The sequence below is a fragment of the Cheilinus undulatus genome, linkage group 23 (genome assembly GCF_018320785.1).
Source record: "Cheilinus undulatus linkage group 23, ASM1832078v1, whole genome shotgun sequence".
NCBI lineage: Eukaryota > Metazoa > Chordata > Actinopteri > Labriformes > Labridae > Cheilinus > Cheilinus undulatus.
The window spans coordinates 30998477-31105843 of NC_054887.1; the positions used below are offsets into that span (position 1 = coordinate 30998477).

A 107367-nucleotide genomic window follows, 5' to 3' on the forward strand; every position below is an offset into this window, starting at 1 on the left:
TTAGAAGGGGACCGTGGGTAGACAGCTGTTTTCACTACAATTCAAGTCCAGGATCTGGCTTGGCCACTCTAGTACATTCACAGAGCTGTACGTAAGCCACACTGTATCGCACTGATCATCAAATGGCAGCCCAGGGGCCAAATCAGGCCCCCCAAAGCTTCCTGTCTGGCCCCCAGAAGATCATAAAATTCAGAAAACCAGGAAAAGAAGATTTTGGGGTTTTAAGAGTATCTTTTGGCTTTAAATGTCTGCAAATCTTTTAAATCCACCCCAGAAGCAATTAATATTCAAATAGTTTTAGAATGACTTCACATTTGATCTGTTTTTACAGAAATTCACTTGTCAGTCATTATTAATAAATGTTAATAAATGTGTTAAAACTGGCAAAAAATGGCCAAATAAAGTGGTGAAAAAGGGGATAGAGAGTGGCAAAAATTGGCAATAAGATCCAAATGGGTTGTGGAGTGGATCAAAAGGACAAAACTTGCAGGAAAAGTGGTGAGAAGAGGTTAAAATGTGGCAAACCATTGTATAAAAGGAAAACAGGGGCAAAAAGTATATCAAAAATGTGTGAAAAGTGGCAAAAATGGTGACAAATTTAATGAATAGTGGCAACAATGGAAAAAAGGAGGGATAAGACAGGCAGGAAAAGTGGTTTAAAGGACTTAAAGAATGGCAAACATTTGGGTGAAAGAGGCAAAAATGGTCAAAAAGTATCAAAAATGGGTTAAAAGTGGCTAAAATGGTGGAGAAATAGCCAATGGCAATGTAGTGAAAAGGCAGGAAAGTGGGTTAAAGAGGGATAGAATAGCAAAAAATGGGTTTAAAATGGCACAAAATGTTGCATAAATGGCAGAATGAAGCAGTGAAGTAGAGAAAAGTGTTAAACATGAGTTCATATTGGTGCTAAATCATAATTGTTGAGGGCCAGTTCTCTGGGATTTTCAGGAGCCCAGCCAATTCTGTGGGCATGCCTGTCTCCTTTTGGTCTATAGCATTATATATTGGGATATATCTCACTGGAAATGCCTAAAAATGTCATGCGAGTTGAAAGAAAATACAAATACTAATAAAATGATATGTTCATCAGAAAAAAATACTGATTAAATTTTTCTTTATTTGGAAGTCTGGACCCCAGAGACTGTGTCAACAATAAATCTGGCCCTTGTGCAAATGTACTTGATGACCCCTGCTGTGTCGTCTTGGCTGTAGGTTTAGGGTCATTGGAAGGTGAACCGTCAACCCAGTCTGAGATGCTGAGCACTGAGGAACAGGTTTTCACTGAGAATATCTCTGTACTTTACTAGCTTTCCCTCAACCCTGACCAATCTCCCAGTCCCTGCTGCTGAGAAACACCCCCACAGCATGATGCTGCCACCACCACGCTTCACTGCCAGGGTGGTATTGGGCAGATGATGAGCGTTGCCTGGTTTAATCCATGAGGCCAAGCAGTTCAAATTTGGTCTCGTCAGACCTGAGGAATTTTAGGTCTCTGAGCTGCAGCATAGTGAAGCTTAAGTTTAAATATGAGGTATAAAAAAGTATCAAAAGTTTCAGCAAACTTACGTTTAATATTGCATAACAGCTGCAGGCCTTTTTCCTCAGTCACTGTCAGGTTTCTCATAATTCCTGTCCATGCCGGATTCATCCAGAGCGTCGCTGGATTATGTCGTTTGGGTGTGAAGACAGATTTTGGATACGGTCAATTTATGCATCCAGATTTTCGACGTGTGTTTGTGTTGTTTTGTGTGTGCAGATCCTTTAAAAACCGCAGTGGCGTTCGTGTAATGGTTGCAAAAACACTTTGGCTCAAGTTAACTCGTGCAGGCTGCAGTGTGTGCCGTCTGATGCCTGCTGGGATTTGCGGTGTCAGTTATTAAGTACATAATGCCGAGCGCGCTCAGTGATCCGCCGGCCATCTTCACAGCCAGAGGTCAGCGAGGGTCTCTGCAGGAAAGCAGATCCGACACACACATTTTCCAGCCATGGCTGTCTGTTTTAAGGCTCCGCTAATACTCAAATAGTACAAATATTCAAGCTGCTGATACAGGCTTTATTCAATATCTTCAATCAGCAAAATCTTGTACATAATTCTGTTTTTATAACCCTGAGGTGCATGACTGCCTTAAAAATTACTTTAGATACAAAAGGCAATGTCACATCTGGTTCTCTGTGGTAGATTTTTTAAATTATGTTTTCTATGAATGAATTTTTGCTCTGAGTCGATGAATAAGCCTGGGATTTTTGTTCTGGCATCACATAAGACGTTTAATCATTCAAGATATGATGTACGGTGTCCCACAAGAAACAAAAATCCCATCAATTAAAGCATGCAGATCCAGTTAAAAGATTATTTACTAAATATGTGACAGAGCGGTGTATATTCATGTCTTAAACTTAACTGAATTTATGTTTTTCTTCACTTCTTTAAGTTGACAGTAAAATATAAATGCATTACAACATTTTCTTGGAGTAATAACAAAAATGGAGTTTATGGTTTATGGTATATAATACAACTTTTCATGTATGTGTTTCTTTAAAAAAAGAAAGTTTAAGAATCAGGATATTAACTGACTTTGTTCATCTCACTTACTTTTAGTGATTTAGTTAGTATCAAAACTGTCAAATTATTTAACATTTTTGGGGGGTGTCAGGTGATTCAAACAGGAGTCCTCTTGGAAGAAATGGAGGATAAAATGTGTGGTGCTGCTGCTCCACGTAGTGGTCTATGGTAGCTGCCACTGTTCTACGCGCTGTCTGACCTCCAGGCCTCGATGCTGCTCTGAACCATTAGCTTTAAAACTGGCATTAATGTTGGCTAACTCAGCTACTTTTGAGCTATGTTTTTCTGTACCGCCATCGTGTCTCTGTGCTCCGTCTCATGAGCGGTACGTCCCGATAGGCAGCTCTATCTGTTGCTATGATTGAATGTTTACATTAAGTCATGACCCAGAGTAAATCTTTCTTTGTGACATTCTGACCATATTAAGGATACTAAAGAGAGCACTTTGACACAGATTCCCCTCTAAGAAGGTACCAAGGAGGGTGTTCTGTCAAAGTTTGCCCACCAATAAAACTTCTTATCAATTTCTCCCACGCTAAAGGTTCCAACGAGAGCCCTTTGTAAATTTGCTCCTGAAGAAATGTCCACAAAAGGATTTTGTCAAAATTTGCCCATTTAGAGGACTCAAGTTAGGTCAAATTTTACCAACTAATAGGGCACCAAAGAGAGTACTTAGTGGAATTTTGCCCACCAAGATGGCTCCAAAGAAGGATTTTGTCAATTTGTCCCATTAAGAAGGCATCAAGGGGGCACTGTCACATTTGCTCACCTAGAGGGCTCCAAATATGAGATTTAGTCAAACTTTGCCCTGTAATAGGGCACCAAACAAGGCATTTTGTTACATTTTCCCCTCTAAGAAGACACCAAAGAGGGTTTTTTGTCAAAGTTTGCCCACCAATAAAGAATCGTATAACTTTTTTTGACATTGCAGGCTCGAAATCAAGAGCCCTTTGTCAAATTTGCCCACCAATAAAAGATCCAAAAAGGGAACTTTTTCCAGTTTTGCCCACCAAGATGGCTCCAAGTAAGGATTTTGTCTCATGTTTCCCATTTTAAAGGTTCCAAATATTGGTTTGGTCAAATTTTGCCAACTAATAGGGGACCGAAGAGGGAACTTCGTCAAATTAACCCACCAAGAAAGCTCCAATAAGGGAGCTTTGTCAAATTTGGTCCACTAAGAAGGCACCAAATATGGGGATTGGACAAATTTTCCCCTCTAATAGGGTGCCAACAAGGGTATGTTGTCCAAATTTGCCCATAAAGAATGCACCAAAGAGGGCACTTTGTCCAGTTTTGCTCACTAAAAGGTTACCGATAAGTGAACTGTGTACATTTTAACCATTTTGATGGCTCCAAAGAGAGAAATTTGTCTAACTTTTCTTGCCAAAAAGGTGCTTCATCAAATTTTGTCCACATTTAGGGCTCCCAAGAGAGCTGTATGTCCAATTTTGTCCAATACGGAAGCACCAAAGTGGGCACTTTGTTTTCATTTTACCCACTAAGAAGGCTTCAAAGAAAGGGTTTTGTCCAAATTAGTCCACTAAGAAAGTATCTTATCAATGTTTCCCACATTGAGGGCTCTGAAGAGAGCTCTTTGTCAAATTTTGCCCACCTAGAGGGCTCCAAACATGCGATTTGGTCAAATTTTACCCACTAATAGGGCACCAAAAAGAGTACTCTGTCAAATTTTGTCCAGACATTTAGGGCTCCCAAGAGAGCAGTTCATCAAGTTTTGCCTTCCAAGCGGTCACCAAAAAGTGGACTCTGTCACATTCTGTCCATTTAGATGGCACCAGAGACGGTGCTTTTTACGTTTTGTAAATTTTGCCCACTAATAAGGCATTTCGGAAACATTTCCCTGTCTTCCCCCAGTGTCCCGTTAAAACTGGTGATTTACAACATTATCACACAGTAACACATTGCAAATACAGAGGCATACCATACCTTATATTTAATGATTCCTTATATCACCCCAGCATCCTTCAAGCATGTTCAAAATGAATTTAGATGAATAATGAGCAGCTCTGTGCATTAAAGTCCTTAATTAGATGTCCTGTCAGTGATATTTGTCACAACTTGGCCACCGTACAGCCGCCTGTCGACTCACATAAAGTGACGTTTTTACTACAGAGTGAGTCATCCTGATTTATAACTGTGTAATTTTATAAATAATTAACATTATTATGAGACCATATGAGCTAAAGGTGCCACGTTATTATTGCTGACAGGATTTTTAAAGATTTACTATGAATCATGGGAGAAAAATGTGAGCTTGGAGAGAGTCAAGGTCAGAGAAGCTGATTGCGAACACAAATGGTAACCATGGTAAATGAGAGGTAAAAATAGAAAATTAAAGTAAAATTTCTGCCTTTTTCTGAGCTGAGAGAATAAAAATAAAATAAATAAAATAAAGAAGAGCCTCTAGGTTAGCGTGATGTTTCACAACCACAGCAGTGAATCATCATCGCTGCTTTTCTCTGTGCATATATTCACACCGTGGAACGCCAGACATGCAGAACACATCATCTTTAGTGGTGACTCCTCCATACCGCCTGCACCCAACCAACCAACACACACACACACACACACACATGCATGCAGAGTGTTTAATCTGCTTTGCACCGACACACACACGGCACTCTCTGCTTTAAATAGAGGAGAATCAGGCTGCTGGAGCGAGAGAGAGCGTCCAAATGTCACTGTTTACATCCTATTGTAAAATCACATCTGCACAGAGAGGAGGAAAACAAACAGGAGGTATCACTCTGCTGAGTTTACGCACACAAACACAGACAAGGTTAATCCCGTCCACACAGATTTGATGAAAAACTTCCTGGAAGGAACAAAAAATCTTTGTGGTATTATCATGATCTGAAGGAACAACAAGTGAAGTAAACAAAAACACAGCAGCATCTCTCCTGGACGCCTGAAAAGAGAGGAGAAGGAATAAACTCGGAATAAAAAAGAGGGAAATGTGGGGAAGAACTGCAGCAGCATCTAGTGGAGGATTGTGGAACTAACCAGGCTGTTAGAGATGATAATTCACTAAAAATCCTGGGAGTAAAGTAAAGGAAAACAGCAGAAATTACACGAAAATGCAGGGTGAATTAAGAATTATCATAAAAACTTTCATATGAAATAAAGTTTTACACCAGTGTGCTCTTCTCACGAGTCACACTGACTAAAAATGGTATATTTGCAAGAAAAATACCCTGAAATGAACATTTCTTTCCTTGAAAATATGTTCATTTAACAATAGGGACACAGTTATAATATTTGTTTGGTCTACTAAGGATAGAAATTCAAGATTCATAAATGACCAAGTTCTCAGTTTAGATGCTTCTTTTATTTTGACGGTCACCTCCAAAGGTATATTCTTTTATTATGTCAAAAATTATACTTTCAATATTGAGTGTCTTCAGAGCTTAAAGTGGATGTTGGATGTTTTACTTATTTATTGATTTGATAAATAAATCATGATCAATACAATCTGGCTTTTATGACACAAAAATGCAAATAATACTCTTTAATGTCAAAGTAAAAACAGATTACTTCCAGGGCTGGCTGCTGAGAAGCACCCCCACAGCATGATGCTGCCACCACCGTGCTTTACAGTGGGATTGGTGTGTTTGTGCTGATGTGGGACTTTCTTCCTCTTGACCATGGAGTCTCCCACACGCCTTTTGGTCAAGTCCAGATTTAATCTGAGTTTTCTCTTCTCCACTCTCCCATAAAGCTCTGACTGGTGAAGAACCCGGCCAACAGTTGTTGTCTGCAGAGTCTCTCCCATCTCAGCTGCTGAAGCTTGGAGCTCCTTCAGAGTAGTCATAGGTGTCTTGGTGGCCTCTATCACTAGTCTCCTTCTTGCACGCTCACTCAGTTTGTGAGGACGGTCTGATCTAGGCAGATTTATGCATGTGCCATATTCCTTCATTTCTTCATGATGGATTTAACTGAACTCTGGAGGATGTTCAGAGTCTTGGAAATGTTTCTGTCTTAATCCCCTGACTTATACTTTTCAATAACCTTTTCTCTGAGTTGCTTGGAGGGTTATTTTGTCTTCATGGTGTAATGGTAGCCATGAATACTGACTAACCAGTGACTGTGCTGGTGCCACTGCTGTCAATGGTTCTGATGAAGACTTGTGTAGGTTTGTTGAAGAGACCTTAATCTGACCGAACTACAGGAAGTGGATGAAACCAGCTACCATGGTGTGTTAAAGACCTGTTGAAGACCACAGTCATACTTGGAGGATCTTTAGAATAATTTCAGTAGATGAGAAGGTCATGCTTCAGGAGGACTGACAGTGCCTACGGTGACTATATGCCTCATTGTTTGTTTGCCTACTCTTTTAAATACAGAGGAAATCAACAACTAGGCCCATAGTGAGCCAGCCAGTCTGAGAGGCAGGTTTTATTTCTATAAACTGGACCTTTCTGCAGTTTCTACTCTTACTTTGAGCTTTGAATGTGTGAGCTATATCAGGAGTGAAATGCAGATCTCATGGGAGCTGGCACTTTTACAGTAGCTGCAGGCAGGAACAAGTGGCCATTTAGAAAACCACCAGGGGTTCCAGATGGTCCTGGGTTTACAAAGAAATTCATGGATGACATCAGTATATATAGGGTAGTTTAGCATGAATTTAGACATGTCAAATAAAGACTTTTGAATCCTACACAGATCCTTCAGTGCACCCTGCTACACCACTCTATGATGCTTTATTTACCCTTGCCACATGGTCATTTTACTGAGCTGACCTTAAACACACCATGATGCAACATTAGCCCCAACATAAAAAACTACATTATTCCAAATGAGTGATAAATGGCTTTTCTAACAATCAGGGATAGATGAACTGCTAACTGAAGACATGGCAGTGATGATAGATCAGATTGGTGGGATTCAAACCTGGTCATATGTAGGCAGAATTTCCCCATGATGCCCTGGGGCAGAGTGTTTCTATGTGTTTAGATCTGTTTAAATGTGATCAGGTGAGTTTAAATGTTGAATGCTGTACAGAGATCACTGCTGGGATTCCTTTGTTCATCTTTCTGATGGATTATTGTTGATTCTGATGGTCAACACTATTGCACCATGAGTGAAAAGAGGACTTCATGAAAATGAGTTCGACTGCCTGATTTGCATTGTTGTCAATAATCACATTACATGTATGTTAAAGAATAAGTTAAGTCAAACAAAGATTAGTCTTATTGAATCTACTTGAAAATGTAAGTAAATTCCACTTTGATTTTATTGTTGAACTTAAACAGAGTCGTAGTTTTTACAAAGATGAATCTGGAAAATCTACAAAAAGTTGATGCAAAAAGTTGCCTAGGTTTTTCTAAGTAGATTGTGCTGAATATTTAAATATGTTTCACTCTATCTGATGTCGGAGAAACTTCAAGAAGAGTCACAAAATTTCAAGATGATCAGAGATCATTTAGAGTCGTAGTTCTCAACTGGTGGGTCGGGACCCGAAAATGGGTCGCAAAGCTGTTTGCAGTCGGTCACGGAAGAGTGCAGGAGAAAAAAATGTTAAAAATTCTATGAAGCTTTTAATTATTGTTTTCCAGTATGTTAAATATTTACATATTTCATTCAGGATTTTTAACTGGAATTTATGAGGAATCGTTGGAGAGTTTCCCCAGAAACTTTCTAAAGAAACTCAAAGCAAATTCCCTGAAAGGTTTTGAATTCTTCTTTTAATTCTGGGAGTTTTCTGCAGGCTTTTTCCCAGAAAATTTTTGGTATTATTCTCAGTGAATTTTTCTGTACATCTATAGAAATTTCACAAACAAGTATAACCTTTTTTGAATTTTTTCATTTTTTGGGACTTTTTGCAGAACCTTCCAGCAGTCTTTTCCAGGAGCTTTCCAGCAATATTTTGGGAATTTTCACCGGAAACACCAGGAAATTTTTAGGAACCTTCCTAGAAACTTTTTCGAAGTTAACCCTTAGAAGTCCACGGCTATTTTGGCATTTTGTTAATATTTTTCTTTTGATGATATAAACCACTCAAGGAATTTAAAACTTTTTTCTTTTTAAGTTTAACGCACTTTATTAGGTAAAGGACCACCCCCCCAAAAAATAAATAAATAAATAGATAAATACAGTCATTTTTTTTTTTATTACAAAATGCAGAAATTATGAAAAACTTACCAGTGCCAGTCTTTAACAGTATGGTCCACTGTCCCTGATGTGTAAAAATATTTTTTATATCAAATTCAAATGATCGTATTTCTTGTTTTACTTGGCCTGTTGACCTCAAACAAAAACTGAAAGAAAGCTTAAAAATCACCCTTTCCACACAAATTCATTGTAATGCAAAATCTGCCTTTTTTTTTCATGCTATCATGTGACAACAATGAAGATGATGTAATCATGCTGGCGTGATTGTGGACCCCTAAGGGTTAATCTGGAATGTGTCCCAGGAACTTTGAGATATTTCCATCAGCCTCGTTTCTGTACTGTCCAGGGTCCAAACGGTACAAGATTTAATTTCATAAATATGATTGGGAAAAAAAACAATAGTTTGGGTCATGATTGCTCTCTAAGTAGTTGGCAGTGGGTCCTAAGGCAGGACCAAATAAGAACCCTTGATTCAGCGGATTCTGTTGTTGTTAAAGACTTGTTTACTAGTTTAGACTATTACAAGCTTAGATGTAGCCCTGTAAAGGAGTCCAGGTTGTACCACCTCTAGTCCAGTGCCATCTGGGATCAGCCCCAGGCCCTCACAACCAGGATTGTGGATTTTTAGACATAAGTAAACATCCAAGAAAAGCTAGCAGGGGGAGATTGCTAAAATAATAAGGCTGGAAATATTGTCTTTTTTATTTTTTTTTATCAAACCATGAATGTCTGAGTCCCTCATTTTGAATGATCTTGTAACAAAGCCACCAACATCTTAATGACTCTGCTTGTTTAATCTTGAGAAGGTTCAGGTTTTATCCAACCTGCTCCTGTCTTTATTCTGTAGGACTTCCATTTTTTCATGACACGCACATTCAGATATGTAATCATGAACCCGTGGTGGAGGACAGATCAGGACGATTACAGGATCAGTGATCGCAGGATAATCAATCATTAAGCCATTCAGAAAAATCCTGCTGACACGATTCACTGAGGTCATAGAGAGGTGACAGGAAGTGTTTGTGGTGTGAATGAAAGAACGTGACGGTCATGGTCAGGTCACGGTCAGGTCAGAGTGTTAACTCACATCATTACAGTTTTATTTCTGCAACACTTCAGAGGAACATACTGCTTTTTTAAATTCACCGTGCTTCTCTTATTGAAATCTTTACAGACAGCTTCATGCATTTTTTTTACACCGGAGTTACAAAGTCCTATAAAGCAGAAATAAATGGTGATCAGAGGCAACCAACTAGGCTGTACAGGCCTGATATTGGGATGGATTTGCTCCTTTCCCCCCAATGATTGGGGTCTGAGCTTGATTCAAGTCCCGTCACAATCATTAATTTGTCCAAAAAATCCTTAAATGTGGTGTTAATACAGTTATTGTACTGTTCAAGTCAGCGTTAATGATCTTGAATACTAGATGTCAAACCTTTAATATCTACAGTTCTAGATCACGCTGCCCTCGATGGCATTTTTGCAGTAGCCAATAAGAGTGGGTCAACTTGGAGGTGTCACCAACCAGATGCTGGCTACTTTTACAGCTCACAAATGTGGCAGAATCATAAATATTCAGCATTGACTGTCCTCCATATTTGTTTTTCTTCCCATTTTACATTTGATCAAAAGTTTCTGTGAGATCTGTGGAACCTCCACCATGAAATCAAAACTATAGACAGCAGGTGTGTGGTCTCACTGTCTGGTTGAATTGTCTAGTGTGTGTGTTTGGAGGATTATTTTGCTACAAATCTGTTGAAACAGTGTGATTGATAAGACAAGGGACAGTGAGTTCTAAATAGATGAATGAAGTGCAGTCACTTGGTATGTGAATGCAAAAAATACATTGTTAATAAAAAATTCAAACAGGGCCATTGGTTGCTTCAAACCTGCCTAAATTAGACTTTATTTCTTAACCCTCAGGCTTCACTAGGGACATTTTTGTCCATTTCAGCAAACTTTTCGTCTTTATCTGCTTACCACTTTGGCTGTGTTAGTGCGTATGGTCTAATTTTTTGCAACAAAGTTTCTTTCTTGGCAAATTTCAATCGATCTAATAGGTCAGGGGAACACTGTCAAACAAATTTAATACCCTTTAAAGCCATTAAGGACAAAAATGTCCACTTCCAAAAAACTGCTATAAAAACTTCACAGATTAATATTATTCCTGCTTTTTTTTTCTTTTATAAATCTCTTAAACAACTTAAGCCAACATTTTGTTTAAGAAAGATATCACTTTTTTCTTTTTTTTTTTTGCTTTAAAAACAACAACAACAACAACAACAACATTGACTTTAAGTAATCAAACAGGCATTTAAAGGGTTAAAATCCTCAAAACAACTGAATTTTTGGTAGTTTTGAGAAGAACTGAAGTTGAAATTTATGCAAAAAAAAAAGCAGAAAAAAAATCAAATGTTAAGTTTTTATAGCAGTTTTTTAGAAGTGGACATTTTTGTCCTTAATGGCCTTAAAGGGTAGTAAATTATAGTGATGCCTGAGGGTTCAGCCAAGTCATGTTGCCTTTGCTTGTTTGCATGGTAGAACATTTGCAAAGAATGGAGCCTAGCATTACTTCATGCAGGACACAGTAGTCATACTCAGCCGTGATCAGCTGACGGCCAGCTGATCCCAATAATCGCCTCCCGGCTCCCACAGCCAATCACAGCTCTTTCTGTCAACACAGCGGTGTATTTAAATACGTTGACTTCTCTCTAATCCCTGCTTGCATTAGTGCTGATGCATCGTGCTGCTGCTGCTGCTGGCAGAGCTTAACTTCCTCCGCCCCAGCCTCCTCCTTTATAGCATAAAGCATGTTGCACCATCGTATTCACATTCATGCTACTATGGATTTTATTGCTTTAAAACTAATTTTATTAAATTCAGTATGCAATGTCATAAATGTATCTATCCATATCTAGCCATGCTCTCCCTGGAAAGTCAACTCATGCTACTTGGCTAACCCAGGGAGTATCTTTTCAGCAGAGCCTTCTCCACCAAGTAAAACTCTATTTTGCAAAAAAATGGGAAAATGTCTGACGAGAGTGTTCCTGGCTGAACTGATCTTTATTTACAGATTTGACATAGAAATGTAGAATCTATGCTCATGGGTCTGGATTTTCAGCAGGTTATGTTTATGGTTTTCATTTGCAGCCCAAGCTGTATTAACTAACTGTATTTACTACTAGAAGTGTTCCAAGATGGCCAAGGACAAACTATTTTTTTCATGTTCTGTATGTTCATATTGTTATGGATTAGTCCCAAAGACAAGGTCACTGTTTCTTTTCTGATCAGGACTGATTGATTGCACCTGTGATGTTCTAAACAGCGGATGGCTACTGATAATCAGCCAGGATGGGAGCTTATAAAGGGAGGTTTGTGTTTCCCTGCTCAGATGGTGTTTTTCTCCAGAGTCGACACATCAGTTGGCTCGATGTCTTTCCTGTTTGAGTGACAATCTCATTTAAGTTTGTTGAAAGCAATAATCTTCTTTTGGCCACTCTCCCCATCTCCACTGACTCCAACTTTAACTTTATCAAACTCTATTGACCCATTAGAGACATGACGTGACTACCAGGACGTCCCTCAGTACAGTAGATATTAGAAGTCCCAGTGTTAACATGAGGCTACTAGGCATTTAAGTGAACACAGTGTCTATAAAAGTGTTCACCAGCTAGGATGTTTGACTCCATTCTTCTTCGCTAAACTGCTCAAGCTCTGTCAGGTTGCACAGGGATCAGCGTGAACAGCCCTTTTCAAGTTCATCCACAAATTCTCTATTGGATTGAGTTCTTGGCTTTGACTCGGCAACACCAGAACATTCCCCTTGTTGTCTTTAAACCATTTCTGTGCAGCTTTCTCTATATGCTTCAGCCATTGCCCTACTGGAAAATAAATCTTCAAATCCTTAGTTCTCTTGCAGACTGTCCTCAAGGATTTTCCAATATTTTGCCACATTTATTTTACCCTTTACAAGCCTTCCAGTGCTGGCTGCTGAGAGGCATCCTCACAGCATGATGCTGCCACCACCATGCTCCACAGTGGGGATGGTGTGTTTTTGGTGATGTCAGTGTTTGCCGTCTTGTCTCATGGTAAAAAAAAACTCCATTTTGGTCTCATCAGACCAAAGGACTTTCTTCCTCTTGTCCATGGAGTCTCCCACATGCCCTTTGGTGAACTTTAGTCCAGACTGAATCTGAGTTTTCCTCAACAGCGTCTTTCTCTTTGCCACTCTCCCATAAAGCTTTGACTGGTGAAAAACTCGGCCAATAGTTGTTGTCTGCAGAGTCTCTCCCATCTCAGATCTCAGCTACTGATTAACCACTGGGTGGATCTTGTGAGACTACTAGCTCCAATTGGCTGGACCTCTGTTGAATTAGGTCAGTAACTTTAAGGGGTCAAATATTTATGCAGTCACTTATTGTGAAAATCTCAAAATATGCTCATCAGACTATGCAGAAAGTCATCCAGGAGTTCTCTTTATGTTTTCAACAGCCTAACTGGTTGAAAGTCACAAGTAAACAATGTTATGTAACACCAGCATTTGTTAGCATTAGCCTATTCAGTGCATCTTTTGCAAACAAGACACTGAAAATCTGTTTAGCGCTGGCATCCAGTCAGTAACCTGTCATTTTTGCGGTCAAGGCTGGGATAGGACAGAGATGGGGACGTCAAATGCAAAAGATGAAGAATGGTATATCGTTTTAATAAAATAAGAAGGTGACTGTGAGGAGTTGTAATCCCTCTGCCACGTTTCTGAAACCCAAGGGAGCCATCTTTGCTTTGACGTTTTTTTTGTGACGCAAATCTGAAGCCATTTCCCAGTTGGGATTATTTTTACACAAGTTCAGAGGAGGTTTAGGACTGTTTTGGCATTTCAAATTGAGAGCACAGCCAAAGGTAAATAAAATATGACTGATATTATAAGATAAATTATTTTTTATCTTGGTACTGTGTGCCGTTCAATTCCAGAAAGACATTTCATCCATTCTCAAAATTCGTTAGGTCATGAACTGATGGCCAGACATTCTCCTTCAGCATTTTCTGGTAAAAAGCAGAATTCATGGTTCCATCTATACAGCAAGTGGTCTAGGTCCTAAAATAGTGAAGCAGCCCCAGACCATCACACTACCACCACCATGTTTCACTGCTTGTATGATCTTCTTTTGATGAAATGCTGTGTTAGTTTTACTCCAGATAGAACAGGACACACACTGTGTTGGAACAATTTCTTTATTTATGTTCTTCCAGGCCTCTAGGGGCACAGTCTCTCAGTTAGAGCAGTCTCATTCAACAGAGAGTTAGGGAAGTAATGTCACGGGAACTAGTTTTCTCCATGTTCCTACAAGAGATGGTGTGTTTTAATCTTCATAGTCAGCCATCCGTTTGTTTCCAGCCCTTTGAGTGGCAATATGAGTGAGTATTGTATTGAAGATTGTTATTAGAGTGTAAATTGTTAAGTTAAGTAATTGCTATATGTATTTGCAGCACTTTGAGCATTTAGTGTGGTTTACATGTTAGAGAGCGTATGGAGACTTGCGTTTGTCGCACATACAGCAATGTTTATTTGAATTATTATGATTTTCCTTCATTATAGTCACCTTCAATTGTTTACTTAATTTTACATATGGTACTTACCTTATTATTATTATTATTATTATTACTATTATTATTATTATTATTATTATTATTTACCTGATGTGATATGCCTTTTATATTGATTGTAAATCAGTACCATTGCACTCTTGTATATCGTTCCAGTTTCACACCTTTTTTTGCATTAAATCCTGTTCAACCACAACACGAGCCTTTTCCTTGAAGGATGAGATGCAAAGGGGAGTTTAGCAGGCTGTGAATCCTAATATAGGACAGGAGTCACATTAGGTGTAACAGTACACACACCCTCCAAAATGTTTGCTGGGTCCATCAACAGAATTGGCCTTGGAACTCTCCATGGTGCCATTTTTGCCCAGCTCTTCTTGTTGATTCATGAACTCTGACATTAACTGAGTCAAGTAAGGCCTGCAGGTCTTAAAATGTTGTTCTGGGTTCTTTTGTGACCTCCTAGATGAGTCGTCGATGTGCTCTTTGAGTCATTTTGGTAGGATGGCCACTCCTGGGAAGGTTCCCCTGTTTCATGTTTTCTCTATTTGTGGACAATGGCTCTCACCATGGTATGCTGGAGTCACAAAGCCTTATAAATGACTGGCCACTTCTGGGATGGTTCACCACTGTTCCAAATTTTCCCTTATTGTGGGTAATGGCACTCACTGTGATCTACTGAAGCCTTGGAAACGTCTTTGTAGTCCTTTCTAGACTGATAGATCTTGATGACTTCTTGAATATGTTTAGATGGTGCCATTATGTTGCTTTCTGAGATCTTTTAGCCTACGTCACTTTGTCAGACAGGTTCTATTTAAGGGCTTTCTGGATTCAACAGGTCTGGCAGTAATCAGGTCTGGGTGTGGATAGTAAAATTAAACTCAGCTTTCCAAAAAAGGTGGTTATTCACAAGTTATTTACAATTTAACAAGGAGGGAATGACTTTTCACATAGGGTCAGGATGGTTTGGATGACTTTTTTCCCTTAATAAATGAAATCATCGTTTAAATATTGCATTAAACTGCTTTAATTTGCCCATTGTGAGGAAACATTGCACCCCTTTAAAAAATGGGGCAAAGATTCTAAAAAAATAGCTGAATTGCCCTTTTAGAAGAATATATGTGATTAAGTCATTTAGGACAGAACAGAGGAATGCTCCTCTAAATCCTGCAGTGTTCCCTGCTGAAGTCTTTCATCTGGTGTGAATTTTGGGTGAGAAAGAACGGATTACACTCAAATTTAAAATGTTAATGTAGTTTCTAATTTAATCCCAGCCCTAAGAATCAAACCTCCAGTTTTGTTTGTGTTTTGAATAATTCTCTGGTGTTTTGAGGAGGCGATGGATGCCGCCTCTTGCAGTGTTTACACAGCAGCAGGTTTTGGATGTTGGGATGTTGTTGACACCTCGTGGCCTTCCCGTCGAGGCAGAGAGGAGGAGGGACGTTCTCCTGCCTGCTGGATTTGGCGCTGCGGGCGGCTGCATATGCTGCGGTGGATTACACTGATCCAACTTAATGCCTAAGACCATGCAATCATTCATAACTACAGGAGCTGCGGAGGGCGCAGCAGCACTGGATGCTCTGAGCTCCATCTGCCGCTGCATGGAGGATTAACTTCGAGGAAGATGGTGAAAGGTGGGGGTGGGAGGACCACAGGCACATATAGACCCTGCAGAAAACACACACTTAAACGATGCACCACCAAAACATCACACTTTGCCTTTTTAAAACTGTAGGATCGCTTAAAATCTGATGAAGTGACAGTTGGGATCCACAGGTTCTGTTTTAGCCTCATAGACTGAGCACCGTGTGTTTATTTTTTAACCAATCATCACCTTTGACCACAACAAACCCACAAAATATAGATTATAATCACAATTTTAAACCCTGGAGGACTATAGCCCCAAACTGTGAAATGTCTCATTTCACATTAACTCACAGCTAGCTCAGTGGACAAGTCAGAAGTAATCTACACTGTGTGATATCAACATTTCCCTGCTTCTCCATCAGTATCAAGTTCTTTTTCCATGGTTAAGCTAATGTCATTGCTTTCATTCTACTTAAGGTTCTGCATTTCTGTTCCAAACAGGAAGTTAAATACCTCCGTCTTAAGATAGGAAAAGCAAAACAAATATCAGATTGTTTGAGAGAAAAGCTCTTATCTTAATTGTTAACTGTTTTGGGTTACTTACAAGGGGAAAGCAACTAAACAGCAACTCCTAAAACGAGGAAATACTGTCACATTAAACAGGAATTATTTACCATCTGTGAGTCAATTTGTACATGCACTCCTCCATGACTCTTATTATTGTGTCATGGAACAGTCTGTTTTTCAGAGCTCATTGGTGACCACCTACTATTTCCATAGTAAAGGTGGACCACCTACCAAACACAACAGACACCGCAACAGTCAGAGAGTCACTCTGATGACCACTCAACAGTCACAAAGTCACTGCGATGACCACTCAAGAGTCACAGAGTCACTGTGATAATCACTCAACAGTCACAGAGTCACTCTGATGACCATTCAACAGTTACAGAGTCACTCTGGCAACCATTCAACAGTCACAGAGTCACTGTGATGATCACTCAACAGTCATAGAGTCACTCTGATGACCATTCAATAATCACAGAGTCACTCTGATGACCACTCAACGTCACAGAGTCAATGTGATGATCACTCAACAGTCACAGAGTTACTCCAATGACCACTCAACAGTCACAGTTACTCCAATGACTACTCAGCAGTCAGAGAGTCACTGTGATGACCATTCAACAGTCACAGAGTCACTCTGGCGATCGTCACAGAGTCAATGTGATGATCACTCAACAGTCACAGAGTTACTCTGATGATCACTCAGCAGTCACAGAGTTACTCCAATGACCACTCAACAGTCACCGAGTCACTGTGAACATCACTCAACAGTCACAGAGTCACTCTGATGACCACTCAACAGTCACAGAGTTACTCTGATGATCACTCAACAGTCACCGAGTCACTGTGATGATCACTCAATAGTCACAGAGTCACTCAAACGACCACTCAACAGTCACAGAGTCACTCTGATGACCACTCAACAGTCACAGAGTTACTCTGATGATCACTCAACAGTCACCAATTCACTCTGACGATCACTCAATAGTCACAGTCACTCAAACGACCACTCAACAGTCACAGAGTCACTCTGATGACCACTCAACAGTCACAGAGTCAATGTGATGATCACTCAACAGTCACAGAGTTACTCCAATGACCACTCAACAGTCACAGTTACTCCAATGACCACTCAGCAGTCAGAGAGTCACTGTGATGACCATTCAACAGTCACAGAGTCACTCTGGCGATCGTCACAGAGTCAATGTGATGATCACTCAACATTCACAGAGTTACTCCAATGACCACTCAACAGTCACTGAGTCACTCTGACGATCACTCAATAGTCACAGAGTCACTCAAACAACCACTCGACACTCACCGAGTCACTCTGATGACCACTCAACAGTCACAGAGTCACTCTGATGTCACTCAACAGTCACAGAGTCACTCAAACGACCACTCAAAAGTCACAGAGTCACTCTGATGACCACTCAGCAGTCACAGAGTTACTCTGATGATCACTCAACAGTCACCGAGTCACTCTGACGATCACTCAATAGTCACAGAGTCACTCAAACGACCACTCAACAGTCACAGAGTCACTCTGATGACCACTCAACAGTCACAGAGTTACTCTGATGATCACTCAACAGTCACCGAGTCACTCTGACGATCACTCAATAGTCACAGAGTCACTCAAACGACCACTCAACAGTCACAGAGTCAATGTGATGACCACTCAACAGTCACAGAGTCAATGTGATGATCACTCAACAGTCACAGAGTTACTCCAATGACCACTCAGCAGTCAGAGAGTCACTGTGATGACCATTCAACAGTCACAGAGTCACTCTGATGACCACTCAGCAGTCACAGAGTTACTCTGATGATCACTCAACAGTCACCGAGTCACTCTGATGATCACTCAATAGTCACAGAGTCACTCAAACGACCACTCAACAGTCACAGAGTCACTCTGATGACCACTCAACAGTCACAGAGTTACTCTGATGATCTCTCAACAGTCACCGAGTCACTCTGACGATCACTCAATAGTCACAGAGTCACTCAAACGACCACTCAACAGTCACAGAGTCAATGTGATGATCACTCAACAGTCACAGAGTTACTCCAATGACCACTCAGCAGTCAGAGAGTCACTGTGATGACCATTCAACAGTCACAGAGTAACTCTGGCGATCGTCACAGAGTCAATGTGATGATCACTCAACAGTCACAGAGTTAATCTGATGATCACTCAACAGTCACAGAGTTACTCCAATGACCACTCAACAGTCACCGAGTCACTGTGATGATCACTCAACAGTCACAGAGTCACTCTGATGACCACTCAGCAGTCACAAAGTCACTCAAACGACCACTCAACAGTCACAGAGTAACCCGGATGACAACTCAACAGTCATAGAGTCACTCTGATGACCACTCAACAGTAACTGCCTCGACATTTTCTGTTTTTATATTTTTGTAAATATATGTATATCCTATTCTATTACACTACAACCACTATGTTCACTCAGTAGTTTCCCTGTTTATGTATTTTTTTCCAGTTGAAATTTTTGTCTCTTTGCACTAAAACTATTCTTGTCTTTCCCCATGTCTTACTGTAATTGTACACCTTGGTTCATATATTCAACTGATGTTACTGTCAATGTTTCAGACCTTCATTTAATATTGTGTGTTTATAGTGTTCATTTTTGTTCAGTTTTGTATTTGGACATACATATGCTGCTCATGTTTTCATAACTTCTCTTTTCCTCATATTTGTTTTTTAAAACCTTTGCAATTGGGAATTTCGTTTAACTTCTGCTCTTTTCTTTTTGAAATTCTGCTGCTCAAAGGAGTTCAGTCACCCTTTATAATGAGGCTCTATGGGGCTTGACTCTCTTTTGGTGACAGCCTCCTGTGGTCACTCAAGTAACTGCAGTTTTTGCACTTGAGCATTGGTTTTGTTTATAAACCTCTGAGCTTGACCTGAATAAGTTGCTTTATTAAAAACATATACAGTTGAATTCTCTTGCATATTGTTCCAAAAAAGCTACCATGGTTTTAAAAGTCCTTTCTTGTCTTCTTTGTCTCCACAGAGAGTTGACGCCCTGCCCTCCAATCATCAGGAGAGTTGATCCGCCCACAGGAACCCCCTCTTCCAGGACTAACTCGTAGAAACTGCGGCTGCACTAGAAATAAAAAAAAAACACATCCACAAACCCTTTTTGAACTCTGTGCCTTCAACCAAAATTCACCGGTGATACTTCTGAAGCTTTTTTTTTTTTTTTTTGCTCTTTTTATGTTTTTAGCGTTGTTTTTTTTTTTTTTTGGTTTTGAGCAGGACTCCGAGGATATTTATCTGCCTGATGTAGGACGGCCTGGGATCTGCTCTCACACTTTGTCTCTCTGGAGAAAAGAAACTATCAAACCCATCGAGGACATGCAAGTTCTGATCATTTTAACGTCCTAACGTGTTCTTTTTTTTTCTACAAATTGTGTCAGTGATTTACTTCATTATCAGAAGAAATCCCTCGCTGTGCAATATCAGTCGATATTTATGTGAAGTTGTCATGTGGATGTAGACTTTGGACGAACTTTTTGGTTTATTTTTGTAATGATGTTTTCCTGATTTCTATTTTTCTAATACGATGACGGTGTAAAGACGATGGGAGAGGAGAAAAAAAATCATCTGAACACATTTGAAGGGAGAGAGGACGCTTGCTTGTTGCTGACGATGATTTGTCCAACTTTAGTTTTCCCCGACTGCATCCCCCTCCTGCTCCGACCAGGGCCAAAGCCATAGCCTATCTCAGAAAATAATACACCGGTGTTATGAACGCACTGGTGTCCCTAACAGCATGATGCATTCAGGGTCTCACAGTGTGGGGCCGACACCACGGGCTCCTCTCGTCGGCACGTCTCAGCTGTAGGACTTTTTTGAGCGATGTTTTGGTTTCTTGTGTTTGTTCAGGGGCTTGAATCTGAAGTATTTAGTATTCTCTACCTTTGTGTGGCCTGTTCTTCTTGCTGTTATTTTGTACTTCCTCCTACATATCAATCGAGCAACTATAAGTGGCATGAGTATGTGTGTACCTGAGAAAAATGAGCGAGTGTGTCCGCCAGAATGGAGATAAAATATTGTAAATTCTCAAATAAAAAACTGGACAATAAATAAACCAGAATCCTTGTTTAAAAAGGAACATAAATACAACAAACACCAGTAACAATCGACTTTTTTTGGATATTTAGATGACAGAAATATGCTTTTATCAAATGGGAGTGCATAGCCTCTAAGAAGCCCTCTCTAGTTTGTGGACAACCACTCTTAAACGTCAAATTTGGCGTTTCGATGTAACCATCTTGGGGTTTATTTTGGGATCCAGGTCACTGTAATCATGTTATGTCAATTCTGGCCCAAAATCCACCCCTAATTCGGGGTCTCTAAATGGGACCATAATTCTTTAAATTTAATGCTATCGTCAGCCAGAGAAGTCTATGTACTTTTTATTTGCTTTTTTACACAATACCGCCAAATCTGCAGTCCTGCAGCATTGTTGGTTGAAATTTGTTGAAAAATACGTAACTAGTCATGCATTCTTGTCCAAATATCCCTAAAATCTTGGCAGGAAAGCAGCACAAGCCAATCTCATAGTTCAGTGCTAGATTTGTGCCTTTCAGCTCATGTTAAGCCGCTCATAACCGCCCACCCCTTTAATGGTTGTTCACAAACCAGAAAGAAAAGAATGAAAACAAAGCTTTGGATGTTCATTTTTTAATTCCAGAAACAAAATAAAACAAGTACAAGTTTGGACAAGAATGGCTAGATGTGGTTTAATGACTAGGCCATCGCTGCAAGCCTGTTTGTTCAACCTGAACAAAGCGATTTCAATTTGAAGCAAGATCTAAAAGTTTAAAAGCACAAACAAAGGAAATTTTTCATTGAAATTTACTGCAAATGTTGGTGGAAGTAAGAGTAAAAACATTGAATAAGCAGCAGATAAAAAGGCAGTCCACATCCATTCACTTTGAATAGAAGGCCAGCGTTTTCAAAATAAAAGTCTCTTCCAACATAATACCTAGGCCACTATTTGAGAATTTACAGTCTTTTCTGTGTTATCGTTCCAAACCTGTTTTCTGCCGTTGTGAACTGTGTTCTGTGTTTCCTCGAAGCTGCTATCCCTGTACCGTGTAGATCGGAGAAGTCCAGCCTTATCCTGAAGTCCTACAAACATCCTCCAGGCTCAACATGCATCAACCAGTCAAATGCAACAGTGGAACTCAACCCAGTGTGCACCTTTGAAGGAATCACTGTTTTTACATTTGAGACTTGTGCTATGAAAAGATTTGTAGATTTGCTTTTCTTTGTTTTACAAAATCTGTCTTAATGCATCCACGCTGATGAGTTTGGTTACATTATTACTTCGTCGACTAAAACTCTGACTAAAAATGTTCAACAGCCTTTTTTCCATGAGATATACCTGACTAAGACTAGACAAAAATGGATTTTTGATGACCAAGACTGACTAAAAGTAAGTTTAGTTTTCATTAAGGTGACCAAAACTAGACTAAAATGTATTTAAGATTTCGTCTGACATTTAAAATCCATGATATCTCTCCTTTGTGGGTAAATCTGTCAAAACACATGCATCTGTATCTCTTCTGCCTCTCAGTAGTAGAAAGCAGGGACCCCAGGTTTGGCAGAGTGCAGAGAACACACTACCATGACTTAGTACCAAATTTAGGCAAGAGAATAAATGCTAAATGCTGATTTGAAGACTAAAATGTGTAGACTTTTTATGGCATAACATTTTTTGGAGTTTTTGCCTACTAAATAGGTAGAAATGACTAAAGTGTGACTAAAACTCAAAACACATCTAATCTGAAAACTAAACTGAGACTAAGATTAAAAATAGATGTCAAAATAAATAAATTTGGTTGTTTGTGCTAAGGCCAGAACTTTAAAGCTTGTCAGAATTAGCAGTGATTCAATGCTTTTTGATATCACGTTTCAGAACAATACAATTTCTTATTTCAGTGGTTAGTGGGAGGTCGGGGCAGTATGGACCAAAACTCACCTTTTTTATTTTTTACCTGAATGCCGTATCCCTCCAAATGAATGGTGGTAAGGAGAATGAAGGTGGGTTTAAAGCTTAGAATATGAAAATTAGACTGTTTTAATGGTTATTAGGAGCTTGAATGTAATGGACAGTGTGTTAAACATAGAAATATCACTTCTCTTAATCAGGATTGGCATCATAACTTTATAAGTATCTGTTAAGATTCAGACATGTCAAACTGCCTCATTTAGTGAAGAGAAATGTGCTAAACTGACATCAAGTAACATATGTGTGTGTTTGAACCATATTAGGGGTAAGATCATAGCTTTTAAACATCACTGCTGTGTTAGTGAATGTTAACAGACCAGTAGACTACACTGGCCTTTAAAGTCAGTAGGAACACAACACTAATGCTAAGTTTGACCACTTTACTCCCCTCTAGTTTAAGCCCAAAGACCCAGAGCTCTTCTTTTACTCAGTCTCTTCATTTGAAGATGGAAAACATGTCTGAAAATGATGGTTTTGGAAGTCTTTTAAAGCACAAAACACAACTCAAATGTTTAACTGTTGCTACCGCTGTCGTCTAATCTACCACTGTTCAGTGTTGGGCCTGTTTCACTCAAATTGTCCCTCCAAAGAGCAGAATGCTTGTATTAATACCAGAAATATGAACTTTGATATAATTCTAATGAAAATCAAACCACACTGAATCCTGTACTTTACCACTGCACCAAAAGCAGAAGTCCTGGATGCCTAAAACTGGACATTTTTTCTGTTTTAGTGATATTACAAACATTACAAACTGTAGAAAAAAACATTGGCAGCATTTCCCTATACTTAGATTATCAATATGTCCTGTACCATTACATTCCATGCATTTTCAAATCTACTTTATTTTAATGATCTGTAGTATCCAAAAGTACAGGAACTTATCGACTGACTCTCAGTTGTACTTTAAACCAAAAGAAAGCAGAGCTCCTTGACAGTTTCACCCACTTTGACTAAAGTTGCCAATATATTTGTGAAAATTAGCAACGTTTGTTTGATTTTAAACAAAAAACTATTAAGTTTTTGGATGGATGAGACTTCTGTTTATGTTGCTGTGTATCTTAAAAGCTACCAGTTTTGTTTAAACTAAACAGTTATGACATAAATGTTTAAAAAGAATAGTATTGTGACGACTCTTTGTCAATAAAATCAAATTATCTTGGTTAGCTTATCCTCCTCCTTCTATCTTCATTATAAAGTTAGCATTTAGCTAGCGAGCCTCAGTAATCACATAATGTGGCATGTTTTCTTTCTTTGCACATTTCAATTATTTCAGCTGATAATAGTGTCATTTTGCTGGGTTTTGTCTGTTCATTTACTCCAGTGGTTCTCAACCTTTTCAGCCGGCGACCCCCAAAATAAAGGTGCCAGAGACCGGGGACCCCTGCTGTACTTGAAGGTGGTTGAACACAGCCATGGACATTCAAAAGTAGTGCAGACAGGGCTGCCCATAAGGGGGATAAAGGGGGAGGTCTCTGGGACCCAGCCAAACTGGGGGACCATGGAGGTTGGCACAACCATGGTCCATTCTGAAGTTAAGCTGTGAAAACCATATTTTATATTTGACCTGAGTAAAAACCACTCTTATCAAAGAAACAAATATCTTTCTTCATTCATTTGTGAAGTAAATATCCTTCTTTAAATGAAAATAACTTTTGTTAAAAGCATCATTAAAATGGGTTGCCAATTGCTAAAAGTGGTTAATAATGGAAAAAAATGGTGGAAAAGGTGATGAAGTTGGATTTTAGAAGAAAATGAATGATTTAAAAGTGGTGAACATTAAATGAAAGTGGAAAAATGGCTTAAAGTGGTAAAAACAGGCACAAAAAGTGGTAAAAGGGGATTAAAAAGTGGCTGAAATGGCTGTTAAGTGTAAAAATTGGTGTAAATTAGGTGGACTGGGATTAGAAATTGATATAAACTGGCAAAAATGGGTTAACTGTGGTTAAAATGGGCAAAAAAGGAGTGTAAAGAGTGGTTGATTGAGGCATAGATAGGCAGAAAGTGGCAAGAATTGGTTTAGAAATGGCAAAAACAGGCAGAAAAAAAGTGATGGGGAGGGTTTAAAATGGACAAAAATGGGTTTAAAGTGGCAAAAATGTGCTAAAATTGAATAAATTGGTGGTAAAAGTGATTAAAAAGCATTAACATTTGGCCAAATTGGTATAAAGTGGTAAGACTGTAATTTTAAAAAATATTCTAGATTTTTTAAGGCATCTGGTGACCCCCTCTCAGTGTCTCGTGACCCAGGTCCCGACCCCAAGGTTGAGAACCACTGATTTCCATGACTACAGCATTTTGAAAACAGAGGTTTGAAGTATTGTGGCACCATTTCCTTTGCAGTGGAAACTGCTAATATTCCAAAAAAAAAAAAAAAAAAGAACAACAACAAAAAAATAGACTTGTACATGCATGTGCATTGTGGTTCCAGTCACGCACAAGTCTGCAGACTACAACAACAATGGAGGACTTTGGAGTTTTATTTGTACTGCTAAGTCCCAGTCAACATTTTCTAAAATATTACTCTCTTTATAGTTCAGGGTCACCTCAATGCCTGATCACATGACTCTTATCAAAATGCTGTCATCTTAACGTTTTACGTTTTTGAACACTTAAACGAAGATGGACCTTCAAATGTAAAAACTGCGATTCCGTCAAAAAGCACGACTGGAGCTGTTAGTTCCACATTTTCTTTTCCTTTAAACCAAACCCACGTTGTTTAACATTTTCAACATCATATCTTGAAAAGCGACTGTTTGTAGGCGAACCTGAAAAGTGTAACTTTACTTTAACTGCATGATTTAGATGGAATACAGCCCTACGTTTCTCTCCAGCAGGGATGTTGTGTTCTGCCAACAGTAGTGGAGGTAGTTTCCCTCTGTGTGCTGCCTGTTGAGTGTGAATCACCCGTGAAGCTGCCTCCGTCCATCAAGTACCTTTACTGACACCGTTCCCCCAAAACAACGCTGCCAAATTGGTCTGAAAAAGCCAAATTATTTTTTTTCTGACATTCTCTGTGTATAAGTGGTTTAAGTGTAACACATGTTAAACCTCAATCCCATTAATGTTACATTGTGTTTTTAAGAAAATGAATCCTGTTTGTTAAATTGTTCATAATATATGCAGAAGAGTTATGAAATAAAATGAAACAAACTCAAACCTGACTGCTTGTTTTATCATTTATTTTTTAAGTTTTATATTTTGAGTACTGTTAGCAAAGTTCTTGACTGTCCAGCAGCACAAATGCAAGATCAACGATTGACTTTTTCAAGTCCAAGGTTGTGTTGGAGTTCTCTCTATCTTTAAAATGCAGGATATTTTTCCAGGTCTTATCCTCTTCATGTCCCAGTTTTTCTGGGATTGTTAAATTGCACTATATGTTTGCACTTTACAAGAGGAGATTATTCAAAAGAGCGTACAGCCGATGGTTAAGAAACATCCTGGTCCATCACAGGTAAGGAACATAACATATGAATGAGATACAGCAACAGAACAGCAGCTTCCAGCAGGACGTCCTGCTTCCTTTTCTCCTTTTCTTTGCCTTAGACGAATCCATGCCCCCTCTCATGGGGTCGCTGATGACCAGACTACTGTTAGAAATAGTTTTAAAAATCAGCATTTTAGAGGCTGGTTCCAAGAGGAACATGCATGTGGCTCAAACCTGTGGGCGAGACTCCTGACTACCAGGTTTTTGGGCTCCCATGGAACCATTTATTGACCTAGATCAGGGATGTAAAACTCAATCACAGCAGGGGCCGGATTCTAAATTTAGTTCTGACCTGAGAGCCTTACAGGGTCAACATTTACCCATAAACTGTCAACCTCATTTTCACCAGTGATGAATTATGGGAAACAAATTTAGAACTGATGTCAGTGATGTTGAGATTTTAAAAAGTCATAAAGATAAGTTAAAGGCTCCAAATCTAAGAAAAAAGTCAAACCTATTAGTTCAAAAGGTCAAAACATGAAATCAAAAGTCAAAATAATGTTTTCAAAAAGCAAATACATGAGGAAAAACTTTGAAATCGTGAGTTTTAAAGGTCAAAATATGAAATTGAATTAAAAACTTGAGTTTAAATTCAAAAACCTATGTTCAAGTCCAAGTTACAAAGTCAAAATATAAGATAAAACTCAAAATCATGGGTTTTAAAGGTCAAAATATGACATTAAATTCGAAATCATCAGTTACAAGGCCAGAATATAAGAAAACATTATAATACAATGGGTTTAAAAGATAAAAATATGAGATAACATTTGAAATTGAGTCTAAAATTTAAACTTTGGAGGTTGAAAAGGTCAAAACATGAGATAAAATTCAAAACAATGAGTTAAAAATTTCAAAATATGACTTAAAATTTAAAACTGTGAATCTTAAAAATCAAAATATGAGATAAAAAGTCAAAATCATAAGTTTAAGTCGTAACTGTGCAATGCAAAACTGAAAATATTACATGAAAACACAAATTAATTTCTTTCCACAACCTGACTTTTATCTAATTATTATTACTTTTTCTATTTAAGTAAGTAAGTTTATCTAAGTTTACATTTTTATACTAGAGGAAACCTCCAGACCTCATACCGAAGGGCCAGTTATAATAAAAATTAGGATATGATCTTGCGGGCTGATTTTAACTGTACCATGGGCCAGATTTGACTTCCCGGCCCTGAATTTGACACCCCTGACCTAGATGAATGGAACCACCAGAAAACAAAATTTTTCACCGGGAACTAACAAGCTGTAGAATTTCAGTGAGTTTTCGTGCATGATAAAGCCCAACAAAAAGAGAGAAAAATAATATTTTGAAATATTTAAATAATATCAGATCATATTTTTCAATAAAATAAATAAATTTTAAAAATCCTTTCAATTTCTATAAGGTCCTCTCCAACTGAGGTCGGTGCTTGGGCCCTAATAATTCCTCTATTTTTGAAAACTGTTGGAAATATAGGTAACCTAAAAACCCAAATATATACATACAAGACAGGAGTTTTGATTTTTTTTCCAATTAATTTAGATTTTTTTATCATAAAATTTCTGTCTTTTAATATAACTATGTGTGATAGTGTGATAGGAACAAACCAAAGCAGAATTTTGGCACTAATGATGATTTTTAGCCTTTCTTGTGGATATAAGTAAGCTTAACTTTTAAAATTAATTGTCTGTATTATCATATTTTAATGAATGTATTTGTGTGTCAATAATTCTCATGACAACATGGTTTAAATTATTAACTATCACAAAATTAACAGAACTATCAGGGCAAACTTTTTTCAGATTTAATCCACCAGATGGCGCCATTGGATCATTTTATAACTGGTAAGTTTGAAGTCTTGAGGAAGTCTAAAGCAGGGATGTTAAAACTCACTCACAGCAGTAGCTGAATTCTGAATTTGGGTCCAACCTGAGGGCCACACAGGGTCAACATTTAATCATTAACTGTCAACCTCATTTTCAACACCAATGAATTATGGGGGGAAAAAAACCTTAGCACTGATGATAAATGATTTAGAGATTTAAACAAGTAAAAATAGTATGTTTAAAGGCTCAAAATCTGACATCCAAATTCAAACTTATTAGCTCACAAGGTATTTAAAGTCAAAATCATGTTTTTAAAAAGGCAAAAATATAAGAAATATAGTTTAAATCGTGATTTTTAAGGGTTAAAACATGAAATAAAAAATTGTAATCATGAGTTTTAAAGGTCAAAGTATGAGAAAAAAAAAATCATGGCCAATGTCCAAGCCCTGGGGTGGTTTCACATGTCAAAATTTTACTTAAGATTTAAAATTGAGAATATAAAAGGCCAAATTATGATATACAAGTCAAAGTAAGGAGCTAAAAAGGTTGAAATGCTAAAAAAAGATATTAAATGAGATTAAAAAGTCAAAAATGTGAATTGAAAAGGTGGAGATATGAAAAAAAAAACATAAGAGATTTTTTCCCCACATTCCTGACTTTTATCTATTTTCTTTTTTTACTTTTTTCTTATCGTTATGACAGAACAAAGATATTTTAAATAATCAGGGATAGGTTTACATTTTTAAACTGGTGGAAATCTGCATCAGTGGGCCAGTTATAATCAAAATACGATATATCTGGCAGGCAGGGTACAACTGTACCTTGGACTGGATTTTGCCTCCGGGCCTTGAGTTTGACACCCCTGATCTAAAGTGACTGATTTAAAGTGTCAAAATGAAGGACTAATATTGAGGAATACATCGGTGGGATGAAATGTTGTATTTTACAGGTTGTAACAGGTTTTATAATACATACACTCACTGGAAAGTATGTTTTTTTTTTTTTTTGTTTGTTTGTTTGTTTGTTTGTTTGTTTGTTTGTTTGTTTTTTTGGTGGGTGGGTGGTGGTGATGGTACTAGTACTAGTGTTATTTAAAAGACCAAGACATCCATTGTTTCTACTTCTAGTTATGGTCACAGAGGAAAAAAAGATCACTGGTTGGCAGGATGGTATAAATGGTCAGAGGTGTTCAAACGAAACATCAGATGCTGAATAAATTGTAATGGAAAATCAACAAGAATATTTCTAAACCAGTATTTTTAATGTAAGTAAATAAAAAATTTGTAGTTTGTAATTATGAGAAATAAATACACCAAAAAGCATAATGAAGATGATAAAATGTGGATTTAGGATATATGTAGATGTCGAGTATAAAGCTCATTACATTACGTAAAAGAGAATTAAAATAAAACATTAAAGCCAGACTGACCGTTAAATCTTTTTTTTTAATGACCAAACGCTGACAATGATTTGATAATATCTGCTAAACTTAAATGAAATACACTTGAAGTACTTTTTAATGGAGCATTTAGTCTATAATATTATCAAAACGCTCACTAAGGTTGATTCAAACATCTTTCCTGTAACGGTTTCCTCTCATTCAGTCCGTTTGTCTGACCTCCAAGACAAACTTCAACCGCCCCTTTCATTATTTGACTTCCGCATTGCTAAATAATGATGTCCAGTTCGATGTACCCAATCACAGCGTGGAGACAGCACAATATCCTTTGCATCAGATGTGGTTAAAACCAGCCGGCGCTAAAACCGCACTATACATTGTCTGAGTCCCGAGAAAACAACCATGCCTGAGACAGGAGGAAAAGGAGCACCGAAGAAGGGAAGCAAGAAAGGAGCGCCCAAGGCCGCCGGGAAAGGCAAGGGGAAGAGGAGAAAGAGCAGGAGAGAGAGCTACGCCATCTACGTCTACAAGGTGCTGAAGCAAGTCCACCCAGATACTGGGATTTCCTCCAAAGCTATGGGTATCATGAATTCTTTCGTCAGTGACATCTTTGAGCGCATAGCAGGTGAGGCCTCCCGCTTGGCTCACTACAACAAACGTTCCACCATTACGTCGAGGGAGATCCAGACCGCCGTCCGCCTGCTGCTACCTGGTGAGCTGGCCAAGCACGCCGTGTCTGAAGGAACCAAGGCTGTCACGAAGTATACCAGCTCCAAGTAAACGACTGCTCTGATTTACCACAACCCAAAGGCTCTTTTAAGGGCCGCCCACTTTATCTGTAAGGGATGAATCCTCTCCAGTTGACTGTTGTGCTTTGGTTGTAACGCAACAATTATTGTAAAAGGCTGATAAAATGCGAGCCCTGAAATGAATAATAGAATACGATTACATACTTAATATCAGTTTATAGATGATTACCTGACTGTGAAAGTGTGCCTGTTGTACTGTGAATAAAGAAACACTCAACTAAATTTACTTGAGAATGCTACATATTTTTTTCCCTGCCAGTTACTGTAACTGAAATCAAAAGATAATGCTATAATCTGTTTATGTCAATTCATTAAAAAAAAAAAAAAAGTCCCATCAGTATGGTCCCACTTCCCTGATATTTAAGAACAAATTCAGGGACATAACTTTTTCGCTTATCAAATTAAATTTGTAAAGAGACATTTCTAAATGTCTAAATTGTTTCTAAATTTCCTAAGTTTCTCATGTTATATGTTTAACTCGCCAACATATTCCAGTTTGGATTTCTCAAATAAAATGCCACTTTACCTGACACTTATAGTATGAGATGCCAAAATAAGAAATTATGACCAAATATGTTGAAAACACACAAACAACCTAGGTGTCAGAATAATCTCTTATTGTCCTATTGGCTTTTTGCTTTTTTTTTTTTTTTTTTAATACGAACTATTTCCTTTTTCAAACGCAAATGATGGATACAGACACAGGAATATACATGTTACTGACCCAGATAGTACTGACTATATTATGGGAATTGTTTATTCAGTGGGTAAAAACAGAGTTATTAAATCATAAAATAAGAATTGGATCCGATTACATGTTTTTAAAAACAGGGCTCCTTTATAATGTTCACATGTTATAAAAAGTTTATAAATACACTTAAATATCTGTAAAATTTGTAAATACACACCGTTGGTTTGAGGGCTGAAGGCGGAATTGCCACCACTTAGCGCAAAACTCTTATTTTGAAGGTTTTTCTCTAACGGTTTTAACAGTCAACATTCTTTAACAGCATGTGGCAGGGGGAAAAAATGACTGAGCAAGCGCTTGTTTTTCTTCCCCAACGTCCTCAAGCAGGGCATATAATCAAGCGCTGCTGCTGGTGCAGACATCTGAATCTATCAAAATGTCTGGCCGCGGAAAGGGAGGAAAGGGACTCGGAAAAGGAGGCGCTAAGCGCCACCGGAAAGTGCTCCGTGACAACATCCAGGGAATCACCAAGCCCGCTATCCGCCGTCTGGCTCGACGTGGTGGGGTTAAGCGGATCTCCGGCCTCATCTACGAGGAGACCCGCGGTGTGCTCAAGGTCTTTCTGGAGAATGTTATTCGTGATGCCGTCACCTACACCGAGCACGCCAAGAGGAAGACAGTAACCGCCATGGATGTGGTCTACGCTCTCAAGAGGCAGGGCCGTACTCTCTATGGGTTTGGTGGTTAAACTCTCAACTTGACCTGTAATTTAAACAACGGCTCTTCTAAGAGCCATACACCTCCACTTAAGAGCTTCTTCTACTACCTCACAACTGTAGGTAACTAAACCTGTAATATAACATTTTCCTGATCTTTCAGTTTCATTTTTATAAAATATACAGTTAAAAAGGGGCTACTTTGACAAGGCAGAGTAAGCCGCTTGCTCAGATATGTTCTTACGAGGACAGGGAATAATTGGAAGTCACTTAGGGTTAACATCGTTTATATGCCAATCTAATAAAAGAGTTGAAATCTCAACAGACAGAAAATCAAGTCAAGGAATAGAATGTTAAAGCCAACTTTGTAACTTACTTCAATGACTAAACTGCTTTCACGGAAATAGCTCCAGAATCAAAGCTTCTTCTGAAAACACGCTTCAACTGTCGGGCTTTTACTTTGAAAAAAATAAGATCGGATATCGGATTTTCTGTACCCTGTTTTATTTGCGTTGTATCAAAAAATATATATAAATAATCATAATAATAATATAATTCAATAGAGATAACAAATCTCATTAAGTCCCTCGTATGTGGGGCGTTTATTGCTTTAATAACAAGAGAAAAATGGAGACATGGACCACATCAGAAAACTGGCATTTATAACTGATTAGAGCCAAAGTAGGAATGAATGAAGAGCTGTTTGGAAGCCATTGAAGTTGGCTCTTTATGCTGAGCAGAATAATATTCTCGGGTATTCACGGACAAGGAAACGTCATAAATTGCTTTGATTCTGGGAATTACCCAGAATCACAAAGAATCACATTTCATGGTTATTTTTAACCCGAAATGAAGCCATAATTACACATTTACGACAGCAGGTGTCATTGTTGCGCCATTTAGCTGATTTAATCCAGGTTTTATCAACAGTCACTGAACAAAAGCTTTGTATTGTAGAGTTTTGTTGGCACTTAAGAACATTTTCTTAGATAATGTATTAATTCCAAGGACACCATGTCTCCTTTGGATCATTAATGGAGCTACTTTAAATAGTTTATTATTATTAATAATAATAATAATCAGGTACATTGCATGTAAACAATATATGGACAGCAGTGCTTACTACAAAACAAGTAAATTTAGAAATAGTGCTCTGTGAGTTACCCAATCATCCTTATCCAACATGTTTTCACAATTCACATGTTATCAACTGCAATATTATAAAACTAAAAAGGCTAAAGTTAGGGTAACATTACATTAAAAGTTGCAGTAAATCTACACTTGCTATCAAAGTCACACAAATATCTATATAAAAAAAGAAACGTAATCATGCTTGGAGTGAAGAGTCCAGACCTGGGATGGGCAACTTTGGTTTCCTCAAGGGCATTTTTTTTTTTTCTCTCTCTACAGGAGTGCCCAAATATTACAGATTTTCCCACCTCTGTAATATTTGGGCACTCCTGTAGAGAAAAAAATAAAAAAATTAGCCCTTGAGGAAACCAAAGTTGCCCAAATATTACAGAGGTAGGAAAATCTTTAGGCGTCTGAAAATTTAATGAAAGGAACAAGTATAAAGCTTCCATCAGAACTTCTTAAAACAAACTAGAGATCTAAAAACTCACATACTAGGTAAAACTTAATTGAATGAGTTAAACACAGGACTAAGGCAAAACTGAGCAAAATTTGTAAAGCATTGAACAGAGGATTTAGTACATGTTTCAGAAAATAAAACTTAATTTACCATTTATTTTATGGTGTCAAAAAAGTTCTACAGTTACAGCCAATATGAAAACAACAGAACATGCTGTAATCAAAGATTATCATGAATATATTCATATTTTCCATGCTTTAATACATTTGTGCAAGCTGATGTCCTGCTGACTTCTTAATGACAGAAATGATGCCATGTTTACCATTTACTAATTTTCCAGAAAGTGCCTGCCACCACCTCTGTGATGTGAAATTGCAACTGAAATTTTATATATTTTCAGATGATAATTTTATGTATTCTATTAAGGATTCTTTTGTGTGTTTTTTCTACTTTTATTAGAGAGATAACACAGTGAATACAGCCAGAAACAAGGACATTAACTTGGGCCACCAGCGTATATGGGATGCAACACAGGGGCATTTGCATAAGGATTTTCAAATTAATTTACTGAAAAATGCAGCAATTTGACCTTTGATAAAATTTAACATGAATAAACAGAGAGGTAGGTCAAAACTTTGTGATGACAAAAACAAATGAAAACATGACACTTCTTTCTTTACTGATGTTATAATATATTTTTTATGATTATTATTATCATTATTATATGTATTTTTTCTCGAAGCCTGATACTGAAGTCTGAAAGCATTTCATACGATATGCATGCAAACATTTTATTCAGATTTTGTGACACAGCATGAAAAGTTGGTACTTTCTTGAGTTTCTTGTTGTCTTAGGAAATCCAGATTGGCTATCCAAAGAAACTGAGATAAAGGAGGTGAAATTATGGAACAAATACTGCAATGAACGCTACATCAGGGGTGTCAAACTCAAGGCCCAGGGGGCAAATCCGGCCCTTGGCACAGTCACACCTGGCCCGCAAGGTCACAACATATTGCCATTATAGCTGGCCCTAAAAATATGACGTCTGCAGATTTCCTGCAGTAAAAACTGTTATCTTAACCTTCATGATATGAAATATCCTTAAGTTATAGAAAGTGAAGGAAATAAAGAGTAAAAATCACTAGATCAAAAGAAATGTGGGGAAAAAATTAATTTGTGTTCTCATTTCATATTTTAAATTTTGCAACGCACAATTATGACTTCAATCTATTACTTCGACTTTTTCATATTTTAACATTTCTTTGTTCACTTTTAGTCTCATATTTTGACCTTTTGAAATTATAATTGGTGCACCATTTTGAATTTTAAGTCATATTTTTGCCTTTAAAACATGATTATGACTTTCTTAAAAGCATTATTTTAACACCTAATTTTGTGTGTTGACCTTTCTTAACAAACAAGTTTGACTTTTTGTCAGATTTTAAGCCTTAACATATCATTTTGACTTTTTAAATCTCAAAATCATTTATCATTGCTTTTTTCTCCATAATTTTATCACTGGCAAAAAAACAGTTAAATGTGGACCCTGTTAGGCCCTCAGGTCAGACCTTAATTTAGAATCTGGTCCCCTCTGTGATCGAGTTAGACACCCATGCTATATCATAGGAAACCCAAAGACAGATGTGTGGACTTTCCGTTTGTCTATGTCAAGATTCCAGGAAGCCTGTTGCAGTCATGACCCACTGGACAGCTCAGGTGTCCGTTTTTGCATCCTGACCCACCAGTTGTGAACATCAGGTCCAGCCTGGTACCTTTTGACATTGGGTTATCAATGACTCCTCATTCAGAGTATATTTTCCCCCCATTCTAAAGGACCATTAAGTGCAGCTACACAAAACAAGGTCTGCATGGTTGTCAATGAAGTGCTTGTGTAGACGCATGTGTAACTTGACTGCATAAAAATAGTAACGCACTGGCTGTTACTGACCTCAAAGAAATTCTGCTCTTAGTTGCAGTTACGTGGCTCTTAAAAGAGCCGTTGTGTAGTCAGGTTTAGTTGTGTGAGTTTATGCTCTCTCTCCACGGATGCGGCGAGCCAGCTGGATGTCTTTAGGCATGATGGTGACTCTCTTGGCGTGGATGGCGCACAGGTTAGTGTCCTCGAAGAGCCCCACCAGGTAAGCTTCGCTGGCCTCCTGCAGAGCCATAACGGCGGAGCTCTGGAAGCGCAGGTCGGTCTTAAAGTCCTGAGCGATCTCTCTGACCAGGCGCTGGAAGGGCAGTTTGCGGATGAGCAGCTCAGTGGATTTCTGGTAGCGACGAATCTCACGGAGAGCCACGGTACCAGGTCTGTAACGGTGGGGCTTCTTGACTCCACCTGTGGCTGGGGCGCTCTTACGGGCAGCTTTGGTAGCTAGCTGCTTCCTAGGAGCCTTTCCTCCGGTGGATTTACGGGCGGTCTGCTTGGTTCTTGCCATTCCAACAACAGTTCTGCCTTCCTTTGATAAAGAGAAGAAGTTATGACTTTACCGCCGCGCCGTCGTGTTTATATAGGCGGAGCGGCGCGCGCGAGAAACTCTGGTTGGCCCAGCGAAAGCATGTGACGTCTCTCTCTCTCTCTCTCTCTCTCTCTCTCTCACAGTCATACTAAAACGGATATAATGGAAGTCAATAATAAATATCAATTAAACGACAGCTTCCAACGTCCATGTTTCCCTCCAACGGGCTCCATGCAAACTAGCGTCCTCAAATCTTGCCGTATCTTTTCTCTAATATTCAAATTCCCGTGTATATTAATAAAATATATATATATATATATATATATATATTATAACGTGTAACAGTAACTAGTAGTTCTGTTTAGTGTATTCATGTTGTTTCTCGTGCGGTGAGTGCTTTGTTATGGAGCCCTTATAGGTATCTTGCTCTTTGCTGGCAATAAAAATACAACATTTTTCAAAAATTGATAAATGAATTGTATTGCCCTAATCCCACTATGCATGAATCCCAACTTGTAAAAAAGAGAACACTGAAAGTGCATTTAAAATGACACAGTTATATTAAATAAGAAAATAAGAAAACCAGTTGTATTATAAATGACAGGGGCACTATTAAAAGACAACAAATACTAAGCATATTGTTGCACCTGTGACTTGTCTTAGAATAAATTACAAATAAATATACATTAAAGTTTAGAGAATAAGGGCCAATAATGTCATTTCTAAGTCCATCTTTTCTCAAATTCTCTTTGACTTCTTATACTTTTTTTCTCTCTTCTCAGAATTCTCATTGTTAGTCAGTGTTCTGATTTTTTTCCCCATTTAGAATTCCAACTTTCTTTCATAATTCCAACTTTTGCCTCTTCTTGTGCCACAAGTGCAATAACAGTTGATAGAACTCTTCATTCAAATAATACCCTACCTTAAACCAACTGTAAGTTAGAAATTGAGAAAATATACAGATTTCTGTGAAAAGCATGTGGAAAAAAAGAACATCTATAAATCTGTTTTTAAGATCAGGTGATTAATTGTTGTCTTTTTATTTATTTATTTATTTCACTCTGGCCACATAACAACTGGTCTGTAACCTATTTGGGTCAAGATCGTACATTACAGTAAAGGATACAGGATACACTTATATGACATGATTAATATGTTCACATTTATCCAAGCTTTCTTTAATGTCTTGGATGAATGTGAAAATTCTTACTGTCATTAAAATGGCTTAGACATCTATAGTAGTGGCAGATCAGGACTGATTTATATTTGAATAAGTACACTGAAATTATTTATCTTATTTCTCTACTTTCTACTGCTCCACTGTATAAGAAAAAAAAAAAAAAAACAGCAAAGCTTGATTTTTTTTTTTTTTTTTTTACCCATATCATTTTTATTTCTCAACATTTCATTGAGAATAATAACTGATTTAGGGGGAGGTGGGAACACGGAAGACAAAACTTAAACAGCTTAAAATGTAAAATTGCACGACTAAAACAAAATCAAAATAAAACTCACACATACTCAATAATTAATAGATAAATAAAACTCATTTATGTTGTAGGCCAGGCTGTGCTGACTGCTGTGGTTTTATTCACATGCCATGATAAGCCTATTTCACTATCATATCAACCCAGGGTAAAAATCTGTGATTTTATGACATCAGAAACAAAAGATTAAAAAAAAAAAAAAAAGAAAAGAAACAAGAAACAAGACTCAGTAATGTGCTGGCACATTACAGTGGTATTTTATCTTTAGGTTTCATCTCTTCTATAGTTGATATTTTAGAACCTGTATATAAAAAGGTTTTTGGGATATAGGTTGATATACAGATATATATATATATATATATATATATATATATATATATATGGCACTAATAACAAACTAATAAGGCTAGTTTGGAAAAAAAATACATCTATAAACATGCAGTTGGCCAAGAGGCATTTCATGGGTCAGAATATTAGCACTGATGATTAATGATTTTGGGATTTAAAAAAGATGAAATTATACATTTAAAGGCTGAAAATCTGAGATGAAATATGAATCTTACAGATGAAAAGGGATAAGAGGACAAAATGTGAGATAAAATTCAAAATGTGAGTTTTCAATGTAAAATGATGAAGGTCAAATTATAGTCCAAATTATGAGTTGAAAAGGTCAGAATGTGAAAGTCAAAATCATAAGCTTGTGTCATGATTGTGAGATGGAAATTTTAGATGATGGAATGAAAACACTGTTTAATTATTTGCCCGTAGTCCTGATTATGTTTATTCTATAGTTTTTTTTTTGTTTGTTTTTTTTTTACATAATTGTACATTTAGGTTTGTTATCGTTAGTAGTCTCTATACCAGGCCAAATTTGCAGACCTCATATCAGTAGGCCAGTAATGATAAAAATGTAATCTGGCAAGCAAGGTATACCTGCATATCTGTGTTTACCAGTGCATTTGTAGTCATGCTGCCACATATTGTTTCATGCTGATACATATTGTTTTGTTGCCTTTAGTAGATATTATAGTAACTATAGTTTAATGTTACAATAGTATTGTTGGGTATATGAGACTCGTTTATTGAGGATCGGCTCTTTTAATGATTTGGGTGGCTCTTAAAAGAGCCTTTGGGTTGTTAGAAGTAAACCGTTATTTACTTCTTAGCGGCTTTCTTGGGTGCAGCCTTCTTAACGACTTTCTTGGGTGTCGCCTTCTTTGTGACCTTAGGCTTAGGGGCCCTTTTAGGGGCTGCCTTCTTAGGGGTACGTGGCTTCTTCTTGGTAGCAGGCTTCGTCTTCTTGGGGCTCTTTGCGGTCTTCTTTGCCGGGGATTTCTTGGCGACGGACTTCTTCTTTGGTTTCTTAGGAGATGCCGCTGATTTGACTTTCTTTGTGGCTACCGGCTTCTTGGCTTTGACTGTCTTCTTGGGTGCCTTCTTCTTGGGCTTCTCAGCTTTCTTGGCCAATTTGAAAGACCCAGAAGCGCCGGTCCCGCTTGTCTGCTGAAGGACGCCTTTCTCCACCAACCTCTTCAAGGCACGCTTGATCTGTCCGGTTTTCTCATGTCCCTGAGCGGCCAGAGTCTTCTTCAGGGTAACATAGGAGACGCCTTTCCGCTCTTTGCTGGCGGTCACGGCCTTCACGATGAGGTCGGCAACGCTGGGTCCAGGCCTCTTTGTAGATTTAGCTGACTTCTTCCTGGCCGGCTTGGCCGGAGGAGCGGGTGCGGCGGGAGCAACTTCTGCCATAGTAGTAGAGAGAGAGATTTCACTCGAGTGATCAACTGAGTTATGCTTTTATCCCGACCAAGAGGGGAACTTAAACACACCATGAGAACCGTAGAGACTCAACCCAGCTGCTACTCAGCAGAGTGGCAGGAACATTGTGTTACTTGTGTTTTCTCTCCACCGAAAAAGGCGTAAAATACGCAAAAATAAGTCGAACAAAAGTGTAAAAATAGGCTCAATTAACAGCGAAGACCTTCCTCTTCATATATAAGTCGAATTATGCTTTGAATCCGATTGTATTTTTAGTTATATGACTTCAAATCCCGTCAAACCAGCGCCGTTTCGAGTTCTGCATCGTGACTTTTTCTTGTAATTTCGCTCATAAATGCTCATAAATACAACACAACCCCATAAAACTCACATAAATCAAAAGATTACAAAATTATCCAACGATTTACAGTGGGAATAGCCATCGTTGAGGGTTAGTTTTGTTTTAAAAAGAGGTTATTTCGACCCCTGCAAACACACTTCGTCTTCAGCTGGGACTTCACAATAGCAGTAACAGTCCGTCAAAGTTTACCAAATTGTACATCCTTCCTTATGATTTTCTTACACTGCACACAATCCTTAAGTATTTTTAGATAAAAATGTTAATATTAAATTGATTTTTTATGTATTTCATTTGTCTTCCCCTCTTTATGAGGCACTGTACCACAGCTCCATTGTAAGCTGATGTGAGTCATAGCCTGGAGATAGGCTGAAAGAGGCACTCAGTCTAACACAGAATCAAGCCATTTGAACATTTCTATTCTTAATCTGCAAGTCAGAGGAAGTTATAAGAACTGTTTCGCAAAAAAACTGTACCAGCATGTCAGCAATTCAGCACAGCACTCAATACTTTTCAGATATGGTTTATTACAAGGCTTTGTTAGTAGTGCAAATGAGTCCTACTTTTAAAGTGAAAAGACTATTTGAGATGAAACAATTGATATTTTATTTGCTTTGGATTTTCAATATAGTTTAAGGAGCATGGCAATTATTGTATAATTACTTTGCATTATAGTCCAATCGAATCAAGCAGCCCGCTGTAGTACTGTGTTTTCATATTGTCTTATAGTTTTGAATTTCTTTATTATGACGATATGAGAGCTAGAGGCCACTCTGCCAGCATTATTATTACAAAGAGGATTATAAAAGCCTAAATGAGGTCAGGCTAAATGCCTAAAACTATTCAACTAACACAAAAATATGATGAAATATAATCAAAAACAAGTTAGACATACAGAGTCTTCATGTGAATAAGAGCCACTTTAATGTAATATGTCAACATGATTTAACAACATATGCCATTTTAATGTAAGACAATGATAAACATAATACTTGTGTTTTTTTGTAATGCATCAGGATAAAAGTGTCAAACATTGCCAACTTAATCGGAGAGTATACAGTGTTTCCTCGAAAATACACCTGAGTACAGTAGTTCAATGTGGGATTTAAAAAAAATGTCTTAAACTACACGGTTTAAAGATATAAAGTGGGCATTTAATTCATAAAAGCAGGATAAAGGAAAGATATTTGCTCTTGCAGTATCACTCACATATGCAAAAATTGTTGTTTTGTGTGTATGCTTAGAGGTGATATAATTTTAAAGACAGTATCAAAAACCAATCCACTGTCTTAGCATTCAGTTAATCCCATTTTTCCTTGCACCACTTTCAGGATGCTGTAATTGATCCTTCATAGGGTGTACTTGTTGAAATACTTGGACATTTAAAATCCAGTCCTTATAATGTTCATGGTGGATGATCTGTCCTTTTACCTGTGTCACTTTTATGTACATTATCATGTATATTTCAGATTACTTTTTATACTTTACATTACCATGGTGGAAATTTATGGTTTAAAAAAAATCCATTCAATGCATGCAACAAAATATTCATTTTTCAAGATATGGTGAGGTTTTCGCCAGATCAAGTATTGTCATGTGACAACCCCACTGAATCACTGGCTTCTTGCTGCCTGTTGGTCTACAGAGAACTCAGGCACCATTCTATCAGGATCCGTGCACACATGCTCTTTCAATCTGACAAGTGCTTCCGTTTTGACCTGTGCAGCTTTTCAGGAATTAACGGTAATCTAATTCAGCCTGCGCAGCTTCTCTCATCTGTACGGTACCTATGTGATGCTACTAAGCCAATCAGATGCTTCACTTAAACAACATGTAGCCTCTTTTTACTGCCTGTGGGCATGGATAGTAGAAAGTGGGTGTGAACAGCCTGCTGCAGAGACACAGAGGAGTCAGTGAAGTTTCAGAGACACAGCAGAGGGAGTTAGGGAAGAGTAGAGAGCGTGCTTTTTAAAAAGAAGAGGGGAAAATTAAAAAGATAATTTGTAACTGTGAATGAATGGACTTTTCAACTGTATGTTCCGTCTTCTCTTAGGCAGATTTAAAGCAACATGCTTTGTACACGTGTGATCATAAACAAGCCCACCCATAAACGGGATCAACTGTTATGGTATTCCATAAAAACCATATTTAACATTTAACCTGAATAAAAACCACTCTGATAAAAGCAACAAAACATTTTTTCTTTATTAATGCTGCAGTACAATATAGCATTTTTCTAAATGTAAATCCATTTTCCTCAAACATATTTATTTTGGGGTAATGTTAAAGATGTGGAACCTAAACCATTTGGAAAGTAATGTCAGACTTCATATTCAAGCCATGATGTGCACAAGTGTCAGGATACCAGAGAATAAAGTAGAATATATTGAGACTGCTTAAAGGGGAAAAAATGATTGCAAAAGAAAAGTTGGTCAGAATGGTTTTAAAGTGTCAAAAATGGCTTCAAATGACAAGAGATTAAAATGGCAAAAAGCTGAAAGGGGACAACAATGGGTTTAAAATAGCAAAAAAAAAAGGGCAGAAATTAGTAATTAAAAAATAGTAAAGAGTAGCAACAAATTGTTAAGAGTGGCAAAAAATGGCTAGAAGGGCAATAAAATGGATAAAGCAGAAAATATGGGTTAAGAAAGGAAAAAAGGGGCATAAATTGGCGGTTTAAAAGGGTGAAAAGCAATAAGTTTAAAAAATCTGTTAAAAGAGGCAAAAAAGGGACAAAGGAGAAGGCATGGGTTACAAAAGGGAAAAAAGTGGCAGAGCTGGGTGGTAAAAAGGGTGAAAACTAGTTTAAAAAAACAGCTAAATGGGTTGAAAGATGTAAAATTTGGCTTAAAGTGGCAAAGATGGATGGTAATGATGATGAAAATGGTTCTGGAGGCACAAAAATGGGTTGAAAGTTTCAAAAAGGGTCAAAAATGCGTGGCTAAAGCTGTGAAAATGAATAAAAATAGCAAAAACTGTCTAAAAGTGGCAAAAACTGGTTTAATGTGAAAACTAATGTGTCAAACTGGTGGGGAAAGGTGCTGACATATGTGGAAAAAGTGTAATGAATGAATAATTTCATCATCAGAACCCAAAAGTAGACTTCTCAGCTCCAAAATGAGGTAACTGTTAGCTAAAAGCTAGCACCAATGCTACTGATTCAAAACACATGCATTGATCTCATAAAAAAAAAAAAAAAAAAATCACAACAGGGGACTGTCTATTCCCTGGGTTTGTCACGGGCCCATTCTTTGGGTATATCGGGACCATTCTCTGGGTTTATCAGGGGTCCATTCTCTGGGTTTATCAGGGTCCATTCTCTGGGTTTATCAGGGTCCATTCTCTGGGTTTATCAGGGGTTCATCCTCTGGGTTTATCAGGGTCCATTCTCTGGGTTTATCAGGGTCCATTCTCTGGGTTTATCAGGGGTTCATCCTCTGGGTTTATCAGGGTCCATTCTCTGGGCTTATCAGGGTCCATTCTCTGGGTTTATCAGGGTCCATTCTCTGGGTTTATCAGGGGTTCATCCTCTGGGTTTATCAGGGTCCATTCTCTGGGTTTATCAGGGGTCCATTCTCTGGGTTTATCAGAGTCCAGCCAGTTCTGTGGGCAGGTCTGATCATGAATGTGGTGATGTAAAAACTTCACTATGAGTCAAAGCATGTCTTTGAGCAGCTAACATCTGATCTGAGTAAACAGAAAATAATTGACCTTAAAGCCCCAAGTGATCAATGGTTCAATCATTCTCAGACTATCAATGTTGCATTTTGGCTTTACATCGATATTTGAATCCCTTCATGACTAGAGGCTTGTCTGATTTCAGCTCATATTCAAAATGTCCCAGTAAGGGGGAAACCAACACTTTTAATAGTGTTTATTATTATAATTTTACTCTCTGTTGTTTTCAGTGATTATTATGAACCCAGCCATATGGCATTTTCATTGATGATCTGGTTTACAGGGTTTAGTTGTGAGAGCCATTAAGGGCTTAACGGGGTTTAGGGATTTGCTCACTGAGCACTTATCCTTTCAGTAGGGGACAAGTATCCTGGGTTTACTTCAAATTGCCTTATAAATGAGGAAATGTTTTTATTTCCAACAGACACAACTGTCTTGGATCTTATCCTGCCTTCATGATATTTCTACATGGATGAAGGAACATCAGCTTCAAATCAACCTGTTTAAGACTGAGCTTGTTATCATATCAGCCAGTCCCACCATGCAACCACAGATCAATATCCATCTTGGATCAAATGAACTCAAGTCTCCCTGAAATCCAGGTGCTAAGATTGATGACCAGCTAACCTTCAGGGTTCTTGTGGCCTTCATTCCAACATCAATAGGATCAGACCCTATCTGACAGAGCATGCAACACAGCTCTGGGTAACACGCAATGCATTGACTAAAAAAGAGAAAGTAGAAGAAAATAAGTAAATAAACATAAAAGAATAGAATAAGTGAAAGCAGAAAAAAAGGTGAAAAGTGGGAAATAAATAAGTTAAAGCGTCAAAATTGTTGGGAAAATGGAGCCAAAATGGGCAAAAAAAATGGCAAAATGGGCGGCGTGAGGTAAGGAAATGGATTTAAAGTGGGCAAAAGCTGCAAAACTTGATAAACAGTGGCCACATTTGCAAAGGCGGCAAAAGTCAGATAATGTGGCAAAAAGTAGCAAAAATGTGCTAAAAGTAGCAGAAAGAAGTAGCAAAATGGGCTTTAGACAGCAGAAATGGGTGAGGGGAAAGCACCAAAAATAGTTTAAAGGGACAAAATAGGTTTAAAAATGGACTTAAAACTGTTAAATGAAGCAAATAAATCAATCAGTCAAGGAAAGTTAATTTGTATGGCACATTTTAGCAACAAGGCAATTCAAAGTTAAAAGTTACAGTGCAGAGTTGTATTCTGTTAAAACAGAACATCTGAAAAGTGATGAAGTGTTTCTGTCAAAGGCAGCAGTGAGAAAGTGTGTCTTCCATATTATTTTAAAAGAGCTCAGACCCTCAGCAGACCTAATGTTTTCTGGGAGTCTATTCCAGATATACGGAGCATAGAAACTGAACGTTGATTCTCCATGTTTGATTCTGACTCTGGAGACAGAGCAGACCTGCACCAGACGACCTGAGCGATCTGCATGGTTTATACTAGACTAGAAGGTCTCTGCCGTATTTTGGGCCCAAACCAGTCAGTGCTTTATAAGATAACATGAGGAGGATTTTAAAGTCTATACAGAGTAAAGTCTATACAGAGTAGTATAGATGATATAAACATGGGCCACTATTGACAAAAATAGTTGAAATGTCAAATTAGGGCAACAAGAAAGGAAAAATTGCCAGAAATTGTCCAATTTTGCAGACGCAGCAAATGTGAGTGAATATGAAAAAGTGCTACAAAAAATGGCAAACTGGATTAGCAAACACAAGTAGCAAAATAGGCTAAAGGTAGTAAAAAATGGTTAAAAGAAACAAAACACAGCAAAAATTAGTTTAAAGTGGCAAATTGGGGTAAAAAGAAAAAAGAAAAGAAAGAAAGAAAAAAAATGGGTTTACGGTAGCAAAACGAAGTGGCAAAAATTGGCCACAACTTGCAAAAGAATTGGCCAAAAGTGGCCATATTTGCAAAAGCAGCAAAAGTGGGTTGATGTGGCAGAAAATGGCAAAAATGGATTAAAACTACTAAACAGGATTAGCGATATAGGCTCAAGGCAGCAAACAAAAGGGTAACAAGGGGTAATACACAGCAAAAATGGGGGGACGCAGCAATAATGAGTGACACAGTCTGTTTTTTTTTTTTTTTTTTTTTTACATATTTTTGTTTTCTCTTTACAGAAAAAACAAAAGTGACTTACACAATTTGACAAACTAAAACATTGTAGGCAGCTTTTACATCAACTTAAAAAAAATGAATATTACATTAAGTGACATGGTACTTAGGCAACAGTAAGTTATTAATTATGACTGTTACATTAATTCAGCTCTGTGGGTTATTGAACTTGGTTTTAATGTACTCCATAAATGGTTTCCATGTTTTCTCAAATTTATCAGAAGAGTCATTTAATGTATACCTGAGTTTTTCAAGCTTAAGGTGCCGCATCACAACTCTCATGCAGTGGATCCAACTAGGTGTACGCTGGGACTTCCAATTGAGAAGTGACAAAGTCTGTTTTTAAATGAAAGAAAAAATAGGCTGAAGTTGGCAAAATGAAGTAGAAAGCATGGGCTACAATTGGCAAAAATGGGCCGAAGTGGGATAAATGTGACAACAATGCAACAAGAAGAGGCCAAAGTGTATTAAAAGCAGCAAAAATGAGTTTGAAGTTGGCCAAAAAATAAAGATAAAATTAAAAGGAAAACAGGGCAAAAAATGGTTAGAGTGGCAACCGTGAGGCCCTTTTTCTCGTACAATAAAGGAAATGTTTATGCTGTTGATGAATAAATGATGAAAGAGAAACAATCAAAATGTTTACATCTTCCACTCTTAATCTCAACAAGGTTTAATTCCTTGTTTTATAAATTGAAATAAATTCCCACTATTATTTCTGTCAATCCTCCTATCATTGCAATGCCATTTCACTTTTTCCCCCACTGATAAGTGCAGTGGAAAAAAGTGATAAATTATCATTGATAGTTAGAATCATTTGTGTTTGCTTGCCTGAGTGTAAAAAAACAATAAAAAAGATGATAAACATATGACTGAAAGAATCCAAAGATGATATAAAATACATTCATAGTGTGGCATGTCTTTGGGGAAAACTTGGGACAGTAACTGCTGTAAACAGCAAAGTTTACTGGGACAACCAATGAGAGGCAAGAAATGTGACCTAGTTTTAACCAACACATTCATACACTGAAGAGAAAATCCAAACTGTAGTAAACAGAGTAATTGAAGACCTGCTGGTTTCCAAATTACTTCAAATAACACAGGGTTTGATGCTTTGTGAAACAAAATTATTTATACCTTTACAAATGAAAGAACATTCACTGTCATTGAGCTACCACACATTCCTTGGGCTAAATAAGCAACTTCACTATTCATTCATATATGCTGACAATGTAATAAAGTATAGTGACATAAAAAAAGTTATTTCACTAGAAATTCACAACAGTGAAAAATAAAAGGCCCTAAAATGTGGAAAAGAGTCCTGAAAACAACAAATCTAGTGAAATGAACAGTGACAGTCCATCATAACCACCATGAAGTCTGAGCCCATTGTCTGTGTTTGCAGGCGTCTAATCAGTCCCTCTTAAAAACTACATGAGCCGTAAAAGTTGACTTATTTTGTATTAAACCTTTAAACTAACATGTTTTCTTGTCACTAAAATGGTTTTAGGTATATTCATATATATTTAAAAGTATTTATCAAGGAAAAACTTGGCGGAGAACCTCAAGCGGGACTACTTTTAGGAGCTTTAAAAGCTTCTAAATTTAAGTAGAAACAAATCTGAAGCTTTATTTGACTCACATATGAAGATGGACATCTTCGCTTTCTAGTGGATTAGTTTATATGCTTAATTTTTCAAAAAATACCCAATATTTATGCCTTTTTTAGTGGCGAGAAAACACAAGTGAAACGCTATTGCTGCCACACTGGTGAGTAACAGGAAGGGTTGAGTCTCTACGGTTCTCATGGTGTGTTTAAGTTCCTTTCTTTGCCCGGGCATGAGCATTGCGCTGTGAACTTCCACAGGAAAACTCTACAGAAGGATCATGGCAGAAGTCGCTCCCGCCGAAGCCCCCGCTGCCCCAGCAGCGCCCGCCAAAGCTCAAAAACCGGCCAAGAAGAAGACCAACAAGGCGAAGAGGCCCGGTCCCAGCACCGCCGACATGGTCTTGAAGGTTGTGGCTGAGTCCAAAGAGCGTAAAGGCGTTTCTCTTCAGGCTCTGAAAAAGATTCTAGCCACCAAGGGCTGCGACAACCCCGCTCTTATCAAACGCGCCGTGAAGGCTTTGGTAGCTAAGAAGAAGCTCGTCCAGACCAAGGGAGCCGGCGCTTCTGGATCCTTTAAGGCGGCAAAGGTTGCTGAGAAACCCAAGAAGGTGCCGAAGAAGAAGAAGGCAGACAAACCCGCCAAAACCAAAAAACCAACAGCCAAGAAACCCGTCGCTGCAAAGAAACCTAAAGGAGTCAAGGTGTCACCTAAGAAGAAGGCGAATAAGCCTGCAGTGAAGAAAGCTTTAGCAGCTAAAAAGGCCGGGAGCCCCAAGAAAGCTACCAAGAAGGTTGACAAGACCAAGAAAGTAGCTAAGAAGGCAGCAGCGCCGAAGAGGAAGGGAAGCCCCAAGAAAGTTGTCAAGTCTAAAGCGAAGACGCCCGCAGCTAAGAAGCCAGCAGCGAAGAAGTAAATTTAAAATTACTATTCTCAATCCAAAGGCTCTTTTAAGAGCCACCCACACGATCAAACAGAGAACGAATTCCTCCATGTGTTTACTGTGTTAAAACATTGTAAACAATATTATTTATGTATATATGGATGTATTGTTGTACACCGTATTATCTTAATAGCCTTCTAAGTTAGCTACTTGGCATAATGTCATTCCAGCTGACAGGATCTGTCACCAGGTTTGTCTACTTTTTCATCCAACTTAATGACAATTTATTCTTTGAACAGTCCCTAACATACCAGACTGTGATTCATTGTCTTAGAAGAGAGTGGTGCACCAGGAAAACGACTTAAAAAGTTGAAATCTACAGGTACATTTTGTTGTCATTGTTTTACTTATTTAGTGTTGTATATTTGCAGTATGGTCCAAATACAGCTAATATAGAGATTATTTAGTAGATACACTGACAGACTGAAGCCCTGAGGATATGGTTTTCATTATGTCATTGAAAGAAGTCCATTCAATTGTTGTGCTGTGTAATACTGGCACCTAGTGGCCAGTCGACCTTACAACAATCCTGGACTTCTGATGACTGAAGGCAGCCATACTCCATGCCAAGGTTATGATAGTTCTGATTTTCCTTATATTTTAAAATATCATTTCACTTTTCTATGTTCAATTTAAGTTTATTTTTAGTTTAGTTTTGTTATTAGTTTTAGTTTTTTCTGATACATTACAGGGCTGAGTGAAGATCATACATTTTTAAACCATATCCAAACAGGCTACTCTTCTCTTATCATTGCATGTATTTAAAGATGATTGGATAAAAATGCAAACATAAAACTACCACAAAAAAAAAAGGGAGAAGCCGCCAGGGCAATCTTCAGGCACACTCACTTGAGTCAAGGATTTAAGTAAAAAATCTTTATTGTTTCAGGGCACATCTAATAAAAATTAAAACTCAAAAGGAAAGCTGACCGGTTTCAACCGCACAGGGTCTTCATCAGGATGTGAACAAAACACTGACACAGGTGAAGTTCATTTAAAGGAATCATGTGATCTGAGGGCTGAAGCCACACCAGCTTGGAGGTACAATCAACACATCATTGATGTTGACACATCAACAACAAACCTCAACAAATCAAACAATTAACTACTCCTAACAGCCCAACTATCGCCAAGAAAACCGTCTCATCAATTGGAAATTAAAAACAAAAATACAAACATCCCCCACTGGAAGAATCTACTCATAGAGCACATCTCACTGGAAAACTCCCCCACCAACACTCAACACTCAGCAGCAGAACCCCTCTCTGTTTGGCCCCTTCTATTCAACTTTCTACAAACATGATCTCACATCTCAACCTCAATTAAAAACATTATTATTGTTGTTGTTGTTATTATTAACAGTGCTATAGTTGAAATTGCCTGGGAACCAATTCCCCACATGTTAGAGACACTATCAACAACTGCACTGTCATCAGTTATATCTGGCTTGTACTTAAGTACAAGTTATTGCCATTATTATGATTATTATTTGTAGTAGTAGTAGTATTGTAGTGTTATTATGGTCATTGTTATTATCGCATATATATTAGTTTTCTTATGATTAGAACCAATTAGAATTAGGCCTACTTTTTCAATATTGTGGACCACAATTCATGTCAGACATAAATTGCTCAAACAATACCATTCCAACTTTTGCTATTTTTTTAATATCTTATCTATCTTTGTATTAATGTATGTACTGTTTATTTACTGTTTGTAAGAAATACTTGATTTTGTTTGTAGTTGTTTTTTTTTTCCTCACACTACCTTTTTTAGGGATGATCATTACTATATTGTACTTACTTGTACTTGCACTTATCATTCAGATTCTTCTTATAATTATTATATTTCTTATCATCATATCATTCATATATTATTGTATTAAAATATCAGTTATTATTTGTCATATCATTTTTATTACATTATTATTACATTCTGATTGTCATTTATATGATTACTATGTTATGTATATTGAACTTATATTACATTATTATATCATTCATATCATTATATAAATAGTATTTGATGATGATAAGGAGGAGGATTTTCTCTCAAGGGTGTTGATGGCAGTTAATTAGACTATTCCAAACTTTTTTTTTTTTTTTTTTTTTTTATCAGAACTCGATGCTTTTAAAATGTGATTAGGTGTAATACTTCACTCAAAATATACTTTTGTAAAAGTAGTGTTTTTAAAAACTGCTCAAGGCAAAAAAAAGTACAAGCACACAAAAACCTACTAAATTACAGTGGTTTGATTAGATGTGATTAGTTACTTTTCACCCCTGCATCCACAACCTTTTCTACCATTTCTTCCACTTTTAAGCCATGTGTGTCTCTTTTAAACCCTTTTTATTACCTTTTCTGCCTGTTTGTTGCACTTCTAAATTGATTCTTCTCACTTTCCACCTGTTGTTGCATCTGTTGACCCATTATAGCCACTATTTTTATTCTCCCATTTTTTACTGTTTTACCCTCTTCTGGCACTTTCTACCCATTTTAAGCCAAATTTCCTCACTTTTGATCCCATTTCACCACATTTTCCATCCATTTTGACACTTTAAAGCCAATATTCCCACTGTTAACTCCTTTGCCACTTTTTAAGTAAGTTTTTGCCAATTATTACTACTCGTACCCCTATTTTCCACCACTGTTATCTAATTCTTGCCTCTTTTACTCATTTCTGCTCTTTTAAAATCCAATTTTACCTCCTTTTCCACCAGTTTTGGCTATTTTTTAATCATTTTTTGACTCACTCTTTTAATTCTGTTTTTGAGAAAAGGGATTTACATGTTGTCTATATACAATGGGACAAATTAATTAATTAGACATTTAACAAGACAGCTGTTGTTTTGAGAAGTGTGGTCATTAATCAGGTAAAAACAAAACAAATATGGATATCGCAGTGTAACTTTACAAAGAGCCATGATTTTGCTGACATCCATGGGCCCCAGAACACCCCCCACTGCCTTTTTTTACAGACAGAATGATTTGCAGATAGCAGGAATATAAGGAGATTTCTTGTGATATAAAATGCTGAAATTAGGGAAAAAATACCTGTGCTAGTCCTGTAAAATATGAAACTCAGCAGCTAGGCCTCCAGGTATATCTGTGTGTTGTCTGCGTAGCAGTGAAAGGAGACTTTATGATTGGATCACTTGGCCAAGGGGCAGCATAGAAATAAAAAATAAAATCAGACCTAAAACCAAACCTTGCAGCACACCACAGGTAAGAGTGGAGGTAGAGGAGGAGTGGTTATCTATGGTGACCGCAAAGGTTCGCTCTAAAAGATAAGAATAAAACCAGCCAAGAGCAGTGTCCCTGATGCTCACCCAGTCTCTAAGACGTTCAATTAAAACATTGTGATCGACGGTATCAAATACTGCACTGAGATCTAAAAGAATTAAAATGGCTCCCTCCCCTCTATCTGCTGCTAAAAATAAATCATTGGTCACCTTGAGGAGGGCCACCTCAGTGCTGTGACCTGCCCTAAAACCAGACTTTAGGCCAGACCGTCTCAGTGCTGTGACCTGCTCTAAAACCAGACTTTAGGCCAGACCGTCTCAGTGCTGTGACCTGCCCTAAAACCAGACTTTAGGCCAGACCGTCTCAGTGCTGTGACCTGCTCTAAAACCAGACTTTAGGCCAGACCGTCTCAGTGCTGTGACCTGCCCTAAAACCAGACTTTAGGCCAGACCGTCTCAGTGCTGTGACCTGCTCTAAAACCAGACTTTAGGCCAGACCGTCTCAGTGCTGTGACCTGCTCTAAAACCAGACTGGAATTTCTCAAAGAGGTTATTCTGAGACTTAAAAAATAAAAGTTGAGTAGAAATCAGTTTTTCTAAAACTTTGGATAAAAAAGTAAGTCTTGAAATAGGTCTAAAATGATTAAAATCAGAGGGGTCAAGGTTGGGTTTCTTTAAAAGAGGTCAGACCACAGCATGTTCAAAAACAGATGGAACCACACCTTCTGTTAAAGAATTATTGATTATTTATACAGTACTGGGCCCAACTGTATTAAATACATCTTTGAGAAATTTGGTGGGGATAACATCAAGCTGTTTTCATCTGGGCTAAAATTTCAGCTAAAAAGGACAAGGACGCTAGCTCAAAACTACTAAAATAACCAAAAATGTCCCTGCTTGTGTTCAGAACACGGGCTGGGGGTCTGATATTATCCCCGATGTCCTTGACTTTGTTGTTAAAAGAAACTATCACATAATTCATGAGAAGCATCAAAGCATCAGTAAAATGGGAAGGGGAGGAGGTAGTGATAGACTCTAAAAACTTAAATAAAGCTCAGGGGTTAGAATGATTAACTAAATGAAATAAGAATGAAAAGCTGCCCTTGTGTCTTTAACTGCATTTTGACAGTTCACTTGCAAATGTGTTCTTTTTCCACTTCCTGTCTTTTCTTCTACTGACTCTTTTCAATTATTTTATGGATTTTTTTTTTTTTTTTTTTTTTTTTTAGTGCATATTGATTTTTACTCTTGTTTTCTATGACTTTCATCACATAAATAACCAAGATTAGTCTTTGTTGATTGTCAGGAAACGATTATGGACATTTAACAGGTATATAATTATTCACAATATTAAAAATGTGATTAGATTTGACAAAACGTAATTTCTAAAAGATAAATATAGCACACAGAAATAATAGAGTACTATCAAAAGATTGAGCACATTATGTGTCCATGATTATTAATGAAAATACTATCTTCCCTTTTTTGTATTCACGTTATGTTCGTAATCTTGCATGTCTGAGGGATAAAATATCATTTGACATTTCAGTTTCATTTCATTTTTTTAAAATACGCTCAAAACGGCGCGAACGGATGTTGTGTAACGACTAAACAACGTTCAGAAGCATTCCGATATTTGATTGGATGATTTGATTGACGCTACACCAACCAATCAGGGAGCGAGTAGATGGAGCGTGAGCATATATAGACAGCGATTTGACAGCTGACCATCATGCTACAATTCTTCTAAGAGAACAAAGAACATATCAACATGTCTGCCAGAGGAGGAAAGTCCGGAAAAGTTCGCGCTAAGGCCAAGAGCCGTTCATCCCGTGCCGGGCTCCAGTTCCCGGTCGGCCGTGTTCACAGGCTGCTGAGGAAGGGAAACTACGCTGAGCGAATCGGTGCTGGAGCTCCCGTCTACCTGGCTGCTGTTCTCGAGTACCTGACTGCTGAGATCCTCGAGCTGGCAGGAAACGCTGCCCGCGACAACAAGAAGACCAGAGTCATCCCCCGTCACCTTCAGCTGGCTGTCCGCAACGACGAGGAGCTCAACAAGCTGCTGGGAAAAGTCACCATTGCTCAGGGAGGAGTTCTGCCCAACATCCAGGCTGTTCTGCTGCCAAAGAAGTCTGAGACGAAAGGCGGCAAAGCCAAGTAGAAACAATCTACTCCATACTAAACATAAAGGCTCTTTTAAGAGCCACCCACATCTCACAAAGAGACGCTCCTTTTTTAACGGTTTACTAAATGTAATTAGCCTGTCTTCTACTATTCAATTAATACTGGAGAAACAGCTAGCCTTAACTTCATCATATCAGTAAGTTGAAGTCACCTGATAAGCTTTCCCTCAATTCTATTTCAAATAATGCTTCCCTCGGACGTTTGATTTGCTGGGCTTAACTTAATTTACTTTTTGTCTAAGACTGAAGATATACCACACATTTCTTTTTTGTTTCCTCCACCACTCTCAGCAGTTGTGGATCGATTATAATTAGTCTTTGATTAATCTTCAGTTAAAATGGATTACCTTCATTAAATCACAAAGAGATTAAAAGAAAGGCTAAAAGCTGTATAAGAAGAAAGAAAGTTATGTGATTACCACAAAAATACCCCACCAAGTGCTCAATAAACCTGAGAAAAAAACTTCATCGTTGGTGATATAAACAACAACAGTGATAATATGTATAAGTAACATTAAATATTTAAAACGTTCCAGGGTAGTGAGCTATATTTTCTTTTTATGTTAATAGTTTTCCTCGTCCTGAGGCGACAGATCATGTTCTTAATGCCCGACCTACTACTTTCATCTCAGCCACCTGGTAGTGATGGGAATTAGGCTCTTTTCAGTGATCAGGATCATTTGGTTCGGCTCAGGCAAGAAGAGCTAGCTCTTTCGGCTCCCAAACGGCTCCCCATCCTGTACCAGATATGTTCATCTGACCTGACCCAGATTTTACAATGTTTTGTATATTTGATCGATATTAGTGCTAATATTTTAGTCCAACTGCTCAATGTTTTGAATTGAGCTGTTTGACACACTTGGTTTAAAACACTAATGTTACACCATTGAGCTTGTGTCCCCAATGCGTGATGTGCCTGTGGAAGTGTATGTTGAAAAAATCATTCCTGATAATCAATCATGTGACACACAAACAACATAAAAATAAATAGTAAAAGAAATAGTTATGATAATTTAAAACAGCTCTCAAACAGGATCCAGCTCTTCTAGTTCACATAAAACAGCCGGGCTCTTAGAACTGGCCCGTTCACAAACAACCCATCATGACTACCTGGGACCTGTTTGTTGAGTTGACTCCAATTTGAAATTAGTAAGTCACTTACTTAACCTACAACATCTGTATGATTTCATAGTTATAAAACAGTTTAGGTCCAATCAAGTCAAGTCAGCACTTCCAAATAACTTAGGTCCAATACACAGAATCCACCAACAACCATATAAAAAAATGAAATTAAAGTAAATGTTATTTATTTGTTTATACAGTTACACATTTATACATGTATAGCTATCCATGTTTAACAAATGTGAATTTCAAACTGCAAAACTTCACAAGCAAACCTTAACTTTTGGAAATGGAAAAAGTCCTTAATATGACATATTTTCACCTGTCTTAGAACAATAGAGCTATGTTAATTGATTATATAATTTAAAATCATATACATTTCCATCATTCTTTAGTAAGTCAGCCTCTGTATAGTGTCAACCAAGCAAACTTTTGTTGAATAACACACATAAATTACTAAGAAGAAGAAGAAGAAGAAGAAGAAGAAGAAGAAGAAGACAAATAGTACATGGAGTCAGGTATCCTGACCTACAGCTGCTGCCACAGCAGGTTGCCCAAACCACAGGTGGATCAGTGTGTCTGTAATAATCCTTAATAACTGATAGCTGGCACTTTAATCTAATTGGTGCGCAGACATCTAAAGTTGTTTTACATAACAAAAGCATAGAAATAAGTCAAAGGTGTGAAACCCTTATAAATGCGGTCAATTTAAAAATAAGCAAAAGATCCTTAAAGGATTAATTAGGCATTTGTGTAAGAAAATGCGTGAAGCATGTGTCAGATGTGAATTTACATGAAAGGGAAATTGTTCATGAATAATTTATCATGAAATCATTTGCGCATTTCGTATTCCAGAAGAGGCTATTGTGAAACATTTATTCGACTCCTTTGTTTTGAAAGTTTTATGCCGTAAACGAGGTCGCGTCAGGTCACAGCGGAAACGCAGAAGACAGAAAAAAAACGGTGTGCTAAGCACGCGCTTGTTTTGTTCCTCTAACGTCCGCTAGCAGGGTTTATAAACTGAGCGCTCTGTGAGGTAGAGTAGTAGTTCATCTTCGGTGGTAATTTGAACGTAGTAAAATGTCTGGTCGCGGAAAGGGAGGAAAGGGACTTGGAAAAGGAGGCGCTAAGCGTCACCGGAAAGTATTGCGTGATAACATCCAGGGAATCACCAAGCCCGCTATTCGCCGTCTGGCTCGCCGTGGTGGAGTCAAGCGTATTTCAGGCCTCATCTACGAGGAGACCCGCGGTGTTCTCAAGGTCTTTCTGGAAAACGTTATCCGTGATGCTGTCACCTACACCGAGCATGCAAAGAGGAAGACCGTCACCGCCATGGACGTGGTCTACGCTCTCAAGAGGCAGGGCCGCACTCTCTACGGATTCGGCGGTTAAACGAATCATCTCACCTGAAAAACAACACAACGGCTCTTATAAGAGCCACCCACCTGTCCTAAAGAGTCTTTCCAGTGTGCCTGAGTAATTGTCACTTACCATAACGTTCAAAATTATTATTAAATAAAATGGTGATAATAAAGACAGTTAAAGGTCTGCCTTTTCATCATTAACTACTAATAACATAGGTGCCTATTAAGGGTGATCAAAATGTGTCCACATAAGGATGCTCAAACTGTCATTACAAGCTTGACTCAACTGTTATTGATTTTCCCTTATCTGCAGCTCTGCTTGGTACTGTTTATAGTGGACTGAATGGCTTATATGATGTACAAGTGGTTCTGTTGGCAGATGTTCTAAATTTAGTCTCAGTGGATCAACATCTTGGTCAAGCTTTTAATAACATTTTTTTACTTTTAGTCAGGCAAATTTTCTGTCTACTGTAATAGGCAAAGTAATAATAATACAAGTTTAAGACACATTATTAAACTGTTAGTATTTTTAATGAAACTACACACAGAGGACATATATGTATTGTGACTGTCCAATGGTCACTAACAAATAGACATAGACTCATCAAAGATCACATTCACATCATTTTGATTCAATACACTTTACAAACTGTACATCTGAAGTGACTTGAAATTAAAAAAGAATGGAAAATAACACAACAATAACAAACCAGAGGACAACAAAACACAGAATCTAAAGATTTTTGCACCTTTTTGCCTTGTATTGCCACATTTTAGCCATTTTGCCACTTTTCAGCCTTTAGCCCATTTGCCTAACCAATTAAAACTATTTTTTATGACTTTAAACACATTTTTGCCCAATTTTTCACTTCTAACCCATTTCATACCTTTTGGCCAATTTTAAGTCAATTTTGCCACCCATTTCTGCCACTTAAAGCAATTTTTGCCACTTTCTGTCCCTTTTTTGCCTATTAAGCCACCTAAGACAAATTAAAAATAGCTACCACAATTACCACTGATTTGTTCATTCCAGGCATAGGTTGTTAATACTGTGTACTTATGCAGTTTTATATGTTGGTCCTTTAAGCTCATTTTAGATAAGGCAGGTAGATTTCTGAATAATTAATTCTATTAAATTATGGAGTACAATGTGTCATAAATAGCAGAATAACCTGGCACTCCTTGTTGATCACCCATGGCCATTTTATGCTGTTTTACATTACAACTGAAACTAAACTAAACCTTGCAATCTAATCTGAGAAACAATCAATGGCTCTTCGCCACCCACTTCAACTAAAGAGTTTTACCCTGTTGTATATCATATGCAACTTACTGCTCTATTAAAAGTGCACAGCAAGTTATTGTTAGTAGTATTGTAATAATGTCAATTACATGTCAATTTGTGGCCCTTTATACTATCAATACAATGCATTTTTTATTATAATCAGTACCTTTATGACATAACTGCGGTTCTGTCTACACAGGCTGGAGTACCTGTAAATGGTCCATATCCCACCCACAGTAGCACTAAAACTACACATCACATCCAAAAATAGCGTTCTGCTTTAGAACGGGTGTAAAATAACTGGAACAATTTAGTTGGGGATGTTTTTTCCCAATGTTCTTGCCAAGTAGGACACATCCGTTTGTACAGGAAACTATTCAGCAGTAACTGTACAGCTCAAGAAAATAATCTATTTGGCTATTTTGTTTACAATATTGTGATTGAATATACAGATGCCTTTAACTTCCCCATCTTAATTTCCTTCAACAAACTTAAGGAATTAAATCATTCTATATTGTAACCAACACAGCATTAGATAGGCTGGGCTATCTAACACGTTAGGATGAAATTAGATATTGCATTAATAAGTACAAAAATGTATGTACATATTGTCTGATATTCTCAATTTACTGTTGTGATAAGTCATTATTTAATGAAAGGCGGAATCTATTATGATTTTTTATTCAACCACCATTCATATTTTTGTTCAGATATACTGTATTTTTGTGCCTTTATTGATGGAGGAGACAATATAGGATATTAGACAGGGATGAGAGAATGGGGTAGAGACATTAAAGAGAGGGTATTATACTTTTCCAGTTTTTAAAACATAAATATAAAGTCACAATGTTGGGTGTCCATACTCCATGTGTACAAATTTTCAAACCGCAAGATAAACATATGTGACAGTACTCTTGGAATTAGCATGTGAACTGATGAAAACAGTTCGTTGAAAATCTCTGCGAGATTCTCCCGAGACGAGATTTTATGGAGCAAACTGATGAGGTCATCACAATAGGCTCTCCTGACTGGTTCGTCCGTGCTGCCAGCAAAGCGGAACAGACCACCCCCACAAGGCTTTTTAGCCATAGCAACACAGTAATTAAACACTTACTAAACAGGTACGTCCTGCTATATACGTTGCTGCTGCTGCTTTTCTTCCCCCTCTCTCCAAACCATCAGGGTCAGACTCCGGTTCATTCAAGTTTTAAACTACTAGCATAACAATATTAGCCACATTGAAGGTGGCGGGCACAAAACATTGAGTCCTGCCATCAGCCAGCCTCTAGAAAATTGGCCAATCAGAGGAAAGCAGATCCGTGGCGCGGGGGTGTTAAAGAGACAGCAGCGAAAACGAAGGATTTTTTCAGGATGCCAGTGTGAGAAACATGAGGAGTTTTTTGAGTTGCAAACCATGTGAAGCTACTATGTGGGTATCAGAGAGATGGTCTAAAGCCTTGAAAAAAGGCATAATATCTCTAATTTAAGGGTATAACTGCTGGTCATTCAAAAAGCTCATGAGTCAAACTGATGTCCACTTCAAGGTTTAATCTTTACAGAAGAGTTGGCATGTGTGGAGCATAATGAAAATTGAAAACATAAGACAATTTACAGTTTGAAACAATAACACATCATACAAAGTCTGACATACATAACACTTCACAACTTATAAGCAATACAATAACATTTACCGTGTTCGCCTGATGACAAACAGGGGGAACAAATAAGGACAGGGGGTGTTTACTTTTTCCATGCCGAAACCTGCAAATCTCTCTCTCTGAGTCCTTCCAAGCATAGACATAATAGACGTAGACGCCTCATTGACTGTGTTTGCCTGCTGCTGCTACACGTCAACGTGTCTGCCATATTACCAGAGGAAAGACCGTTCCATAAACAATGTAAGTCAATGAGGGATGAAGGGTTTTGTGATTAAAAACAGGAGTTTACATTTAAGTGGTCTTTTTGAGTCGTTTGTATATAACATGGAATACCTCTGGCAAGATGGTGGCGGCGATGACATACGTCCCACTGGCCAATGAGGCGTCTATGTATATTATGTCTACGCTTCCCAGTAGCTAGCTTCCAGTCACACAATCACGTCACCCTCGACAAACTCTATTAACAAGACGAACATTTCGGACAAGATAGTAAATAAAATTATAAATTGACTAATTTTTATCAACATTGACAAAGCAGGCATTTTATGACTGAATACAAAAATAAACCCACCCTGCAACCATGTAAATCATTTTAACCTTTTCTGTTGCTATAGCAACTTAAACAAACTCCCGCACCATCAGCTACAAAGGGAAAGGGCCACAGCCCATTGCATGCATTTACAGGGCCATTTCAGCCAATACCCATAAACATTGTAGTATTTCTTAAAACAAAAAAAAAACAGCTTCGTATGGGATTGTATAAACGGACAGGTAGTGGCATTTACAAATTGATTAATTACACAGCTGTATTATAATCCATTTCAGCATAATGAAGTCCAAACATGTTTGTTTCTTGTATCTAGGACATGACAATTTCGGTCTCAATATGCAACTCACATCGGAGTGAGTTTCATTAAATCGATGGAAAGTGACTCTTTAGTAGAAATGGGTGGCTCTTAACAGAGCCGTTGTGTTGTTTTTCAGGTGAGATTATGGAGTTTAACCGCCGAATCCGTAGAGAGTGCGGCCCTGTCTCTTGAGAGCGTAGACCACGTCCATGGCGGTAACGGTCTTCCTCTTGGCATGCTCGGTGTAAGTGACAGCATCACGGATAACGTTTTCCAGAAAGACCTTGAGAACACCACGGGTCTCCTCGTAGATGAGGCCGGAGATACGCTTGACTCCACCACGGCGAGCCAGACGGCGGATAGCGGGCTTGGTGATTCCCTGGATATTATCACGGAGCACTTTCCGGTGACGCTTAGCGCCTCCTTTTCCAAGTCCCTTTCCTCCCTTTCCACGACCAGACATTTTACTATGTTCAAGCTTCTTCCGAATCTGAGCTGCTGCTCTACCTCACAGAGCGCTCGGTTTATAAACCCTGCCAGCGGACGTTAGAGGAACAAAACTAGCGCGAGCTCAGGTCGTCGTTTTTTTCTGTCTTCTGCTTTTCCGCTGTGACCTGATGCGACCTCATTTCCTGCAGATACAACTTTCAAAATAAATTCACAATAACATTAGGCTAACAGCTAACTGTGTTTGGAATACGAAATGCGGAAATGATTTCATGATTAATAATTCTTTTACAATTTCCCTTTCATGTAAATTCAGATCGCTGACACATGCTTCACACATTTGTTTTCATAATTGCTTAATTAAGCTTTTATGGTGGCTCAAAGGCTTGTTATTGGATTGACTGCATTTATCAGGCTTTCACACCCTTGACTTGTTTCTATGATGCTTTTATGTTGAACAACATTGCATCTACTACACCAGTTTGATGCCAGATATTGATGTTTTACTAAACCAAGGCTGAACAGTATGCACTGATGGCATTGTACGCTTGTCTAAAAACGTTTACAATTATTGTTTGAAGTCATTGAATCATGGGGAAAATATACTATATGTAGGTTTTAAGACATTCTTTACACGTATGAAAGTGAAGGCATGTAGTTTGTACAGTCTACAAAATTCCACAGTATAGAAAGCACCATAACCGATATACATGATGCTGTACTTTTAGCTTTACATGATCTATTTCGATTCATTTCATTTTTAATTCAAATTCTGTTTCTGTTTTACTAACCTGCAGGTTAATTTATATCATATGGAAGTAAAATAGTGAACAAGTTTATTTAATATGGCTGCTGTAAGTTTAACAGGTCACTAGGGGTCAGTATGACACAATATTTTAGAGAAGGGGTCATCAAGTACATTTTCACAAGGGACAGTTTCAGTCTTGACTAAACAGACTTTCAAATAAGAAAAAATTGAATAAATATTTTGCTCTGATTAACATATTCTGAATTAGTATTTTTATTTTCTTTCAAAACACAGGACATTTTTAGTCATTACCAGTGAGATCCATCCCTATTATCTATAATGCAGCAGGCCACAATGAGAAAGGCCTGCCCACAGAATTAGCTGTGCCCCTGAAAATCTCAGAGAATGAGCCCTCCCCAGTTGTGGCCAGTGTTAACTCATTTTTGGCACTTTGACAACCCCTTTTCGATCATTTTTAATCATTTTTGCCACTTTTGGCCTATTTTGCCAGCATTTTTGCAACTTTCCTTATTGATTCTATGTTCCACTTTTTAACCCTTTCCACTACTTTGTCAGGCTATTTGTGCTGGGGGTTTTTTTTGTTTTGTTTTGTTTTGTTTTTTTGTTGTTGTTGTTTTTTTTTTTTTTGTTGTTGTTTTTTGCTATTTTGAACCCATTTTTGATTCTTTTGACCTCTTTAAAACCTTTAAAAATCTGTAAAAATTCCCCTAAACTTCCAAACAAATTTCCTGGAATTTCCATTAAAATTAGTGAAAATTTCAAAGGACACCTCTCCCTGATTTCAATTTAAATTCACAAACATTTAAAAAAAAAATCAATTCTTAAGTCCTTTTAAACCACTTTGCCTGCATTTTGTATCCCCCTTGTGCCACTCTCTTTTGTTTTTGTCGCCACATTTTAACCCCTTTTTTTTAGCACTACTTTTGCCACTTGTTTCCTCTTTTACATTTTTTTCAACATTTTAACCTTTTTTCATCAATTTTCAGGCAAATTTTTGTCCCCCTTTCATCACTTAATCTGGCCATTTTTACAACATTCTTGCCAGTCCTAAACAATCAAAAAAAAAAACAATGACTGACAACAAACATGTTGTCATTCTACAACTATTTAAACACAAATTGCTTTTTAGGGTGGATTTAAAAGCTGCAGACGTATAAAGCTAAGAGATAACGTTTAAATCACAACACCTTTCCTGAACCCTTGCCAAATAAGCTACAATGCTTTATGTGGGTTAATAAAGGCATTTCACGTGAGAAGGAAGGGAAGTCACCTCTATCAAATGTAGCATTTGTATTATTCAGAGTAAATAATACATAAAGTGGCAACGATACGCGAGGACTTTGACACCAGATCTACATGCATGGGCTGCTAGGCCTGGCATGCATCATTAACCAAACACAAGGAGCATCTCTTTATGTGACGTGGGTGGCTCTTAAAAGAGCCTTTGGATTTATTTTGGGGTAGAAGGCTTCTACTTGGTCTTGCCGGTCTTTTCAGTCTTCTTTGGCAGCAGAACAGCCTGGATGTTTGGCAGAACGCCTCCCTGAGCAATGGTGACTTTTCCCAGCAGCTTGTTGAGCTCCTCGTCGTTGCGGACAGCCAGCTGAAGGTGACGGGGGATGATCCTGGTCTTCTTGTTGTCGCGGGCAGCGTTTCCTGCCAGCTCGAGAATCTCAGCGGTCAGGTACTCGAGAACAGCAGCCAGGTAGACGGGAGCTCCAGCACCGATTCGCTCAGCATAGATTCCCTTCCTCAACAGCCTGTGAACACGGCCGACGGGGAACTGCAGCCCGGCACGGGACGAACGGCTCTTGGCCTTAGCGCGAGATTTTCCGGACTTTCCTCCTCTACCAGACATGTTGAGTTTAAGACACTTCCGCAGGTCTTCAAGACTAAATATGTCAATGAAAGTGACTATTATGTCACATCTCAGCTTTATTGTGTCTAGCTGGATGGTGATTCGTCAACTACAGCAGCAGAGCCATCCACCAATCACAGACGCGTAAATAAACACGTCATCCCGGATTTGACAGTCAGGGGCAGGGCTCTATATCTCACTCATTGCGGGATCCAAGCCGATTTCAAACACCGAAAAATTATAAACATGAAAGAAACATAAAATCTGCCATGAAAACATGGGAATAGAAGCATTTCTATTTCAATCTTTGAGTACTCGTATATTTTGAGCTTTCTAAAAGAAAGCATCAGGTATATCTTTTCTTTAAAACTTTTGTATGCATCATTTGTTGCACCTGGAAAAAGTTATTCAAGTATAATAAGTTAAAATAAGAATCAACGGTCATGTTTATTGCATGCCAAGCTGTCTTCCTTTTGTTGAATTATTAGTAAACACAATCTGTTGAAGTGAGAATATCAGACAACATGATAATTTGGCCTTTTGGAATCGAAAATATAATAAATGCAGCCTTCTTGGTGACCAAATTGCCCATGTTGCCCATTCCATTCATTCTCATACTCACTGTAACCTTATACTAGTTCAAGAATTTCGGTATGAAAACCTGCATTTGTCCGTAGATCAAGTATCCTGGATCTACCTGGAACTAAAGTTTGTTACAAAACAAATGGCTTCGGTTCATTTTTCAGCGAGTTATGAGCATTGAAATCTTGGATGATTCACCTCTTCAATATGGCGCCTGAATGACGCATCTCTCCAGCAAAATGCAGCGACCCGGGGGTCTGTCAGACACTAGTTCAGCTATTTCAGATCACTTTGGAGACATTTTAATTCCACTGACAGTTAACAACCTGCTTTTTTCATTCATATCTTTTCTCTCAGATCAGTAATGGGTGGATTTATCAGTTCTGGTGTGGAGCCCACTAAGGAAACAAATCCTCCCAGGGAAATAACTGAAAACCAGTTAAGTGTGGACCCCTTAATCCCTGAGGATGAGCCGGCCTGGGTTAATATTGAGTCTCTGGACCCAAATGTACCACTGCCAAAAAAAACAGGGGTCGCTACAGTTTTCTCTAGAGCCTGGGACAGGGCTGTAGCATTTTTTTCTGTGGTTAGACTCAAAGTTCAGAGGGTAATGATCAGGCTCAGACAATTTTCATCTCATGTCCGAGCTAGATTTACACATTTTTGTTCCATGATGGGAGCAAAAATTGCCACATGTTTATCTCTGGTCAAAACTAAATTACTGATGTTTTGGTCCTTGATAGTTAAAAGACCTGGCGTTGTTAAAGTCGACAGAGCATGCTCACCTATACAATTTCTGGGAGTGGCAGATGGGTTAAGGTTGGAATCAGAATCAGACGATGAACAGGCCCCAAGTCCTTGAATAACTATAACAACCAGAGAGGAAGCTAAAATTACTGTAGACAGGGCGTGCTCACCTATACAAGGTCTGGGAGAAGCAAATGGGTCAGGGTTACAACCAGACTCCGATGATGAATGGGCCCAAAGTATGGCTGTTTTCAGACAGACATCTTTCTGGTACTGGTTCCATTCTGCACTCTAAGAAATGATCCCTGGGGTTAGTAAATAAAGCTTAAAATCAAGAGCTTTTTCTGCATTAAAAAATAAGTTTGTTACATGAACACATTGTGATCAGTTGATAACTTATTTTAATAAGTTGGTCTAAATGAAAAAGAAAAAGAAAACCGTCTTAATTCAGTAATATATCGATTTTAAACCAACATTTCTGCCTTAACATAGAAGTGTATTCAGTTAGTACAGCTTAAAAATCTTGTAAGCATTCTTTAAAAGCTGAGTACAAGGCTGACCTGCCTGGACAAAAACCGAGAAGCAGCAGGGGAAGTGACGGAGAGGCGGAAGTTGGAACGTTGGTTGGCGGGAGTGTGAGTGGAAACAGTGCTATTAAACAGATTAAAACAGACTAACTGGCTATAATTTTGGATTTTGGATTGTGTATTGGGGTGCTAGTGGATTGAGTGGGGAGTTGCGTGTGGGATATCGGCCGACGGCCTATTGGCCCAGTATGACGGTATTCTAGCTCAGCTTCTGACTGATCTGCAGGTCCCCAAATACAAGGGAGAAGCTGAAGCCGCATTCCCAAAGCAGGGGAAGTTATGTCCACTCAGGAAGTAAACTATAGGGGTGGGAGTGGGGAAACGTGGAAGACTGTGAGTAGGAATAGACCCAAAAGAGATCGCACAGCTAGGGGTGATACCTCACAGGATAGTGATACTGATAATGTGCAAGCTAAAGAAAGGAGGGCTGAGTTTGACAAGGAGGTGCGATTCAAAGTCCTGATAAAAGTCAAGAGTGGCTCTGGGGTGATATATAATATATCAAATGATGTGTCAGAGGAGGAGCTGCTGAAGAGTTTGAAAGGAGGGAATACAACTGGTTCGAAGCACGTGGGTAAAAATTGAGGATTTACTCCCATACTTTTGACATTTAAAGATGAAGAGCTCCCCAAAAGGGTGATGCTGGGATACATGAGCTACTCTGTAAAGACCTATGAAAGGCCCCCAATGAGATGTTTTAAATGTCAAAGATTTGGGCATGTTGCAGCTGTGTGCAGGGAGAGAAGAAGATGCAGATTGTGTGGTGGGGATCATGATGGGAAAGAATGCAAAGGAACAGCTAAGTGTTGCAACTGTGGAGGTAATCATCCAGCTTCCTATAGGGGATGTACACATTATCAAAAAGCTGAGAATGTACAAAAAATAAGAAAGGAGAACAAAGTATCTTATGCAGAAGCACTACGAAGGGTGGAAAACACAAGCAGAGTGGGGCAGACCAGAGCAGAGCCTATCAATGAAGGGCAAATCAAAGGAGGAGAAATGTTAAACAGTGATGATGTCATGGTTGTGCTCATTAAGAAAAGGCTATTGCCATTTATGGTTGAAGCAATGAGGAGGGTGAAAATGGAATGTGTAATTATTGAGGCATGGACCAATAGGGGAAAAATCACCATAACACAAGTAATAATCTGGAAGGGAAGCATTTGCAGGAAGTAATGGACAAAATTAGCGCACCAGCGGTCTGGGTAGGGGACTTCAATGCTCATAATGAGTTATGGGGAAAACAGAAAAATGACAGGAATGGAATTATGATAGAGGAGTTTATGGATAAAAATAATCTGGTACTGTTGAATGATGGTCAGCCAACATGGTTCAGGGAAGGGCAATCCATTTCATCTGCAATAGACATCACAATGGTATCAGCAGAGCTAGCAGCAGTAAGTGGATGGGAAGTGATCACATACCTATAATGAGCTAATTTGGAAGGTGTTTGATTGAGGAACCAGATAACCTAGCAATGGGATTTATTTTACAAAAGCAAAATGGATAAAGTATGAGGGAAAAAATTACATTATGACCATCCTCTAAAATGTACAAGAATAGAACTACAAGCCATTTTTGTCAAATTTTGGGGTTTCCCAAAAAACGCACATTTTGCATTTGAACAAAATCGTCTGAGGGATTTCATCTGATGGCCTCCAGAATATTTTTGCAAAAAATAAACCACCTGGAGCTCTAAAGTTGTGCTGTGACTTTTTACCATGGGGAGGGGCCATAATAGGGGCCCCATTTTACACCTTTTTTTTTTTTTTTACGATAAAAATTACACAGTAATTCCTTTTTACTGTTCGTCAATCATCACAAAATTCACAGCGCCCCCTTCTGCCAGTCTATCATTTACTCCACTGATTTTTCATGCGTATTTCATGGGTTGTCACAAAAAAAATTCAGCCCCCGCACACCATTCATCCTAGGCTTTTGATTTTCGGTCTGCATATGGATCATCATCAGAGCTACAAAAAAGCCTTTGGACTTTTGGTAACTTTGGGGGAGATCATTCTATGGTCTTCAGCGTGTTATGGCAACATAACGGTATCACACTGAACACACCCACATGAAAGAAGCTCATCACGGCATCCTCTTCTGCCATTAGGAAGTGGTGCAAATGGGTCATTTCTGCATTTGTCTAAATGTTTTAAACCTATCATGCTCTGATTTTGACCAGAAGTACTCAATATCTGTTCCAACATTGACATGTTTCAGTTACAGATGCACCAGTGGCCGTGGCAGCCCCACAGAGCATCAGTTGCCCCTCCCATGGTCTGGGCCAGTGGTTCCCAGCTGGTCAAGCCATTACACTGCAGGGATGTCAAACTCAATCACAGCAGGGGCCGGATTCTGGATTCAGGACTAACCCAAGGGCCTACCAGGGTCGCCTTTTTAACCATAAACTGTCAATCTCATTTCACCAGTTATAACATATGAAAAAAAATCTTAGCACTGATGATAAATGATTTTGGCATTTTAAAAGTTAAAAGGTCAAAATATAAAATAAAATCTGTAATTATGAAATTAAAGTCAAAATATGATTCAAAATCTTACAAAGGTCAAACTATCATCTAAAAATTAGAATTATGAATCTAAAAACTTTAAATATTAAATGAGAAGTCAAAATAATGAGTTGAAATGCTCAAAGTATGAAATTAAAAGTTAAAATCTTAAGTTTAAATACTTATTGTGAGATGCAAAATTGATAATGTGAAATTAAAGCACAAATTAATTTCTTTTCCCACATTCCTGACTCCTTATTTAAATATTTTTACTCCTTACTTTTTTGGATTTTATGACTTAACAAGGATATTTTAAATCATCAAGAATGGGTTCACAATTTTATACCTGAGGAAATCTGCAGACCATGGGCTGGATTTGACCCCCGGGCCTTGAGTTTAACACCTGTGCAGTACAGTCTCTTTGTTAAATTTAAATTGTGACCCAAAAAAATCAAGTTTTCCAGAATTATCCACCTCTTTACGTAAGAAAAATGCTGCAGTATAGATTTTGGACGGACACACTGGAATGTTTGGAAAAAAGACAGGACTACGAAAAACAGTTTTGTGAATAAGTTTAAAAAAAACGATGAAATACTGAAAGATAAACTTACTCATTACCTTTCTAAAACAGAACAAAGTTATGTATATACACTTTGGGCTCCAGCTTGTCATAGACTCTTTAACTCCATGTTCCTACTCCAAGTTTTCGGGTCTCCACCCATCAATCGATTACCACTGATGTAAATCATGACGCATTTGTTCAACACAAACAGGACTCTCCCCACGCTTCTTACATTTCCTTCAATAATGTTGCAGGAACTTCTATACAGTGCCACTTATGACTTGTTATTCTACCATATCATGTATTCTGAAATAGTATTGCTTGTATTTAGATGGCATCTTTCTGGAAATACGTACAAGCATAAGAATTACTGCTCTTAATCGAAGTTACGTGGCTCTTAAAAGAGCCTTTGTGTTGTTGGGTTTTGTCGTGTGAGCTTAAGCTCTCTCTCCACGGATGCGGCGAGCCAGCTGGATGTCTTTAGGCATGATGGTGACTCTCTTGGCGTGGATGGCGCACAGGTTAGTGTCCTCGAAGAGCCCCACCAGGTAAGCTTCGCTAGCCTCCTGCAGAGCCATGACAGCAGAGCTCTGGAAGCGCAGGTCGGTCTTGAAGTCCTGGGCGATCTCTCTGACCAGGCGCTGGAAAGGAAGCTTGCGGATGAGCAGCTCAGTGGATTTCTGATACCGACGGATCTCACGGAGAGCCACAGTACCGGGCCTGTAACGATGAGGCTTCTTGACTCCGCCGGTGGCTGGAGCGCTCTTACGGGCAGCCTTGGTGGCCAGCTGCTTCCTTGGAGCCTTTCCTCCGGTGGATTTACGAGCGGTCTGCTTGGTTCTTGCCATTTCGACAAATGTTTCACTTTCCTTTGTTAGAAGGAAGAAGATATGATTATACAGCCGGTCTGTCGTGTTTATATAGGCAGAGCGGCGCGCGCGAGAAACTCTGGTTGGCCCCAGCGAAAGCACGTGACGACTCTCTCTCTCTCTCTCTCTCTCTCTCTCTCTCTCTCTCTCTCTCTCTCTCTCTCTCTCCCCTCAAAGCAAACTCGTCGTGTAAACAGTAAACATCACTGTATAATTGTTTAAGCTTTAGTTTAAATCTTATGGCCACTGATTACAAATAAGGCTTAGATTGATGTTTTGAATATGTTTAATAGAATTTTGAATGTTTCTGTGGCCAGATCATAATACATATCTATGTTGATTTTCACATCAGATCTCATGAGTATTTTGGTGAAACTGACAAGAAAAAGCACCAAAACCATTTCCCAATCATTGTTAAAGCCTACTAGTTTGAGTGCAGCTAGGACAGAACAAAACCATAACACTAATTCACTCCATAAGTCAACATTTTGAGCCTTGGCTTAAAGATATAAATAGTGAGAGTATCCTGTTAACATTTTAATCGCTGGTTTCTCCTCTGAAAGTACTATAAATGTTTGTTTCTCCTTAAAATTATGCATATTTAACAACTACTTTACTGCCGTATGGTAAAGATTCAGAGCCATGTGCAGTTGGTTTATTACCACTGGTGCACTGCTGCTGGCATCCTGGCAAACATTTGCCTCATTTTTGAGCTGAACAGTGTGACAAGCTATTATTGGGGTCTGATGTTCAACTTCATGGCACTTTTAAACACCCTTTTCATCACTGTTTACAGCTTTTTTTTCATATTTTTTTATCCACATTTAACCAATTTTTGCCACTTTTTAAACACTTTCCACCGTTTTGACTGCCTTTTTGCTTTTTTTAATCTGCCCATTTTTCAGCTTTTTTCATTTCTTTGGGGTTTTATCTTTTTTGCCCCTTTTAACCTATTTTTGCTATTTTTTAACAACTTTTCACTTTTTTGCCACTTTATTAAGCAAACTTTTGCTAATTTTTATCTGCTTTTCACCAATTATTCTGCCCATTTGTACTACTTTTTTCCTTTCTTAAACCATATTTGCTGCTTTAACCTTTTTTCTCACCACTTTTGACCCATTTTTGCCACATTTTAACCCCATTTCACCATTCTTTCTGCCCCTTTTGCCTTTCTTAACACATATTTGCTGCCTTATCCTTTTTGCCCCTTTTAAACTTTTTTGTTGCTTTTAAAAAACGTTTCCCCATTTTACTGCCTTTTTGCTATTTGAGCCATTTTTGCAACTTATTCATCACTTTTTGTCATTTTTTCTGCCACTCTTTGCCTTTCTTAACCCATATTTGCTGATTTATCCCCTTCTTGGCACATTTAACTTTTTTTTGACTCTCTTTCCACAATTTTTACTTCTTTTTTCCGTTTTTTAACCACCCGTTTTAGCAATTTTCAGCCAATTTTTTCAACTTTCAGCTAATTTAGCCACTTTTAACCCATTTCTGCCATTTTTTGCCTTTCTTTGCAATAGTTTTATAATTTTCCCTTAAAGCGTTTCAGTTTCTTCTTCTTTTCCTCTGTATCCTGACATTTGTGCATATCATGGCTTAGCTATGAAGTCTGGTATGACTTTCTGAATGGTTTGGTTCAGCGTGTCTATCCACATTGTTAGCACTGATAAAAACAGTGGATCATGGTTTTCTTGACCCCCATGAGACCCCCATCTGGCTGGGCCAAAGAAAGTGTTACTCTTTTTCCCCCTTATGGGTGCCCTTGGTTGAGCTACCTGACATGCAACCATTTTCAATAAACAGGCAAACAGTCAGACACATGTTGTTAGTTGATCCAGCGCTGATCAAGTGGCAGCTGGACATGTTACAATGCTTAAAGGCGTTTCGCCTCTTCTCTAAAAAGCTTCTTCTATTTTGTTGTTAGTTGATCTTGCTAGAGAGTGGACGTATTTTTAAAATAAAATGAAGAATTTTATGGTAAAAATAAGATTAGCAGTTTTTCACTGGTTGTACCATCTGACAGTTAAAGTATTTATGTAACCGGTGGCAATATCTCTGCGTTGTGTTTATGATGGATGGAAGGAGACTGCGACACAGGATCTCTCTCTTTTTCACGTTTATTGGCTGGCAATGATAACCAAAAGACAGAAACTCCAATAAATATACAGCCCGCTCTGGATCCTCTCCCACTGGAAGTCATTTCAAAGGTCACATGGATAAAATATATATTTACAAAATGAGTAATGCATACCTGGCAATGATAACCGAAAGACAAAAACTCCGATAAATACACAGCCAGCTCCAGATCGTACACAATATAAAACATATAACACATAACATTAGCCTAACACAACGTGCACGCAAGCTAGCTGTGCACGGTGCGCACGTGAACCAGCCCACCACCATACGCAGCAAACAAACATCGATAAAAGTAAAGATACAAGAAACTTAAAGCAAATAAACATGTAAACAAGTGGGAAAATAACTAAGGACATTTTAAGAACTAAAAATATATACAAGATATGTTTAACATAAAGATGGAAACAGATACAAACTTGAACAAAACAATGGACACCCACCTCTCCCACTGGGAGTCATTTCAAAGGGGAGAGGGGATGGGGCGGAAAGAATATATACAAATAACCAGCGAAGAAGAAAACAAAGGAAAGGAGGGACTACAAACAACACAGTGCATCATGGATTTTCATGGAGTTTCTCCAAGGTTAATGGACAAATACCAGGTAATTTTGTGTAGTTATAACAGAAATAGGGAACTACAGAGGTGTATTTTGCGTCTGTTACATTTGTACCCCCCGTGAATAAAAATAAATGTTTTTCTTTTTGTCATTTTTATAGGAGAGAGATTTACAAACCATTTCACTTGGACATGAGTGTAAACTAGAGTTAAATTAATGGTAATTTATGCTCTAATCTCTTTTACCATCATCAGTTCAAAATCAAAGTCCCATGATTACGAATGCAGCATTCTGACATTCAAGAACTTGCAGATTCTGTGACAAAAGTTATTTTGATGATCTGATTAACTTAATATCCAAACACTTTAATAACATTTGTTTATTTAAAAAAATTCTATCATAAAAATGTTCGTTTTCAAATTCAAATTTCCATACAATTAAAATGACCTTTCCGCAGTGTCAGTAATCTGTTAACTAACTAGCTAAACCACACAACAATTACATTATTGCATTTTCTCACAAAAGACATTTCTATTATGAGTCTTCATTTGAAGATTTTTCATATTTACTGCAAGCATGCCAACACTCACAGTAGATATAGGCCAATATTTGTAAGAGGTAAAGGCTGATATTTATGTTAGATGTAGCCCAATATTTATTGGGATATACACCAATATTTGGTCTACATTCACAGCCAAAATGTAGACTGACATTTATATATGAAACATAGTTAATTAACAAAATAAGACAATACAGGAGTCATGTTTTTCTGATTCATTTTTTAACTTACTTGGGACAATTGAAAGTAACTCAGCTAATTAAATTTCAAAAGCAAATGTGAAGAACTTGTGATAATCCTTAAAATGTACTCAGATTTGGGGTGCAGGTGACCGAATGGTTTAGGCGCGCCCCAGGTTCGAATCCGGCCTGAAGCCCTGTGCCACGTATCTCCCCTGCTCTCGTCCCTCTTTCAGACTCTATCCACTATCCTCCTTTATCAAAGCCCAAAATAAACTTTAAAAAATGTGGTCAGATTTGATAAACTGATATTATATTTCCTTTATTTGTAGTTCCCTCATATGAAATCAAACTGGTATTAAAAGAATCTGCAGCACTGGTCACGTAATCATTTGAACTCACAGAATCAGATTCCAATGCTGGTGACATTCAGTTAGGAGTGTAGATAATTTAACCTACTCAAGTTTGAACCCCACTACTATTACCTGGTATACACACAAATAAATATAAATTCTAATAAAGTCCTACCAAGACATTATAAAAAATTGTTCATAGAGTAATCTTTCCTTTTTTATAAAAAAAATCTTAACTCTTTCAGAATAGTTGGGTGGCTCTCAAAGAGCCATTAACTTTGTTTTTTGTTTGTTTTATTTGTAGGCGGTGCAGCATTTCACTTAGAGCTGGTGTACTTGTTGACGGCCTTGGTGCCCTCAGAAACGGCGTGCTTGGCCAGCTCACCAGGCAGCAGCAGGCGTACAGCGGTCTGGATCTCCCTGGTGGTGATGGTGGAGCGTTTGTTGTAGTGAGCCAGGCGGGAGGCCTCGGCGACGATGCGCTCAAAGATGTCGTTCACGAAGGATTTCTTGATGCTCATAGCCTTGGAGGAGATCCCGGTGTCGGGGTGGACCTGCTTCAGCACTTTGTAGACGGAGATGGCGTAGCTCTCCTTCCTGCTCCTGTTCCTCCTCTTTCTGCAGACTTGGACAGGGCTTTCTTCTGGCCTTCTTGGGCGCCGTTTTGGGCTGAAGTTCCGGCATTTTTCTTAAATTACGTCAATGGCACAGTTCTACAATCTTACAGAATGGTGCTGTGCGAGCTGTTTATATGGGTTCTGTATGTTAAAGAAGTGTGCGGTTCCCTCTCTGTCATTGGCTGGTTTCCACTGATTTGCTGAGTTACCATGCGGAAGTTTTTAAACCTTTCATCTTGAAGGTCAAATTAGCTTCCTTATTTACCAAAAACGCTCGAATGTTTTCTGGAAGCTTCCATGAATGAGTTCTTAACGGGTCAACGAAAACATCTTTGTGTCTGGCTGTTATTATCGTTTGTTGATCATAAACACATGGAGGATTGGATCAGTCCCTCAGAGATGACATAAATAGGCCAGCTTAATATCAACCAGAAATCTTAGCTTTTGTTTGGAATTCATTTTTAGTTTCTCACATATTTGAGATAAGAAAAAACGGAAATGTTTTAAAGCTCAGTCTGGTTCTGATCTCAAAAATGCCTCGTTTCTGCAGAAAAAGACAGCATTGGATCGTTTTTAGGGCAGATGTTTTGCTGTGTGCTGGGCGTCTTCAGTCAGTAAGAAATGATGTGATAGAGAAAGTTATGGTGGAGTCTTCTTTCTTGTTGTTTCGATGATGGGCCACAAGGGCTGGTAAAGGCCGAGCATGATCAAAATATTGTTAAAACTTCAGAATTTATCCTGAATTCATTTTTTATCTGAATTTAAATTAAAATCCATACAAATTCTCCAAGTTACGTAAAAATTCAGGGAAAATTCTGAACCACATGTAATATAAAAATTACCCCCAATTTTTTCAAAATATTTCCAAATGTTGCTGCTTTAACATTCCTATACCAATTTCCCTGAAAATCCCCCTAAAGCTCTAACAAATTTAAAAATCTGCATTACACTCCCCAAATTTCCATTGAAAATTAGTGAAAATTCCCCCAAACTTTCAAACAAATTTCCTGGAATTTCCATTAAAAAAATCCATAAATTAATAAAAAAAATTTCAAAGGACACATTTACCCTTAAACTCACAAACATTAGAAAAAACGTAAATATCAATGAAACACACATACACACAAAACTTAAAGGCAACCCCTGGTAGGAAAAAAAAGAAAAATCAAGCAATGCCCTCCAAAAATCAGATCCAATTCTTGAAAAAATACATTTTCCTAATTTCCATTTAAATGCCTAAAAAAATTACAGAAAAAAATCCCCAATAAAGCAAATTTCTCCAAAACCACCCAACGAAACTTTCAAAATGCATACAAGTATGTGACCAAAATTAATTAGATTTCATTTAAAATTCCCCCAAACTTCCTTAAAAATGTTCTGGAATTTTTATGAAGCCCCCATTCACAATTAAAGCATCCTGCAAAAAGAAAAAATTACATATACAAATTACAAATTACATTTCTTGAATTTCTATTAAAATTATTCTTAAAAGAAAATACCCACAAAAAAAACAGATCTAATAAAAATAAATTAAACGATGAGTGCCTGTGACCCGCACACCTAGGCTTGTATTGTTTCAGATGAGTGACATCATTGGCCCGGCTGTACCACGTGACTGGTTCGGCAAGTGGTTCCGATCTTTGTTCCAGGTTTGACAGCAATATAAACCCCATGCGTTCCGTTCAAAATGTGTGGTTATGAGAGAGGAGATTTTTGGTTAGTTTTGAGTGTGTATATTTAGGATTGTTTGGAGAGTAAGACAGTTAAACCAATGCCATTTTCCAAAAGTGACACAGAACACGAAAACTACCCCTCAATAAAAAGCCTATTATATGACTCTACCCATGTTTTATTATGACACACGCATATGATATTGCATAGTCATTATAAACTCACATGAAAATACACTTTATTGATATAAACAAGTTATATTAATACATTTTTTTCATTATTCAAAGTGATTCCCAAACAGCTGATACTGACAGTCTATCACAGAACGAGCGGTAAAGATCACAGCTGCCTGTTGTACACACTTCGGGCCAGCAGATGGTTTCGTATGCAGATGAAGCCTCGAGAAATTAACCCTTTTCTGACAGATTTGCTGGAAAGCTTCAGTACTTCATGAAGCTGCATCTCACTAGCATCCCCATGTTTACACAAGTTTAACGCTATTATCAGATACTGATACGTTTCTTATTGTTGACTACTGATGAAGCTGTCAGACCCTGTATTTACTTTGACAATAGCGGTTTGTTTGTCAAATAGTCTATGATCATTGTGAGATGAGAAAAGACATTAGGAAATTAACATTCAGAGACATTGGACAGAGCTCTTTAGTTTAAGTGGGTGGCTCTTAAAAGAGCCGTTGTTCAACTGACAGGTCATATTGAGAGTTTAACCACCGAACCCGTAGAGAGTTCGGCCCTGCCTCTTGAGAGCGTAGACCACATCCATGGCAGTTACGGTCTTCCTCTTGGCATGCTCGGTGTAAGTGACGGCATCACGAATAACATTCTCCAGAAAAACCTTGAGAACACCACGGGTCTCCTCGTAAATAAGACCGGAGATACGCTTAACTCCACCACGGCGAGCTAGACGGCGGATAGCGGGCTTGGTGATTCCCTGGATGTTATCACGAAGCACTTTCCGGTGACGCTTAGCGCCTCCTTTTCCTAGTCCCTTTCCTCCCTTTCCACGACCAGACATTTCTCTCAGTGGTTCAGATATCTACCGAAGACGAATTGATGATCCGACATGTAGAGCACTCGACGTATAAACCCTGCTAGCGGACGTTAGGGGAGAAAATCAGCGCGAGCTCAGCCCGCCCTTTTTTTCTCTTCCGCCTTCACTGGAGCTATTTCCTCTATTGAGAACAGGCTTATTATAAGCCAAGATGTGGAATTTATTGAAGCTGAAGTGGGTATTGTATATAAGCATAAACCCTTGTTAAATACAAGTTATATCTTGATTTCCTCCCAACTTACAATCTTGGGACACAATATGGCCCATTAATCAGCCTTCGGTGAGGTAGGGGTACAGTCGACTTGTCAACAACGATGCTGATTTGTTAAATATCAAATGCTGTCGTGGTGTGGATGACTTGATTGTTGCAAGTAGTGTGGACGCTTATTCAGCATCCCCACCAACTACTACGATAATGCCGGATACTTGATATGCTTTATCGTATTGTTTTACAAAGGAAAAATTAACTCTTATGGCTATGTGGGTGGCTCTTAAAAGAGCCTTTGGGTTTAGTATGGAGTAGAGCGTATCTACTTGGTTTTGCCAGCCTTCGACTCAGACTTTTTCGGCAGCAGAACAGCCTGGATGTTGGGCAGAACTCCTCCCTGGGCGATGGTGACTTTTCCCAGCAGCTTGTTGAGCTCTTCATCGTTGCGGACGGCCAGCTGAAGGTGGCGGGGGATGATTCTGGTCTTTTTGTTGTCGCGGGCAGCGTTTCCAGCTAACTCTAGGATCTCGGCGGTCAGATACTCCAGGACAGCAGCCAGATAAACGGGAGCTCCGGCACCAACTCGCTCAGCGTAGTTACCCTTCCTCAGGAGCCTGTGGACACGGCCGACCGGGAACTGGAGCCCGGCACGGGATGATCGGCTCTTGGCCTTTGCACGAGCTTTTCCGCCTTTGCCTCTGCCAGACATGTTTATGTTTTCTTCGTATTTTCAGTAGAAAGAAGCACTCTGACAGCTGTCAAGTCGGTGTTTATATATGCTCACGACTCCACCTACTCGCTCAATGATTGGTTGGTCTAGCGTGACTCTAATCATCCAATCAGACATCGGAATGCTTCTGAACGTTGTGTAGTCGTTACACCACATCTGTTCGCGCCGTTTTCAGCGTATTTCAAAATGAAATGAACGGAAATAGGATTTCAAATAATATTTTATTCCTCTTAGACATACAAGATAAGGATCTTAACTTTAATATAAAAAGAGACGATTTCCGTGAATAATCATGCACAAATAATGTGCTCAATCTTGTACCAAAAAGATGGCTTGATTTTGTCAAGAAATATTTTTAAAGAAATAAAAATTGGCCACAACAGACAATTATGATTTACTTGAATGCAATTTAACTTAAAAAAAAAAAACACAAAAAGTGTTATTTCATATATATATATATATAGTGGATTTTGTGGATGACACTGCAATAAATAGCAGTCAATTAAGTAATGTCAGTTATAAAGAAATATGTAATGTTAAATTAACAACTGTTTTGATGGTAACACCCTTCAAGTCAATATTTAGTAGATTTGGCTGCATACACAGCTCAGAGTCTGTGTTGATAGGTCTCAAACAGGCTTAAACATCTGGAAACTACAATTTAACTCAATTCTTCTTTGCTAAGCTACTCTGTCAGGTTGCTTAGGGTTTGTGGGTAAACAGCCCCTTTCAAGTCCAGCCACAAACTCTCAGTTGGACTGAGGTCTGGGCTCTGACTCGGCCACTCCATAACACTCCTCTTGTTGTCTTTAAACCATTTCTGTGTATTTTTCTCTGTATGCTTCAGCTCAGTGCCTTGCTGGAGAATAAGTCTTCTCCCAAGCCGTAGTTCTCTGTCAGACTGAATGACATTTGTGGGCCGGCTGCTGAGAAGTGTCCCCACAGCATGATGCTGCTGCCACCATGCTCCACAGTGGGGATGGTGTGTTTGTGGTGATGTCAGTGTTTGGCGTCTTGTCTGTTGACCAGAAAGCTCCATTTTGGTCTCATCAGACTAAAGAACTTTCCCCCACCTGTCCATGGAGTCTCCCACATGCCTCTTGGTGAACTGTAGCCCAGATTGAATCTGAGTTTTCTTCAACAGTGTCTTTCTCTTTGCCACTCTCCCATAAAGCTCTGACTGGTGAAGAACCAGAACAGAACAACAGTTGTTGTCTGCAGAGTCTCTCCCATCTCAGCTGCTGAAGCTTGCAACTCCTTCAGAGTAGTCATAGGTGTCTTAGTGTCCTCTCTCACTAGTCTCCTTCCTGCACACTCAGTTTGTGAGGATGGCCTGATGTAGGCAGATTTACACATGTGACTTATTCCTTCATTTCTTCATGATGAATTTAACTGAACTCTAGGATGTTCAGAGCCTTGGAAATGCTTTTTTATCCATCCCCTGATACTTTTCAATAATCTTTTCTTTGAGTTGCTTGGAGTGTTCTTTTGACTTCATGGTAATCCATGGTGGTCTAAAAGTAACTGGCTGGACCTCTGTTGAATAAGGTCAGTCACTTTAAAGGGGGTGAATATTTATGCAATCATTTATTTTACATTACATATTTTTACTTAAAAGATATCAATTTGAAGAAATCTGTTCTCACTTTCACGCTGAAGATGTTTGTAGTTGTATTTGGATAAAAGCAAAGTTATATTGATTATGACTGATTTATAAAATCATTAAAAGGGTAAAACATGCAATGGGGATGAATACTTTTTATAGGCAGTGTATTTTTTAGTCACTTGTCATATATTGATTCAATAATGACTAACGATATAGAAATACATTAGGGTGAATATGCCTCTTATAAGATGTCCACAGGCTGTAAGTATTGTTGGTCTCCAAGTTTCATCAATACACATATTAAATAATAATATCTGTTAATGCAATATGTATACACTATATATATATATATATATATAGTGTATACATATTGCATTAACAGATATTATATATATATATATATATATATATATATATATATATATATATTAATCTTTATGTACTGTACTGTACCATTAATGCATACAGACTTATACAAGCTAAAATATTTAATTAGGGCTCCCTGTATATTATATATAATTATAACACTTATATAATGTTTCATTCATATTCTGATAGTAATTTTTTTTAATTCTTCAAAAAAAATGTTTTAGTGGCATACATTGCAGTTTTTAGATTTATTTAATTAAATACTAGAGTTACAATGAATTAAAAACATCATAACAACCTCTAAATGTTCCAGGGTACAGTCCCTTAAAGCTGATTTAGTCGGGTAAAACCAAGGGCGTTGCCACAATGTATTTGGGGGGGGTCACGTCCCCGTCACCTTGAAAAAAACGTTGTTTGGACCCCCCCACATTCGCCATCATGACCAGTCTACTCCAGCGTTCTTTCCAATGCTTCACAATCAAATCCGTTTCACTTTATCAGTAGCAGGATTACCCATATTAATAGAAATCCACTCCGCTTTTTCACGCAGGCATATTGAGACTGAGAGTCGGATCAGTGACAGCAAATGTAAAAATGTCCAGCTTTTGCTGAAATACTTTCTTTGACTGTTCTACAGATGAGAGATGGATTTAAGGATGTTTTTTGTTTTGTTTTTTTTTTTCTTAAGAAAAGGAAAGTAAATTAGAGTTGCCCAAGTTTTCCCTTGAGTGACCAGACAGCTGGAGGCCGCTCTTCCATGGCCAAACACTGCCAGCTTTTCTGATAAGAATGTTAGCAGGCTAGCACCCCAAGCAGGCTGGCACGTCGGTCTTATCAAGCACCTTGCGCGGGAGCAGTGTTGCCAACCTAGCGATTTTGTCGCTATATTTAGCGAGTATTCAGACCCCTCTAGTGACCCCTTTTTTTAAAAAGCGACTAGCGACAAATCTAGTGAATTTTTCTGGTGTTATTGGAGACTTTATGAAACTCTGACGTGAAAGCACGCATTGTTGCTGCTTCTCTCAGCCCCTCCCTGTCTCAAAGCACTCACACCGGCAGTCCCGTCTACAGCAGTCCCTGTCAGCTGCAGTCAGAGCAGATGTTCACCCCTCTATCTCCAGACTGCATGTTAGGTGCTTTGATAGTTTTTCTATTGTCTCTTTTTGGTTCTTTATATTATATGCATATTATGAATCAAATGGTTAAAAATGTTCATGTCTCACTGTGATTTGTTGTAGGCTCTTAAATGGACCGTAAGTTTAAAAACTAAACCAAAGTCAAGAAAACTAAACTTATGAAAAAAGAATAAAAAAACAACTAAAAATACAATTTGAAGTAACTGCCAGAGTATCTCTTGAGTCATTTTTGCTGGTCCTAAGCCCAGAAAAACAAGAATCAACAAAAGGAAGTTCCTTTATTGTTCTAAACATATTTAGGGTCTTTTTTACTCACTTTTCACTTTTTCCCTCTAATGACGTTATGCCTCTCTCTGACAGCATCCATTAAAAAAAAGACTCCAGGTCACTCATTTGACAATTTCTGAACTGTCAAACTGCTCAGTCATGTTTTAAGGAGATGGCCCATTTCTAATGTAGCCAACATAATTATTAGGCTGCTATACTACCTGTGTATTTGATATGTTGATAACATGACTGAGCTATATCACATAAATCTTCATATGATCAATCTACATTCAGCTCAATGCATCTCCATGTCTCCTGATATAGGTGGTTGAGATTGAGAGTGAGTCAGAGGCAGGGGCAGTGGAGACAGCTCTATTGCTGAGGTGAGTGCTGAAAGGTGACAGGTAGTTAAGGAAAATGTCACATGGCTTATTGGGAAGTTTAGTATTTTCAAAATACTCTAATGCCCAGTGCCTCAGTAATTGTCAGTAATTGCAGACCATGTCAGCTCCATTGAAAAACAATGAAAGAGGGAGATAATTTTCAATCTAAAAACATGATAAAAATGCACCAGAATGTGTGAAATTGCATCCATTTTCAAAATTTTCTGTGAGAGGACCCCCCGTCAAAATACCCCCCCCCCCCCCAAATTCAAAATGCTGCTGACACCCTTGGGTAAAACGATATTTTGGGAAATTTTATAGACACCATCAAACATTCTTTGAGCAGAAAAAAGCTATTTGAATCTTTTCTGCTGAACTTAATGGATACCACTGATACAACCCTCTCCTGACAGTGTGATAGTTTTGAAACATGATACTAAAATGATCAGTCTTATCTAGTTTGCATGTGTTTCGGTCATAAAGAGGCACCAGTATCGATTTCATTGTTTCAGAGTTAGCTTAAAACTCCTCTCAGAAGTTTAAAGATCATTAGGATAAAACCATGATACTGCTTTTGGCTCCGCTGACCAGGTTTCTTATCTTTAAAAGCTCTCAGTCATATACTAACTAGTACTCTTCAGCAGCTGCCCAACCAGGCTGTGGGATCCCTCAGGGCTCCATTCTAGGCCCCATTCTCTTTTATTTATCCGTGATTCCCCATAAAAAATCTACAGGTTTTCTGCAGTCGGTCCAGTTGAAGATGTTATTGCTTGCTTTAAAAGCCTTAAATAAGAAGTCACATTTGATTTGTTTTATGCGTACATGCTACAGAACTCCAAAGTCATTGCACTAAATACTGTAGGTTAGGCCTCAATCCTGAGCTTTTGCATTACTTGCAACCAGTCTGTGAAACAGTACATCAATCAAACTTTAGTTTTACTTTGATTTCATGGCATTTCTATGCAAAAAATGCAAAAGAAATCCCTGTGAGCACAAAGAAATAGATTAGATAGAATACATGATCTCGATCCCATCCAAAAATCCACACTCATAATAAAAAATGTCATAAATAAAGGTTATAAATAAATGTATCATCAAACTGAAGAAACATTATCTTAAATGTATCATAAAAAAACAGCAGGTTAAAATCAAATTAAATTAAATTAAATCAAGTTTAATTAAATTAAATAATTCAATTAAATGAAAGTAGGGTAAAATAAGATAATAAAAGACACATCAAAGGCTTAAACTATTACATGAACAGAATTAATAATTCAAACTAAGACAATAAAAGTAATTCATTTTAAAGCTGCTCTAAAAATATAGGTCTTGAGATAATGTGAATATTAACAAAACTATGTAAAAACTTGTTGTTAGAAAAAATTGTGACAAAGCATTTATGATGTACAGAAAACCCTATAAAGACAGGTTTCGATATATCTCATTTTATTCTGTTTTGAGGGGAAAGAGTAAATTCTGGTATTCCCAAAGGTTTGTCTCTTTTTTTCCTGCACTTTTCTCTCCTTCCACCAATAAAGTTTTCTCCTTTTGTTCACTTTATTTTTCTCGGCCCCTTCCCTTGGTTATTTAGTACCCTAAGTAATTTATTTTTGCCTAGTTATTCTTTGTAAATATCAGATTTCAGTCCTGCCGAGAACTTTTGCGATCATCTACTACCACAAGAAGATGATGGGTGAACACATTTTCAACAAATCCAATTGGATTTAAAAAAATTTTTGGCCTTTCTAGTATTTGCCCAAATTTTAGATGGCAAGTCCATCATTGATCAGTGCAAAGAAAAAGTAAAACCCCAATTCCAAAAAGATTTGGGGCATTTATAAGATGTAAATTAAAACAGAAGGCATTGTCTGGGTGGGACCATATGTTGCTGTAAAACCTCTCTCTACTTACAGCATTGATATTTCCTTTCTAGATGTTAGAGCTGCCCACGCCATAGGCACTAATACAACCCCATACCATCAGAGATGCAGGCTTTAGACCTGAGCCAGGACAACAAGCTGGATGCTCCCTCTCCCCTTTAGTCCACAGCAGGGGTTTTCAAAGTGTGTGAGAGTGAGCCTCCCCTAAGAGAAAATTATTCATTCGGTGAACCCCCACCCACATAAAGATTCAGATTGAAAAAACATAACCATATTTTCCAACATGTATGTCTAATTTTATATACTTTTAACATTTTTATATCTTTGATATTTTGGTCTGCACATGTTCTTAAACATCCATGTTAGTAATGAATTTATTGCCAATACTACCTGATTATTCTGCTCTGATAATCCTTGAAGCAGTGTTACTCAGCCCTCCTCAACCAAAGAGCCAAACTGTTGAAAAATACCTTTGCTAGAGCCACAATGTAAATGGTGAAAAGTGGCAAAAACAGCTTTGAGTAGCAGATAAAGTAGGTTAAAGATGGCAAAAATGGTCAAAAAGCAGCAAAAATGGGGATTAAAAAGTGAAAAAGATGGGTGATAAGTGACAAAAAAATGAGTGACAGGTGGCAAAAAAAAATGGTCCAAACGTGGCAAAAACAAGGCAAAAAAATAGAGTAAAAAATGAGTAAAAAGCAGTCAAGGATAGCAAAAATGGGCAAAACGTAGGAATAATATGGTATTTAATGACAAAAGGATGCTTTAATGGGCTAAAAGTGGCACAAAAATGGTGACAAAGGGCAAAAATTGGGAAAAAACGTGGTATTTAATGACCAAAAGGTAACTTAAATGGATGAAAAGTATCAAAAAATTGTATAAAGGGGCAAAAAAGTTTCCCCTTTTCAAAGTTTCCCGGGGGAATAATATTTAAAATTAAGACATCAAAGAGCCACTCGTAATCACAAATCACACATTGAGTATCACTGCCTTTAAGTAACTATAAGTCTATTCATTTAGCTCCATGCACAGCAGAAGTTACCACAGCAAATCACTTTTATTTATTTATTTATTTATTTATTTTTTCTGGTTTATGGTTCCGCGCCTCCCCTGAAGTTGCGTGGCACCCCCCAGGGGAAGCCCGCCTCACACTTTGAAAACCGCTGGTTCACAGGACACAGCATCTGTGGTTTCTAAAAAGAAATGCAAATGTTGATTTATCTGACCACAGAACAGTTTTCCATTTTGCCTCAGTCCATGTTAAATGAGCTTTGGTCCAGAGAAGGTGGTGGTGTTTCTGGATCCTGTTCACATATGGCTTCTTCTCTCCATGATCCAGCTTCAACTGTCATTTGTGGATGGCACGGCCAACTGTGTTGACAGACAATGATTTCTGGAAGTGTTCCTGAGCCCATGCAGTGATTATCAGTACCTGTTTTTGATGCAGTGGCCCCTGGGGGCCCCAAGATCATGACACTGACCTTTAGCCTTGCCCCTTGCAAGGCCGGAAATTCAAAGTCTTCACAGTTTTACATTGAGGAACATTTTTTCAGATGCATTTAATCGCAGATTGAAGAACCTTCTGACAATTTTACTTTGAGGGACTCTGCCTCTCTAAAATGCTCCTTTTATACACAGTCAGGTTTGACTAATAGTGTCAAAATGCTCCTCCATCTGTTTTTCATCAGTACTTCTTAATTCCCAGCCTTTTGTTGGCCCTGTCCCTACTATTTTTAAATGCATGGCTGCTATAAAGTTAAAAATGAGCTAATATTTTTCATGAAATGGTCAAATGTCTCTGTAACATCTGCTGTGTTAATGTTCTATTGTGAATAAAATATGGGTTTATGACATTTAAAAGTCATTGCATTGTTTTTATTAACACTCACACAGCGCCCCAGCTTTTTGGAATTGGGGTTGTATGACCACAGACATGAGTAGAGCTGACATGATACCTGAACTTTAACCCTTTATTTAACCTCCTGTTTAATGAGCAAGTGTCATTTTAAAGCTTTAGTACATCTTTAAAACTGCAGAGCATTTAAATAAAACCTATGTAACTATATAGTGGCTCCAGCATGAATGGAAGTGTCCAACACTGACAGCCCCACAGCAGGGTAGTGATGGAGGTTTGGGGGTCAGAGGCGAAAGGCATCCCAGCATCCTCGTTGATTGGCGAAGTGATGTCGGCCATCTTGGATTGTAGCGGGGAAGAAAGATTGATGCGGTAAGCTCCTTTTTTAGTCCTTATTTTTCTTTTCTCATCAATGACGGACCATAGCCTCATTCAGATTTTATTCCGCCCGTGTAACCGTCACACTAGGCCCGGGTTTTGAACGGAAGTGGTTTAACGGCCGTTACAGGAGGCCTATCGGTTTCGTTTCTTTTTGTTGTTGTTTTGGGAACTAATGGACGGAGGAGCAGCAGGCCCAAACCGAAGAAAACTCACCTTTACCTGCTGTTTTACTCTCCCCGGTGGTCTGTCTGCACAGTAAATCACTGTCAACAAAACCTGTGTATGTCAGGCTGCTCTATGACGGCTCTAACTGCCTCTTTTGTGCTGCTATTGCCGTGCTAATAGCCGTGAAGCTCGAGCGTTAGCTCAGTTGCTAACGAATCCATTCAATTCTATGAAACTAGCTGTTAGCTCGTGAGCACTAGTCGGTTAGCAGTGGCTACTGCTACAGCTATCGGCTAAATGTGAAAGAATAGCTACCCTGTTATTATTAGACACACAAACAGACTAAAATTAGAATGTTTCTACAAATCAGTACCACCCACATGCTCACAGATAAAGTGGAGTTGAAATTACCGCTAAGTAGAACGATTATCGAAGCTAGCATTAGCCTTAAATGCTAACTAGCCTTTGCGACACTGCTGCAGCTTCAACAATTCCTGCAGAGCACTCGCGTAAATGTGCATGCTGCTCAAACTTAATATAAACTCTTACGTTAAATTAAACATTTTTTCATACTTTCTACTCACACTGTCATGATATTCGATACACCGATACTATTGTTTTCTAACGATCAACACTTGTAGAGTTTTAACTTGCAGTCTCCTTTATTTTATAGAAATTGTGCAGGTACAGTGTTGTACTTTAACATTGCCAAAGTAAATATGTAAACCATGATGTTTGCAGGAGTTTATTATGTGATTATAATGCCTAAAATTGCGTAAGACTTCTGTTTTTATGTGGTGGCTATACAGGTATCAGTATCCTTTAATAAAGTTACAATTTATTTACAGTCTATATACAAGTTCCTTTATTTATGGGTAACCACTGAGGCCAAGGATATCCGTGAATACATAATAATGCAATACAGTTCTTGAAATTGTTCTGATGGTTTGTTTTATTCTCATCAGGTATCTCCTAACTCACGCTACTTGAAGATTTAGCTTTGCACAGTCTGCAGTTTGCTTTATTTTTACCATAAACATTTGTGTTAAAATATCCCCAAACTACAGACTTGACTCCAACTTAGTCTCATATAATGAGAGACTGACACCATGCTGTGAATTTATATTATCAACAGTGTTTCTTTGGTATGAGTTCTTATGCTTGTTATCAGCTTGTGCATCACCCTGCAGAACTTTTTGATGCGTTATGTTTTAAAATGCTACATCTCTGTTATTTAGGAGCATTTTCACGTTTGGCACAATTGTCCCCCCCCCCCCTGCCCACAGGCTTGCTTTCACATTAGTAAAAGTATTCTGTATTCAAGGTGGCAGCATGCATGTCATTTGTTTGCAAATCTGCCAAGGAGAATAAAGAAGAAGAGACAACCCTGGCAACTACTTGGGTCTGCATTTGTTTATTCTCTTTGCAGATGATGGAGCCCACCTTTAGGCCTTTATAGATATTTAAGCTATAATTTTTTTTAAAATGGCAATTACAACTCTCTTCCTACATACACATTTGCTCTGCAACATAAGGATGGAAATGGATGAAATAGATTTCTGCTGCATGGATACAGCGGTTTCTGAAGAGACAAGAGAGCTTTAGAATTTACTTTAACAACTCTACTCATTGATGAGCACCCAGTACTTGTGCACAGTATGGGGCTAAAATGTACTCAGAGCCAGGCCTGGGTCCCTGATGTGGAATGATCCTTGATGATTGATAGTATCAAAAAGTGTGGCTGTTTAAAAAAAAAAAAAAAAACTACACCAAAGTCATGAGCCAGGAACATGGGAGAAGAATGATTCCATGAAAAATTGCAAAAAATTCCTGCATGTTAACAGTTAGAGCTGTGGTTCACAACTGGTTTAGTGTCAGGACCAACCACCAGCTCTTTGATGACAAATTGCAACCAAATTTATTAAATTCTCAATCACAACCAAATTTTTTCAATGAAAAATGGAGCACTTGACTTGAAATGAAAGAAAATATGTAATGGAAATAAGAGATTATGGAATTTCCTTCAACATAAAAGCACGCCATAGACTTTTTGCCACATATTTTTCCAGGCACTCAACTACAATCTACTGAAAATGGCTTTACCGCTCCAACTTAGGTCCAACATACCAACTAAAAACCAAAGGCTTAGACAATTTATAGGACGTTGCTTGTGATTTTTAGTTAAAACAAACAAGAAGTTACCGATATTGGTTGTGTTTTTACTCTCTTTGTCTCTGTATTATCAAATATGGATCAATACTGTTTTATTTTCAGTTTTACTGTATCCAAAATAAAAAAACAATTCTGGTGTTCCAGAAGCCTCGGTTTACACTGTACTGCAAAAATGTAAATGCCTAATTGGTTGCTGTTCACTGAGCATCATTGCTGCACTGTGGGCTCCTTCCTGTATCACTGCTATAGTAAACAAGTAATGCAGACAGATTGCTGTTCAAACACAGCTTTGTGCTTTATGTTTGCAATTAAGTGTGCACAATATTATCAACATGATAAAGATAAATAGATATATGATTAAAGTCAGACATTGATTTTTTTAGGTATCAACATTTTCACATTATTTACAACCCGTATATCTGCTTTAAATGTTTGCCTTTACTGGCTGTGAATATTGGCCGTTTGTACAAAAAAGTCAGTGGAGTTTTAGACAAAACCAGCAGATCCATATCAGGTGAAGTCTGTTTCTTTGTTCATTCTCAATGCTGAGACTTAAAAGTGCATTTAAGGACATAAATTTAGGTCTTAATAGACCATTAGATTTCGGTGCTGATACCTGTTTGGCTTAAATAAATGCCTAACAATATTGGCATTCCATGTGCAATTTAGTCTAGTTAATGTCAGGCAAATCTCATATTATGATTTGATAATTATGTGCAGTGGTAACCTTGCTAAGGGGATGCATTGGCCAGATTTCATTTCTGTTGTCAGGCGGATCCATCTTGCAAAACGTCAAGCTGAAATGTTGGTTCCTAGTCAGAGAACAACCAGACTAATCAGCATCATTTGAGGACAAAGAGGTAGCAGCTACAGGTGTGGTTAAGTTGAAGCGACTGCAAGACTGTAAACAATGGTGGCCAGGGAAGAAGTTGGTGTAGATACAGCTATAAGAGCAGTTTGATCAGAGCTGGTCAACATTTCTTCATTAAAAGGAGAGCAAAGGACTGCTCTGAATGCTTTTCTTGGTGAAAAATACTTTTTTACTCCTCTGACAGCTTCAGCAAGAGTTTAGGTATTGTCATATCAACGACTGCATGTTGAGCTGTTGTGATATAGTTAACTCCTCAGTGGCAGCACACATCTGCTACGTCATGTTTTCTTGCTCTGATTGGCTCACAACCATCCTCTAATTCCTTTTTGAAAGGTTCTGCCCTTCTCAATCACCATCTACATTGCGTGCCTGGTTAAGAACACGTCTCATAAATAAAACTCCCACTTATGCCATGTATGACTTGGGATGACTTGTACAAGACCTAACACTGCTCAGGCCTGGCTAAGCCTGGAGAGATACATGAATGCAGGCCGACAGGGGACAGGGGAGGGGGCCAATTGTGCTTCAACAATATAACTGGGCTGCATCCTATTATATCGCTGTGTCTGCTTTCTCAGGTGACACGCGGTATGTTTGGTGCTAACCGGAAGAAGTTTATGGAGGGAGGGGTAGAGAGCGACTACTCGGACGACTCCAGCCTCTACTACACCCAACAGTCCATGTTCCCTCCACACCGCCCTGACAAAGACGTGAGTTGTGTTTAAAAGTCATGGTTTAATCTCATGGTACGACTTTTATGCAAGGTTTTTATGAGTAGATTTAGTTTGATATTAAAGTTAAGACAGTTGGTGTAGGTGCTGGGATAATTTTTACATCCTGTCTGAAAGTAAAGGATTTGTTTTTGTTTTCATTGTCTTCAGATGCTGGCGTCTTCCTCTGCTTCCTCAACGGGTCAACTGTCACAGCTTGGAGCCAGTTTATATGGCCCACAGAGTAAGATTAACAATCACATACACTCACATGGTTGTCATAGTCAACTGTCCCTCAAAGTAGTGATGTGGTCAGTCAAATTAGCTGGGAGACTTGTTTAAAGAGCCTTATTCTGTAATCAGAATATCAGTGTTTGGCTCAAGTGGTTTCATAACTGCATCAAGAGTCAGGGCAACAATATATTGACTGTTACTGTAGTTTTCTCACACCAGTTATCGTTGTCGTGTTTCAGGTGCGTTGGGGTTTCCCATGCGTGGGATGAACAGCAGTACGGCTCCTCAGTTAAGTCGAAGTGGGTTGAACCAGTCGGGCAATCAGCTCCCGAGTCACGCCAGTACACCCAACACTGGAACCATGCACACGCCTCCCTCGCCGAGCAGGTACGACACACAGAAACACACAAACGTGGATACTCTCTCTCTCCTCTACTTCCTTTGTAGCCTCGTCCACGGCGTCATCTCAAGCTGTGATATTTAAGCCCCTTTGGCATTTCACTTTCACTCTGAATGTCACAGTGATGGTTTAACATCAGTATCCTTATGCTCATGTGTACATTTATGTTTCATGAGCCAGTGTTGATCTTTGAGCTTCAAAAATGAGAGAAAATGTTGGCTTCGAAGATGTGATACCAAATGAAGTCATGAAAATGGCACCAGAATTATAAGTCGGTTAATCGAATTATTAACAGTTTTTGTCAGTTCAGGTCCACCATCCTGGTTTAACGCTCTTGTCTTATCTGGAAAGCAGCCACCTGCCACAAGTAGCCACTGTAGTTGCACCTATAGCATCTTGTGGGAACATCTCGATTTAATCCTAAATCCAGAGGTTGTGTCAGTTTATACCAAGGGTGTCAAACTCAAGGCCCGGGGCCAAATCTGGCCTGTGGAACGGTTAGATCTGGCCCGCAAGATAATCTCATATTTCTGTTATAACTGGCCCATCAGTATGAGGTCTGCAGATAACCTCAAGCATAAAAATGTAAACTTATCCTGGATGATTTAAAATATCCTTGTTAAGTCATAAAATCTGAAAAAGTAAGGAGTAAAAATATTTAAATAAGAAGTCAGGACTGTGAGAAAATAAATTAATTTGTGTTTTAATTTCATATTTTCAGTTTTGCATCTCACATTTAGGACTCGAACTTAGGATTTTGACGTTTGATTTCATACTTTGAACATTTCAGCCCATAATTTTGTCTTCTCATATAATATTCTTAGCTTTATGATTCTTAATTCAACATTTTTAAGTCATATTTTGACCTTTTTAACCAATTATTTTGTATTTTTATCTCATATTTTCAACTCCAAACTTTGACTTCATAATCCCATAGTTAGACTTTTTAGACTCACAATTTAAAATTTTGAATCATATTTTGACTTTAAATTTCATGATGACAAATTTTATTTCCTATTTTGACCCTTTAAACTGCCTTAAAACATCATTTTTTTACCTTTTTGATCTAAGAAATTTACTTTTCCCAGATTGAAAATTAATCCAGAATCCAGCCCCTGCTGTGATTGAGTTTGACACCCCTGGTTTATACTCACCATCCATCCATCTTCCACTTATCCGAGGTCAGATCGCGGCAGTAGTTAGCTCAGACATCCTTTTCCCAGCAACATTTTCCAACTCACTCTAGGGGATCCTGAGCAGCTCAGACCAGCCAAAATATATTATCCCACCAGTGCATTCTGGGTCTTCCCCAAGGTTTCCACCCAGGTCGATGTGCCCAGAAGACCTCCAGAGGGAGGTGGCCAGGAGGCATCCTGATCAGATTCCCGAACCACCTCAGCTGGCTCCTTTCGTCGGGAAGTCTGATGTCTAAGCTCCTCACCCTATCTCTAAGGCAAAGCCAAGTCACCCTCCTTAGGCTTCTTATTTCGACTGCTTGTACCCGCAATCTCATTCTTTCTGTCGTTACCCAGAGTTCATCACCATAGGTAGGGGTTGGGAGGAAGATCAACTGGTAAATCGAGAGCTTATTTCCCTCTTCATCACAACAGACCTGCACAATGCCTGCAGTACTGCAGATGCCGCACCAATCCGCCTGTCAGTCTCAAGCTCCCTTTCACTCTCCCTCATGAATGAGACCCTGAGATAGCTGAAGTCCTTCACCTGAGACGGAGACTCACTCCCCACCCAGAGGGAACAGTCCACTGTGTTCCGGCAATGATCCATGAAATCACAAACAGAATCAGGGATAAGAGGCAGCCCCGGCAGAGGCCAACACTCACCAGGATCATGTCAGTTTGTGAGGATGCAGACACAGCTCTCACTTTGGTGATACAGGGACCCTACATTTCCACATGACCCCCCTGAGGTACATGATCGTAAGCCTCCACCAAGTCCACAAAACCCATGTAGACTGGATGAGCAAACTCCCATGCTCTCTCAAGACGTCCTGCAAGGGTAAAGAGTCGGTCCACAGTCCCACAGCCAGGACGAAATCCACATTGTTGCTCCTGAATCCCAGAATTGAAAATCGTCCGGATCCTGCTTGTTATCCCTTTTAGTTTTGTAATGCAGCAATGTTTTAGCTCTTTTAGCAAAGAGTAGAAAAACACCATGATATAAACTGTGGGCCTTATGACCTGCTCTAGTATCAGCCCTGTTTTTCACAATTCCTGTATCTCAGGTAACAAATGCAACAAATATATCAGCAAAGGAGAGCAGCATTATGTGAGCTCTTGCTGTGTTATGCTCTTTCACGCTCTCGCAAAGCTACAACACAGCATGAATTAACAGCTGATTACACCTATTATCATGCCGGCGTAGTATATATATGAATGAATGCAGTGTAATGAAAACTCCTTCTTTTCCTCTTCCCAGGGGGATTCTGCCCATGAGCAGCCGCAGCGTGTTGAACCACAGCCAGCAGGTGGGCGGGCCGACAGGTCAGTCGCCTGGGATGGTAGGGGGAGTCGGAGTGGAGAGGGGAGGCGCCGGAGGAGTCGGGGCGGGTAGGAGCAGCAGCATGGGGAGTCCTAGCCGGTCGTCACCCAGCATCATCGGGATGCCCAAGCAGCAGCAAGCACGGCAGCCTTTCACTATCAACAGGTAACAACACATGCAGGTTTATCCTCCAGTTTCTGCTCTGTTTTTCATTCCATTTATCATCAAAAAGGTTGTGATTATGACTTTTGATTTGTGCACCCTGTGCTTCATGCTACACTGTGGTGTTTAGCTAGTAGCACAGAGGAGCTTGTGTTGCAGCATTGCTGGGGAATCTTGACATTCAATCTTGTGTTTTACTGTTAGCCCTCAGTTTGCAATAATCACTTCTTCTTTCCCTATCATATTAGCAGAGTAAAAACAAAACTCCAAATTAATGTGGTCTCAACAACAGACTTATTTGGACAGACTTCAGTCAGTTCTTCCTCTTCATATCCTTCACCTTGAGCAGAAGCTGCAAGAATTGATTAATTTGTCAGGCTACTAGTCCATTAATTAACAATTTAATGCTGGAAAGTTGTTTTTTCATAGCATACAAAGCCAAACAGAAGGTAAAATCCTTCGTATTTTTAGCACAGACATGCAGGAGTTAATTTCATATCCCTGTTTCTGTGGTTTTACTTCTGCTTTGTTGATTTTTTTAGTTCAGGTTAATGCTGTATCTTTCTTCGTGTGTCAGTATGTCAGGGTTTGGTGTGAATCGGAATCCCGGCTACAACATGAACAACTCTCTCTCCAACAATATATTCAATGGCACAGGTATGAAAATAAACACCTTTTTCATCATTGTTTGGATTTTTAAAGCTCAGTTCTGTTTTTTTCTTTAAACTTATTTCACTTTTATCATTCATGCAGACGGCAGTGAGAATGTGACAGGGTTGGACTTGTCAGATTTTCCAGCGTTAGCAGACAGAAGTCGGAGGGACGGAGGCTCCAACCCAACCCCGCTGCTCAACCCGCTGGCCGGTCGGGCTCCCTACGGTGAGCGGAACTTTTGTATGTGTTTATAAGTTTTATCCGCTTATTCAAACCTCCACACACTGTTAGTGTCTGCGACTGAACTGCTCTGCCTCTGTTTCAGTTGGAATGGTAACCAAGCCGTCCAGTGAGCAGTCGCAGGACTTCTCGATCCATAACGAGGATTTCCCAGCTCTCCCCGGGCCAAACTACCAAACAAAAGACCCCACCAGCACCAACGAGGACAGCAAAACGGTCAGAAGCTCTGTCTTAATCTCCCCTTATGTTCTTTCTCCCATTAATCATGGTATTTTCTGGTGTTTACTCATGCTGTGCTTTAATCTTTTGTCCAATCAGAATCTGAACTCATCAGGAAAGTCCGCCTCTAACTCAGATGGTCCAAAGTTTCCGGGCGACAAGAGCTCCGCACCGAGCAACAACAACCAGCAGAAGAAAGGGATTCAGGTGCTTCCTGACGGTGAGAAAACTAAACCTGGTAAAAATGATTAAACTTATATACTAGTGTGGCCTGATTCAGTCCAGATAACGCTCACATTTCGTCTTTGCATCCCAGGCCGAGTGACCAACATCCCGGTCGGCATGGTAACGGACCAGTTTGGGATGATCGGCTTGCTGACGTTCATTAGGGCGGCAGAGACGGACCCCGGCATGGTCCACCTGGCACTGGGCTCCGACCTCACGACGCTCGGACTCAACCTCAACTCACCCGAGTACGATACACACAAACAGACATTAATGCATCATTAACAGCTTACATAAACCTAGATCTACAGAAAATTAGCCCCTTTGATGAAAAATACAAGTCATTGAAAGAAAGCAAATGCTTGATTTTTAAAGAAAATGAAACCAGTATGTTTCTGGGTACAGGGTCAGTTGCATACGTGCTGCCGCACAGATTTTTAGTAATGACATTGATGCAAAAGCCTGATGTAAAAGCCACAGGCAGCTTTTTAGATTTAAAATCAAAGGTTTTGTAACTGTGGGTTCTTATATTACCTCAGATATTTTTAAGATTGTAACGGGGTGTATCGTCTTGTGGTGGCTGCTAGAGGTTGTGAGTTCAATCACCGAAACTCACTCTCTTGATCCTGAAGTCTTTTCTGTCCTTTTTTTAGGAATCTGTATCCTAAGTTTGCGTCTCCTTGGGCGTCAGCTCCATGTCGACCGCAGGACATAGGTGAGTTCAGTCTCTCCACCCCAAATATGGGTTTATTGAAGATTTATTCTGGGTTTTTGCGGTCCTAAATGCATTGATTGACTATGCAAAGGTTTCCAAAAGGAAGATCATATTGTTATTTACGTCTCCTCTCTATATAAATCCGCAATGTTGTGGTCGAAAGTTTACACAGACTTACTTGTGTTTTTGCTCCTATTCCTGCAGACTTCCACGTCCCGTCAGAGTATTTAACCAACATCCACATAAGGGACAAGGTATTAGCTCCAGATGACGCCTCACACATCCTTTGTTTTGACCGTTTACTTTTTAAAAAATCGGGAAATACTTTAGAATCACTGATTGTATTTGCACCATTCATTCAGCTGCATTAAAACGTTTCTGATTATTTTGCTTTATCTTTGATGAATCAGGTGTTAAATTGTGCATCTCTTCATGTTTGCAGTTAGCAGCTATCAAACTGTCTCGGTATGGTGAAGATCTGCTGTTTTATCTCTACTACATGAACGGTGGAGACCTACTACAACTCCTGGCTGCAGTAGAACTGTAAGAAAGCCTTCACATCATCACATATGTTCTTGTTATTCTTTTAGTATGAGTGTTTCTATGTGCAAAATGAGCTTCATGTGTCAGTTTTTATACAAAGGATGCAGATGTAATCCCATTCTTCTTCCATGTCAGAGCTGCTAATAGTATGGCTAAACTGTCATTCACCCATGTGTCTGTGTTTGTGTCTAACCAGGTTTAACAGGGACTGGAGGTACCACAAAGAGGAGCGGGTTTGGATCACTCGAGCTCCAGGGATGGAACCCACGCTGAAGACCAACGCCTATGAGAGAGGGACCTACTACTTCTTCGACTGCCTCAACTGGAGGAAGGTGGCAAAGGTGAGACATCAGCAGTTGTTATAAGCAGTTGTGTAAGAGTAGTAAGTCTGTCAACCCAGGTAAGGGCCTTCTGCAAGTTGTCTAAATTGTAAAAAAACAAAAAAGTGACCCAGTTTATTAAAAGTTAAGTAACTTTTGAACCATAAATTGTTGCCTCATAATTGTTTTACCAGTTAAGGCTAGCGGCTGTGCCGTCCCCTTGATCCTGTCCATGCCTTTGAATACCTTCTAGCAATCCTGGAATTCAGATGACTTTTCCAGACTTTAAAGATCAAATCCACACCAGTAAAAACCATATTGGACATTTTTTTTAATCCATTCAATCCGAACTCACTATAATCAGCAGGAAATAGCTTTATGGGTCACAAAGAGAGACTCTACATTACGGTACTGTTTATTGAGTCATTTCCTGATTCAAATGTGGGGCTAAGATGAGGAGAAAATGATGTATCTCTAGTAGGAAGAGAAAGATTTCGAAGACTGAAAAGAAAAATAGTAAGAGATTTGCCTAAGGATCCCGGAACAACTGCCAAAATTTTAGTGAAAGTCTCACAGAAGACCATCACCAGAGCCCTGCAGAGGAATGGACTAAAAACGTCCACTCATGCAGAAGAGACCTTCCAGCCAGACTCAAGTCTGCTAAGGACAACCTTGAGAAAGATTCTGAAAATGGAAGCATGTCCTTTGGTCAGATAAGAGCTCTTCCCACACAGAGATGTTGGTGATGTTTAGAGAAAGAAGGAAGCTGCGCCTAAACCCAAAGAAAAACTGGTTCTGGGTCGTTGCTTTGTCGTCCAACACATCAACCCCAAACTTCCTTGGTTCCTGGTGAAGACCAAAGTGAACCGTAGTGACCAGCCTGACCAGAGCCCTGACTTGAATCCCATCAAAAATATGTGGGGTTAACTAAAGACGAAGGTGCATGCCAGAAGGCCATAAATCTGGAGGAGCTTGAGAGGTTTACCAAAGAAGAATGGGCTGGGATTCCTCAGAAGACGTGTCAGAGACTACAACAAACGACTGCAGGCTGTTATCCAGCAAAAAGGAGAGACAACTGACTGTTAGCATCAGGGGGATCATCATCTAGACCCTGGTAGTTTTCGGTTTCTGTCAAAGTAAGACAATGTTCACATCCAAAATAAAACTAGGATGTCTGGAAAAGCCGTGTTAGAAATTCCATGCTCTGTTTAGGAGCACTTGGGAAAATACTTTGGCTACATAGATGAGCTTACTGTCTAGATAGTTGCTTAATCCTTGAAAGTCTAACCCTGCTTTTGTTTTCAGGAGTTTCATCTGGAGTACGACAAGCTAGAAGAGCGACCTCACGTTCCCTCCACATTCAACTACAATCCTGCCCAGCAGGCCTTCTGATTGGCTCTACCTCCTCCTGCCTGCCTGCCATTGGCCCTCCTGGCTCATCATCATCGTCATCATCACCCCCTCTAGGTTTTCCCACCTCCACACACTCTTAAGTGAATCTGGCCAATCAGGACTTGGGATGGGAGAGGACGTCCCGCCTCCTCCTCTGTACTGGATAGACTTTATGATTTTAACTTTTCAGATTTCTGTTTGTTCTTTACCTCATTATTATTTTTTTATTTTACCCTCCTCCTCCTCCTCCCTCCATGAGTTTGGTTCAGTTTTGTGGAGCACGCACACACAAACACAAACACGGCGACACAAACGCTGTAAATAACTGTCCATCTGATCGAGTGATTCCTCTTTCTATTCACTTTACCAAGAATTTGACTATTTTTGTCTAGAGAAGCTTTTAAAGAAGAACCAGATTTTAACTCGGAATCAGATCACCAGTCAGGATGGATAATTATTTCACTCTCTGTGTCTCACCTTTACCTTGGGCAGGAAATACTCTTCTTCTCTTTACGTTACCAGGTTTCAGAAAACACATCAGCAGACAGCCCAGAGTCAGGAGAGGACTTGCAATGTACATTGTAGCACTATTTCATAATAAAAGAAGAAAAATATCCCCTCTGGTTTGTTGGATGTTATGTGGCCACACACGAGAAGTAAAAAATCTCCTTTTTTATCCAAGTTTTAACTTCATGAGGTGAATATTAACAGGCAGAAACAGCAGAAAACCTCTATATAAGCAAGATTGGTTAGCATTTTTACTGGTCAACAAGCAGATAAAGGCAGTTAGCTACCCGACTTAATGGTTGACTACACACTTGGCAATTTAAGCCCACAATCTTATCAGTAAGATTTTTTTTTTTTTTTGCTCTTGACCAACTTGCAGCAATCCCAATCTGAAAACAGAGATGTTAAACATGTCTGATATTTATGATTCTCAGTGAGATCAGCTAATTAGAGCCCATCAAACAGGAAGTCAGCGGACAGTGTCAGATTAATCAATCGTATTTTTATACCGCCAATTCCTAATCAAAGTTATCATAAGACACTTTACAAAGAGGGCAGGTCTAGACCGACTCTTTAATTTGTTGTTTAAAGAAAGGCCCCAGAATCAACCACCATAAACTGAACACTGAGCAACATTTAGCAGAGCTGCAGTGGCAAGAAAGAACATCCCACCACTGGGCAGAAACCTCGAGCAAGACCAGACCAGGTTGAACAGATCTGTTGCGGTTTTAAAGGGATCGAGGGAGATACTTCAGGTTTTTTAATGACCTAAGTCACATTTGATCATGCAAGTTTTTGTGAGATCTCGTCTGATCTCCACTGTGAAATCCACCGTGGGATTTCACAGTCAAAAATCTGTTTTTTAAATCCCTTAAGACTCAAAAATGTCTAGTGTAAAGCCAGCCCTAGCCATCAAATCTCATAATCACTTTTTTATATAGTTTAGAAAGTTTCCAAAGTCATACGTCTTAAGCAGACATGCATCCTTACATTTTATTCAAGCGCTTTCCCCTTCATAACGACTGTAAAATCCAATTCCCTGCCCTTTTAAGCCTTTATTTCATCTTAAAAGCTGTCAGAAGCTTAAATACCAGGGCAACTGTAGAAAGAATAGGACAAAGCCTGTGTGACGTCAGCCTTTTGATTACAATAGGCGGACTCAAACAGCTTTTGAAGGCGATCTTCCATATTGAAATCGCCGCCTCAACCGAACTTTGGATCAACCTAGCGGCAGACAAGAGCCCACCCACTCTGCTCGACTTCCTGTCAGCTAAGCTAGCGCAAAAGCTAGCTTTCTGGAGGTAGCATCCTGTCAAGCAATGTGTCAGTCAAATGAGAGGTTTTTGATAAATATAATGTAAAGGATTGTGGTACAAAAAAATCACAACCTGTAGACACTTTTTTTTTAACCAGGCTGTAAACCAGTTTATTTCTAGTGTAAAAACGGCTTTTTAAAGTGTCTTGTACGGGACTTCCAGTGTTCCTGCAGCCAGCCTCAAGTGGACGCTTGCCATATTGTGTTCTTTTGCACCTCCGCATCGGCCTCACTTTTCAGGGCTGGAGGTTTACGTTTTTAGTTTTAAGTTCTGAGTCACGTGACTTCATCAGAAGACCTAACCTGACTGAATATTAATCTTTTGGCACCACTTTTTAAAAGCTTTCCCCCCTCAGTAGGGTCAAAACCGTGCAATTAAAGAAAACAGGAAGTGTACTGTTAAGTAAATGAACCGTGTGGAGCACTGGTCTGACTGAGAACAATCCTTAGTGAGGACAACAGGTGGCAGAGCAACTCGCAGGCTGAGTCTGTCTCGTCACAGCAACAACCGTACCTTAGCTAGTAGACCTGTTAACTCCATATAGCAAAAGCAGGTGGTAGTGGAGAGTTTAAAGACTCCTAACTAGAATACCGCTTATTTACACAGGCAACTTAACTGTTTTCCCCTTCATAACCAGTGAATTTTGTTTTTTCAGGATCTCACTGTCTTTATCTTTGGATAATTACACCGGTTTTTCCAAGTCAATTAATTTCCAGAGAACTTGGAAAAACAGACCGTTCTGAGACAAACTCTTTTTCAAGTGAGACCTAACCAGGAATGTCAGCAATACAAAGCATCAACAGCAAATATAAATACAAATAAAGATCTTGGGCATGCTTGAAATTACTCAAGGAAAGTCAGTGTTGTTAGCCCAGCATGATAAGGTAACGAGTCGTAGAAAACAAACTTACTCAAATCAAATCCAGTGTAATAGTCGTCATTTAAAAGTTGTTGCAAAATAAGATGTATTGATGCATGTCCATTTAGGTCTTCCATATTAAAAGACAAAAAAACATATTTATATATTTTTTTTGCATAAATGAATTTTATAGCTCAACAACCTAAAGATAATCAATTTCCACAGGAAAAAATTTGATTCAATAGTGCTGTTTTCTTTATTGAATTGGAGAATATAAAGAATTTCTATTGCTTTAAGCAATGATTGGAACCTCAGTAGTCTTCATACAGAGATTGTTGACAAAAATATTAAAACTGAATGTTTTTCCCCATGATTTTATTTTGAAAAGTATCATAGTACAAAAGGCCTTTAGACAAGAAATTCACCAATATCATGCCACTGTTTGTATTAAAAGTTTTTTTTTGGGATTTTTTTTTTTTTTTTTGCAAAAGTTGGCACATCATCAAAACAACATTGTTCTTTCACATTTTCTCCATCTGGTTTTCCACCTTTGTTTTCTGTTCTTTTATTCCAACATTTTCACTCCACATTTCCTGTTTCTTCTCTTTCAGTATTCCTTGTTTCAGTTCAAACCCCATATTTATATTAAGAGTTTGTTTTCTGCCTAGCTACAGTCTAACTAATTAGATCTCTGGAGTGACCTTTCTTGGGATCTTTCAGGAGAATTTTGACAGTTGAGGACTACACTGTTCAATTTGTTTCCAAGATGTGGATAAGATAGCTTACAAGGAGATGCTCGGCTTAGCTTATCTTAGCATGAACACCACTTGTTCTAACACATAAATCTCTGTTTTATTGAAACAAATGAGGTTTGAATAACAGATTTGTATTATCTTTTACAGTGCTGTCAGGTGGATTTGTCCCTTTTGGATAAGCCAGACAAGCTCTTTCCGCTCTGTATGCTAAGCTAAGCTAAGTGAAGCTAAAACACTGTTAGCCCTAGTGTCATATTTCATGAACATTGGTGAGTTTGGTGTCTATCTTCTCGTCTTTTTCTTGGGAAGACTCTGAAATGTTGTGTTTTCCAAAAATGTCAAATTTTAGCCTTTTATTGTTCACAAAAGAGCAAAATCATCCAGAAAAATTCCAAATTTGAGGTCAGGTTATTTATTTTCTTTAACAGCTTCATTTTAGTTTACCACAGGAGGCGCCAATGTGGAGTTATGTGTGTATTTATTATACGATATATACACACATAAACAGCAGTATTTTTAAGAAAAATGGGGAAAACAAAAAAGAAACATTTCTGAAACGAGGAGACGTTCCCACCGCTGGCCGCCAGTAAACGATGCAATACTTAGATTTCCCGTTACCACGGAAACCACCATGGAAGACGGTAAACAGGGGACCATGCCCAACTCCGCCTGACAACAAACAACAACCAATCACCGTTGAGCACCGACGACAGACGGGTGCCACGAGGACAGGGCCCAGCTCGTTCACAACAGCAGCAACAAAAAGCCAAGGACACGCCCCCAGACCCATGTGACCCCACCCCCACCCCCACCTGGAGGAGATTTGATTGGAGGATGAGGACTGAGGCACTTGGCCGTTGGCTGTTTTATTAAATATGGCAGCTAGTGTTTTAATAGGAAAAAGAATAAAATAATAAATATTCTGGTAATGAAACTGAACCTGGAGTCCCGACTTATTGTTTTATATTTGCTTGTTTATATTTTGATTTTTTGTTTTTGTTTTTGTTTTTTTTTTTTTTGACAAAATTGATTTATTTATTTTTTGTTTGTTTGTTTGTTTGTTTGTTTGTTTGTTGACTTTTTGTGTGTGTGTGTGTGTGTGTGTGTTTTGTTTTTTCGGTACTGAAAAGTTTAAGAGTATAGCCTCAGTTTTATGTTATACCAGGATAACCCAGCTATAAGCAAGTCATCAAATGTGACACGTGTATTAGTCATTTGTTTAAATTTAGAGTTTTGGAAACCTTATTTACCTTCTGAGTTAAACACACCTTTAATTTTACTAGGTTGAATTTATTTATCCACTTAGATCTTTCACTCTAAAATGTCAAATTTATTAAACCTATTGCATTTTTTTTTTATCAGGTTATTACTTACATTCCCTCGTAATGTTATTTTGCTTTGAGGTATTTAATTCTGACTTTTGAATGAGCGGGTTCCGTTTTGTATATACGAGGTCATGTGACCTCAAATCTTGTGAGCGCAATGTAGTGGCTTGAGGCTGCTCTGACATCATCAAAAATTAGACTTGCACATATTATAACTTGACTTGATAAAACATTTGTTAAATTCTTCAAAAAATGCCTTTTGGTATGAAAAATGTGTACTTATTTTAGGCTTTTCATCTCATAATTACACTTATGCCTTTTAATTTTTATTTCATTATTATGATTTGAAACTTAAATTTTTCATCAGTGCTTGATTTTTAAAACTTTATATTAAAACTTTAAACTGTGTTAATCAAAGATGTGATAGAATATGATGATGAGTGATTGGATGTTGAATATTTCATTGGTTGATAAATAATCCCACCTGAAGCTCACTAGCCTGTGAGGTTTTGTTTCAGCTGTGTTGCAGGATTTCGTCCACAAGGGGGCGCCATGTGCTTAAAGAAGAACGATGTTTGATGACAGGATCTGATACTTTTCCATTCAGTTATCTAAAAGTAAGTATGCTCCCCGTGAACATTTCACTGTGTGATTGTGGAAACTTAGAGAGAGGAGCAAGGAAAATGGAAATGTGCAATAAGAACTGAGCTATTTTGGTGTGAATCTAATTTGATACAGCAGTTATTTAAGATAATTTCATCAGTTATTTTTTGCACTTAATGCATTATGCATTAAGTTATTAAATTCCAGGGAGAAACTGTACCCATCTTTTACGCTGTGTAGCCTAGCTTTCTGGCTGGTACAACCAACTGCTATGTACTATATATGACTAAACTTAAAAAAAAAAATACTGAAATATCCCTTCAATGGTTGAAGAGAGTGCATTGGAGTTTTTTCGTACTTATCCTCTTTTGAGTCTATGAAGCTCTTCTTTCTGTAGTTTGAGTTCTACAGCCCACCTGTCCTCCAGAGGTAGGGGGCTGTAGATTTGGGAAGCCCTGGTTTAGGCCTTAAATTATTAAAACTCCGGTCTCTATCCTGCCATTTCTAAACCAAGGCTTGAGAAATATAACTCGTATATCTGCATAATTTTCAATGCATTTTGAATAATAACTTCATAAAACCTTCCATGTTTTTGCCATGGACTCATCAGTTATGGATGTTCCATTACAGCTTCAACAACAGCTGAAGACAGATGGAGAGAAAATGGAGTTTAATGAAGACGCAAACCTGCAGGAGGAGGGCTGTTTGTTTCCTGGAGGTAAACACAAACAAACAGCAGTGCTGTAAATAAATACACCAGGAGAATACAGCTTTAAGGTGAGAGCAATAAAGAATTTATGTGGTGATAAAATCTGCTGCAGAGCTGGATGGAGAATAAAAACGAGACTCCGGCTAAATTTACATCTTAGAAACAAACTCAAAGCTCATGAGAGAAAGGATAAAAAAGGAAGAGGTGGAAAATTTATATGAAAAAACATATCTTTATTATACATGCTGAGGTTCCTGGGCAACATCATGGTGACGTCTGTCACATTTGCAGAGGCATTAAACACAATAATGGGGTCAAAGCTTCAGTAATAAGATCCTGAATAAGACAAGAAAGAGATACCACTGTGTTTTATTGCTCCTGGGCAACAAAATATGTAACTTAAGGTAAAGTTGGACAACACCATCAACAAAAGTTTAGAAAGAGTTTCTTCTGTAACTATTATTACATTTAGGGCTGGAATTATACCTGAAACTTTTGATCTTTTGTCATTTGAGAAAAGAAATTATGATAAACGTGCAAAAAAGCTTAAAATGTTCTTGTTTTATCTTCTGTCTATGTAACTTTACCAGCGGTCATATGGTTTTACAGCGCAAGTTCACACACCAGTTTTTAGCTAAAAAGAAGCCAGTTAGTCCAGTATACTGTGTGATACAACGGCTTCAGAAAAGAGACAAACAAGGGTTGAGACCATAAAAAAAAACAATCCGGGACCATTTGGTAATAATGTGTGCTTGAAATTGTCAAAGTCAAGTATTGGAGCATTTACCAGTTTTGGCGCTTTGCCATGTCAGCCTTGACTCTGTACCACTCTGGCTATCTAACGGCCACCTTCCAGGCCCAGTATGCAATGAGCTGGATCAGGCCCTGGAAAGTGCAGCAGAAGCATCAAACACACGGTCTTGCCAACAACACCCAAAGATATCCCGAAGAGAAGTCGTCACAAAGGAGTCCAGCCAGCGCCCCTGGCCATCAGTCAACATCCAGGCCTCACAAGAGTAAAGTAAGACCAGAAGGACCAAGGACTGAAAGACTCTGACTTGGTCTGCATGATCAGATACTGGGAATCTGACACTGTCTTGTTCAGCAAACCCATCACCCCATGTGCCAGTTTAAGGCTGCAGTTGATCTCAGCTGCCAAGGTAGGGGAACTGCTCTACAACCTCACCATTCACAGACATAGATTCAATGGCAGCATCCAAAGCTTCCCTGAAAACCCGGACTGTTGTTTTGGCCTAGGAGACATGCATTCTCAACGTTTTAGCCTTCTCACTCAGCAAGCTAAGAGGCCCCAAAAGGACATTTACAGTTGTGATTACGCTGGCCAATATTGCAATTTGCAATTGCAGTTATGATATAAGACATAAATGTGGTCATGAATCTGCATGCTTGGTTATCAAGAAAAATGCAGAGAATAACAATGGTAGTTTTGAAGTGTGTATTTCTTAACTCAAAACGTGCAAATATTGGGTAGCATACAAAATACAAAACCTGACCCCCAAAAATTAGTTTTGTTTTTTTTGTTTGTTTGTTTGTTTGTTTTCTACAAAGTGAAACAGTTGCAATACTGTAAAATTAAAGGCATTTCTGCAGGCATTTTCAACTACTTTTAAGTACTATGTAACAAAAATAATAATATCAGCCTTTTTATACAATTTTGTAATTGGACACCCTGACATGGCATTTGCAGTTAGATTAACTGTGCAGCACTAGTAAGCTGTCCACACCATAGGCACTAATACAACCTCATACCATCAGAGATGCAGGCTTTAGAACTGAGCCAGGAGAACAAGCTGGTTGCTCCCTCTATTCTTTGGTCCAAAAAGAATTTCAAATTATGATTCATCTGACCACAGAACAGTTTTCCAATTAGTCCCATTTCATGTTAAATGAGCTTTGGTCCAGAGACGATGGCTGTGTTTCTGGATCCTGTTGACATATGGCTTCTTCTCTCCATGATCCAGCTTTAACTGTCATTTTTGGATGGCACGGCCAACTGTGTTGATAGGCAATGATTTCTGGAAGTGTTTTGAGCCCATGCAGTGATTTCAGTACAGAATTATGTCTGTTTTTAATGCAGTGGACCCTGAGGGCCCCAAGATCACCAGCATCCAATGCTGACCTTCAGTCCATTGCCCACAGAGATTTCTCCAGATTCTCTGAATCTTTTGATGATATCATGGACTGTAGATGGGATATTCAAAGTCTTTGCAATTTTGCGTTGAGGAGCGATTTTATGAAATCATTTTTAGGTGCAGTTTTTCACTGATTGGTGAACCTCAGACCACCATGGCCCTGTCCTTACTTTTTTGAGATGTGTATTTTCATGAAATGGTAAAATGTCTCAGTTTCAACATCAGTTATGTTATCGTTTGTTCTATTGTGAATAAAATACGGGTTTATGAGATTTGACAATCATTGCATTCTGTTCTTATTTACGTTTTACACCTCGTCCCAACATTTTTGGAATTGAAAAAAGTATTGTTTTCAATTTTTATGTTTTTGCAATTTCTTTGGGCTCTCAACCAATAGCATATATTAGCTAGATCGATGGTAAATGATGAGAAGAATATTGATAAAATAATAAAAGATATGTCTTAAAAATGGTTAAAGTAGTTCATTCAGATGGGAAATACACGCTTTAGGAAACTGCTGTGTAAATGAAGTCTCATTTATGTTTACAGGCTTCTTTAATGTGCTGTAATCTCAGGATATGTTGACAGGTTTTTTACAGTAAGACAGCAGAAGCTTGTTTAGTGTTTGGAGATAAAAGTCTGTGTAAAAATACCGTGTCGCCTTAAAGCTTGAGACTGAAACAGTGATTCTGCAGGAATGATGCTGCAGATTCTCTCTGATGCATTTCCCCCATCAGCCCCATCATCCCTCGCCTCCATAATGAAGGATATTACAGGCTGTGGCTCTCTGTTGATGCTGGGATTTTTAGCCAAATGTTGCCTGCACTCATTCTGTTTTTTCAGGACAGCAGGAGCAAATATTGAGCGGAGTAATCACATCGAGGATGCCCATTATGAAGCTTTTCTTTTACTTCCCTAAAAACCCAAATCCCATTTAGAGAGGATCCTAACTGTTGATGCAGCATGATGTGAAAAATTACATCATCAGAAGTACAAATAGAAATATTCCCTCTTTTGCTCAATTTGTTCGTACTATTTGGTGATAATTCTCTGCTTGTTTCTGTGCGAGCTCTGTGCAGGGACACGTGGCCTCCGTGTTCATCCACGCTCATGTCCGTTATTATTTGTAATCTTTTGATCTGCAGAGATGATAATAATCCTGCCACATGTCTCCCTGATTACCAATGCATAATGCTGAGGCTTTATTCTGGAGCCTCTCAGCGCTTCACGTTTATGCAACAGGCTGAGACAAGCTGCAGAAAGAAGCAGAAAGGACAGCACTAACGGATAAATGATATTGATTTTAAAAGCTTTATATTTGGACTTTATTCATTTATTCATCATCTGATTCAACAGCAGGACAGTATCTAGTCTCATCTTTGCATATTTGCAGAGTGAAGATCCATTATGTAATACTTCTATGCTAAAATGTGCCACAAAGGACTTTAATGGATGATGCATTTAATTACTGATTAGTCTCATGCTTATTTTCCTTGTAAAAGAGCTAATTGTGTACTCCACTTCATCTTGGATACTGTAGGCAAAGTGGGTGGATATGAAGAGCACTGGAATAACTCAAAGTGCTTTACAGAGCTAAATAACAAAAATGGCTGCTCAATAATGGTGACAAATCTTACTTTTATATTTATTGCAGTCATCTTACCATACTGTAATCCAACAAGCCATTCTTCCAATATGTCTAGATAGATCTGCAGTGCTCTGAAAAAGTGTGTTCCCCCTTCCTGAGATAGATAGATAGATAGATAGATAGATAGATAGATAGATAGATAGATAGATAGATAGATAGATAGATAGATAGATAGATAGATAGATAGATAGATAGATAGATAGATAGATTGATTTTTATTTTTGCATGTAAGTTACAATTAAATGTTTCAGATCATAAAACAAGTTTTAATTTTGGACAAAGATAGCCACAGTAAATACTGAAAACAGTTTTTGAATGATGATTGCATTTATTAAGGGGGAAAAAAAGCTTTTCAAAAATACCTGAATGCAACTTGACTCCAGCGAACTACAGTGAGAGCTATTACCCACAAATGGAGAAAACTGTGAACAGTGGTGAACCTTCCAGGGGAGTGCCTGTGCTACCTAAATGACTACAAGCGTGCATGGACAACTCATCCAGGAGGTCACAAAAGAACCCAGAACAACATCTAAAGACCTGCAGGCCCCACTTGACTCATTTAAGGTCAGAGTTCATGATTCAACAATAAGAAAGAGACTGGGCAAAAATGGCAACCATGGGAGAGCTCCAAGGCCAGAACCACTGCTGACCAACAGGAACACAATGGCTCATCTCACATTTGACTAAAAATATCCTGAAGATCCCTAAGACTTTTGGGGAAATATTCTCTGGACTGACCAGACCAAAGTTTTGGAAGGTGTTTGTCCCATTCCCTCGGGAGTAATACTAACTAGGCATTTCATGAAAAGAACACCAGACCAGCAGTCAAACACTGTGGTGGTAGTGTGATGGTCTGGGGATGCTTTGCTGCTTCAGGACCTGGACCACTTGAACCATGAATTTTGCTCTCTACCAGAAAATCCTGAAGGAGAATGTCCGGTCGTCAGTTCATGACCTCAGGATCACTTGAGCACATTTGGGGCTTTTTGAAGGACTTGTACCTTGTTTTTGGAACCAGGGGTCCTCCTCATTGACTATATGGACAATCAAAATTTGTTTTGAAGTTTTCACTATTGGTCCAAGGACCAACCCATGGTAATCTTTGTTGTGCATGTTTTGAAAGTTACTACTACTGTATAATGTTCTGTTTTTATTATTTATACTATTTAATAGTGATGTATTCTTGTTTTATGTTTTGCTTTTATACTGTGAAGCACGGTCAACCGTGGTAGTTCTAAATGTGCTATATAAATAAAGTTGAACTGAATTGAATTGAATTGAACTGAAAGTTCAGAAAGCTTGAAATGTCAGTATGATTCCTGAAAATCATTGTATGAAGGCCTAGTACTTTAGTAACAGTGAGATTTCAGCACTACCACCTTATTCTGTGCTGCTTTTATTACATTATCTAAAACATAAGGAAATAAACATGTTTGTGGATCGAATTAATCAAATCACCAAGAGTAAAGTTAGGCCAGCGTCTGCAGAAACCTGCATTAGATTTGTGTATCTTGTCGGTCTGGTCTTTAACCAGGTGTGTGTTTGTTTTTTTTTAACTCCCTGATCATGAGGCAGCAAGAGATCGATCAGCCTCGGTCAGCTCATTGATCACTGAGTCCTTGGGGGCCATTTTTTGGACGACTGGTTGCATCTTTAACTGTGATCACACTCACATAAAATGAAATGAAACTATTGATCTGTAAGGTAGAAAGTAATGAAGAGCATTAGAAACAATACACTGTAGAGAGGAGCTCACACGATGAAGAGCATCATAAAAAGATGGATAATGATAACAGTACAGTACATACTTTAGAGGCTGAACACCAAATCATAATGGGATAATGTTAGATTCTTTTCAATACTGAGCAACCTTTGGTTTTGATAAGTGCAAAAAAGCTGCAGTTCTTCAAGTGTCCACTTGAGGCTGACTCCGAAAATGAGTGAATGCC

General features: G+C 38.5%; 11 protein-coding genes across 13 annotated transcripts; 6 read left to right on the forward strand and 5 right to left on the reverse strand.

Moving 5' to 3' along the window:
• The first annotated feature begins 29582 nt into the window (after positions 1-29582).
• Positions 29583-30226, forward strand: LOC121505511 (histone H2B-like). Its single transcript, XM_041780904.1, has one exon. The coding sequence runs from the start codon at positions 29598-29600 to the stop codon at positions 29973-29975; it is 378 nt and encodes a 125-aa protein (XP_041636838.1). The 5' UTR covers positions 29583-29597; the 3' UTR covers positions 29976-30226.
• Positions 30227-31128: 902 nt separating this feature from the next.
• Positions 31129-31491, forward strand: LOC121505513 (histone H4). The gene has a single exon (XM_041780907.1). The coding sequence runs from the start codon at positions 31129-31131 to the stop codon at positions 31438-31440; it is 312 nt and encodes a 103-aa protein (XP_041636841.1). The 3' UTR covers positions 31441-31491.
• Positions 31492-35011: 3520 nt separating this feature from the next.
• Positions 35012-35440, reverse strand: LOC121505514 (histone H3). Its single transcript, XM_041780908.1, has one exon. It carries the CDS (start codon positions 35435-35437, stop codon positions 35027-35029), a length of 411 nt encoding a protein of 136 aa, XP_041636842.1. The 5' UTR covers positions 35438-35440; the 3' UTR covers positions 35012-35026.
• A 2613-nt stretch (positions 35441-38053) lies between these two features.
• LOC121505507 (histone H1-like) lies at positions 38054-38711 on the reverse strand. Its single transcript, XM_041780900.1, has one exon. The coding sequence runs from the start codon at positions 38692-38694 to the stop codon at positions 38101-38103; it is 594 nt and encodes a 197-aa protein (XP_041636834.1). The 5' UTR covers positions 38695-38711; the 3' UTR covers positions 38054-38100.
• Positions 38712-46736: 8025 nt separating this feature from the next.
• On the forward strand, positions 46737-49245 carry LOC121505506 (histone H1-like). The gene has a single exon (XM_041780899.1). It carries the CDS (start codon positions 46763-46765, stop codon positions 47396-47398), a length of 636 nt encoding a protein of 211 aa, XP_041636833.1. The 5' UTR covers positions 46737-46762; the 3' UTR covers positions 47399-49245.
• A 3180-nt stretch (positions 49246-52425) lies between these two features.
• Positions 52426-52845, forward strand: LOC121505508 (histone H2A.J-like). Its single transcript, XM_041780901.1, has one exon. It carries the CDS (start codon positions 52439-52441, stop codon positions 52826-52828), a length of 390 nt encoding a protein of 129 aa, XP_041636835.1. The 5' UTR covers positions 52426-52438; the 3' UTR covers positions 52829-52845.
• Positions 52846-55031: 2186 nt separating this feature from the next.
• On the forward strand, positions 55032-55537 carry LOC121505512 (histone H4). Its single transcript, XM_041780905.1, has one exon. The coding sequence runs from the start codon at positions 55053-55055 to the stop codon at positions 55362-55364; it is 312 nt and encodes a 103-aa protein (XP_041636839.1). The 5' UTR covers positions 55032-55052; the 3' UTR covers positions 55365-55537.
• A 2612-nt stretch (positions 55538-58149) lies between these two features.
• LOC121505818 lies at positions 58150-75180 on the reverse strand. The gene is made up of 6 exons (XM_041781369.1): positions 74873-75180; positions 72193-72517; positions 67633-68058; positions 66353-66435; positions 61819-62235; positions 58150-59630 (listed from the first exon to the last, which is right to left on the reverse strand). Exons 1-6 carry the CDS (start codon positions 75169-75171, stop codon positions 59279-59281), a joined length of 1902 nt encoding a protein of 633 aa, XP_041637303.1. The 5' UTR covers positions 75172-75180; the 3' UTR covers positions 58150-59278.
• Positions 61805-62226, reverse strand: LOC121505510 (histone H2A type 1-J-like). Its single transcript, XM_041780903.1, has one exon. It carries the CDS (start codon positions 62199-62201, stop codon positions 61815-61817), a length of 387 nt encoding a protein of 128 aa, XP_041636837.1. The 5' UTR covers positions 62202-62226; the 3' UTR covers positions 61805-61814.
• A 534-nt stretch (positions 75181-75714) lies between the features above and the next one.
• Positions 75715-76141, reverse strand: LOC121505509 (histone H2A.J). Its single transcript, XM_041780902.1, has one exon. It carries the CDS (start codon positions 76122-76124, stop codon positions 75738-75740), a length of 387 nt encoding a protein of 128 aa, XP_041636836.1. The 5' UTR covers positions 76125-76141; the 3' UTR covers positions 75715-75737.
• A 7789-nt stretch (positions 76142-83930) lies between these two features.
• Positions 83931-96157, forward strand: LOC121505477 (CCR4-NOT transcription complex subunit 2-like). 3 transcript variants are annotated; one of them, XM_041780846.1, is made up of 15 exons: positions 83931-84013; positions 87809-87940; positions 88112-88184; positions 88414-88561; positions 91011-91238; positions 91813-91892; positions 91989-92129; positions 92215-92345; positions 92448-92568; positions 92665-92821; positions 93227-93288; positions 93493-93542; positions 93731-93831; positions 94028-94172; positions 95457-96157. In XM_041780846.1, the coding sequence occupies exons 2-15, from the start codon at positions 87821-87823 to the stop codon at positions 95541-95543; spliced, it is 1644 nt and encodes a 547-aa protein (XP_041636780.1). In that variant the 5' UTR covers positions 83931-84013; positions 87809-87820; the 3' UTR covers positions 95544-96157. The 3 variants fall into 3 exon arrangements, with proteins under 3 accessions (XP_041636780.1, XP_041636781.1, XP_041636782.1); XM_041780847.1 differs by having other exon boundaries at positions 91989-92114; XM_041780848.1 differs by having other exon boundaries at positions 84004-84013; positions 91989-92114; positions 92215-92568.
• Positions 96158-107367: the final 11210 nt, after the last annotated feature.

What these genes read in the sequence shown, in the direction of transcription:
- LOC121505511 (XM_041780904.1), top strand. Translation starts at nt 29,598, where the DNA reads ATGCCTGAGACAGGAGGAAAAGGAGCACCGAAGAAGGGAAGCAAGAAA.
- LOC121505508 (XM_041780901.1), top strand. Translation starts at nt 52,439, where the DNA reads ATGTCTGCCAGAGGAGGAAAGTCCGGAAAAGTTCGCGCTAAGGCCAAG.
- LOC121505512 (XM_041780905.1), top strand. Translation starts at nt 55,053, where the DNA reads ATGTCTGGTCGCGGAAAGGGAGGAAAGGGACTTGGAAAAGGAGGCGCT.
- LOC121505507 (XM_041780900.1), bottom strand. Translation starts at nt 38,694, where the DNA reads ATGGCAGAAGTTGCTCCCGCCGCACCCGCTCCTCCGGCCAAGCCGGCC.
- LOC121505509 (XM_041780902.1), bottom strand. Translation starts at nt 76,124, where the DNA reads ATGTCTGGCAGAGGCAAAGGCGGAAAAGCTCGTGCAAAGGCCAAGAGC.
- LOC121505513 (XM_041780907.1), top strand. Translation starts at nt 31,129, where the DNA reads ATGTCTGGCCGCGGAAAGGGAGGAAAGGGACTCGGAAAAGGAGGCGCT.
- LOC121505506 (XM_041780899.1), top strand. Translation starts at nt 46,763, where the DNA reads ATGGCAGAAGTCGCTCCCGCCGAAGCCCCCGCTGCCCCAGCAGCGCCC.
- LOC121505818 (XM_041781369.1), bottom strand. Translation starts at nt 75,171, where the DNA reads ATGTCTGGTCGTGGAAAGGGAGGAAAGGGACTAGGAAAAGGAGGCGCT. An exon ending in TTTCTGAGGGCACCAAGGCC is followed by an intron (nt 68,059 to 72,192) that starts GTCAACAAGTAC and finishes CTTCTAACAAAG; the next exon opens with GAAAGTGAAACATTTGTCGA. An exon ending in GCCGCATCCGTGGAGAGAGA is followed by an intron (nt 66,436 to 67,632) that starts GCTTAAGCTCAC and finishes ACATCCCTGCAG; the next exon opens with TGTAATGGCTTGACCAGCTG.
- LOC121505510 (XM_041780903.1), bottom strand. Translation starts at nt 62,201, where the DNA reads ATGTCTGGTAGAGGAGGAAAGTCCGGAAAATCTCGCGCTAAGGCCAAG.
- LOC121505514 (XM_041780908.1), bottom strand. Translation starts at nt 35,437, where the DNA reads ATGGCAAGAACCAAGCAGACCGCCCGTAAATCCACCGGAGGAAAGGCT.
- LOC121505477 (XM_041780848.1), top strand. Translation starts at nt 87,821, where the DNA reads ATGTTTGGTGCTAACCGGAAGAAGTTTATGGAGGGAGGGGTAGAGAGC. An exon ending in CAGTTTATATGGCCCACAGA is followed by an intron (nt 88,185 to 88,413) that starts GTAAGATTAACA and finishes GTCGTGTTTCAG; the next exon opens with GTGCGTTGGGGTTTCCCATG. An exon ending in CAATATATTCAATGGCACAG is followed by an intron (nt 91,893 to 91,988) that starts GTATGAAAATAA and finishes TCATTCATGCAG; the next exon opens with ACGGCAGTGAGAATGTGACA.